Below are 112,433 nucleotides of genomic sequence, written 5' to 3'. Positions count from 1 at the left end.
GTACGTATAGAATTCTTGCATTCAAGTACGCAAGTGAGTTCCCCGGGAAGTGTGATTGGATGAAAGGGAAGTGAAAAGGGGTCAAGGGAAAGACTTGCGAAACGCTGATATCCCACCGGGGGTATACATGACAACAAGTACAATATGTGGTGAGTGTTTGGTCCCTGGCCTGGGGACAACTGCGCGAGTGAAAACGATGAAACTCGAAAAAGATCGACCGGTACGCGGTGGATCATGGTGGATGGTACCGGTACAGGATCCGATCAACAAGTACATGTAAGTAAATAGTTACCTGGTGCATTGTACCATCTTCGCCCAAGACAAGTCACCATCAGAATCAAACGATTCAAACCTCAACAGGTGTTTTAAGTTTTGTGTCTTTTGACTTTTGTCTTGTTTTGATGCCGGGTTGCAGCCAACGACGTAAAGACTCGGCCTGCAGCCTGCGCTGTAGTTGTTACCAGGGAGTAGTACAATACCATTGTACAGCTGTACTACTAGTACTAGTAGTATTCCCTGGTTGTTACGCCTGTGCGCTGGAGAAAGTGATTTGTAACGATGAGTTTGCTTCTCGGCTTGCATCATCCATACATCGCTCTTGTCTTGCCCAAGCTTGCAAGCTTGACGGCCATGCAGATGACAGAAGCAGAAAGATGGACAGGTCGATACAGTATCATAGTGTAGATCTACCAGGTTTGACACGCATACCCAGGCGCTACACCTGTACACCCTGCCGTAGATCTACTCGACAACAGCACCAACAGACAACTCTGGCGAGGCGCGACTTCCGCACTTGAGCCAACCCCTTCACCACTCCTTGCACACTGCACACACCCTGCAGGGAGATCGACCCCTGCACATGGCCCAGCTGACCAGTAACAGAATGATACCGGGAATAGCCTGTCAGGTAACACTTTTCATGATTGATTGTGTAGATCCCTGGCGAGGGTTGAAAACTGAGTATACTCGCGTGTGGTGAGCGCTGTCGATGATTCAGATAGGAAGGGGACATCTGGGGTGGTTGTGGCTTGCGAACCAGCGTCTACTGACACTGTAGTCTGCCACTTTTGTCTTTCTTTAGTGCCAGTCAGTGCTCACGCCGCGCGTCACGATGATAACAGACTTCAGTGACGATGTGCTTTTGTCTGCGAACTGTCATCAGGTCATGATGTATTATAATATAAATATTAATTATATAAGAAAGGTTTGCTCCCCACACCGGAGCTCGCGCTATTCCGCCAACTTTACTTGACACTTGACTGACTCACGACTGCCATCCAGAGCACACGAGAAGTCCATCGAACCTTCGACTCGGCAAACCTGCAAGAAAGCACCACTCCCTGCTCAAAACACAGTGTTTCGGGGAATTCACCCCTCATCAGTTGAGCTTGAGTAGGCTGAGGAAGATTGTGCCTGAAGAGCGCGAGCTCCGGTGTGGGGAGCAAACCTTTCTTACAAATCATCGCCGAAGTCGCAACCACTACTTCGTATTAATTATATAATTACATGTATTACACACACTTGAGAGGGATCAAAATTACATGTATTATAGAAGCCTTGCTTGATAGTTGAAATCGAAAACATGATTGTGTTAGTATTGCCAAGGCAAGATCAAGAGTTGATAACCGCCAGGGGTTATTATTCTTATGAATACTCTTGGCACTGGAAATACTTAGGCTGCAGACTCCCCCACATGCCAATGCCATAGCCCAGTTATATAGCCCATTACGTATGTAGGAATGCATCCACCCCACAGGGATCCAACTCATCCGAGGAAGTCAGTGTAGTGCCGTCACTCACGCGTCAGCGGCGAACCCAAGAAACTCTGCCGTGGGCATGTGGCGCAATACTGATACCGACTCAGCGATAGTGTGAATTTTTAGTGCAGGACGTCATGGCACAAATGCAGCCTGGCCCGAGCCAGTGACTGCTGAACAACACCAAAACGGTAACCGTTACATCCTTCTCCTCCTCTCTTCCCTGAAATAATTAATCTAATCTGCCCAGTGAAGTGCTAGCTAGAGACGTCTAGACCGCTTACACACCATAAATCCTCGCTCCCGTTGTCAAGTGTCATCGGATTGCACCATTATGAGTACTGCAACAAACACACAGTCATTGACTCAATACAAGTACAAGTCGTGTTACTGGCGATTGCGTGAATCAAGGCCCGGCACTGCCTCGCGATCGTCCGGAGGTAAACATGGTAAAAGCAGTGCTGATTTGGCTCATATAAATGTAGAGGCAGACTTCGCAGCGCGGAAGGAATCAAAGAAGTGAACGTTTTGGTATTCGCGAAAAAGGTGAGCTTGCAAGTCTTTGCAGATGTTGCTAGCGGCTGGTGCTGTTCTGTTACTTTGACTTGACTGTCCGTAGCGCCTTCCACCGCATAACTGCACCGTGCTGCATGCAAGTGACGTGAAAGCGTGTAATGAGCACGTGTCAGCTAGCTGCACAGGCATCGGTCTGAAATTTTGAAAACAAATTGATCCTTTTGAATTTATTGCACAACCAAAGTAAAGGACGTTCCTGCAGTCTTCCTTCTGATCTCTACAGAAGAAGGTACCCTCTCATCTGGAGATCGAATTTTATCCTCTGGAGCTGCATAACCTGGAAGAGGCATGGCATTGGCGGCGTTTGCTGTTCGCGGAGGACAGCGCTGCTCGTCACTGTCGCGCAGTGTCCCTCTGGTAAGTAACTATTAGTTGTGCTGCAATTTCTTTTCAAAAGTTAAGGATTGCAGATCTACTAATGACGACGCTTGGCAGTTTTTCTTTGCCGTTTCGTACACGAGATGTACACAATTTGCAGTGGAACATGGGAGTAAATTTGCCATGAGTGAACTGTTATAGTACGTGTATTTGGAGGCCTACTTATCATATCTCCAGGAAATGGTTAAAGGGGAAGTTAAGGCAAAAATTAAAATTTCACCAGTTGTAGTCTTCGGGGTGCTGAGTCGAATGGTCTTGGTCCGAGAAAGCTGAGACGCTCCCTTCCTACTTGAATCCCAATCGAACTCGCGCACTTCCACCGAAACTGGGTGACTGCGCCCTACTAGATGGGGATTTGTATGCAAAATGTCACTAAAAGCGCCATTTCGTTCTTATAAAAGCACGGATGACCGCGATTGGCCCATATGTTGTAGTCTTTTGGACGCTGAGTCGACTGGTTTTGGTCCGAAAAGGCTGCGATGCAGCGTTCCTCCTTTATTCCCAATCGAACATGGTTGAACAAGTGGTCACGTGCTCCTGGGTGCCCAAATCACCTGGTCACCACGCCAGCAGGTGACAACTTTCACACCAAGGTTCAACTCGAGTGACAGGACTGCACCCAAAAATGGTCAAACAGGCTAGTAAGTTGTACCCTGCAGGCACGGTGACCAGGTGACTGGTGTACGCAGGAGCACGTGACCGCTTCTTCAACCATGTTCGATTGGGAATAAAGGAGGAACGCTGCATCGCAGCCTTTTCGGACCAAAACCAATCGACTCAGCGTCCAAAAGACTACAACATATGGGCCAATCGCGGTCATCCATGCTTTTATAAGAACGAAATGGCGTTTTTAGTGACATTTTGCATACAAATCCCCATCTAGTAGGGCGCAGTCACCCAGTTTCGGTGGAAGTACGCGAGTTCGATTGGGATTCAAGTAGGAAGGGAGCGTCTCAGCTTCCTCGGACCACGACCATTCGACTGAGCACCCCGAAGACTACAACTGGTGAAATTTTAATTTTTGCCTTAACTTCCCCTTTAAAAAAAGTTGGCTGCCAGAGCATGATCACGCAATTCCTCCGTGTTGCTATTTTTATAGAAAAGAAAAAGGTATACCCAACTCGCAACACACTAACTGTCGCGTCGTTATCGTTACATAGACCGACGGACAAGATAATAATTTTAGACTCTGACGAGTATACTTGGTTGGGAGATTTATTGATTAGACTGAAAGACTGATTGTAGAAATACTTGGGTTCGTATAAATAAGTCTCTGTATAATTACTTCTCTGGCTACTAGTAAATACTTCTCTGGATACTAGTAGTAAATACTTCTCTGGATAAATACTGATCTGAGAGAGAAGCATACATATGTAACTCTGAAACGAGTGGAAGCAAAATATATCTGTCTACGTGGACGAAGGAGCACCGAGTTCTTTCCTCGTGTGCTGACCTCGTTGCCATAGAAAATAAACATGGTTTCCTCGTGTGCTGACCTCGTTGCCATAGAAAATAAACATGGCGGCTGTACGCAAGAAAAAATCTCGTGCGTAAAAAAATACACAAAAATACGTAAAATAAATAATTCGGAATCTCCGTCGTGAGATTCGCGACACTAACAGTCCTTGGCTACACCACGTACAGTTGAAATTGTCCAAATTTTCACCCAGGAGGGCATCATCAGGGATTATAGGAGAAGAATGATACAAAGTTGGCTTTTATAAGACAGTACAGGAACAGTCACATAATTCACACTACATACTTCACACTACTACATGTAATCTGAGACACGTTATAAGCTAGCACTAAGACATAACAATGTAAGTGAGCATTTCATCAAGTGCAAAGTGGGCGTGAAACAGCCATGGTTGAGTTGATGTGTGTGTGTGTGTGTGTGTGTGTGCCTGAGGTGGGGTATTCACCGACAGGAGACTTGGTCGGATAGTTACGATGCCGACACTCTCCTCGTCGCCCCACCTCAGAGTCCTTCGCGAGGCCTTGCAAGCCCGCGAGTGGAGCAAACTACCGCACGAAGACGACAACTTGGAACGACTCTGAGCATTGGTTCATGGAATGTTTGCTCTGTTGTGGAGAGTGATGGACCAGTTCGAACGGCCGCCGTGAGAGGAATCGTTTCCGACGATAAGAAAATCTTTCAAATAGTTGAACATCTTGACAATGTGTGTGTTCTCTGCTCTGGTGGAGGACGGTTGTACTTTTCGGGCTCTTGTTTCTGGCCTCCGTCCGTGCTTGTTCTCGCCGTTGTGGACGGCCTGGGGTGTCCCCAGCCGTCCAGGCCAACAGTGCCTGAGGTGGGGTATTCACCGACAGGAGACTTGGTCGGATAGTTACGATGCCGACACTCTCCTCGTCGCCCCCACCTCGGAGTCCTTCGCGAGGCTTTGCAAGCCCGTGAGTGGAGCAAACTACCGCACGAAGACGACGACTTGGAACGACTCTGAGCGTTGGCTCATGGAATGTTCGCTCTGTTGTGGAGAGTGATGGACCAGTTCTAGCGGCAGCCGTGAGAGGAATCGTTTCCGATGATAAGCCAGATCCATAGCTGCTGGAGATGGCTCTCTCGAACATGGTCCCGCTCGTCGTTCTATATTGTCGGCCCCGTAAGGGGACACGTGACCGTAATGGCAGTGTTTACCAGGTACCAGGTGTGTGTGTGTGTATGTGTGTGTTTGTGTGGTGAGACGGGAGGGGGGTTAAGAGTCAAGTATGGAGTGTGTTAATCTTCTCAAGCTCTCAAGTCAGGTGTGGTTATCCATTCGAGATGTCGAATCTGAGATCCCGCACTCGCTGTGATAACAACAAGGTGTGGAATACCCAGTCTGTAGATCAGCCATGTGCTGGGAAGTTTGATTCATGCCGAAAGGCGCCAACCCTTGTCGCTGTTCACCTTTGGTCGTCGATTTCTGATCTCTGTTGCCTCAAGGTACTTGCGTGATGGAAGAGAAGGCTCCCTGCCGAGAATCTTCGCCTGGTGGAAGGGCTGAAATTGTGAAGATGATGTGTGAGATTCTCGGTGGTGGGTTTTGTAGTGGTTGCCCCAGGGAGCTTTCTCCACCATCGTCCGCGCTTCCCGGTAGTGCTCCTGAAACCGCTCCCGCACTGGCCGCTCGGTTTCCCCGACGTACAGCTCTTGACAAAGCGTGCACATCATACTGTAGACAACATGCTTCGCCACACATTCACGATCAGACATACCCGTATCACATGCTCTACACACCATCGGTGCGCCACGACCACGCTTCACCTTCGCTCTCTGCACCTCACGGGGACATACACGGGCAGACAATGATGACCGAACAAGTTTCCTCTTCAGTGATGGACCAGATGTGAACACAATACGAACATCAGGACTGAACCGGCGCACGCGTCGAGAAACCCGCGCGGACAGTGCTTCGTTGATAAACGGCAGCTTCAGGATGACTTGGTCCGGTTTCTTCCACTGGCGGGGTGTTGCATTTGCGAAGCGAGCAGCATTCTTGATGGCGCGGCTTATTTCATTGTCCGGGTAATCATTTGCCTTCAGCAGTGCAGAGATCTTCCCAATCCCGGCTTGTCTTCCCTTTTCGGTCGATGCGTTCCTCATAGCCCTGCCAAACTGGTTCTTAGCTACTGCGCGCTTGGAGGCCATCGGCACTGCTGAGTAATACGACAAATGTACTCCACTGTGGGACGGCTTGATGAAAAGCTCCCATTGAAGCTGACACTCCGCACTGATGGAAATAGTTAGGTCAAGGTAGTCGATACTGCGTGTGGCGTTGTCTGAGTGATTGACTGTGAAGCGAATGAATGGATGTTGACTGTTCATATGTTCGACAAAACGCTCCAACGCTCTCCGGCCATGGCGCCATAGCATGATTATGTCGTCTATGTACCTTTTGTATAGGCAGGGTCGATTCTCATGCAGTGCCAATGCAGACTCTTCCAATGATGCCATGAATATATTATAACACTATTAAAAAAAGTACTGAACGCGTCCTCCGTACTCTGCATTTTCTTGCCGCAGTGGTCGACGGCAAGCCGTGCTATCTCGACCAGTGCGGAATGGCGCAAGGAAGAGGAGTCTCCCGGCTCTAGCGCGTCGAACCACGGCGGCCAGCACTTCCGTACCAACTTGCAGCACCACCCCATGTACAGCGAACTGCCCAAGCCAGACTACGACGTGCAGAAGAAGTCACCTAACAGTGGTGCTGCTGCTGCTGATGGTGCCGGTGGTCAGGCCGGTGGTCAGGCCGGTATGGTTGCAGAGGAGAAGTACGAAGACTATGTGTTACCGCACTTGATCTGGTGGGTAGAGCTGGACATTGAACATTATTTTGTATTGTAACGTGCCTACGTGTGTCAGTGGTGTGCCCGACATTGCTCCTCGTGTTGCAGTTTCAAGCTTGAGACTTTCTGATACTGGTTTGACCCTTGAATGGTCTTTTTTCGTTGGATTTGTTTTATCGTCTCTGTGATCAGGGGCAAGAATGAAGCGGAGAGCGTCACAATCACCCACCATGAGCCCGCCGACAAGACAGAAAAGGTAAGACCATGATCATCATTATGGCGTCCCTGTCGGCTGTGTGTGTGAGAGAGAGCTTCTTTGACATGACTTCTCGCCGTAACCAGTAGTTCTCTTCACTCGTTTCTCTATCGTCCTGCTCTCCATTCCTATAGCTTGCCTACTACACTGTACGGCTGCTGCGCTTCGGCTTCGACATCCTCTCTGGCTATCAGTTTGGAAACATGAACGAAATCAAGTGGCTCAGGTGAGTGTTCTACAGCAGCCAGAATAGACGTGTCGCACATCTATCACATGACCATATCGGGCAGCCATGTTGCTTCCAATACCAGTGAAGCACCTGCATCAATGGGTCACGTGATGTTGACCATTAGTTTTTGGTGCCATTGTCCACATAATTATGTACTTCGAAGTACACTTTCTACGCAGATGCAGTCATGTGACCAAGAATGAAGATGTATCCGCACCTGATTACTGCCTGGTTGGTCTGTCCCCATGTCCATTTCTCTGGATGCTTGTTGCACAGCTTCATTTTTCTTGCTTTCCTCTTCCGTTTGCAGGCGAATTATCTTCCTTGAAACGGTTGCTGGCGTGCCTGGTATGATGGGGGCAATGGCACGGCACTTGCAGTCTTTACGCCGCTTCGAAAGAGACCATGGCTGGATCCACACACTACTCGGTAAGATACTGGCAAGAATACTGGTAGTTAGTGAGAGAGTCGCTCAGGAAATCGCCCGATTTTGCGACGTCAATTTTTAACGACTGAGAACTCAAGTTGGAAACAGTACAGTCAGTTAGTGCCGACCGGAGGAACACGAATTCTCTGTTGACGAGACTAAAGTTTAGGGAAAACACCTCTCCTTCCCCGAATCACTTAAATTCAACCTTTGCTAAAATGACAAGTAGAGATCTGTTATAACATAGGTGTGTTGTTATCAAATTCTCATTTTGAAACCACTCAGTTGCACACATTTTAGACTGTTTTTGGCACTCGTACATGACTGTAATGACAGTATAGTAACTGGAAGTGCATCTCAGTTTGTGTCAATGTCCCACAGCATCAGTTCACCTGGATAATTCCATGAGTGTTGTCTCCTTCTGTGGTATCATCACAGAGGAAGCAGAGAACGAGCGAATGCACCTGCTGACGGCGCTGGAGATGCGAAAGCCGGGAAATCTCTTCCGCTTCAACGTACTTCTGCTGCAAGGTGTGTAGAATCGGCTGGTTTCCCTCTCTCTCTCTCTCTCTCTCTCTCTCTCTCTCTCTCTCTCTCTCTCTCTCTCTCTCTCTCTCTCTCTCTCTCTCTCTCTCTCTCTCTCTCTCTCTCTTCCCTCTCTCTTTTTCTCTCGCTCTTGCTCTTTCTTTTGTCCATTTCCCTGGCAATACGTTCTCATGTTAGCCTTAACCCGTCCTATTCTGTTTTTGACCGCTTGTCTGCGTGCGGTGCAGGTATTTTCACAAACATCTTTTTCGTCGCCTACCTTGTCTCGCCTCGCTTCTGTCATCGCTTCGTTGGCTACCTGGAGGAGGATGCTGTGAAGACGTACACTCACTGCTTGGCGGTATGTTGATGACCTGGGCTTGGTGTTGAAATATTTGTTTGCAACCACCACTCACAAGTACAGGAAAACCTGGTTTAAGCGACCACCCCACGGTGCAAGCAAAAGCGGCCGTTAAGGCCAGGTGGTCTTTAGAACCAGGTGCCACAGTGTCTGTGTAGAACTGTCGGTGCATGGAAAAGCGGTGGTTAAGAGCAGGTGGTCGCTTACACCAGGTTTTACTGTACTGTCACCTACACTTATAAGGAACTCGCATATCGCGAATTTCTTGATAAAGCGAACCGTTGTCCATGTCCCTGTTTCAGCCCACCGTGCAAGTGCATTTTTTTTTAACGAGCTTCGGCTATAAAACTAATTCTCCTGCACAATGGTGTTCGTTATATCAGGAGTCGACTGTACGTGTGAAGTTTGGACAGCCCGGTGTTGAACATTCACACTACTATTAAACGCAGATTTGAACCACTGTATATGCCCGGTGCGTGAGATACACGTCTGTTTCGAAGTATTTCTGATCAACTCAGCCAGAATTCCATCCCACAGCTCGTATCCTGACATACATTCACAGACAGTGCAAACAAGGCCAGATATGTTTTGCCTTCACGGGAGGGTTGCAGCTTATACTGATACCCTGAACCATAGTGGGAACAACATGCAAGATCTGTATTCATACAGTGTATTATTTCTAATTTGCATGGCGCATGCATTTTTGAAGTACCTCCTTTCTCTACTGATACATTTGCTGCATGTGTTCATTTGGGATCAGACTGGCTTTGATTTATGACTGATCTGGTGTCATCATTAATTTTTGTTTCCTACTCCAATCCCAGGAGATTGACAGTGGTCACTTGAAGATGTGGTGCAAGATGCCAGCGCCGCCGATTGCTGTCAACTACTGGCGCCTAGGGGTAAGTGTCACCAATATCTGCCCAGGGGTTTCCCCTGTTCGGCACCAGCCTGCTTACGCTCCTGTTCCGCATAGGGAAACACCTGTGGGTGTGTGGGTGGGTGTGGTATGCGTGCACGTCTGTCTGTCTCTCCCTCCCTCCCTCCCTCTCTCTCTCTCTCTCTCTCTCTCTCTCTCTCTCTCTCCAATGTTGTGTCACTGTACTGTTATGACAATCACTTTGAAGAATCAAGTCTGCCTTTAAAAAAATTCAAGTTCACATACAGTAAAATATTATGTAAGGTGAAGATCACGAACATGGCTTTGTTATATTGTACGTACTGTACATGTGCTCCGCAGTATGTATTGACATAGCAAACCGCAACATCCCTCCTCTTTCTACTTTGTGCATGTGTGCACGTGCAGGAGGGTGCAATGATGCGTGACGTGATCCTAGCTATCCGTGCCGATGAAGCCCATCATCGACTGGTCAATCACACCCTTGGCGGCCTCAAGCCTGACCAGAAGAACCCATTCGGTCCAGGAGAGTGATGGGTGGCTTTCTCGGCAAGAACAGACATAGGAACAGACAAGTTGACGCTGTCCCGTCTCATCACTTTCCATAAGTTTCATCCCAAGAACTCTCTGCAGTCTACAAGCGACTTGTTTGCCGCCGCTCCACAACCATATCCATCTTAGCATGCCTTCTACTTGCTACTGCGCCAATGCTTTTGCCTCATTTTGTGGAGTTGCGTTGCGTTCAGTGCACAATAGGTTCGCTTCTGCTAGTACAAGCACTCTACATGTTGGAGATTGCATAGTGCAGATTGACCACTCTACATAGTATGTTGATGTTGGCTTTACATAGTACCCAGAATCATCTGAAAACCTACGACAATACAACGTAGTGTCTCTTAACGAATACCGGACAGGAGACCAAGTGTCCGTTACTAATGCACATATCCTGATTATATTAACCTTAAGCTTTATTATTTTGACCATGGTCCATCATCGTTAATGCACGCAGCATATCCGTAACTGCTCCAGTCCTGGTGTTAGGACATTTAGCTAGGCCACCTATCTCACCTCACGCGTAACAACAGATTTAGCAGTTATCGTACTTGTACTTGTATTTGAAACCACTCTCTCCCACCTGCCTTGAAATACACCGACTGAAGCAGTCTCTGCTCCAGAATCCCCCTCCCCCGACACACACACACACACACACACACAGAGACAGAGTGTTGTGGCAGTGTGCATGTCAATACAACACGCCGTGTATTCCTTTCTTGTTCTGTTGTGTTAACTCAGCCAAAGGAACTTGTGAACGGGCTGACCCACACCTCAAGGTGATCGAAATATAATCATGAAGAGTTGAACAGCTATAAGCCTATTGAACACAATACAATGACTATGTGTGCGCGAAACGATTTCACCTCAGTTCTTGACCTTCCGCTATCCTTGAAGACGCGCGCGTGGCGATGATTCCTTGTTCATTCCTGTCACTAAGACAGCCAATGCGATTGCATCATTTTCATCCGGCTACCATGCAGCCTCACACTCAAATTAGATTTATGGAAGCGTGGTGTGCCTGAAAAAAAAGCTTGCATGCAGAGTTTGTTCGCTGGTGGTCAAAATGTGGACTAAGGTGTAGTGTCCAATCTCATCAAAACTGTTAACCAACCCGAGCGCCGTCTCTGCACCGCTGTATCCAACGCGGTGAAACATGGCATCCGCCCGGCCCCGGACTCACATCACCTTTCAGTATCCGTGTGTGTGTGTGTGTGTGCGTGTGTGTGTGTGTGTGTGTGTGTGTGTGTGTGTGTATGTGCGTGTGGTGGATACCAGGCTAAAAATAGTGGCGGTCAATTCATCAGCCTTGCAAGCTGTTGAATGGTGTAATCCCAGCACAAGTTGCTATGTCTAACATAGCTGTTCGCTATCATCGCTCCCGCGATGGGCATGTCTGAGGTCTGAGGTATGTGCGTGTATGCATGCGCACCCTGCACCAGACCAGCTGTCGCACAACAAAGACCACAGCCTGCTCCAGGAGGTAGATTGACTCGAAATAAAGCAGAGGATGAGGAGATAGTGACTGGTAATAGGTGCAGGACAACGCCAGGTGTGTGTCAAACTGATAAACTAGTATCAGAATGATATAGGATCAGTGAAAGAGTATTAAAATGGTAAATAGAGGTGTTAACGTTAGATAAGTTACCATCAACATATTCAAGGCAACAGCAGCTAGTAGGGTTGCACAGAATACAGGTAATTGCTAGTGACACTGTCCTTTGTCCATTCAGTCCATTCAGAGCGCTGGCGCTGGCTAGATCCCGTATTTGGCGATTTTTCGTGATTTTGTGGTACACGGTGCAGTGCATGCCGCGAGACTTGGAACTTGAAAAGGGGTCCAAAAAGGTACTTCAGCTGGGGTTCGAACCCGCGCAATGTACTGTTATGCAAGTGGTGTGAACGGCCTGGATTTTCATGGTTTTCCTCCAATTCAGTGCTGGGGGGCAAAACCTGGCCGATATCCTATTCTTGTTATGGCTTGCTTTTTGGAGAGATAGACTTCAGAATCATCTTTTCATGAATGGTCAGTATTAAAGGTAAGGTACAGTGCCGCTACGAGATCAAGGACGGTCACGAACCGCCGTGGCAACACACCCTACCTGAGCGGTAAGCACTCCTGTGGTGGAAAGTGGCGGCACCCAGACATGCCCGCACTGGAGTATGTCCCGCCGCTATGAGCCAATGAATGACATCACTGGAGTATGTCCCGTCGCTATGACCCAGTGAATGACATCACTGGAGTATGTCCCGCCGCTATGAGCCAGTCAACTGCATCACTGGAGTATGTCCAGCCGCTATGAGCCAGTCAATTACATCACTGGAGTATGTCCCGCCGCCATTACCCAGCGATTGACATACACTGCCGTACGTCACGCCACTATGACCTAGTGAATGACATCACTGGAGTATGTCCTAGCTGCCGCTATGAGCCAATGAATGATATCACTGGAGTAATGTATGTCCCGTCGCTATGAGCCAATGAATGACATGCACTGCTGTACGTCGCGGCGGTCTCCCCAGCCACCGAAGGGCTTCACGTTTCGGCGCATGCGGGCCACGGGCACGATACTGGTTATGCCTGTCGGAAATTGCTTATACCGGTTGCCGTCGAGGAACTGTATGTACTCCGTGAGAGCATCAGCAGGATTACAGTTCTTCATCTTGAAGTGCACGCCGCTGTCACCATGGTCACAAAACAGAAGAGAAGAGAAACAGGCGACATACAGCAAGTGACATAGCAACTTGGGCTGTGAATATGATGACACTGTTCAATAGCCTACACCACTGAGGAATCAACCACCATTATTTCAGATTGACATTGCATGTCACAGCTGATTGGAGTGGCTTTTTCTGGCCGGAATACTCCAATTGTAGACTTTAATTTTCCACTCTTTTTAATACAGTACGCACGCACACACGCACACGCACACACACACACACACACACACACACACACACACACACACACACACACACACACACACACACACACACACACATGTTCATATATTTACATGTTCATACATACAAATCTGGCTTCGGAAATATGTTTTTCATAGCTATCAGGTTCGGCCTCATTATCTCTGTGCTGCGCCAGACTAGTCCAGTACAATCCACTATTCAACTGTCCTGAAGACCTTTCAATGCCGTGGAAACCTATTGTGCTATATCATTTATGAGACGGCATCTTGCCCCGGAGGCCTCCCTACTTCTCCACAGAGGTTATGTGCGCCCGACTCTGGTGGAAAATGCCACCTCAGCCCGGTCCTATAATATTATAGTATATACCCTTACCAAAGCTGAGCTGGAGCGTTTAGACATCTTGCAAGCTAGAGTAGCTGCGAAGCAGGAGGTCTTTGCTGAGTAAGAAAGTTTCCACCTGTCTCTGTCTTCGAGTCCCAGAAGACCGAACAAACTGAACCATGGTGTATGTTCTTCCACTCTGTGTTTCCACAAAGCAAGCATGCTATGGAACTGTTTACCGCCTGTTGCTGCATGACAGCACTGACTCACGGCACCCTTTTCGTTTGTGCTTTGCCCGATTGGGCACCCACTGTAAAGAGCACGATACAACACTTTTCCATACATGTCCGACTCATAATTATATGCCCGTTTGTTCTGCTGTTCGTAATACTAATGTTAGTAGTTCCACGAATGAGTTTGTTCATGAAAGTCATGAAAACAATTTTGAAACATGTAATGCTTCCTCTACAAGTAGGCCGTTTTCATATTCGCACACACGTACCTCCACACAAATGCATGCAAACAATGATCCCGTACACGCACCACATCATGTTGCTGTAGATTTAGCACCTCACCAGCCGTACGCTGGCCAGTCCTTTTTAGGTTCCGATTTGCATGACACTCACACGCGCTCTGTGACCCCGGCTGTTCCTTTTTTGCCTCATGCACACCAAAAGCGTGTCCAGTACACAAACGACGCGCAGATCGGCGAAAATGCAGGCCTTGCTGCAGCCAGCGCAGGGTACCAAAACGGGAGCAGGTCGATGAGCGCTCGTTCACTCACCACTTCATCAGCAACGTCTTGCAGCAGCCGGCGCTCGCTCCGCTCAATCGACGAACTCGACGCGGAAGCGGAACGTATCGCCGCGGAGGAGCTTGCAGAAGTAGAACGAAAGCTGATCCGCAAGAAGCTAGAACTCCAGAAGAAGTTGAACAGAAACCGGTCAAGCGGCAGCAGTAATGCCAGCGTCCGATCAAGTTCGTCCCGTCGATCACGGGAGACCGGCAACGGATCCGAGCTGACATGCGCAGATCGCATTAGCCTAGCTGAGCGCGCACAGCGCGCCGAGCGCGCGGAGAGAAACATGGGAGCAGCGCTTGAGGAAGCCAATGGTCAAATCCAGGATCTGTTACTGGACCACCAAGTCCAAGGTGAGCGGGCTTCAGGGAACGAGCCCAATGGCACACGTCCTACCCCTACAAGTGCAAGGCAGTCACACCCCATGAATCTCACCACCCACCATTTCATGGCAAGGCAGTCCACTGCCAAGGACTTGCCTCAGTTCTCTGGACATGCTGACGAGTGGCCAGCATTCATCTTCGCCCTGGAGCACACGACCAGAGAGTGCGGATTCTCGAACGGGGAGAACCTTGGACGACTGCAAAAGGCGCTGCGCGGAAAGGCAAAGGAAGCTGTACAGGGGATGATGACTCTCCCCGACAATGTAGGGGAGGTCATCTCCATCTTGAGGATGAGGTTCGGCCGCCCGGACCAGATTGTCCAGAATCTCATTCTGAAGACGAAATCACAGAGAGGCATGAAGTCGGAGGAGGCCATCGAGGTACTGATTGAAATCAGCGCCCTGTGCCGCAACCTTGTGGCCACTATGCGAAGCACAAAGTGCACCGGCCATCTCTACAACCCTCAATTGGTCAAGGAGCTAGTTGGCAAGCTGTCTGGGGGGCTTCGGATCCAGTGGGGAGAGTACGTGCTTAAAACCGGCACAGACCCGCACCTGGACACCTTCTCTGCCTGGCTTCAACAGAGGGCCAAGGCTGCATGCCTAGTCGCTCAGCCGAGCCCATGTGACGTCACTCATGCCACTCCACGCACAGGCCAAACGTTCACAGTCGTGGAGGCCACCGCCGGTAAGCCACATTGCCTATTCTGCAGCAAAGCTGGGCACACCACAAGTAGCTGCCGTCAGCTAGCCGCGGAGCCACTTAACGCCCGTCGGCAGTTCGTTAGTGACAGACGGCTGTGCTTCCGCTGCCTTGGCGAAGGCCACCTGGCGAGGGTATGCGAGGAGAAGGCCTGCTCGTGTGGCAAACCCCACCATCCGCTACTACACCGCGATGGCCGCGGAAGTGTAGCACCGCTAGGACGCATGTCAGAGACGACATACACCTCGGCAACCCACGTGTCGGAACACAGTGGAAGGGTGCTGCTGAGGGTGATTCCGGTCACGGTGCGAAACGGAGACATAGCGGCTGATACATACGCACTCCTGGACGAAGGCTCAACAGTGTCCTTGATTGAAAGCGAACTGGCGGAGGAACTTGGACTTGCAGGACCAACGCGGCCCCTGAGGCTGTCATGGACGGATGGCAAGCAGCACCAGGAGTCCAGCTCCAAGGTAGTAACATTCAGCGTAGCTGGCAGGCAGAGACAGGACAGCTTCACCTTGACAAACGTCCACACTCATGCCAAGTTCAACCTGCCAACACAATCAATCAACCCTCAACGGCTGAAAAACTGCCCCCACCTGGAGGGACTTGAACTACCAACGCTGTCTTGCGCCAAGCCCAGACTCCTAATCGGACAGGATAATTACAGCCTGATCGCACCACGGGTGATCGCGGAGGGCCCTCCAAACGCACCCGTAGCTACACAGACCAAGCTAGGGTGGGTTGTTCATGGCAAAACGATCGCCGACCGCTGCAGAATCGATGAAGGCGTGGTCCTCTCCACCTGGGGTCTCGACAGCGACCTCCATGACCTGGTCCAGCAGTCGTTCGCCCTAGACTCCCTCGGGGTCAAGCCTGCGAAAATCCGCAGCAAGGCTGACGACCGCGCACTCCAGCTGCTAGACACTCTCACCACGCGTACCGGACGCCGGTGGCAAACGGGGCTTCTCTGGCGGGAGGACAACATCACCCTTCCACGGAGCAAGGCAACGGCTGCCCAGCGTCTCGAGCAGCTGGAGAGGCGCCTGCGGAAGGATGACACGCTTGCACAAGGCTACCAGAGCAAGATCGACAGCTATTTGGAACAGGGGTATGCCCGGAAGCTGTCACCTGAGGAGGCCACCCACCAGCCAGAGCGGACATGGTACCTGCCACACTTTGCTGTGTACAACAAAGAGAAGGGCAAGGTGCGACTGGTGTTTGACGCCGCGGCAAAGTCGCATGGAAAGTCTCTAAACGACTTCCTCCTCACCGGCCCCGACCTCCTGACGCCGATCACACAAGTTCTGTACAACTTCCGACTGTATGAGGTTGCCTTTGGTGCAGACATCAAGGAGATGTTCCACCAGGTGAAGATGCGTCCCGAAGACCGTCATGCACAACGCTTCCTCTGGCGCGACATGGATGCAAGCAGACCAGCTGATGTGTACCAGATGGACGTGATGACGTTCGGTGCAGTCTGCTCACCAACCGCCGCCCAGTTTGCGAAGAACATCAATGCGCACGACTTGGCTTCCGGAGATGCGCGAACCGTGACAGCCATAGAAGAGTGCCACTATGTCGACGACTATTTCGACAGCACCCCAACAACCGAGGAAGCTGTAGCACTGACTCGCAAGGTGATGGACGTCCACGAGGGGGGAGGGTTTGTGATCCGTAACTGGGTGAGCAACTCTCCGACGGTCCTCGAGAGCCTTCCATCAGATCTGAGGTCACCAAGAATCGTGAACGTCCACAGCCACGACCTCCCCATCGAGAAGACCCTGGGCCTCCGATGGGACCCTGCGAAGGACACTCTTGGCTTCTCCTGCGGCACGAAGCCAGATCCAAAGGCACCAGTCACGAAGCGAAGCGTCCTGCGACACACAATGTCGGTATTCGACCCACTCGGCCTGGTGTCCTGCCACTCCATCATCGCACGCATGCTTCTCCAAGACGTGTGGAGAGCTGGCATAGGCTGGGATGATGAACTCCCTGCATCTCTTGCACTGAGATGGACAGATTGGGCTGCAGAGCTAGATCAGGTGGCCACCGTAGAAGTGCCACGGTGCTACACACCGTTGATTGCAGTCGCTACAGACATCCAGCTGCACGTGTTCGCTGACGCAAGCGAGAAAGCATACGGCGCCGCTGCGTACTTGAGAGTAGCGAACCACGGTACTCAGCTGGCAGTGTCCCTAGTTGCAGCGAAGGCACGCGTTGCTCCACTGAAACCGGCCTCGATACCCCGTCTGGAACTCCAGGCTGCGGTCCTCGCCTCGCGCCTATCCTGTACCGTACGGGAGCAGCTGCGTATTTCAATTCCACGGGTCATATTCTGGACAGACTCCAGAACGGTGCTGTTGTGGATACGCTCGGACGCCCGGCAATTCAAACCATTTGTGGCCCACCGGATCGCGGAAATAACAGACACAACAGAAGTAGATCAGTGGCACTGGGTACCGACAAGACTGAACCCAGCCGACGACCTCTCCAGAGGCATCTCTGCCCAGCGCTTGCAGCCGGACGATCGCTGGTTTGGCGGCCCGGACTATTTGAGGCAAGGCGAAGCAGACTGGCCCGCCGAGGAGACTCGTACGCCGGACCCGGATGATCTCGAGCTGAAGCGTGCGTTCAGTGGCGTCCACGCAGCAGCCGGAGACAGCTCAGAGCCACCCAGCCTGAAGGCAGCACTACCAGAGATCGAGCGCTTCTCAAGCTGGTGTCGCCTGGTAAGAGCAACCGCCTGGGTGCTACGCTTCACTCGCCACCTGAGACACGGAGGAAGAGACACTGCCAAGCCGTCGCTGACAGTCCCCGAGCTACGAGCCGCGGAGAGTCTTTGGTGGAAAGCTGCACAAGCGGAAGGCTTCCCAGAAGAACTCGCTGCGCTCCGCAATGGCAAGCCAGTCAACAAGGACAGCCGCCTGGTCCAGATGACACCCTTCATCGACGACAATGGCATCATGCGCTCTGACAGCCGCGTACGGAACGCAAAGGTTGAAAACAAGAACCTGCGCCAACCTGTCTTGCTCCCGCCGAAGCACGCCTTCACTAGGCTGCTCATACAGCAACACCATGTCTGGTCGTTACATCAAGGACAGGATCGCGTAGTGAACGAGCTGCGTCAGAAGTACTGGGTGCCCGGTATCCGCACAGCGGTAAGAAGCACCTGGAGCGAGTGCCAGCATTGCAAGAATCTCCGTGCCAAGCCGCAGCCACCAATCATGTCGGCCCTGCCAGAGTGCCGCACTGACGCCTTTCAGCGACCCTTCACACGGACAGGACTGGACTACTTCGGCCCGCTGTCTGTCACTGTTGGGCGCAGACATGAGAAGCGGTACGGCGCTCTCTTCACTTGTCTCGCCACCCGAGCCGTTCACGTGGAGCTGGCGCACGACCTGTCCACAGACTCAACGCTAATGGCCATCCGGCGATTCATCAGCAGGCGAGGCTGTCCACTGGTGATCCACTCAGACAACGGAACCAACTTCAAAGGCGCCGCCAAAGAGCTCCGCCAGGCCATTCGTGAGCTGAATGAAGCTCGCATCCAGGACCAGCTTTCTCATGACGGCATTACATGGTCGTTCAACCCGCCGGCGGCACCCCACATGGGCGGAGCCTGGGAGCGGCTCGTTGGATCCATCAAGACCGCACTTCACGCCATCCTCAAAGAGCGCCATCCCAAGGAGGAGACCCTCCTGACCGCACTGGCAGAAGCAGAGGCACTCGTGAACAGTCGACCTCTCACACATGTCAGTCTGGATGCCGCCGATGACGAGGCCTTGACTCCGAACCACTTCCTGATCGGTTCCTCGTGTGCCATTCTTCAAGGAATCGCGCAGGCAGGAGATGTCTCGCTGCGGCGCCAATGGCGCGTTGCGCAAGCCCTTGCAGATATGTTCTGGCGCCGTTGGGTTCGCGAGTACCTTCCAACTCTCGCTCGCCGCACAAAGTGGAACCGCCAAACGAAGCAGCTCGTCGTAAACGACATTGTCATTATCGCGGATGACAACGCACCACGGGGTTCCTGGCCCAAAGGTGTCGTCTCAGCTGTCCATCCAGGCCGCGATGGTGTTGTCCGTGTTGTCGACGTCAAGACCGCATCAGGTAGCGTTTTTCGCCGACCCGCCGCGAAAATTTGTGTACTGGACGTGCGGTCGTAGAGCTGTCATGCCTCCCGCACTTCTGAGCTGCAGCTAGCTGCGCTGTTTTTTTTCTCTTTTTTTTCTTGTTTTCCTTTTTTCTTGTTTCGTGCGTCCATGGACCGTCCACCCTTATTTCTACTCGAATAACACGATGGTTGCTAGGTTTTAATACAGTCTTCTTCGCTTTTCTTCTGTTCTTTTTTGCATGTTTATGTTAACTCTCCCACGGTTCGTAGCCAGGGGGGAGAATGTTGCTGCATGACAGCACTGACTCACGGCCCCCTTTTCGTTTGTGCTTTGCCCGATTGGGCACCCACTGTAAAGAGCACGATACAACACTTTTCCATACATGTCCGACTCACTTTGCACACTATTTTTCCTATAATCACACAACTCCCGAGAACAGGGACAGATTAATAAAGAACACCTTCTAACCAACAAGAGAATTAGGAGCTTGTGTCTGTGACGAGGGTTGTGCCTAGGGGCACTAGGATCTCACGAAAACACCGCCACTTCTCTCAATTCTATAACCTGTCTCCCAGGATTCAAATATTCCCTTTTCCAACATTTTCGCATTACACTCACTACACGGATGGCATACCAACCCCATGACTTTCGCCATTGCTGTGCCTGCTTCCTTTCCTTGTTGCCTTTGATAAACCCTTGCTTTATTGAGTTTATTTTTCCCGAACACATGCCATTTCATCGAGTAGGAGATCCCCTGGACAGGCCTAGAGCCGTTGGGTAATCCTCTAAATACACCGAAGTACAGTGAAACCTCCGGGTTAGGAAGAACCGACTGATAAGACAAAAGTTTGCCTAAGAAGAACTAGCATTCGTAACTGTATTGGATAAAACCCTGCGTATTCACTGGGTAAAGCATGTGGATAAGAAGAACGCCCGTTATTGCGAACAAATCTCATCGGTCCCTGGATGTTCGTCCTAAAGAGGTTAGACTGTACAGTGAATACAACATACAAACACACGTACAAACACACGTACAAACACACGTACAAACACACGTACAAACACACGTACAAACACACATACAAACACACGTACAAACACACGTACAAACACACGTACAAACACATGTACAAACACACGTACAAACACACGTACAAACACACGTACAAACACACGTACCACATGCCAAAGTGATAGACTCTGGGCGCGAGCGCGGCCATGACCTCGAAGGGCGTGTTCCGACACGACTTGCCAAGATGGAACAGTGTCCAATCCCAGTTGTAATCGTCATATGTACAAAACACCTGTCAGCACAAAGAAAGCCCAAACAGGTAGCTGTATGAAGCAAAGACGGCAAATGTCAACAATACCAAAACCAGTACAACTAAAATAAACCCCCAAAAAGCGATTGTCCAACTTTCCACATACAAAGTCAATGCAGAATAGCACAGAATAGCCGTAAAACGTTCAGGAAAAGATGACACACGAATGCCATCCATGAAAAGTTGAAAACCTACGCAACCTACACAAATAGGTGCAGCCCCCCTGGTGTGATATTGTATGTACTTCAGAGGACATGGATCAATTGTATCACATTATTCATACAATTGGCACGCTCATTTAGCTAACGCTAATATGTAGTCTGTAGCGCTAATACGTGTATGTAGTCTGTACATAAGGCACTTTCCTTATGTACGTTGATTCATTCTATCCAAGTTCGTGGAACATAACATGGCGCAGTGACCCGAACCAACTTGCTATTGCAGCAATGGACGCGGAAGGTGGAGAAGCAACCAATATGGACGGCGACTTGGAACACAGCGAAGGTGAACCAGTTTCAAGGCAGGACCACACCCTCGCCCGATTGGCGCACCTGATCGCTGATCAAGCACAGCAGGCTTCTGCCCGGGATGACCGAATGGTGGCGCTGCTAGACGCTGCGCTGAGCCAGGGTGCAAGAGAACCCCAGAGGGCAAGTCAGCCCACAAAGCAGACCTCCATCAATGTTGAACGCCCAAGCTTTACAAGGCTTGTGACTTCACAGTTGGAGAGTTCTGCTCTACTTGCACACGTAGCCTCCGTCGATGTGGCCAATGCTGGTCGAGCGTCCAGAGGAGAGGCCAGGAGACATTGCGCGACAGGCTTGTGGTTGGCATTCGTGATGACGACACGAGGCATAGGCTTCTGTCCACCCCAGCCCAACGCAAACTCATCGTAAAGAACCTATTACGGGTACGGATATGAGTAGGAATCACAGCACAGGTGGAAGGAGAAAAAAACTGTGCACACAACTCTTTCCATACCTGTGCACAACTCTTCACAGTGGTCCAGACCGTCCTCTTGAAGGCGAAACCCATGTTGTAAACCGCAGAATTCCACATGCCTGCCTCGAACTGACAACATAGAAAGGAGGAACACATTTCGTAAATGACCATTATGTTGAGACGCACATACACACCATATACACACACACGTGTACGTGTACTTACACACACACGTACATGCATACGCACACACACATATATACCCCCCCCCCCCCCACACACACACACATATATATACCCACACACACACACATAATATACCCACACATATATACCCACACCCACACACACACACACACATAATATACCCCCCCCCCCCACACACACACACACAGCATGCACAAGCGTTGCCCCTCACCTGCGAGAAGTCTCCATTGCTGATCTTACTGAAGCGGACCCGGTCTCCCTTGCCCAATTTCTTCCGTTGCCTGCCTAAAGAGAAGAAGTCTACGTTCCTCTTATCCCTGAAAGATACCGGTACACAGATTGTGACAACATGAGAACAAACCAAGGGAATTCAGTGAAAACTGAAACGTTATGTGAAGTTATTAGTTTATGGCGCTGCCCAGGTGCATGCACCAGTACTATGCTGCAGGCTCTGCTTCCGCCGCTCTTTGACAATGCACTTTACACATGCTAATTATTCCATATTCAACACATTGCACGCACGTCGCTAACAGGGTGGATCAACGGTACTTAAGACCGTTTTGTTGACACCCCCCCCCCCACACACACACAGATTGCTAGGTTAGTACTGATCAGAGTGTTAGTCCCCACGGCCCAGTGCTACAATTGGAGGGCAAATTCCATATATGGGAGGCAGCTTGCACCTATTTCTCATAATATGGAAGACAGCAGCCAATCAGCGACCTTCCTCTGCCATAAATCTCTGATTCGAATATCCTTGCTCCTTTCTTTCAAAAGAAAATTCTGAAAGAAAGGAACACGCAAATTCAAATCCACACCCACCATATTCCCAACATTTTCCCTTGCCAAGCAGCCACGGTGGTACCTATCCTAAAATCGGTCAAAATGGAGATCTTGAATATAAACCCTTTCCGTATAAAGGCATGCAAAATAATTATGTACTATAGACCTCGCACGGTGGGCAATACACACTCGATATCTGCCTTCACGGCCGTTTGGGCAGATGCCGGACTTCACATGACTATCGTTGTGTGTCAGTTATCCGTTACCCTCGGGACTTGATGCTGTTAGATGTATGAATACTTAAGATAACTGCAGCTGCATAATAATAATAATGCATCTTGTGTTCACACACACAAAAGGACAGTAGAGCCTGATGTTGATGCTCTGTTACTAGCAGTATCCGGAGACAGCCATCGTGCTTATCTATACAGACTGACTTGTACGTGGCGTTGCATAACGACAACGTTCATGCAGGCCCGGTGGAACCGGTCCGGTTGGTCAGGCCATGGCCGGACCAACTTTTTGGCCACCAGCGTGTGTCCTCTGCTACGGTACACCCTCCATATCATACGCACCGTATGAAAGGCTACGGAATGGCCTGGCCAATCAAAACTGCTTCCGCCGCTTCTGTCATGGTGCTCACCGTCCACATTTACTTGAAGTAGGACCGTAAACAGCACTTCAAGTAAGTAAATACAGAGTGTATGAGCTGTTGGTACCCTGTTGGAAAACCGACATGCCAGTTAATTAATTAACCGACAAGCAACATTCAAATATACCATCTAATGTATACACATCATCGCGTTACAGAGAAAGTTTTCTTACTCAATGCTGGACTTCTCCATCAGGTTGAGAACATGCAGGAAGTCGGGAGCGAGATAGTGGTCTTCTTCGACGAACAGTTTGAAGCCGGTGTGATTGTGCAGTGCGGGAATCCGATCAAACACAAACGCACACTGCAGCAGGAAAATAGCGCACATTGACAGCGACACATTGGCATGGAAGTCAGCTCTGGCATGGGATTCCCTCATGACTGTACCCGGTTTTACAACAACACATCTTCTAAGTACAGCAAAACCTGCGCTAACCGGACACCATTGTGGCAGCGGAAACTGTCCTGATATAACACGATTCCGCTTGATCTAGGGATGCGCGTTCGATCCACAGCACTTCGGCGCATAGAAATTTATCCGGTCAACACAGGATTCCGCTTGGTACCGGGTCCGGCAAACACAAGGTACAGCCATGCCAAGATGCAGATGGCAGATGCATTGCTCAAGGTGTGCTGCACAGGCAAGCTTCTGTAGCGAGCACAAGACTATGATCGGATTGTTTGTTTACCTTCCACCACCAGTGATGCTTAGTGGCCGTGATGCCAGCATCCCGGTAGTGACCGTACGAATCAGGGTTGCCCGCATTCCCGCAGCCAGCCACCTCAGCCCTAACACAGGCAGGCACGCGGACATACAGATAAACGAACAGCACACGCACACACATACACACACACACAAACACACATATACACACACACGCGCGCGCACACACACACACACACTACGTACTCAGTCATGCACCTGTGCACTAGCTGTAAGCGATCAGCAGGACAGAGAAAGAACGGGAAAAGGAAGGTTTCCACTCCCTCAAAACCGATGAAAAGGAATACTAGCGATTGCATTCTACCGTTAAAACACTGACCCAGAAACCCATGCACAATAGCATTGATTAGAAGCACCCAGCTTTTCCAAACATGCCATCAGCAACTTCAATTTCTACAAGTTGGACTGCCATCATCATCTCACAACAACAACAACAACAACAACAACAACAACAACAACAACAACAACAACAACAACGACGACCACGACGACAGCAGCAGCAGCAGCACAACCATAGACATAAGCAAAGAACATACTCTTGTCTAGATAAGGACGGCTTGCAATCATGCGGATCAGTGCCGGGAAACTCTCGTGGATGCAGCTGAATCGAATGGGGGAAGTAGATAGGTAACACCTGTACAAAGAATGCAGCACATATACCCTCACTCACACTTTAGAAAAACTCTGCAGGAATTTGGGCTTAATGACGCAGTGCTGGGTATCTGGCATGCCAAGAAACAGATACAAACAAAGATCTGGGTGTAGCGGCATTACAATTTTTTAAGGAGTTTGGTCGGCGCGAATCTTGCTTAACAACTAGTGTCAAGTCAGTACACCCCGAGTGGCAGCTGTGGCATTGTCAGCCATTGTCCCTACTCCCACCGCTTTAGGAGCTGCATCTGCGCCGTGATTCTTGAGGGTGGTGGCATTCCTACGGATGCGAAAAACTAGGTCTTTAGCCGAGTCTCTTGCGAACCGTGAATTTTTACCATACACATCCACCAACCAGAACGGATTTAACAAGCTGTTGAATGTGTTCTTAGAGTTCACTAAGGAACTAAGCACTAAGCAGTGTCGTCTTTGCTTTGTGCAGTACTGGACACCACGCACATGCTTCGCATCAGAACAGTGGCCCGCCCTGAGGATGGGCCATGCCTGAAACTGGTGACTGTTGCAGAAGTTTTTCGCAGCAAAGAGACAACATTCTGGGCCAAGGCCATGCTTGCTATCAAAGCGCCCAAAACATGTTGTGTACGAAATGTATCACTACCGTTAACCACGCGAATAGCAACCTCAGATACAGGCACAACAACAGCTCATGAATAACAACACTATCTTCAGACTGAGTACCAATTGACTGCATACTCTAAACCTGGTGAATAACGACAGCTCACAAATAACAACATTTTTAATGGTTGACTATCACTGTATCCAGGAGTCTAGTAACTTACCCTGCAGAAGGTGATATTGCCAATGATGTTTTCCAGGCCTGGCGTAATGTAGTCCATGCTGACAATGAGTAGACTGGACTCCACGCCACGCGCCTTCGCCAGCCCCGACAGGAACAGCTCCAGCTCACGCACGCGCCGGTGCACCTGGACGACAATCACGACGTCGCTCGGCGACACGGCGCCGAACTTGGCCTCGTTCAGGATGACCAAGCGGCGGTTACGCTCCGAGACGCGCTGCTTGTATAGTGCAATGACTGCATCATCCAGTGCCTCACCGGCGAGTACCTGTGGGATGTCAGCACTTGGGCCTCTGGCCACAGAGCCAGGCGGAAAGTTACTTTCTCGAAATAGGTCTTTTGCACTGGACGCATGACTACTGGCTGACGTCATTGACAGGTGATCGGGGTGGGGCTGAATCGCCGGAAACTCAGCTTTCACGTACACAGATGACTCGATGTCCGGGCGTGGGGAGAAGCCCACCATCAGCAGAAAGCCGACAACCTGTGTTGCCAGCATGGACACCAGCACAAGCCGCCATGACGACTTCGTCAATACGGGGCAGCGACCGTGCATGGTCCGGTCCGTCACGCGTCAGTAGTCCGAGCACGGCAGCGGCATTGCCAAGCGCGGCACGCAGTTCTTTCCGGTCTCCACAGCAACAAAGCAAGTGGCAACGGCCGCTCTCAGTTTCCCGTCACTTCTAACGCGTTGACATACTGGGCCTTGTTCTGACCAGTGTCTCTACACTAAACGTCACAACCACATACACACACACACACACACACACACACACACACACACACCGCACACACACACACGCACACACAAATACATACATACACTCAGATGCTTATTATTTTTATTTAATATGAATGAAAAGTCTTGGCTGCAGCACTGTAGCTGACAACCATTGGGCGTGTCAGTAGCACTATACTGACCAAGACATTACAAAGGCACGGTGCGTTCAGGACCTCTCTACTCACTGTATTAGCAGCGAGAAACACTGTTTTCCAAGGCGATTTGGGCTTAGCTGCAACTCACTCAAAAGCAGTTGAGTTTCTGTGTGTCAGCTGAAGACAGCCTGTCCCTCGGTCAGGAAAATCCCAATATGAACCCAATATCGGGTAGGCAGACAACTTGCTTCAGGAGACGACGGGAAGTATATAATAATATTATTATTATTGTTTGTACACGAAATCAACACAATTACAAGTCGACTAGTCATGGCAAGCCAAACTTCAGCTTCAAAAATGAAAAATGATGTAATTACGTAACACAACAAATAATTATTTGCGTCACATTATGACTCACATACAGCGTACATGCGTGTACGGAGCGGCGCACCGCGTAGGTCTACTCTACGGTGCCGGTGTACCCGCGGGGCACGGCGCGATGGGGCTTCCCCCGGCGCATTTGTACTACACTCATGCTAGCATGATATGTTTTCGATTTCGACCAGGGAGTCGTATTTTACGACTCCCTGATTTCGACAGCATAATGTTTACAACAAGGCGCGAGGCCGAGGACGCACAGCAGGTGACAGTACGAGTACAGTCCTGACTACAACCAAGACAGAGTCCATGGGGGTTATGAACTCTTGCTACAACCATAACCCGGTTGGCAGAGAAAGACAAAAAATAACAATAACAATACAATAACTAAAAAATCATTGACATACATGGATCCTACAGCCGCGGCAACACAACAACGTGCAACGTCAACAACAACACCACCAGCACTAACGACAACAATAACACATCAGCAAAAAAGATCAAATTCCAAATTCAATCACCCCCTAGAATATAGAGTGTCCCTACCGGGCTTTTCCCCATACGGTTCAAATGGTCGCAAGACTGGATTATGGTTGTAGTCAGGAGCACTGTGCGTCCTCGCCTTGTAGCATGCTGTCGAAATTGAAAACATGTTAAAAACTATCAAAGCAAGGCTTCTATATATGTGCACATATAGAACATGTACTCCCAGATCCCTGGTGGATGCCAGGAGTTGTCAGACATTCTTTTATCGGCTCCCTGACAACCACTACCCACAATATGCTCATACAAACACAGAGACATTTGTACTCTCCCACGCGTGCACGCACACCCAGACTCAGACTCAGACATGCCCATCGCGAAAGCGATGATAGCGAACAGCTATGTTACACATAGCAACTTGTGCTGGGATTACACCATTCAACAGCTTGCAAGGCTGATGAATTGACCACCACTAATTTACACACACCACACGGCACACCTGTCCTGTCGAGCCACTGCCACAAGGGTAACATGGGCCCCGGAGGGGCAACGGAGAGAGAAGAAGACACACACACCACACACACACACACACACACACACAAACACATACGCAAACACAGCAACTTATCTTTTTCCTTCGGAAGTTTAGGAAGGGCTGCGACTACACGTTTCTATTGTAGATGCGTACACTGTCACATAATATTATCATGAAAGAAATCCAGGCTGTCTATCAGTGACCCATGGGATCACACTCCCTAGACTAGGTAAGATGTGGTAAAACGTGAGGTATGTTGCTACATTGTAGCTTACCTAAAGTGAGATGACCGAGCATTATTCTGGCCCAAAAACTAAATTGGCGCAACTCGGAGAAAGGGGTAAAAAGATAATTGAAGGATATCACACCACTTGTCCGCTTCCGTCTGGATAGCAGCCATAGTCAAGTCATGCAGTCATAGTATTGAATGTCCAGCACTCAAGGGCGGTCTAAAAAAAACTACATGCAGGGGCTTTGTCGCACAAGTGTGTGCCCCAACATTGCCAGCTATCTCTGTGAGCTCCAGCAATATAATAGGCACTGGTCGTAAAGTGTTTGAGATTTGAAAAGGCTGCTCGGAGGTTTGAAATATCTTCTCCGTGGTGATGGAATTCCGATAACATTTTACTTGTCCTTCTTCTGACAGCGATAGTTCAAATCTTTACGCCATACTGAGGCCCGGTCTTTCGTGTAGCATTTCACCTTATAGTTCCGGCCATTGTACATATGAATAGTCAGCACAAACGCGTCCGTCTCTGGACCGGTGACGTTCTTGATCTCATCAGTACGTATTGACAACACCAACAGCCCTTGAGTTTTGGCAAGAGTCTGGCGCGGATCGTCCGAGTAGAACAGGATGGCCTGATCGGTCAGCTCAACCCACCTCCGCTTCCAGCGGCCTAGTACCAGGCTAGGCGACTCCAGCCAGTCACAGCGGCTGTTCAGCGGCTCCTTACCTCCTTCAGCCATCAGCCATTAGAAGAATAGATCCATGGCTTACTTCATTGCTTGCCAGTTCAAATAATTGAAGAAACAATTATTGTTCAGTTATTTTTTTGTGCAGAGACTTCTTCATGAATTCCTTGTAACCAGGGAGATCATCGAGCCAGCAAAGCATGACATGACGTGACGTCAACTAGTACAATGCGGTCCAAAACAGGCACCGTTTGTACCGTATTTTAATGTGTATCAAACAACAGTCCGTTGTTTGAACGAAAACTATTGCTAATGCGGACAATGGTATCATAGTTTATCACTTTATGTTCGCTTGGTGGTATAAACGTAAAGAAGTAAAGTGACTTATAAGTAGTTGATGACATTGTGCTCGCAGGTCGCATGCGCGAAGAATAGTAACTGTTGCTGGTTCGCAACCTGGCTTGATCGGGCCTTGCTGCAATTATTTCCTTTTCTAGTGTATGCGAGGAGACGACTTCACGAGTGTGAACTGCCCTTCTGCAACGTGGAAACACAGAAGTGTTCATTCTGATACTCACGGCACAGAGAGTCATGGCCAAACTTGGAGCGTGTCTATATCTTCTGGCAGGCTGCATCACATTTGTGACCTGCCACTCGCCGGAGTCCAAACTCGCCATCTTGCAGGGAGAAGATGATGAGGGTTTTAATGCTTACCGCGTGGAAGATGGTCAGCTGGTTCAGCAAACGCATGGCGAAAGTGCGTGGGGTCCCGTACCGAGATGTCCAGGTGGTAGGATTGTATCGAATCCGGTAGCTCAGAGCAGTGATCGCTTTGGTTTGGTATTCGTTTTGGCTGAGAATGGCCAAGTTTATCATGGCGTGGATGTCGGTCAGGGTGTGTCCAAGTGGACACAAGTATCGGCTAGTGTTATGCTGCCGCGCGATGACAACGGCACGGCCGACATAGACTCACTCACAGTGGTCCGCAACAACGACACCATGCTTGTGTTTGTCAAGACGATCGAGACACAGCCACGCCTGTACTGGTCATTCGCCAACGCCACTTCGACCAAAGCTGCGTTCTCCAAGTGGACACTGATCAAGAAAGGCGAAGCACTGCAAAGTGCTGCCGCTGCAGCTGTCAACTACTTCACACATTACGTGGAGGTGGTGGCCATAATGACCAACGGTAAAGTCTACCACACGTGGCAGACTGGCGTTGCCGAGTTTCACGACTGGGATGAGTTTGGCACTGCCTTTTGGAGTCACATGCCTGACCCGAATGCCGCACCGGTGCTCCGTGCCAATAGCGGCAAATCCATCTTCAATGGGCGCCTGGAGCTGTTCCTGTACGGCAAAGACGGCTACATCCACCACCTCAAGCAGACGACCTGCGACCGTGTGATGAACCCATGGAGCGAATGTACCTGGGGTCTCTATGAGCGCCTTGTGGATCAAGTTGTGCCCACGCCGCTCGTTGCTCGTTCCCCTCTCATCGCTGGCAGCAATGCTCACGGTGGCATTGAGCTGTTCACTGTCGATAAGTCATTCGCCTTCTGGCACATTTATCAAATCGAGGAGGGCAAGAGGTTCAACACCTGGTCTCAGATCAAGGCTGCTGACGCTCAGTTTGCGCCCACCATCTACCAGGATCAGACTGGCTATTGGGTTGGCTATCTTCTGGACAGTGGCATGAAGGTCCACCGTGTGGTGGAGGAGCGCACTATGAAGCTCACCCCAGCCGGTACCCGCTTGCTGTCCACTACCAACATCACTGTCTCCTGGACTGTGCCCGTCGACGAGGCCACCAACAACGACTGGATTGGAATCTACAGGGCGGGTGACCCTAATGAGAACTACCTTGACTTTGCATACGTGCAGGGCTTTCAGAACCCGCTACCCAACCCAGTGCCAGTAGGCAGAATTGCACACCGCTCAGTTCTGGATGACAACGTGTATGAGTACCGGTACATGGTCAACCGCAAGTTTGTCACAGTCATGCACCAGTCCGTTCGCTTCTATAACTATACGACCGACGATGATGGCACACAGCTCTACCATGGCCTGGCCGTCGGTCTCGGCAAGGAAGCCGGTCACTTTGATAACTGCGTCGAGGATGCCAACCACACCCTTACCGCATTCAGAAAGGCATTCGTCGACTTTGAATACCGCGAGATCGCCTCAGGCCTGAAAATGCTTGGAGTCGGGCTGAAGGACGTCGCCACTGCACTCGCTGTCTGCAAGGACACCGATGTTGCCAAGAAGGTCATGAAGTTCGTGATGGACCTCATCGCCTGCACTGACGCAAAATGCGAGCAGTTCATCATCGATATCGCCGGTGAGCTGATCAGTGTCTTGTACGAGAACGTCCACGAGATTTATGGCGACATCCGTGGTGCCAAGAACTGCTTCCCGTACAAGCTGTACGAGCAGGCTGGCATAAACATTGGCCGTGTTGTAACCGCCTCTATTGAGGGTCCCCGGGCTTGATTGTGTGTTGGGTTTTTTCTTGTGTTGCTTTGCTCATCGCTTGCATTCCAGTGAAATGCAACTGCCGGCCTATCTTGAGGTTTACTTGAAGTTCGATTTCTATTACTTTTTTCCAACTTTATCCCGCTTTAGGAGGACCAGCACTTACTGGACCAATTTCTAGACTTATTTTGCCAATGTATACCTTCGTGTGCATCATGTGTCTGGGCGTGCTTACAGCAGTAATAAGTTAATGTCTTTTGGTCGTTCTCATGGTGCTCTGCAGCCGTTCTCTTGCTGGCTTTCCACCTGAATTTCTACTGATTTTGTGCGCTTTGTGGTAAATTTGTTTTGTCGATATCCCACCTTGTGTCTTTTTTACTGTCTGAGCCTGATGCCAAGCGCCAATGGATGATTTCAACTTGAAATTCTGTCAAGCGGATATGCGACCCTGGTGGGCATGTGTGCCCTTGGTGTCTGTGTGGGCGGTACATCCTAGCCGGACATGGATTCGATTGAATGTCCGTTTAGAGAGTCCGACCCAAATGGTGCTTGTTGGTCAAGACTCAAGACCCACTGGCTGCGTCCTGGGAAGATTCCGCCCCGTATACACAAGCATCACCTTTACTGGGCAGCAGGGTCCAAGGTAGTAGCGCACACCCAGTCATACTGGTGTTCCCGTGGTGTACAGTCACTGGCAAATCCCAGTGCACACATAATACAATAATATGCCATGATCGTGCAGAAGGCAATACATGTAGCATTACGTATGATTTACTGCCCGACTAAGAGTGAGTACAAGGGAATACCCGCTGATACATACCCAAACGGCGTCAGCCGTGAGGACATGTATCAAGCCGGTATTGCACATAATTGTATACATCTACGAACGAGGCCGGTGCAGTAAATCATTTATTGCAAATGCAAGGATTGCCTTCATAAATAATTCAATGAGGAATTTTGGGCACACATGCTCTTTCCCTCTGCCCTGCAAATTGCGGAAACTAAGTTACTTCGTTCAAAGAAACCAGGTCCGGCCATGGCGGGGTTGCCATGGCATAGTAGTAGTAGTAGAATTTATTATTTTGATAGGGAAGGCCCTACAGACGTTGCGTTGCCGTCTTGTTACAGGCATGAGTTGTGGATTTGTAGTGCTGAAGGAAAGGGCAGGTGTCCTCAAAAGTCCTCATTGCACACTGTAGCCAGATAGATGATTGCACAAGACAGCACTGGCCAGGGTATCTAATTAATCCCCTGTTTGTTTTAGATCTGTAAAACATGGTAAAGCAAGAGGATCTCTGGGGCAGTAGATCGACTCTCCTACACCTGGACTGCTGGAGTCAAGGAGCTGCTCCAGAGAGAGCCATAGGCCCATACACCTAGTACACTTGTTCCACTACATTAATTTTTTTATTTACACGTGGAGCATACTCCCGTCCAGCATATGCAGCATGGCCATAATATGGCGAGATGCCATTCGAGCATATGGGAACGACTTCCAAGCAGGGAGTTGTACTACTCCCTGCTTTCAACCCGTTTCGGAGCAGGGAGCCGGAGTCGTAAAATACGGTGTTGTTTTACGACTTCGGCCTCCCTTTCAAGCTTTTTTTCTCCCTTTCAAGTTTCATGACACGTACATGTACGTGATCGTGACCACAAAGTTGCACTCGGTCGAAAAAAAGGGAGAGGGATGTTGGATATCTTCCTTCTAGTTCTCTGGCCCGGCGTTGATCTCATCCGAACAAACTAAACTTGCATCTTTTCTTCGTCTGCAGTTCACTGCTGAAACTTACTTGTTACTTCAATACCGTGAAATAGATTTGAGGGTGCGGTACAGGACTCAGCAGGAGGAGTAGTAGAGATGATTGCCAAGCCTGGATACCACTGCAAGCTGGGGAAGATGTGATGGCAATGACGATGAGCCTGCGGCGTCTTTTTCAATAACTTTTTTCATCGGGTTCACTCCTACTGTTGTCACACGCATGGCCATTGGTTAGAGTCAGCTAGCTCTGGTTGTTTTCTTTCTGGACTGTGTGTGGCGGGTTTGGCTAGGCTAACTCAGCTGCCGGGCGTCACAACGGCGCCATGTTCAAATCGGTGAGCTCGCATTCACAGCGTACTATTAGATCTGCATCTCAGGACAGTGGCGTCATGTCTGCTGATCTCGAATCACAAGCAGCTGGGCACAGTTGTGAAGCTGCTGCTAATCCCAGTAATTCCCGACCCCCTTCTCCATCTCCTCGTCGACAATGGCCATGGAGTATGAATAGTTCGTCGGTGTCCATCCCAGATGAACACACCGCGACAGATAACGAATTTTTCGCAACGGTTGTACCCAACTCTCTCATCAACTTGACGGTGAGTGTTCCAAAGTTCGGAAGTAAGTTTGTCTCTGTTGAAGTCCCAGGCCTTCTTTCCTTTTCTTCGCTTTTCCGGGACTGTGGTTGATCGTGATAGCGGAAGATCCTGTGCCGGATACCCTCTGCATGTGTGTGTGTTTGTGTGTGGTGTGTGTGTGTATGCGTGTGTGTATGCGTGTGTGTATGCGTGTGTGTATGCATGTGTGCGTGTGCGTGTGGCCATATGCTGTCAGCTTGGTATTTTCACCATAACAAATAATGTGGTTTGTCTTTGTGTGTGTAGTGCAGTGCAAGTGTAGCCAATGTCAGGTGGTTCAGTGTTGAAATTTGAAATGCATACTGACTGTATCGTGGAGGCCGGAAGCCGAAAAATTCTCCGAAAACGAGACATCAAAAAATCGCTAAGCCTTTCGCCAATTGTGGAGGGTTCCTTTGAGAATCGCTGAAAATCTACCAAAACAATATTTAAAGGGGAAGTCCGGTGAAAATTTAAATTTCAGGGTCGGTAGAGTTTCGGGCGCTGAGTCGAATGGTGTTGGTCCCACTTGTCTCCGACAAAGCGTTCTCGAGATATTTCCGTTTGAAAAACTGAGTTTCGGGGGCTGCGCCATGACGTCATGCGGCCGCGCCACACCCTCTGCAACGTCATAGCGTGCAGCTAGGTCAAAAGGAGTGCGTGAAAGCAATAGTGTCAGAGCTATTTCAAATGATTTGGCGACTGATATTAGGTGGTGCAAGCGACCCCGAAGACCTATAACTCCTTGTGAGAGTGAGGATGCAGCCATGGCTGACCTTCATGAGTTTGGTCTGGGGCTGAGAACCTCGGTATTCAGCTGAAGAAATGGCCGCGCGGGCCGGTCAAGAGTGAGCGCTACTGAGTTTCCGACTGATGAAGAAGCAGCAGCTATTGCAGACGAGGCTGATGTAATTATCAGATCGCTGGAGAGCAGGGTCGCCAAAATGGAGAAGAGTGATGCGAGTGCTCTAAATGTTGTTCCATACCGATTAGATTCGCTTAGACTCCAGTAGCCTGCCACATGGTGATGTTTTGGTGCGAACTTGGAATATTTCGGACTACTCAATTGGAGAACAGTGCAGGCTCTTTGAACCACGGGCACGACTCTTCGCTCGCAACGCTATGGAATCTGAAAGTTCTAGGTCCGGGAGCTGTTCGCTGTTTTGTCACTTGTCACGGTTGTGCACTCATCGCTGTAGCATAAAATAATGAGGCGGGTGCGGAAAACTAAAATTTTCTTTCTCAAAGCACAACCACCGGCACCGGCAAGGAGAAACGCACGTTCTCTGACTACATGACTGTACAATACGACTGATACGAGTGTAGTACATGACAAGTCCGTGTGTTGACTAGTTTTCTGAGTCTTGTGTCATGAGTTTGATGACTGCACTACAGCTAGATAACACACTGCACGCACTGCATGCACGCAGCGCAGAGCGCGCGCGTAGACGGGCTGACGGAAAAGTCCAACTCGGAAACGGCTAAAATACGGAAAAACCTCCAGGTTTACCGAGCTGAAAATCACAGGGTACATAGTGTTTGTAACACTGAATCGAATGGTCTTGGTCCGAAGAAGCTGCGACAAACGGTTCCCCAATCGAACGCGCTCCGAATATGGCCATTTTTGTACACAACTAGATGGTGTGGCTACCTGGCTGCACGCTGGGACGTCATCACCTGGATCTGGGTGATGCGCGCTCAAATTCGCACATGTTCGATTGGGCGTATCTGACGAACCATAAGCCGCAGCCTCCTCGGACAAAGACCATTCGACTCAGCGACCCGAACTCTATGGACTGTGAAATTTAAATTTTTCACCGGACTTCCCCTTTAATATTGTTGCAATGTGCGTTTAGGAACCAATGATATTGCTGCAAACATGACCGCTCGAGCTCTCTACTTCAGTACTTGTAGCACTAGTGCGTTGAGATCGTGTGACTCGTGTCCTTTGACCTCGTCTCAAACAAACATTAGCCATTGGGAAGATCGTTACTGGTAAAATCCCCATATTGGCCGGCCGAAAAATTCGCCGAAAACGAGACATCAAAAAATCGCTAAGCTTTTCGTCAATTTTGGAGAGTACCTTTCAGAATCGCCAAAAATCTACCAAATCTTCCAATATCTCACCAATTTTGAAGCCCATATTCCAATTTTGAAGCCGAATTTTGACCAATCACCTGATTTTGCAGCCGAATCTGATGTATTTTTTCAGCTGAGCGAAAAGCCGAATAGATTTGGGGAAAGCCTACCGAGGCGAGAGGTACAGGTTCCTACACGAGTACGAGGGCAGTACGGTGGAATCCACGCCACGATAGCGGCAAGGGCTGGATGAACAGCGGTACTGGCCGAGTATGAGTGACTGGAACGTGTTTCCCGTGTGCATCCAAGCCAAAGAGCACACATGCACGCGCACTCCATACAATCACGGACATAACTCACTCTTTCCGTTGACCTTGTATTTACGAAACACGCGCCAAGTTTGTGAGCCAATGAACGCAGTGGATTCCGTTCCTGCCCGTCGTCACTTGGAATCCGTTTCGGCAGTGGAATCCGTTCCTGCCCGTCGTCACTTGACGACGGGCAGTGGATCCAGTTCCATCACCTTTGAGCAGGCAGGACTGCACTTTCCATGCCACGCAGTTCGATCTTTCATTGGTCGACTCCAAGGCGACAATCACGTGACATACGGGAAAGGGGCTTGTTTCTGTCATGTACTGATATGATGTAATTGTAGACCTACTGATGTTTATACAATTATTTATTGTAGTTTTGCTTTGCACTCGTTGCACTCGCAATCGTGTGTACCATATCGACTATACACGGTATCGTGTGTAATAGTTACTGTAAGTGTAAGTACATGTAGTACTAGTCTACAGTCCATTTCAAAACTATAGACGCGTACCTAGGCAAAAACCGTTATGCCAGCATCTATACCACACAAAATCTGTGATCACTTTGTGCATATTTTTTTCCAAATTGGGCGTCTGTTATCCAATCGTTTAGAAACTATATGAGAGTAATTGTGGAGCGGACCTGAGCAATATTCCGAAAACTATTCTCAAAAAGCTCCAGCCAAATTTGAAATATTTCAAAAACCCTACGCGTCTATAGTTTTGAAATGGACTGTACCAACTCTCTGTCGCCTCACGTGTGTCCAGCATGTACATGTACATGTAGGTTGTTTCCGGTTAGGAAAAACGGATCGCGGAGTAGGCCCAGACAGATCCTGGCGGCAATTCTTTCGGCAAAATATCGAATAATTGAAAGAGCGGTAATTGCCGGCAAAATATCGAGATGTTGGGTAAAATCGACGCCGGATACTTGGATTTCCTTGTTTCTTACCCGTTCAGCACGATACACTGCCCAGGACGAGATCATGTCACCGAAATATCACTGGGATTCGCTGTGGATCGACATGATTTTGGAAGAACTCATTAACACGTGCGTGGAAGCCCGTGTTGAGAAACCGGCCCTGCGATTTTTACGAAACGTTGTACGGGAAGTGGATAAAATACACGTTTTCCGGGGGAAAATGGAGCAAAATATCCAGTTTCTTGTGCCAGGCTCGGCAAAATATCGAAGATTTCGCAGCAACATAATTGCGGCAAAATGTCGAGGCGAGCGAATTCGAAGCAGAATCTGTCTGGGCCTATCGCGGAGATCCTTTCTCGCCTCACAAGTAGAGACTGTACTACAAAAAACTATTTCTTTAGTTTGTCACGTGCTGTGCCCAAACACCATGGAAGTAATGACGACAGTCGACGCTGTCAGTGTCAGCCTGTCACCGGTCCCCAAGAAACACACAAACATTGCGGTGAACACATCACATACACACAGTCCCATAATCATGATACAATAGTCTTGGCTGTTTCAGTACATGACTGGACCAAGCGATGTGATATCGGATGCGACCCATAATTCCTCGCAACATCAAATCGAGAGGAGTGTCTTTTGTCCTCCAACATTCCAAGCAGACTGGTGACTGAGCAGCAGCGACTATCGTAAGTGACCACCAATGCGGCAATGGCATGTGGCTAGTATTATTATATCGTTGGCGGTGTTTTACGAATAGACGAGTAGAAAGATGTTGCGACATCGTTTTGATCCTGCAATCTCGTAAACCTCTGGCGCTATGGCGAAGTATGAGGTCAGTGGTGTTTGGGCTGCACTGCCACTGGTGCAATGGTCACCTGGTGTTATGTCTGTCTACTCTTTAATTTTACGTAGCTTGCCGCATCCGGAGAAAAGAGGCAAGACCTGCTGACATGTCGACACTGTCACTACTTGAACGAAGTGCGGCCACAGTGACACCAATAATTATTATTATGTAGGCAAGAAAGAACCCAGCCTACAAAGTACAAAGAATTATGAAAGGATTGTAGAGCATAGCGCTTATACTAAGTTAATACTAATAATAGCATTCAGTTTTGATATGTAGCCTAGCCTGTGTAGGCAGCGTGTTGGACCGGACATCTGTCGGCCCCAGCCACTCCGCCATCCGTAGATCTACAGCTGCAAGTATGCTTAGCACTTAACTACTTGTGACTTGTGTCCTGAGATGTGAAGCTGTGCCATTTCATGCTCGGACTTTGAGATTGGCACAGTCAGCTGCAAAGACGTAAAAGAGAAACCTGAGGATCGGCTCGCATTTTGTTGGGCGGCCTCGGGCCTAGGGAACGGATGGATTACGAGCGGCACACGTGCGGGGAAATTTACGATGGCGACGACGAGAGCGATGCTGGCCGTCATCGACGTCTATCTGCCGCACAGCCTCCAGTGCCTATGCCGCGGACCAGGCAACGAGGCCAGCGGCAGGACATGTTCAACAAAAGCTGGCATGGCCGACTGCCGTCGTCCAATGGTCCGGACTACATGCTGACCATGCCTTCGGAATCGCACAGCCGTGACTATTCTCCTAGATCACCGTCGAAAAGTCCGCGTGCTAGAGGATCCGCACGGCGTAGCTCCGCTCCAGTACGTAACTCATTACAAACCCAGCGACCAGCTGTTTGTATTTTTGGATTTGTAAATTCACCATCTCTCTAATACTATTAGTTTGCACTTCATCGTACAGATGTTGAGCCACATGTAGCTAGCCGTAGATTCTACGGTGTGATGTGAGACTTGGAGGTGTCCTGAAACACGTCGAATCATGCATCTCGCTCCCAATACACCTTGTGGGATATATTACTGGCACATTGAAGGAGAATAGTTTTGCATGCAAAATATGGCGCGTGTTGCCTGACTGTTTTCTGGGAAATTCTGACGCTGTGTACTTGAGACAAGTAAGTTGAAAGGTGCATAGTCTGCAAGGCCGCATACAGAGAAAGCCACTTATTGCTATACACGCTTGGGTTATATCCATTCACTTCGACCACACCTACATGAATCTCACTGCTCAGCGTGACATTTTGTTCAGTCTGCAGAAAGAGAGCTCGGATGTAGTTGCTTTTTTATCATGGCATGCCGTCCGACTGCTCCTGAATGAAACACGTGTATTGCAGGTGATTACTCCTGGCGTTGCGTATGTATGTCTCTAAGCGACATGTGAGCTGTCCGGGTGAACTGTGTTCAGACAGTAATATGCATGAAAGTTATCAGTAGTATGCATGGAAGTAATTAGTTATCGACTATGATCCCTCTTGATTTCCAGAACAGTTGCACTTGTCCTATATGCATAGCCTCTGGCACCATGTCACAATGTGGACCTATGTCGAGGCATACCTGTAAGTGCTGAGAAAACTGGTCTCGGGACGAGTTGGTTGGTACCGCCAGGTTCAACTGTACTTGCACCCCGGTCTACAGACTTCCAGTACTATGCAGTGCCACATACTGTATCCATGTCAGTCTGACTGTCTTTTCACATCTGTAGAAACGCCAGCGCCCTCAAGGATCACGATGCAGATACAGCTCTCTCCCTATTTTACATTGTCTTGATGGAGTGTACTGTTTGAGTTGTGATCTGACATGGTTGTTGTTGTTGTTTGTGTTGTTGTTCTATGGCCGCCGCTGTACAGGCCGACGAAAAGGTTGGATATTTGGAGAAGTGCAAGATTCATATGCTGACCCGCACTCGGAAGCATGGCACCAAGTTCTACTTTCGTCTTACGCGTGCCTATTTCCAGTTCCATGACAACGATAAAGTAAGAACAGGTCGAGCCCCAAGTAAGCCACTTTGTAACTGTTTTTGTTTTACAGCAGAGTTACTGCAGTTGAGCGGCACAAAGTGGCAAGATGCCCAACCTATGGCTATGCTGCTTGAGTCTTGTTTGTCTGTACCGCATACTTACTAGCTACCCCTCATAAATTGACTTTATAAGTTAGCACCCCTGGCTGGTCTGCATGCTCCACTTCTCTCTCTCTCTGTCTCTCTCTTTCTCTGTCTCTCTCTCTCTCTCTCTCTCTCTCTCTCTCTCTCTCTCTCTCTCTCTCTCTCTCTCTCTCTCTCTCTCTCTCTCTCTCTCTCTCTCTCTCTCTCTCTCTCTCTCTGCTTTGCTCTGCCCTCCCTCCTCCCCTCCCGAATATTGGCAATAAATCAGAACCGTGTTCAGCAACCAACATGTCCCCATGTAATTTATGCATATTACGACACACATGCCCGAAAGTTAGTACGGGTGTGGCCACAAAATTCGAAAGTAAGTACTGTAAGACATGTCATTATAACGAGTCGCAAATTTAACGATTGTCCAAAATTCATAGGTTAACGAGAAGATATGTAAAACGATCTTGCAGTATTCTGCCATATCCACACACAGCATATATGAAGCAGTACGGCCTCAACGGATCTTATTATAACGAGGAAATGTCATCCGTTAAAACTTTAGATTTGCTTCCTCGTTTTATATACATGTCCTACAGTACATACTTATTTACGGACGTTTACAGTAGCCATTGTCCCTCTCCGATCCACAAACGTGTGTGTCATCAATAACATACACGTGCACGCCTGTTCTTTGTAGGGTTTGGCTCCAGGTCATGGGTGTCTGCAAGCACCTTGAAAACTTTACTTTGTTTGCCCGTTCGAATGGGGAGCTCAATTGTTTTGCTTCATGCTGCTGCTGTGCTTCTCGTGTTGTCTCAGTCGAGTGTACCGAAGCGCTGCGAGGTGCGCTTAAAAATCAGCCGAGTCACCAGCACCAAGGGCAGCGGGTTCGACGTGCACTTCCGCAACGGCAACACCTGGCACCTGGCCGCTGGTAACTTGGTGAGTGCGTCTGATCAGTTTGAGCACAAACTTAGTCACTTGACAAAGATGTAAACTGCTAGATAAGTTCCGTGTTTTCTGGACTTAGGGCCGGTGCAAGTACAGTTGAAGCTGGCCCAACCAACCAACCTGTCCTGAGACTACTTCGAAGTACTAGTAGTCATTTCGGCACTTAAGGTATGCCTCCACATACATGTACATCCACATGTGTGGAATGACCACCTAAGACCTAAAGAGCTGTTTTAGTGCAATGTCAGGTGGTCGCTAAGCACACGTCACTATAATTATTTATTTATTATGTTCTCAGTAGTTGTGAGTGTCCCGAGGAGGCACAGCCTGGAGCAGGGTGACGACACCGAGCGCATTGCGGAGTGGCTACGAAATGAAGCTGGAAGCAAGCACACGCACACACGCACGCCCATGCGCGTGCACGTGATTGCATACTTGTAATTGCTCACTGTCGGAAACTGGTCACGTGGGTCTTCTTAGGAGGGATACACACGCACACCTTGGTGTCATCACTTTCAGGGGCACTCGTATTTATTTCTCGGTATGGCGTGCGTTTGCTCAATCATGTCTTGATTTGTGTGAGGTCTTGCAACTGTGCCTTCTTGCAGATTGAGAAGATTGAGTGGATGGAGGCACTTCTACCCGGCTCGTTTGTAAGTATCCTGAGAGGTATTTCTTTCTGTATTCTGACACAGCATGCTTGGTCTATTGGCAGTATTGCGTATGGGGTTTGTGCATAATACTCCCGCCATTTGACCTTGAGGGGCAAGTCCACTGAACGGTACGCACTGTGATGCCAATCCAGCATCAAAGGTCATAAACTGTGTACGATCATACCCACAAATGTACTACAACTGGCTGTACCTGCCAAATATGGGACAAGTTGCCCCTCAGGAAGGTGGCGACCATGTTTTGTGCATAAGCCCCCGAAGACATGTGGTGTTCATCTTGTTGGTCATCCCTTTTTCCAGGAAAGAGATATTCAATGTCTTCATATGTTTTTTGAACTTTTTTGCCTCTCATGTTTTACGTGTACGCACGTGTTCGCGCTTGTGCATGTGTGTGTGTGTGCATGTGGTCTTCTGGTATGTTAGCCGGCTAAGGATCGCGCCAGTGTTATCTGTGCCGATGGCATCCCGGGACCCGCGGACCTGGAATCTCGCGCCGAGGTGACGTCCAACACCTCGACGGACGTGGGCCGAGACGCGGACAAGGACAGCACATCGGCGGCATCCGCACAGACATCTGGCATCTCCACATCCGGCATCTCCACGTTCGGTGCAATCGAGGAGCAGAAGAGCGACTTCTCTCTGGACTCCGACCCGGAGCTGCTCAACTCGATTCTGGATGAGGTGGACGCCATGGCGCTGACGACGCACAAGTCGCCGCCGCCACCTCTGCCCCCTGATGATCGGTACGCGGTGCCTGCACCCGCGCTGAAAAAGCCGACCATGCACGAGCCGCTCGGTGATTACATGAGAGCCGCTGATGAGTCCGGTATTGACTACATGGACCCGAACTACGAAGATCACGACCGCGCCGGCATGGTGGGAGATTCTCTAGTGGAACTCAAAGACTACGCGCTACCGCTGAGGAGGGAAACGTCAATATCGTCAGTATCGTCAACCTCGTCTCCTTCCCCCTGTGAGTATATCTCGAACCTATTGCGTAGTAGTCTAGCTTAGTCATCTCATTGAATGTGTTTTCGCTGATTGATGTGCTGTAGTGTGTCTGTGTGTGTGTTGGGGGGTCTGTGTTGGTTGTCCCAACAAGTGTAGGGTGTGCATAGGTGACTGACTGTCTTGGCCGTCCTATTCTGATGGGCCCCGTGTGGACCAGGTGTGCATTGGGGGATTCTTGCATTCAGATCTTGTCCATGGTCGTTGCTGTAAGAGAAAATCTGTGTACATGTGCATCCGGTGCATTTGCAAATGTGCGTGCTTCTCTTGCGACGGGCTTACGTGGTACACTTGTGTGGGTCTGTGCGTGACTGTGTGTGTGTCTGTGTGTGTGTCTGTGTGTGTCTGTGCGTGTCTGTGTGTGTGTCTGTGCGTGTCTGTGTGTGTCTGTGTGTGTGTGGGGGGGGGGGGTCTGTGTGGGTCTGTGTGTGTGTGGGGGGGGGGGGTCTGTGCGTGGGTGTGTGGGGGTCTGTGCGTGTCTGTGTGTTCTTGCAGTGATGCCCAAGGATTCTATAAAGTTTCTGCGGGTGGCACAGGAGAGGAAGGAGGTCCTACACACGCAACTGCGCAGCACGTCTAAACTTATCGAGCCGGGGCAAGTGTTGATGAAGCGTCTTATTGGCAAAGGTGAGCTTTAGTGGACCCCTGTCTTTTTTCTGTGAACAAAACCCGTTCCCCAATACTGGCTGGTCAAATCAACAGGGAAAACTACAACAAGCAGAGTGAAGAAGCTTTTTACTCCTACATGTGCGTGGAGCACCGCTGACGTTGCTACTTCTCATTTCAAAAAGCAGAGCAACAAGAAGAATGTGATTGTGACAGAGCAGGAAAACACTACAAGGCAAATCTCTGCGTAGGAATAGTTTAGTCTTTAGTCCATGCCGTTGCTGCTGCTGCTGCTGTTCTCATCAGGAGCACCCATGATGCTTGAAAAATCCTCGCTTCCTTCGAGGCTCGATTTCACTTGGCCATTTTGCCACCTGAACTGTCCTGCTTGCTCTCTTGCGCACCATCCGACGGTTGTGAGTCTTCTTCAAGTTCTTGCTTCTCAGGGCCACACACGGGGAATAGAGGGTGTTCAATGGTCATATGGCAGTACTCACTTCACCCGTATACTGAAGACAAGCTGCCTCATTGTCCATATTTGGCAAGATCTTAAGTGATGGCAGGCTGGTACTGTATATGGTGCCAACAACCTTATACGGACAACAAAGTACTCTCAACGACTAATCGAATACCCTGGGCGATCGATGGTCATACACCGGCACCCTCCATTACCATCCATATGTAGCACTGGCCAAATTTGGATGAAAATCTTCCATATCAGGGTGGAACATCCTCACACGCATATTTAGCAGCACAAAAGTTCGAACTTTCGGTGGCGGTGATATTGTGCGAAATTATAATTTAGAGGGAGCATTGAGCCTTGTGAGGTTTAGCAACGCGATATGCCTTTTTCGTGAAAAAGAGCCAAGTCTTTGTGGTCCACTTTCACAACAATAACACACACACACACACACACAAGTCTCTGCTGCGAGCACGGTAGCTCGGCAATGACGAAGTAAAATAATACGAACACACCTACGAAAGGCCACTGCGAAATAACAGGAATGCGGTCAAGCAGCAAAAGGTTTCGGGGAAATCTCAAAATTGGTGCGATTTTGCATGAGCCCGAATGTTCAAGTCACCCACAAAGACACAAGCTTTCCAACTCTCTTTGGCTGTTGGAAAGCGTACCGTCATGTGTGTTTTTTTTAAAGAGAGAGAAAGTTACTTTTGCAAATCATTACAACTTCGCGTCCATGTTTGCGAATTTTCAAGCTTTGTTTCTGTACTCGTTCCCAGACTCAAGACGTTGAAATATGTGATCTTGCAGTAATGGTATTATCAGACTGCATTTTGCTGAGCTCATTTTCTTGCGCCTAGTGTTGATCAAATCCTCTTTTGCACCTAGAGGTCATGTTGACCAGAATCATCTCTATGCCAGTAGAGGACAACAGTTACTCCGTTTTTTTTTTGGGGGGGGGGGATTCTTGGATGAATATTTGTGAACCCTCCTCCCCTTTGTCTTCTGTCTCCTCGTTCTGTGTGTGTATTGGCCAGGTGCGTTTGGGTCCGTTCACTTGGCCGAGTGGTCGTTCCGCGTCAGCTGTGCGCCGGTAGAGGTGGCGGTGAAATGCCTGAAGGACGGCGCCGACGAGAAAGCCGAGAAGGATTTCCTGGCCGAGGCGCGCATCATGGCCGAGTTTGATCATCCCAACATCATCCGCCTGTTTGGCGTGGTGGACGATGGGGCGGCGCGCATCGTCACCGAGTACATGTCCAACGGCAACCTGAAGGACTTCCTGGAGCAGGTGCGCACCACCGACCCCATGCTGCGCTCGCGTGGACAGCTCGTACAGTACATTGTGGACATCGCCGGCGGATTGCAGTACCTGGCCACGGAGGGGTTCATTCACAGGGTGAGTCAGGGAGGGGTTCATTCACAGGGTGAGTCAGCACTGCTGCATGTTTGGCTCCGGGCTGCTGCGTGTGCACCGCTCACAATCTTTTAGTCCGGACTGCTGTATGTGCACTGCTCACAATCATTCTGTACTTCTTTCTCTTGAGACATGTCCTATGTACAGTACTGTCGGGTGACGAAGAAGTGGGGGGTCAGCCTCGTAGCCTAGGCCGTTCTTATTTTTGTGTACAACAGTCCATGCGCAGTGGAGTAGTCGCCACGGATATGTCAGTGTGCCTTGCTTGGTGAAATCCTAGCCTGCTCGTTCTTCGGCGCTCGACAGTACTGTTTGTGTATGTTACGAGTTATGGCTAATGTGAAACCGGGAGTTTTCTGCTGTGTAATATTTTTGGTATTTCCCAAAATCAACGGTTCGGTAGCGCGAACATTTAGGCAAACCAGTTTTCCAGATCAAAAAATGCATTTTGCACACTGTGTGACATGGCATGGTTGAATCTTAGGTCGCGTTTTATTTTAGGTAAAAATTACCTGTACCGAAGTTACCGAAATAAAATCTCCATCGAAGATTTCCGGTTTTACAGTAACAGTCCACCACGGTTACGGGATAATATACAGTCAGACGATGCGGCAGTAGGGCACACAACTCGCAGGGGTACTGAGACATTCGAGTTCAAAGAAGTGCACTACTGTCTGTGTTTGAAGGATAGCGTGTTGCTCTGCTGTTGCCGTTGCAGGACCTGGCAGCGAGGAATGTCCTGGTGTCTGAGGACGAGCGCTGCAAGATCACTGACTTTGGCCTCTCACGCAAGCTGGAAGAGGACACCTCAGAGTACATGTCAACCGTAAGTCTGAAATGCCATTGTCTTTGACTCATTCGTTCCGAGTACGATTATTATCATCCCCCGCATAAGTTCACTGCCCACGGTCATCATCATCATCATCTGCGTTGCTGAAAAAATAATAATAGTAATTTTTTTTTTTTTCAATAATAAACGGCATTATGCAGCTGTGTAAGCCCACGGTGCTCAGTCTTAATCTGCTCTGAAAGTCAAAGCTCTTTTACATTATTTTGTTCTGCTCAAATCGTTTTTATTTCATTCGGATTCAGTGTCCGTCCTCGGAACTGGGAGTTGCACACTGCAGTGTAAAAGTTTAATTTGGATTCTGGATTCATTTTATCAGCAATGCTGCAGAAAACGTGAAAACTGTTTCTAGACTTTTTTTCTAAGTTTAGAGGGTTTTAGTAGGAACTTCTCTACTTCTTCTCTTCACCACGGAGGCTTATCCTTATACCCAACCCTATTGTGCATAAGCGATTCACCGCGACCATGTCGACAATAATAATAATACCGTAAAGTACCGCCAGAGCGCCCCGTCTCGCGAGAGCGCCCCACCTTGATTTTACAGCCAAGGGAAGGAAGTCGTACGGCAGAATGCTAAGTTAGTTTGTACGATGTGAGAACGTTCGTGTACTAAGGTCACACTTGGTATGCTTTTATGTGGAGCTCGAAGGCAAACTGGGTACGGATTGATTGCACAATGTGCAATGTTTGTACAAGGTCCGTGTCGTATGACCCACAGACAGGAATCCACCTCCACAAGGCGGCCACGAAAGGACGAGATGGTGGGGCGCTCTGGCGGTACTTTACGGTAATAGGAGCTTCAATTTTCAACTTTAGGAAAGTCACCTGCAGTGATGGCTTTCTTATCAGCTGCTGATGGTCATATACATGCGTACGTTGTTCCTTACAGGGCGGGCTATTGCCGCTGAAATGGACAGCGCCTGAGGCCGGTCTAGAGAAGTGCTTCACCACGTCGTCGGACGTCTGGAGTCTCGGCGTCACCATGTGGGAGGTGATGACCTACGGGAAGAAGCCCTACGCGTCGCTGTCCTTCCTCACCCTCTTCCCCGCGCTGCAGCGCGGTGTGCGACTGGGCAAGCCACGGGTAAGGACTAGGATGTTGTCTGGTCTCTGCAGGGATGGGGGCTCGCGCCCCACCCGGACCGTACGTTATACATGTAGTGGTTAGAGCACCGCTGGCCTTAGTTGGCTTTAGGTCCCTGGCTCGAGTCCCAATGATGACAGTCAATTTCTCTTCAGACTTTTTTTCCCATTTTACTCCTTCAAATATATTTTGGTGTTTACTTCGGAGTATCGGCGTGCCAAGTGGATGCGTTGGTTTTATGACTTATTGCCGTGTTATGGGGGAATATGGTTATGATACTGGCCAGAACACTTGTGTTCACAGTATAATATTGCAACCTTCTTGAAGATCTCTTTTCGCAGACTATGTATGACTTAGCTGTGTGTGTATGTGTGTGTGTGTGTGTGTGTGTGTGTGTGTGTGTGTGCGTGTGTGTGCGTGTGCGTGCTTTCAGGACTGCCCTGATGAACTGTATGATCTGATGAAGAGCTGCTGGGAGTGGGAGCGAGAGCAGCGTCCAACCTGCGAGACCATCTGCGAGCAGCTCCGTGTCCTTCTGGAGCACGAGCATCAGGACACGGATGATGAGGATTCGCCGCAGAGCGCCAGTTGAAACCATTACTTTGAGCGCACGTGCATTGAAACACTTCTTTTGAGTGTCGGTCAGTGCATTGAGGTGACTGTATAGTAGTAGTGTTTGAGAGTTCAGCTGTATTTCACTTCCGTAGTCCGTGTTTGATACTACTATTTCTTTCATCACTCTGCGAAGTCTTGAAGAGTCCTTTTCGAATTTTTTATAAATGCGGCGTACGTATTTTTTTATCAACTCCACGTACCCGGCATGATGGGCAAGTTGACTGCAGCAAGTATTACTAGTACCACTCTATTCAACCTTTTAATTATCCTGCCCTGATGATGGTCTGCCCTGATGCGTTTACTTCTTTTTCTTTTTGTTCCGATTCTCTCTTGCTCTACGCTATTATTTTCTAGGCTTGGTCATCAGCAGGCCTGGTGTTACCAATATCCGTGCGCCTAACCCTCCCTCTTTTTACTACGCTCATGGCACATCCGTTTACTTCTTTTAACCTACATGTAACATTGCGCAATCGCCGTATTTGTTGACGGACACTATGCCTTTATTGTCGTCTCGTTTTATTATTTCTTTTAAACTCTTACTCCGGATGTGTATCTACGTTTTCGGACAAGACTACGAAAATCGGTACCGTCGTACCTTTGATCTCACTTCTCCTGCGTGTTCTCATTTGCTGTGCTGGAAAGCTGTTGAAATGCTGGCAGTCCCTCTGTTGGGTGCTCCGCTCTGCAGCACGCACGCGCGCGCGCACACACACACACCTCAGACCTCAGACCTGCCCATCGCGGAAGCGATGATAGCGAACAGCTATGTTAGACATGGCAACTATTACTTGTGCTGGGATCACACCATTCAACAGCTTGCAAGGCTGATGAATTGACCGCCACTATTTTTAGCCTGGTATCCACCACACAGCTGATTGAAGTGACTTTTTCTGGCCAGTGAATCCCTATTTTTCATTTTTCCATTTTTTTCTTTTCTTTTTTTTCTACACACACACACCACACCACATACTCCGGCATACACTGGCTGTTGGTAACCACCCAAGAGAATGAAAGAAAAGTCAGGAAGACACACACACACACACAACTCTTGGTACTGTACACCACAGAGTACTAAACACTTTTTTTAGTACTCTGATGTACTGTAATTCAAGTCTGTAAAACATGTAATTTTCGGTGTAACTTTAATTTCGGTGATTTCAGTAAAGAAACCAGGCACCTAAATTTAAATTACACCTAAAAGGCACTAGAGTATGCACTGTATGTGAAAGGAATGCTGGTCACCTAATCCTACAGTACACCTGAAACCTGGCAGGTCTCTGGCACCGAAATTTTAATGCACCTAAAATTACATGTTTTACAGTACATGGTTTGTATCGTTGAGGTTCGAGAATGTTGCACCATAAATCCATAACAATAATTATTATGGTGTGCACTGTGCAGCACTTGTGCGTATAGCAAGTTACAATAGTGTTGGCTTTGGAATGCCGGCCACGACTGCAGTCTTGGAGTGCTGAAGACTAGATGAGTAGGTCCCGAGCCGCTCTCTGATCTGACAAGTGCTGATAACGGCCGACATTGCCAAACCCTATTCCTGATACTCGCGGGCCGGTATTGAAAAGAAGTAAATACTTGTACTTGTCGTTGCACAACGAATAGCAGAAACGTGATAATTTGAGAATTGCAAATTGAATTTCAAAACAGGTGAGATCATCTCACACTCCTACAAATTACAACGATACTGTTCCATGTAATTCTTGTGAGGGAGAGGGTGGAGGAGAGGCAGATGGCTAGTCCGCCATCCTCATGACCACCTTGCCAATGACGCAGTCAGACAGCTGCTTGAAGGCTTGCGGTACGTTCGCCAGTTCCACAGTGTGGTGAATGGACGGATTGATTTTCTTGGTATTCACCTTCTCCACCAGGTCGCTGAGCATGTGCATGTAGCGGCCCTGCTGACCACTGGAAAGCAGCCAAGTGTGCTCGTTGAGGAAGCAGACACTACCGCCCTTCATGTACAACAGGTCCGAGTGTGGCGGGTCAAGCTGAGCAGCGAAACAACACGCATGCACACACACACACACGCGCGCACACACACACACACACACACGCACACACACACACACACACACACACATTGCGGCTCTCAACACGAAACCTAAGAATTTAGGAACAGAATGCATGTACATTTAGAAACATGCTGCTATGCAGAAAATCACACTGTCCCATAGAAGTGCAGTCACTGGCCATGAGACATTCACCTGTAATTACCTGTAGGGTGCGATCAGCGGTGACAAAACGGCCGCCGACCGCCAGACAGGAAAAGAACTCGTGAAGGCTTGGCTGGCCACCCTGACGGCTTGGTGTCGGTGATGATGGCGTGGATGATGGAGTTGACATTCTGCCGGCGCCGGACGAAAGGTCGATAGAGCTTGACGCTGCACAGTACACAGCAGTGACAGCAGTGACAGCATTACCAGACTCATGCTACAGTCATTTGAAACCCAGATGTAAAGCCAATAATCAATGTAGAAAGGAAAGGGAAAGTACCCAGTTGATGCACTTTCCAACTGTATAGTTTTTGTATCGAGTTAGTTACAGTGGTGGACAGTCACTCTGAACTCGTATTATGTCCCTTTCATGTATACTACAGTAAATTAGTAATACTGGTGGTAGGGCTGAGGACATGCTACTAAGCGTACAAGCAAGGCATTCCCTGCCGGAGTGACACTCGTGACAGGACTGCGGCATGGATAGGGAAATGGCAATGCTGCACTGCACTCGACTGCTTCACTCATGCACGCAACCCGGCTTCACTGACAGTACAGTACCGACAATATCATACTTCAATTAGAATGAGATTCATGAGGCAAGTCCACACTACAGAACGGAGGCGTGTAACGGCACCAATAAGTTACATGCTGACACAACTGTGAACTGAAGACATGCACACAGACACACACGTACGCACACATGCACCATCCTCCCCCCTCCCCCCCCCCCCCCAAATACAGACACACATGCACACACACGCACGCACACACATATACACACACACGCACGCACACACATATACACACACATGCACACACACCACCTTGAACCTTGAACGCCCATTGCTGTAGCAATGATAGCGATGGCTTCCTCACGCTGAGGCTCTAACCCCCCCCCCCCCCCACACACACACAGGCGCGTACGCAGGGTCACCTCTAGGGGGGTTTTCAACCAAATCGCAAACAATGACTCGTTAACCCTTTGTATTTTGTATTTGCATTTCTAAATTTTCAAAATTATGCATTTTTTCGTGTTCTTTGGATCATAACTTCAGTTCTGCTCACTCAATCTTCTTCATTATCTTAGGCTTCCTGGAAGTGAAAAGGTACGCTGGAGAGAATGAGCCCCCCCCCCCCTGCGTACGCGCCTGCACACACACACACACACACACACACACAATACCCGCAGGCGTACAGAGATACGGTCGTTGTCTTACCGCAATCAAGTACGCAGTCAATGCCCAAACCGCCCGTTTCCTCCAAGCACACGTCAACCAGAGAGCGGCGATACTTGCCCACTTCAATCACTTGTGCTGTGATCAACATAGCACACATCCACACATAGAAACACATACACACACATTCATCCCTGCGATACTGTGTTGTCAAGCTAACTCATAATGTAAACATGCATTATGAATTTAAACTCGGATTATGCATTATGCACTATGAATTGCTCACAAATAATTTTAACTTGTTAATGCAAACCTCCCCAAACAGTTTGTCGGACAAGCTCCCTGACACCACCGGCATCCCTCACAGACTGTGACATCCATTAACAAGCATTGAGTGCATGTACCCGTAAGCTGAAAAGATAGCCGCCTTACCGAGAGGAGGACGGTGACTCTCCAGGAACACAGCTTCCTCGTGAGTGCTGGCCGTTGCTAGCACCTGCACACAGCCAACGAGACAGTAAGATTATTACACCCTCTTTTCTCTTCTCCCCTCCCCCCCCCCCCCCTCCCCCTCCCCACACATACTCTCTGTCTTTCTGTCCTTCTATCCCTGTCTCTCCACAACCATACATGTTATTCAAAGTGCCTACACACGTACAAGATGCGCAATACTCTCGCTAGCATGCACGAGTTGGTGACTACGTACCCGTGCATTCCACAGCTGTGCCAGCTGAATGGCGATGATACCTTCGGGCTGATGGAAACCATTGCAGCACAGCACACAATACACAAAGACGCGCACACGCACACACCCGCACACATACACACATTTAGCACCTCTAACACTGACAAAACTGCACTCTACACACACGTAATAATACCAAAGGTTTTACCGGCACTAGCTAACCTACATCTGTGGTGATTACGCACGTGCAATCAAGCATTTGCACGGGCATTCACTCCGAAGTGAAACAAACCCCAAAGCAAGCAGAGAAACTCACCGAGGAGCCATTGCAGACCAGCACTGTCTCGCCGCCGCACACATGTGCAGCATAGTGCAGTGCCGTGTAGGCACGCACGCCACCACTCACACAGCCAGCCGCATCCACGTGACTCACAGCACCAGGCTTGGCAACTAACAAGCAAAGGAAGAAAGCAATGGACAACAACCCAAGGAACACGATCAACTCTTCCGCCGCAATAAAAACCCAAAAGGATTACTGCAAAGTGAGAAACTTTCGTAAGAGATTAAATTTCGCTATTTTCGCGACCATCACACATTCGCGAATATAAATCGCCGCAAACCTTTCCATACATTGATTGTAGACCGTACAAGATCCGACTCAAGAGATAGAATCGCAAACGTTTCTCATCGTGAACCAGCCCAAATTATGAAAACGCTAAATTTGCACATCGCGAAAGTATGTCACTTTACAGTAACAAGAATGACTCAACCAACTGCTGGCTATACGTGCTTGGTTGCGCGTACGTTCTTCTATGTTGTGTCTTCCCATTTAGCTCCTCTCTGTTCACCCTGTAGTTTGCTCTAGATCCGTAGCCCGTTAACTAGTCAACTTTGTGTATAACGACACTCGGCGGGGCATCAGAAAAGTGTCCTTATAAGTTATACCCGAAGTCTCATTATATGTATCACAGTTAGGAAGATGGGACTTTGCTCTGGGCATGGAAATTCTGTCGTTATTCACGCATTGTCGTTATATCCGCAGTCGTGATTAGCGAAGTTGACTGTAGTTGCAATACCACTGGTGCTTGATGTACACAACCACGACCACATCATGAATAGGTTAACTCATACCTAAGCAGTACTCGGGCGCGACGCACTCCTCTGCACAACCAGAATGCGGCCAGTTCAGTGGCAGAAGACCTGTGCATGCGTAAGTATGTCCAAACAACACACACATACATATACAGACAACACACACACACACACACACACACACACACACACACACACACACACACACACACACACGTACACACACACACGCACACACACACACGTACACACACACGTACACACACACACACACACACACACGTATACAGACAACACACATACGAGCACACAAAATCACTCAGAATCCCACAGAAACAAACTATTAAGTTTGTCAACCCTTAATGACCTCAGTTCCGAGTGGCTGGGGCTAGACTAGTCTCATGGCAGCCCTCTAACTATTGCTTTGCACACTGAATTGTACAGGGATGTGACATCACAACATAGACTTACCGACAACTTCATCTCCAACATTGAATAGATTAGCATTCGGTCCCACTGCAAGCGCAGAAACGACAATAGGAAAAAAACAGACATCCGAATGCGAGCAATCCAGAACAATTTTTCGAAAAGAAAAATATCCAAAGTTGGATGGCACAGCTAGATCAAGATCCACACGCACACAGCAACAATGTAGAAACATCAACAGTATGGGCATGAGTATGAACTTGATCATGTGGGAATGCTGCAGCAGCAGCAGCAGCAGCATTAGCATGGGATTGTGTTGGAGTGCTGTGTACTGACCTTCCTTGATAACACCAGAGATCTCGTGGCCAAGTGGAAGCCGTGCCTTGGAGCGGTGAATATTGCTCACAACCTGTGCATGAATGACATGCCACAAGCACACACACGTACGCATGCATGAACACACAAACACACACAGAATTGTATAACAGGAAATTTTACAGGACAAGGAGACCCACACAATTCGCATTTGCGCAATCCACAACTGTGCCACGACGAACAATGACAATGCCCCCCCCCCCTCTCCACCTCCTAAAGTTAATCAGGTAACAACACGTGCCAACGTCTGTAATCACCTCAAAGTCCTGCTGAGTGAGACCGCAGGCCTTGACCCGAATACGCACGTGGTGCTCCTCCAACGTAGACGGTACCTCGGACTGGAGGGTCAAACAGAGCACAGCAAAAGAATTAGATCGGATAAATGACTACAAATATTCAGGCTGGTGATGGCTACAGAAAACCTGGTCTAACAAATACAGGAAAACCTCGTTATTCAACCAGGCTAGATTGGTGGTCATTTAGACAAGTTCCGCAACAGACAATGGGCCTCGGCTTCACTGGTTTTGTATAAACTTTGTCCACGATTACATCTTCATATTTGAAAACTTAAAATGTTACTGTCACCCAAGCAAAGTGCCACACACTATCAAGTTGTGTATTCTCACAAAGGTATTCAGTATTCATGCTGCTCTACATTATACACTGTCTCAATGTCATTGTACATCATTATTGAGAGGGAGAGAGAGAGAGAGAGAGAGAGAGAGAGAGAGAGAGAGAGAGAGAGAGAGAGAGAGAGAGAGAGAGAGAGAGAGAGAGAGAGAGAGAGAGAGAGAGAGAGAGAGAGAGAGAGAGAGAGAGAGAGAGAGAGAGAGAGAGAGAGAGAGAGAGAGAGAGAGAGAGAGAGAGAGAGAGAGAGGTTCTGGATACTGTATGGGGAGTTGGAGTGTAGCTGCAACCACTGAGGTAAGCCAGCAGGGGATGAGAAATGCCTACTGCAAAACTAAACTGCCCTCCACATAAACAGGTACAGTCAACTTCGCTTATAACGACACTCGGCGGGGCATCAGAAAAGTGTCCTTATTCGCGAAGTGTCGTTATACCCGAAGTCACATTCTATGTATTACAGTTGGATGGGACTTTGCTCTGGGCATGGAAATTCTGTCGTTATTCGCGAATTGTCATTATATCCGCAGTCGGTATTAGCCAAGGTGACTGTACATCTTCGCTCGCTCTCTGCCCCCCCCCCCCCTCTCCCACACGTACCCTCCATCTGCATCTGCCAGTTTTTTTACATGAGATCGACTGGTACCGTACCGTACTACGCACATATAAGCACATGCGCTTAGAATTCTAGAAGTGAATTTTTGCTACGAATCCAGTTTTCGAAAATGAAATATTTTCACCTAAACGCGCATGCTCGATCAGAGTTCGTTTGCCAGAGTCTTTGTGTTTGACTAGGTCTTGTAGTGTAAGTATCAGGGTTTCTGTATGCTGTTTGGAGACTTTTATCCGTGATTGTGTCAAAGTGAGAATTTTGGTAGTGCTTCGCCTATAAGAGCATACGCTTATAAGTGAGAGCGCGCTTATATCCGAATACAGGCACATGCGCCTATATGTGCGTTACTACGGTACTGTATATCCTTCATAGAGCTACATTGCAAATAATCTGTGTTGGCCGAGTGTCTAGCATCCTGCATACACCATTGCACTGAGCAGGACAATAAAAGCATTATTTAACCTACAAGACGTGATCTGTGGTAGGGTAGGACAGTCTCATCGCCTTTAGCGTTGTACTCATGGGTGCTGAATTGGCTGGGTGCACTTTTTCAATTATACTACACTAGTACATAATACTAATTTAGTGTTGGCATCCAAAACCCAAAGCCATGCTTTCTTACGTCCTCAGCGACTTCGACCTCCCAGTGGTCACCTTCCACGCGCACGTACTCAGCCGCCTTCACAATCACATTCATTGTCACTCAAATAGATGAGGCGCTCTCCCCTAGGCCCTTCCTCTAGCTGTAAAACCGAGGGACTATGCAATTCGTACTAGTATGCTACTGTATTGTTTTTCAAAGGGTAAATTTTACCAGCTACGAACACAGCACAAGAAAAACGCCAACACTCTGATAGATAGAGTTGCTCAACAGTTGTCAGTACTCCCATCTATTCACCCTGTATCCCAGTAGCCCCATCTGGAAAAAGTCCTGTTGTCACCTCCTTTCTTCGTGCTTCTTTGCCAGTACATTTTTGTAGTCATTTTGAACGAATTCGCGAAGCAAAAAATCACATCCGGCCTCCTTGGCGTCATGACGCTGTTTGCGGTGTCCATGGTGATCAATGATCACGTGTGTGTACCGGTATGCATTATTATTATGAGCAATTGAGCATACAAAAATTACAAGATTCTCATTATAAATAAAAATAAATAAATTTCACGGTTCGCGTGAGACTCGGCTGGAAGCCGAGTTTTCCGCATCCGCCGTGGGAACGCCACCACCCTCTAGGATCAAAGGCGCAGATGCAGCGCCTAAACGGTGGGAGGTGAGTAGATCAGACCCACCACCAAGTGGTCAAAGACCGAAATCCCATTAGCTGCATCCATTCTCATTCATCTACAGTACTCAACAAGCAATAACAGTAAACTTGACACTTCTACCTGGTTCTGGACTCTGGCTACAACTTACAAGCCATAAAATAAACCTTGTCAATCAAGTACAATCAATTCATGTATGGCCATTTGTGAATGCCGCACTCTTGGCATGTGTATCACCAACCCTGAGTGCATGTTTCATGTCCGGCAGTACAAACGACGCCGTACTGTGTGCACGTGAGCGTACGGGGGGATAATGTAAAACCGGTACCGGGAACGCTTACAAGAAATTCTAAAGCTGAGCTTCAGAGGTAAGGACAACATGCAACATGCACTACAGGGCAAGTAGGCCACGGCTACAAGTACAAGTGATCAGATCCGGAATTCAAAATCCGCAGGCCGCACAACCCTGACACACGTAGACACCGTCAGTGAAAGAGATTCATGGCAGAACACAATGTTTAATATCCGGAAAAAAAACTTAGTACTTCAAAGTATGTGCAGGGCAAGGCACAAAAAGCATGCTGTATGCACACGGCCAGCATACACTGTAGCTAATCGCCCCATGGCAGTGCGTAACATGCACATGTACATGTATGTCGAATGAGGCCTGTCTAAACAGTATTGCAAGGACATACACACACGGGCGAGCACATAAGTTACAGTAGCTACTGTGGAGACAACATGCGCCGAGAAATCAACTGAATAGGACGACGCGATAAAAGGCATTCTAATATCACAACATGGAAGAAGCACCTGCAGCACCTGCAGCAAGCTGAGAAAGCAGACACCTGCAGCAAGCTGAGAAAGCAGACACCTGCAGCAAGCTGAGAAAGCCGAGCAAGCCGAGAAAGCAGCAGTGGCGGCGGTGGTGGCAGGTACCAAACATCAGTTACTTGCCACACAGCAACGCCAGTAGGCAGTAGAGGCAGAGAAGAGCTGAAGCACCAGCAGAGCTGGGCAAGCGTAACGCACCGCCGAGAGGCTCGGGAAATCGTTCGACGCACTAAACACTTCGCTCACTTCTTGCGACCGCCGCGTTCCTTCAGCTGCAGCTGCATCACTGTGGCTGGCGTAACGTTGTAGAAGCCTAACGAGTTCGAGTCCTTCACGAACATAGGCTGAAAAGATGAACACACACACAAACGAAAACATAAGGTTTGTGGTTTGTGCCGAGCGAGCAAGTCACAACCAAAACACAACTTGAGAAAACAATATCCTCTCTTCTGGCGATTCTTGTAAAACTCAAGGACAAACAGGACAGACAGCATCTAGATTAAGAATTGAGGTACTGTATAGCAGGAAATTTTCGAACGGAATTAATTTTCGTACGATTTCGTACACGGCCTCTTTTGTACTAAAATATATACAGTACTTAGGGGTCGTCCGTAAATATCGAACTTTTTTCACAAAACGAAATAATTTCGTTATGGGGTGGGAGGGGGTTGACCAATTTCGTTTCAGAAAACATTGATTCATGTACATGGCCGTTGTATATACATGTATATCAACATTTTTTACGTTCCGAGGGGGAGGGAGGGAGGGGTTGGGTCTAAACTAAAAATGATTCGTTTGGTGAAAAAAGTTCGATATTTACGGACGGCCCCTTAAATTTGTTCATGTGAAATTATGTACACTATACATGCATACTGCTTGCGAACACGTGTATTTAGCATGCAGCACTGTACGAAAATATAATCCGTACGAAAGGTCGAAATTCAGCTTTGCCCGAAAATATTTCCGTCCGAAAATTTCCTGCTATACAGTAACTGTGTTTAGAGGACAAACAGCAACGCAAAGTGAAGTGAGATCATAGTGTAGTGGAACCCTTTATCCAGGCAACATGGGACTGGGAACTGCCAGCAACTCAGAACACACAATCATACTGTTTACATGGCAGGTAAACACTCTTTTAGTCGAGCAATATTTTCGGTTGCTGCATTTCGTTGAAATGTTTTGTGACTTAGAGAGGCCGGACAAGCGCCCGGTAGACAGGAGGGTCTGGATCTTGTTAGTCAGGATGAGCCTGACCAAAACAAATTACCCTGATATGACAGAGTACATTACAGTGCAACTTCAGTATCAAGTAGCCTGAATAATACAACATACTTTTTGGAAGACCTGCAATTCTGCACAATTATCCTTTCCCAGGCATTTGACCCTGCGTACGTATGGTTCCAAAATGTTATGACCTTTGGGAGGTATGTGATATTGAGGTTGCACTGTCCATAATTATCGATCTTTTACACGAAACAATTTTTTGTTTACGGATGGGTGAGTCGAGGAGGGTTTCGTTTTGAAAAAAATATTGATAGCTGAAATATCCATACGAAATAGCGCAATCCATTCTACCTGGTATTATATAGTCGATATGATTTTATCAATATTTTCGTTCGGGGAGGGCTAAACATTTTTTTTCGTTTCATGAAAATTATTGGTAATGCCAGATGTCCCCTAAACAAATAGCATGACAGAACTCAAACTTACTCCCATGACCAGCTTCTGCTTTCCTGCTGGCAAACCAACCTCCTCGAACAACTTGGCCTTGATGACTGATACCTGCAATCACACAAACCATCACAAGAAAAAAAGCCTCGATTAATTTACATGCAGCCATGCGAAACAATTTCTGGAGTGAGTTGGTGGCAATAAAGCGTGCAAACAAAACATTCCCATTCTGCAATATGCACAAAATTGCACAAAAATGTACCTGTCACACATGGGGAACACAGACACACATACACAGACACACAGATACACAGACATACACACACACACACACACACACACACACACACACACACACACACAGACACACACACACAGACACACACAGACACACACACACACACACAGACACACAGACACACAGACACACACGCACCCACCCACCACACCACACACACCCCACACTGGGCTCACAAACGAAGTCACTACCATATGCATGGGCAGTTGACAGCGCAACTAACTTACAGGATCGGTAATTGGCAGAGAGATTCGTACTGTCTGGCCGTTCAGCTGCCATTCAGATTTTTCAGAACTGTTCGGAATTACAACACCAAACGTTACTGGACCCTGGAGAAGAAAGAAAGGCACATGGACAAGCATATAATTATTATGCTATACCCAAGACACAGGCAAGTGAAACAAAGCCTAGCATGAGTCAGGCATGCAACTCTAACATGACAATCTCCAACACTCTTGAATGGAACAGAGTGAGTTCTCTGTGCCAAAGAGAGTTGCTGTGAAAGGGCTGTTTAGTCGCTTGTAAAGCAAACATGCGTGCTAGCAACAAAGGTAGAGCTGGAGGAACGAGAGAGAGAGAGAGAGAGAGAGAGAGAGGGGGGGGGGGGGGGAGAAAAATGTAGGGAGACAGAAGAAGTTGAATGCCTTTGAATGGTAAAGCAAAAAAAGCAAAAAAAAGAAGGTGGTCACCAGCAGGTGCTGACTTACTGGATGCTGTGCAATGAACTGGTCTTCGGGAATAAGATGGTCTTCGGGATCAGGTCGCCGCTTGCTGGCCGGCTCGTCTCCAACACCTGGTGGTGGCGGGCCACCGGGTGGAGGTCCTGGCATGCCTGGTGGTGGAGGCGCTGCTGGTCGAGGTGGTGCCATGCCAGGCTGCATAGGCGGACCGGGCGGACCTGGTGGAGGCGGTCCACCGGGCATGGGCATTGGGGGACGCTGCATGGGCGGGGCGCCCATTGGGGGAGGGGGACGTGCACCCATGGGCATGCGTGGGGGCATGGCCATCAGAGGAGGACCCGGGGGACGAATAACTGCACACCAGAACAAGACAAGAGAGAAGCAAGAGCCATGTTGCACTAAAACCAAACAGTATTAATCAGCTTGAGGGAAAGGTGCAAACGGAAAAAAAGTCTAAAGAAAAAATTGACTGTCACCACCAGGACTAGAACCAGGGACGCTCTACCATTAATTTGAACCTGGCGCTTCCTGTGAGTCCACACAGGCTGGTGGGATGCAGTCCTCACTGCAAACCCACACACTTCACGTACAAACTAGCACACCGCGAGCCCCAACATATATAAACTATTCATCAGTTTGTCCTCTCAATGATGTAGTGATAGTGTACACCAAAGACTTGCCCTTTCCTGAGCTGATGGCAAAATTGTAAGTTGACGACATTGCATGTAAATCGCAAACGCTATGACGCGAAACACAATTTGTCAAAATGTTGTTACTTCGCAGCGTGCAGTGCTTCCAGTCTAGTACACACATACAACTGGAACAACAGAAAAGGGTAGCACCGTAAAGTACCGTTGATCCACCCCCCCCCCCCCCACGCCATGTCGCTTCCCAGCTGGGTTTTCGGCAGGGGGCGGGAATTAGATCAAGGCTGTCAAGTGCAGTACGATGTACAACAACGCAGAAGTTCAGACTCGATGTGCTGGATTGTGCACATTTTCATCCTGGATTGGCAAATATTGTGTACAGCAGTGCATGCGTCGGTTCAACATCGTATTTTCGTTGTATACGCCGAAGTCGCTTCACAGGTAGAACATCGACAGGGGGCGGGAATTAGAGAGGGGGCGGATCAACGGTACTTTACGGTAAATCAGACTCCCGTAATACTATTGGTCGGTATGCATCGGTCTCGCAGCAATATGAGAAGATTTTTTCTGTCATGAGGGCATCTCCTCATACGGGAAGACACATCTGGTCCCCTGGAATGATCGCAATCGAGCTTCATTTTTTTTACTGCAATAGAACGTTCACTTACGAGGCATTGCCGGAGGTGCGGGAGGTCGCACGGCACCGGTCATTGACGCGGCGCTGGACACTGGTGGTGGCGGTGCTACCGTGCGAACTGATCCGGACGGTGGACGCAGTGGCGGAGCCTGCGTGGCCGACAACGGTACGGGCGGCATCGGCGGCGGGCCTGGGTGAGGACCGATCCGCTCCGCTTCCTCCCTCGGTCTGAACACACACGCACATGCACACACGCACGCGCGCACACACACACAAACACACACACAGCAGGAAGGTCAAGAGGCATCTCTCCGATCTATGTATGCTCGAAATACAAGTTGAATACGGATGTACGCCGTGGGAAAAGGGTCTAGCTACATGGACATTGAGATATCGTCACAATATTCTTCACCCTTGCCTTGGCATCAGCAAGTGAAAGTACACAGTAAAAGAAATAAGAGAGAGTTCAATAGAATTTCCAATCAATTAGCGACAATACAACACAATACATTACACACACAAACACATAGTACATACAGAATTCCACGCGCTTTCTGCGAGGCTGCCATTTGCTCGCTGAGCGACATTTTAGAGACTTCCTTGCGCGCCGATTCCTTGACCATATCACGCCTACAAATGCAGCACAGAACAAAACAAAAACGGATGGCAAAACATGGCACAAAGTCAAGCACATGACAGCCCGCTGCACACCACAGCTCAACACCACAGTCACCATTCCATGAGCATCCAAAGAGATACACTAGTAGCAGCAGCAGCAGCAGACTTACGATCCCGAATGGCCATCCCACGTGACTTTCTTGGAAGCACCGATATCCTCTTCTTCACCGATCTAGAACAAGGCAAAGTGAAAAAAATAAGCAAGACATGCGTTTTCCCTTTTCAACCCCTCAGACTTACTAAAAGAAGCAAAAATAGAAACATATTAAAATTAATAGAATAGAAACATGAAAAACGAAACAAGAAATGCATCAGCCCTATAATACTACAGTAGTAGACAGACCTGACTGACATCAGCACACTTACTTCTAACACAGACAGAAGATGGACACTTGGACTTTGTAGGAGTACAGGTGGAATCTTGATAATTCGAATATCGCTTTTAAAATTAGAACATACCGCTTTATTAATTAGAAGTTTCTCCCAGGACTGATTTCTAACAATACGATTTCCACACAACAATTTCGGATAATTCGAACCTCGAACTGGGTATGTCCGAATAATTAGAAGTCCCACGGAATCCACTTACATAGAAAATGTGTGGATTTTGTGTTGATAATTTGAAGTTAGCAAAGCATAATTCGAAGTTCACATTATTTTTTACAAGCTAGTTAAGTTTGCATGCGCAGGCAGTCCTGTGTCCACTACATCTGTATCTAAGGTGCGTAGCGCAACTCTGCTTGGCAATGCGAGCATTTTGACACACATAATGTGTTGTGGGTACGTGTTTGGATAATCAGAAAGTCAGGATAAATTAGAAGTTTTTCTCTGGCATTTTGAGGTCGAATTATCAGCAGTCCACCTGAACCACACACACGTACAGTAACAACATTGATGTATATTCAGCTTTCAGCAACTGCCTGCTTCTACAGCATGCAGTTTACAGCCAGTAGCATACCTTCTGTCCAATCTGTGCCTCTTCACCGCCCACACCGAAGATGTCAGTACGACGCTCGGCAATCTTCTTGAGATTCTCCTCGATCGTTCCACCTGCAAAGCAGCATTGAAATGAACGATAGCTACCTCAATGACACCGCACACCCTCACATTAATCAAGATGGGCTGGACATGTTTGAATGTGCCAGTAACACAGTGCTGGCCACATGGCAGTGGTACCAAACACACACACGATGACACTTTCGACAATATCATCGCCTGACCAACAACAAAGGCTGCACAGCCTCAACATGGGGTTATACTCAATGTGGACAACACAGTGCTGGGTACAGCCACGTTCGCCGCCTCATACTACACAGTGCTTCTACGTCTTGGGACATAGCACAGGGCAAACCAACGGTGATGTACGCTCTTTCAAGCTCTGAGCACCACACTGAATAGTGAACACATCATGCACTGTCACGCAGCCTGCATTACTGTACTATACAGTAGCCAATGCACAGGTTAGTCGTTCACCAGCCCTCACCAAGTGCTTCCTCCTGGTTCTTCCTGGCCTCCTCATTCTTATCACGCTGCTCCTTCCATCTCGGATCCAGCAGACCTGAAGTAAACGATTGAGAAAGGAGAATCAGCAACACAAAAGAGAAAGAGAATTGCTCAGAAAGCAGTTTACAATGAAAGACAGGCCTCAGAATGTTGGAAAGCATTGGTATCTGAACGGCTGGAATGGAAGAGAAGACACAGTGTGGTCATACAAGTACCAGTTTTCACAATTCCCAACATTCAGTATGAACAAAAAGAGTTCCACCAGCTCACCGAATCGCATATGGTCTGCCATCCGATCAGCAGGAATCAGCTCTCCAGTGAGCGGTGAAACGAGCATCTCTGTGCTAGGCTTGACCGGTGCGAACTTTTTCTCTGCAGAAACACACAAGCACACACAAGGAAACACACACACACACACACACACACACACACACACACACACAAAAGGAAACACACACACACACAAGCACACACAAGCACACACAAGCACACACACACACACACACACACACACACACACACACACACACACACACACACAAGCACACACACACACGCACGCACGCACGTACGCACGCACACACGAATGAAGCTAATATAGACATCACAGTAGGCATGGGCAAGCCAGCATGCACACACATGTGTGTGGTAGGAACATGATTGTATCGTGGAGCAGGTGCTAGCACTCCACACACTGTACAGAAGAGAATACATCGACTCATCTGGACTCCCCAACCCACAAACGCACACTCAGGCATGCCCGCACACACCTGTACACACCCATCCCATACCCCCCACCACACACACACACTCAGACATGCCCATCGAAGAAGCGATGATAGTGAACAGCTATGTTAGACATAGCAACTTGTGCTAGGATTACACCATGCAACAGCTTGCAAGGCTGATGAATGGACACACACACATACATGCAAACACACACACACACACACACACACACACACACACACACACACACGTACAGCACACATGCAGCTGCAACTTACTTGACTTGGGGTCGTAGTTCTGGCGCACCTGGACACCAGCGGGTACCTCCACAGCAGCAGCATCCACCCGCTTCTCAGCACCAGTGTCCATTGACGGCTCATCGTCGTCACCCTCATCTTCATCATCGTCCATGTCCATTGCCATCTACGCAATGCACAAAGTGACAGTGCACGACAACAAAGAACACAAGATCGTTCCTTGATGATGTTTATACAAGTAGATGCATGATAACATAGAATGACTGCGCAGTGCGCACTTTATCCTATTCATTGCGATTTTAAAAACAACATAAGGTGTGTTTTCCATTCAAATGGTGAATTGATGGTAACATTTCAACCCAACACAGGCATTTCATCACCAAGGGCATCTTCCATAACGTTAGTGAAAAGGTACAGTCTACTCGCGATAAGTCACTCACCCGATCTTGAAGACAAAAATGCGTGACTTATCGCGAGTACACAATAGTATACGTATACGAAAGTATATGCCCTCCAAATTGCAAAAGTGCGCGACTTGTCACGAGTGTGTGGCTTAAAAGTGCGTGACTTATCGCGAGTAGACTGTACTTCCTCCGGTTCATTAAAAATTAATAGTCATACTCATACACTGTACAGGCAGAAAGTTTAATAAGTCGGTAAAGAATTAATGTCATCCGAATCGAATATAAGGGAGTTCATCTGGGTGAAAAGTTAGTCCATGGACCATAAGATTATTAATCGCATTGATAAGCTGGATAAATGGACGTTACAGCAAAACAAGAAGGACGTATTGTGCCGTCAGCATTGTTTATTTGTCGACATGGATGATTGTAGTGTAGAAAGGTGTGAGCTCTGCTGAGGAGACCTAACAAGATCGAAACAATCAGCGGTCCAGAGACTGAGTACTAGCTACCCTAGGTACTGCTGTATCACACTATGTACAGTGCTGCCCAATGAAATCCAGTCACAAGAGTCAAGTTGGCGCCGTACACCTTTTCGCAGCCCAGTGTTCGCAGGTCTTGGGCTGCGCAACGCCCAGTGCGTACTTGAGAAACTCGACTGGATTTCATTGAGCAGTACGGTACACACAAGCCAGGCACCTTTCACACGCCTAAATACACAACCTACCTCATCCCTGTCATCCACGGCAGCCTGCTCTCGCTTCTCGTTCTCCTGATCCTCTGACTCCATGGGTTCTTCTTCTTCTTCGTTGGCCGCCAGGACGTCGGCAATATCGATGCCCTGCTCGCGCATCTCCTTGTGTCGCTGCGTCGCAATGACGCGAGCGCCAATCTGCTCGCGAGTGACAGGCGGCGGTAAGTCGCCTGGAGTTGAGTTGGAGCAAAGCGTATGCGCAGACACACAGAGCAAGCAGATGCATCAGTATTCATGCCACAAGGAAGCACCCAATTAACAAACGCTACATTACACGCACTTGCCGGTGTGTGCCAGCATACTGGAGCCAATGTACAGTGAGTTGGTGGACAAGCCGTTGATTATCCACTCTCATTGTAATATCAAAAAAGTATTCTTTCTAGACCAAAGAGTGGTATGTTTGATAAATGTTCTTTATCCACTGACGATGTTGTTCAGAACAACGAAACGTCTGAAGAAGTATCGTAAATATTTCTATCTTTATTTATCAAATATACCACTCTTTGGTCTAGAAAGAATACTTTTTTGATACCAATGCGCAGTGCTGTACTATACTTTCCTGGCACTAGAGCCCTGTACTGGTACTGTACTGGTACTGCATTGATACCATTCAGAGGAAATCAGCCCGTGCTTACCATGCGCTATCCATACAATGAGGGGCAGTCGTCGCCTACAAATAGACCATTGCACACCCGCTTCGACCCATTCACCTTGGTAGCACGTCACACTTGGCACAGTGCAGTGCTCGTACTCACCTTTCTCGTCTTCATTGAACACGATCGTTTCCACCACAACAAAGTCATGCCAGTCAATGGCAGCGAAGGCAGCTGTGAGAAACACCAGGGATAAAAGCAGAGATTATACTACCCTGATTGGACTTTCAACTACACGCAAACAAACCTGTGACCTACTAGCTCTATGGCACGCCAAGCAGACAGCCAGCAGTCCATCCACAGAAGTCCATATTCAACACAGTTTCGTACAGTCAACCTCCTGAACAATGACCTCGGGTTCAACAACAACCCGCAAATTACAACACAATTAAACCTAGTGACCATTCGACTGCATACCTACAACAACCTCGCAAATAACGACACTTTCTCATGCACGATCGAGGGTCAGTATTGGTAAGGTTTACTGTGACTGTATGAGAGCAGTAACTGTTATATGCAGCTGTGACAAGGTAGTTCGATAACTTTCACCAAGGCCCAAGCCAATCTGAGAAGGATGTTATGGTCATTGAGATATTGACGTATAAAAAAAACGCATGCACGTGTAGATTACCTCTTTCCCTGTCCAGCTCCTCGTCACGTTGCTGTTGTTGCCGCTGCTGATACTTGGTCCACTCCACGCGGTGATTGACCTTGTTGAGAATCTGTGCATTGCAATCATTGACATGCAGTACATGCAGGGAAGGAAATTATAGGATTGCGCACTTATCCGACATGTAGGAGACGTGGGCTAGAGTGTACAGGGGGGGGGGGGGGGGGGAGGCTATTTCCATGAACCGATGAACAATGGAACGTGGCAAACACACTTTGACTGACTCATGAGAAGAGTCAACTGCTCACAAACCACATTTACAAGTACTAGTACTTGGCACATTGCCCTATCTCCGACAAACACGCATCAGCATGCGTCAGTTTACAAAACCTCTAACCGTACTGGCACCAAGAGCATACTGCTCTAATGCTGAACTAACTAAGTACTGTAAACCGTGAAATTATTGCCATGGTCTAATTTCTGCGAAATTCACGACCGCGTGGAAATCGCGAAATTTAGACAGCGCGGAAAGGAGATCCATGAAAGGTTTAGCAAGAATGCCACAGGTTTAGCAAGAATGCCATTCTGCAATCGCAAAAATTAAAACCTCGCAAACCTGTCCGGATTCTGAAAACGCGAACTAAAAACGCCGCGAAAATTTCACGCTTTACAGTATACAGGTGGCCTGGTTGCAGACACAACTCTCTTGATTGAACAGAGACTTTTTAAAAAATCCAATGAGGCCTTTCGCATCATTGCTCTTCATAATCAGTACACTGGCAATATGAGCAGTAGCTAACAACTCCTTTTGCATAGCTTTCCAGACAGTCCAGTCAGTGACAAATTGGCACCCTAGAGAGCGTGAGTGGTGCCGGCTACGTAGTGAAACCATCAACACACTGCATAACATCATACTAGTACAACAATGAAGACTACGACAGCAATGTCAAAAACAGTGACAACTTTCGCAAATACTACTGCAAGTAGTTTAGATTTCAGTCTAGCAACATACACTGCCTCCAGCCCAGGCAGGTGAGATTTGTTGCACGCTCACGCTTGAGTATCAATACGTCAGCAATACCAATAAAAAATATACACCATCATCTGAAATCGTCACCAGCTTGCCTGAGTGCGGCTTGCAAACACAACATTCACTCCCACTTTGATCCTCAAGCACGAGACCCTGTAACACTGGGTCTAGGATACGAGTACACCCAGCCAACCTACCGCATTCTTATCTGCTGCCTCCTTCTGTAGGGATGTCGTGACCTCTTTCGGTGCAAGCAGAACCTGGACAGTGCCAGTGGAGTAGGTAGTGAAAACACACACACATGCACACACACACATGGGCACACACACACACACACATGCACACATACACACACACACACACACACAAAGTCAGAAAAAATAAATCAGTGCCCAAAGCAAAGACCAATTCAGGAAGTAAGTATATGTATCGCCCCAGCATCGCCCTGTCGAGATTATGGTTGGTATAGTGCAGGGATGAATTTATCCTGTATCGCATCGCAGTTTGCGATGCAAAATCGATCAACTGCTATTCAAAAGTCACCGTGACTCGCAAAAAACTGCGATACATACAGACGATCCATGCCTAGCCTGTGCTATCAAGTAACATGCATACAGTGCAGTGTATGTGGTGCAGGCAATCTCAATCTGCGTGTACATGTATGATTCAGTCGGTTTTTTTGCAAATGGGCTTTCAGGCATCACTCTCAAGAAGGACAATATGGTAAACACCCAACCTTCAAAGAAAAATGCTAATTAAAATCAAAGACTGCTACACAATTGTGATTTTGTATAGCAGAAACTGCTATGCAAAAATATGACAATAAATTCATCCCTGTAGTGTACGTGTATCAGTTCTTGGCTCGTAATTGGAGTAGGCAAATATGGAGTCTATACAGGTATGCATGCTACCATGTTAGACATTGTTTGTACACACTCCCATTGCACTGAGAATAGCACTGGGGACATACAGAGGCATGCACATTACATGTATGATAGTTGGGCCCGCATGCAGCATCAGCACGCATGCCCACATCAAGCATGGTCATGAGTAGGCCCAGTCATGAGCGCATTGTTCATGCGATTGCATGGTACTACAGTCCATTCATAAAAAAAATGGGTCCTGGCTCTGGCGAGCTCCCGTATTTGGCGATTTTTCGTGATTTCATCGTACACAGTGCAGTGCTGCGAACTTTGAAATTTGAAAAAGGGTCCAAAAAGGGTGCCTGAACTGGGGTTCGAACCGCAGAATGCACTGTTGCAGGCGGGGTCAAACGGCCTGGATTTTGATGGTTTTTCCCAATTCAGTGCTTTTGGGGCAAAACCTGGCCGAAATCCTATTCTTGCTATGGCTTGCTTTTTGGACAAAAAAACTTCAGAAACATAATTGGAAGAGGATTCCATATGGGATTGCAGAAAAAAATTCTAAAAAAACTCAACGTTTGACCCATTTATAGCCAAAAGCTAGAAGTTCATTTTTTTCTGAATGGACTGTAGGGGGGATTTCTTTCGCCCCGACTGAAGTTTATCAGCTTCCATGCTTCACTAATAGATGCTGGAGTGACCGCTAGCATCGGTACACAGACCCTTTTAGCACCAGTGAGACGCTGCAAAGCTATGCGACGAGTGGCAGGCATCGGTGGACACCAACAAACATACGACTCATAATGCCTGCTACGGGGTTGTGCCAAGCATCCTTACTTTGGTGTATTGCTCCACTAGCTTGGTGAAGTAGTGGAACAGACTGTGCTGTGGCCGCAGGAAATCAAACTGATAGTTGAACTGTAAAACAAATGACAACAAAGGCAGTGTCAGCATGTCGTACTGTTGGGTGTGACATCGCCAGACAGGAATACAGAACAAAAGCACCCATACATACATATCCAGAGAGGTCAGGAAACTAGTGAGCATGTATGTGCGCGTGTATGTGGGGGAGGAGGAGGAGGAGAAAGAAGGGGGGGGGGGAGGAGATGAAGAAAGACAGTAGACACCCACAAATGGTAAAAGCGGCAAACAGAAGTAAGGGACAATAGCTGACAGTTGGCCGTACCTGTTCCTTGGCTGCGAGCGTGGTCAGGAACTGGCGGCCATTACGAGCTACAAACTGGGCAGTAAGCCGTACAATATCCCTGAGGAAAAGCAAACAAGAAAGTACTGAGCGTATACATATAACCGATTCTAGAGCATTAAAAAAATTCAACCAAAAAACACCAACAGAAGAAAAACTACAAGTATATCGTACACACACTTGAGAGGGACGAAAAGCGTTTCTTCTGTAACTCTGAGTTTCACGGTTTTAACCGATCATCAGACAGCAACTAGTATATCTATCATAAATCTCGTGAGAATCATGTTCCCAGAGCCTGAGGAGCTGTCCAATACTGTCAAACATGCAATTCTCGGTGTAACTTTAATTTAGGTGATTTCGGCAGAGAAACCAGGCGCCTAAATTTAAATTACACCTAAAAGGCACTAGAGTATGCACTGTATGTGAAGGGAACGCTGGTCACCTAATTCTACATGACACCTGAAACCTGGCAGGTCCCTGGCACCGAAATTTTAATGCACCTAAAATTACATGTTTTACAGTAACTTGGAACCAGAGGAAAATAAGTCCTGCAGTAGTACTATCCTCTATGGCGTGGGTCTTTGTACACAACCAACTGGAGCTGTCCTCCAAAATCGCATGCACGCACATGCACGCACATGCACTCACACACGTGCACACACACACACACACACACACACACACACACACACACACGTGCATGCATCAAAACTTACAGGTCATGCGCCGAAATAGATGGTGGATTTGCCATGAAATCAAACTCTGGTGGTGCCTCCTTAGGGACGGTGGGTTCCTGGATAAGCATCTGCTGTTGGGTGGCTGATGAGGCAGCACCAAATGTTGTCTACACAGTTGATCAGCGGACAAAATCAACAAAACACAGAAATGATACAATCAACAGATGTCCTGGCATAACATTTACTGCATTCATAGATGAATACCTTTGGACTCACTGTAAAACGATGACAATGCCTGTAAGGACTTCCCTTGCAAAACGGGTGGGTATGCGCTCATGGGCCCTCACTTCGCTGGCCATGCATGTTTGTGTCCATGACATTTTCCACGGGATGTGTACGGTGGCACGAGACATACCTAGGATACCACCAAAGCCAAGCATCGTCCGCCACAACGTGATCACTACACATACACACGCTGCTAGCCTACGGTGCATGCACTCTGCACACGGAGTGAACACCTCACCGGGGAGGTAATGTGATAGAGCCGTCACTAAATCTAAACCTCAGCCGGACCATGGACACGCAGTATACTAGCATAGGACCATGCAAGGCTGCTAGACCTTGGCTTCACCAGGTGTACGTCTTACACATCCCAAGTCATAATAAAATCCACTACTACTTCGAAGTACTACACACTGCCCATAGCTGGCTACACACAGCTACACACAGCAATGCCCCCAGCCATGCCCCCCAGCAATGCCATAATCAAATGGCTGTCTCCTACACTGTAACACGCACCGAGATAATGCGAATAAATCCAAAATCCGATCTCACTAAGTGGGCAAACGGGGCCTTACCTTTGGAGTAGACGCAATCGTTGGCTCAGGACCTGAAGAACGGAGAGATGGCACAAACCAATCAGTATGTTAGAATGATCGCAATCAACACAAGCAGCATGAAAGGAGGAAAGTCGCAACGTGAACACTTATTCGAATCTTTCTTCATTGTTATTTTCACTATTCCATCTTCTATTCCTTTTGTTACTGCACACTGGTTTCCACACATTGACAATGTTTAAATAAAGTAGCCACACGTCCGTTCAACTTGTTCTCTTGATTGCGATACTAGGATTATTGCCTCCCCGCGGTTTGTTTAAATCCAGCCAATGTTACTCTTTATTATGACCTGAAGATACAAAAACCGAATTCGGTTGTCAATGTACCTCCCTCAAATCGTGACATGTTTTCAGGATTGAAATACCCAGTGAGAAGCCGAGTAGCTCAGTTTCCTAATGCAACAATCGCCAAAGACCTATGATGTAGCGTTTGGCATTTCCGTCGCGGAAAACCTCTTTCTTCGTGACTGGCCCCAAGCGCGGAACTTCCCCATCCTGACCAAATGATCCATCCAGGCACACTCAACTATGAAGCACTGGGCTTGGTAACACAGGCAGCAGAACAGCAAACGTGCTGCCAATAGTACACCATAACAAAAAGTGATGTCTGATTTAAAAAATTACTGCAAACACTTACCACCACGGCCCTCGCGGCATTCCTTCACCTTGTGCTGGTAGTACGCATGGTAGGGGTCGCCGGGTGTTAAGAAGTTGAACTTGGCGTTGTTCTGTTCATTCTGACGGATACGGGACTCAAACTCAGGCCCTGTAAGAGTAACATAGAGAAGGAGCAAACACAGTTGAAACACGCCTAGTCCTAACTAACCCATGCGACCAGTACCTGCACAAACCACTACTGTTATTAATCATTCACGTTCTACTAGGGCTGGCCCCGTGGGCACTTTACCATCTTGTGAATGTCAAAATAATTGTTCTCTTTACGGCACGGCACGTCTCTACAACAGTATTCGGTGTTCGCACAGCGCAACCTTCACCACACTACTAGTAAATAGCCCGCAAGTACAGTCGTCCCTCTCTAATCCGGCACTTTATAATCCAGCACCCTCGATAAACCAGCACAATTTCCAGTAGCCAAAATGTCCTCTTCATGCACATTGCAGCAGTAAATCAGATTTGTTAATCCAGCACCCTCCCTAATCCAGCAGATTTTCGTGGCACAAATGGTGCCGGATTATAGAGGGACCACTGTACACAGAGATGAAAGAAATACGGAGACAATAATTCAATTAGAGCTATGAGAAGTTTGAACGCCGCAGACATCGCACACAGCATGATATCTGCGGCATTCATACTTTGCATAGCTCTAATTACATGACGAAAGCATGAACAAACAAGCCAATGGTCCATACCATTTCTGGCTACGAAGTTTGCAGTCTTGTCCACAATATCTGCAGATCAAAACATGGTTAAGGTCATTGCAGACACTCAGCAGCACGCGGAGAAAACACAGACTGAAACAATACCGCGCACGGCAGCATTCAGGACTATAAACATGCAGATTCAGTTGGGGGGGGGGGAGAGAGAGAGAGAGAGAGAGAGAGAGAGAGAGAGAGAGAGAGAGAGAGAGAGAGAGAGAGAGAGAGAGAGAGAGAGAGAGAGAGAGAGAGAGAGAGAGAGAAAGAGAGAGAGAGAGAGAGATAGAGAAGGAGAGAAGGAGAGAAGGAGAGAGAGAGAGAGAGAGAGAGAGAGAGAGAGAGAGAGAGAGAAGAGAGAGAGAGAGAGAGAGAGAGAGAGAGAGAGAATTGGGAAAGGGAGGTCAAAAGGACGGGAAGGAGATGGCATAGTCTTTGCCATTCGTTTATCAATGCAATGAGGAGCTGTCCAGTGCTGTTGGCTTTTCCCTTCACGGTTCGCGTTAGACTCGGCTGAAGGCCGAGTTTTCCGCATCCATAGGGTATTGGCAAGAGTGCATAAACACGAGTTTGCAATTGGGGTTATGGGTCAGTGCGCGGCACGCTGCCTTCATTACGTAACTTGCTTCCATCACGCTCTGAAAGCATGCACATGCGGACTACAGCTGAATGATGTAATGAAGGCAGCGCGCCGCGCATCTGGCCCATAGAAAAGAGATCATAGTTGCATACTGTTGTTGACGGCCTATTGGTATCAGTATTGTGGTCATGCAGTGACCCCACAGCTGTTGTATTAAATGGCCGGGGGGTACCAGTCAACATTCTAATACCCAATTGTACAGTGCTGTTCACATCTACTGCACAGGAGAAACATCTTACAATTTCAAAGCACAAATTGTAAGTGAAGCTTAGCTTGCAGATCGTGACGAAATAAATTACCAGGCCCGTTCTAGAACTGGCCAATATAGAATCGTGCAGCCCCAGGTGTGTACTTCAACCAGGTTCAATGGAGAACTGAGATTTCCTAACACCCAATTAAACTGGAATATAAGATGTGGGCAATGACATAAATAAATTGCCTTTCTCCAAATCACCAAATGGGGGCAGTGCTTGGAGAAAGCAAGGGAATATAACACTAAAGGATACTCCTCACTTCTGGCGGCGGATAAATAATTCCCACCATTTGCCTCGGTGCTGCCGCACCTTCGCTTACTTCCACAGGCATTTTGCTTAACTACTAAGTGGAATCTAAAAATAATACAAACTCAGCGTCGTCTCGGCGTAGTGCTCAGTTGCACTTTTGCATTGTAAGAATCCAATCAAGGGCTAACACAATGATCTTAACCAGAACAATTAAATGCTCGCTGCTATAATCTTCTTCTCAAGCGTACATCTGCATGGTTGTCATCAAACAAATTTCAAGAAATTGTTCGCAGTTTTCTTCTTGGATTTCACACTGCATGATGGTGCTGAGTTGAGCCAAAGTGTATTCACTGTGCTGCACTAGTCGACTCGCTCGCGCTACGGATCGAACGTCGGAAAGCTCGCAAGGCCGACGGCCACTCGATCGATCGCATTCATGATTCACAGCCATTTTCCCTGCACATTGTCATAACAACAGTGTAAAATTATTTTCCGCATTGAATATTTATTTTGCAATTAATTTTGATGGAATATCGAATGCCGATGAAAATGAATTGAGTAAGAAATGCTGTAAGGAGATGAAGAATGTGGCGGGTTAGTCGACTATTCTCCTCGGGGGGATGCCAACGATGGCTGTCCACAACATCTTTTACTAGGTGCCCATACACAGAAATCGTTCAGTCTCAGGAAGACACTGTCGATCTGACAGCAGTCGTTGAGAAATGGAAGGGGAAATTACCTGAAGCTAGCATGGACGATATCAACCAGATCCTGGGCGTTACAGTGAACAATGTCAGCCCGGCACTGGATGATTTCCTGCCGTCGGTAGTGGAGGAGCTGGCCAAGAAATTGGAGAAATCTGACAATGAGCAGTTTGCTGTTGCTTTCGCCCTGTTGTCGCGTCGGCCGATAAAGTGGCACTACCCTGACTTGGTGAAGATCTTTGATCAGGAGTGCTTTCACAGAATGACAGCTACAACAATGAGCATGGAGGCAGTGGGTCTGCTGACTGAGGCACTGCATGCATGTCGCCACCGTGTTGACAAGCCGGCAATCTTCTCTCAGGTGTTGCTGGCCACGAAGGATTGGGAAGGCCCTGAGTACGCGGTGCTCCAGTATCTAGCTTACTGTGATGGCATGAAGGACACCAGAATAGCACGACTGGCGGAGATGTTCCTGAAGACTGTAGACCCGAGCAAGCTGTCGCCCCGCGCCATCGTGTGCATTGCTCAAGCATTCCTATACTGCGAGCGCCTCACTGAGTATGTACCGCCCGTGTTCTTTGCTGATATGGGCCTGCGTATCAAGCTAATTGCTAACAAGTTTGATTCCGAGTCTATCTCCACTCTCATACTCTTCTGCATACAGTACAAATGCTTCTTTGATGGCTCCGATGTTAAGCTGGTCGAGCAGATCAAGATCACGCCGCTCTGGCCTCTGAGTAGCTTATCACGTGTGGTGTACGCGCTCAGCCACTTTCAGCAAGCTTACGAGGAGCGCAACTACACAGTGCTGAACAACCACCGGCGAGTTCTGGGCCTGCATGAGGTGGCCGGGCAATTCGACGAGATTGTTACGCTGTTCATCAGCCTGGCACACATCGGCGTGAACGTGCCCAAGTGGAGCAAGACCGTTTGCCGCTATCTGGCCGGCAGCGCCGATTTGGTTGCCAAGAACAATGCGCGCGGCACACTGCGCTTGCTGAGTGCGTTATCCGAGCTGCATGCGCTGGATGACTCTGTGCTGGAGCCATTCTTCCGCATCATTCCCCTCGGAGGCCTGGACTTCGGTAATCTAATCCAGTTCTGCTCGAGCTGCGCTGGGCAGCAGGGCCTCATACCGGACAAGTTCTGGGAAGGCATGATCAAGCACTGCAGTGAAGAGGTCGTGGTCGCCCTGCCTGAGATGTCGTGCTGCTCTCTGTTCTGGCTCAACGAGCTTGCCGGTCACCAGCACCTCACAGTACTGGCCGAGGAAGTGGAAGACACGCTGGCGTCATTGGTTAAGAAGCGACTGGAAACTGTGCCGCCGTTGGTACGAGAGTTCCAAAGGGACATTGTGAGCATGATTGGTGACCAGATGGTGCAGCGTAATGTACCCATTGGTGGTTGGCTGAAAGTACCGTTTGCCGTGCTCGTTGATGAGAATGGCGTGCCATCCGACTGGAACGCTGTCGGAGCCGAGATTGAAGTTGACCCTGAACGCCTGGCCATGAGCGGAATGTACCCGGTTGTTCTGCGGTTCTCCACCCCCGAGGAGTATATTATGGTTCACTACAACAGTGGAAAAGCTACTGCGCATCCTAATGAACAGAGTTCTCAAGAGGATGGTAATGAAGAAAATGGACAGCAGGACACTCAAGATGACGGTGAGCCCGCTCGCGGATTTTCCATTCGGCGGCAGCTGGACGTTGAACTGCGCTGCTACGAGGCAGCGGGCTGGGTGACAGCCCCGATTCAAACTGGTCAATGGTGGGCGGCCGAGGACAAGGGTGCGTTCCTACGCGACACGCTGCGCGATGCAGTGCAGGAAGAGCTGCGTGTGCGTCGGGAAAGAGAAGAGGAACTGGAGAAATGATTTTCTGTAAGCGGGCGGGCGCTGGTCACCCTTCCTTAGCTGTACATTGTTGACTACATGTACCACTGAACTGATGGTGGCGCGGGTCGCTGCCTCCCTGAGATGTTTTTAGTGCTACCGTAAAAGTCCGTAAATAAGTACGTACTTACTTTCGAATTTAGTGGTCGTACCCGTACTAACTTTCGGGCACGAACTAACTTTCGGACCTGACGTGTGTGTGTAGTGGAGAAGTCATTTTCATGTAGATGTACATGCTAAGCGCTGCATGTGCGAACCATACCGGTACTTATTTCGGGCAGTATGGTTATCGGGCTGAACTTGACTTCAACAGACACATGCACAGTCAATAGGATGAAGGGGGTATTTATTTCAGGCAGGTACTTATTTACGGACTTTTACGGTATTCTCGCAACCATTCCGTGTGATCTGGTGGTTGCTTGTTTTTTGCTAGACTTGTAATGCTGGGCTTCACGTGTCGGAAATGCTTGCGCCTCATGGCATGCATGGAAGTTGTAGGCCCATTTACCTACAGTCCCTTTGCAAGAAAAAAGAAAGAAAGATGGGCGTTGGGTTTTCTTGACTATTCAGGACACGCTGGACTTTTCCTTCAACGAAGTGTTTGGCAAACCATAAACCTATGCACTGCAGAATGGCTTTTCAGTTCGTCCTGATCATTTTGAGTGCCAGAAAAAGATGGAATTAGCTTTTTTGGCCTGATGTTACACATCACATTGTTCGTAAACCCACATCGATTAAAAACAGTGCAGGTTTTCGGAGCTCAACGATCTGTCTTTTTCTTCCCATGAATGTTTTCAGTTGGCTGCACTTGAAGCCAGGGAGTAGTACAATACAGTATTGTACTACTCCCTGCTTGAAGCTGTAGCAGTAGTGCAAGTCAGGGTGCCCTACACGAACTGGTATGTGTAGGACTCATTGGTGCATGCATGATTGATGGATGAGTGTGACCAGTCAGTGTATTCCTTGGTTACATGGCGTATTGTACCAAACCTGATTAGTTCCTATGAGTGGGTGCCTCAGCTCCCTAAATAGCAGTTCACATGACACATAAAATGCTATTTCCAGCCAGTGACATCGGCCACGTGATGTAACCAAATGCTATGGTCGTGTTACCACCACAGGTATGTGGTCACATTGTGGTGTATGCTATAGTATAGGCATCCAGACCCAATTAACTCTATGGTGATAGGTATAGCATCAGTTCTCTTGCTATCAGGCGCCTGCCTTAAGACTTTAGAGTGAAAAGAAAATTGCAAACATGCATATTGTTGTTCAGAATCATGGAGTAGTAAAGTGCAGGTATTTTGCTACTCCCTGCCGGAATGTGGAGCCCTCCATACACCAGTGTGCAGTCAAGAGGATCAGAGAACCCCCAATCCGTATGCTTCTCCACATTCAGTATTGATCTGCAACAGGATGCCCTGACAGCAAAACCTCGCATCTCATGTGTATTAAAGGTGTTCTGGTAAGCATCCAGGGTGAGTGTTTGCAGCCAACAAAGAGTGGTGGTGGAGCACTGGACCCTTGGACAGCAGTGGTGGACCACACAGTGATGTGAGCTTCCACAGTCGGAGACCAGTTACAGACGTGCACAGTACAGGGGGGGGGGGGGGGGGCAATATCTTGACTTTATCTATCACTCCCCCACTCCGGACAGCAACTCCTACCCTGTATATTTAGCAATTGGGCAAAAATTATACAACCAGGCAACAGATGATACTGCTTGCAAATAATCAAACTGACAGATCAACTGAGAATGAGTCCAGAGAGATAGCAACGAGCCACTTGAGACAGGCTGTGAGACAGGAAACAAAAAAATTAAAAGGCCAACCGGGTAACAATCGGCATTGGCCTGCACCACGCACACCCATGCAGTCGCGGCGGCGGCATGCCGCAACAGAAACACTTGACATGTACGCAGCTAGCACGACAATGATGAATTGCATACTGAACACAACTATCAGCTGTGTGGTGGGTGAGAAGACGGAGAGTCGACTATACGCATAACGTCACGTTCACGGCTGCATGAATGTCAATGTCGCGTGCAAGGTTTTCTTGAACATCTATAATCATTCTTGTGTGTTCACCACCTTATTTGTCATGTTTGGCACACATGTTCAGTGACCGATAAAAAGACCGTATCCAACATTGAATGAACAGACATCGTCTCAAGAAGTTTGGCAGCTATGACAGTCATGTGCAGTTCTGTCGCTCCAAGTGGGCATAGCCCAGGTCGACTTCAATCATTGTCCACATCATTTCCCTGTGAACGGCACACTAAAGCCTTCGTTTTCAATGTGATCTCTGCCTTGTTTAGATGACAGGGGGTAAAACCGAGTGGCGTTGCTAGATTACGCATTCTCAGCGACTGTACCAGTGTGACACGGCGCCAGAACTATGGAGGTACACGTGACCTGCCTTGAAATCCACCGTCGCTCACAGATAGCGCCACTTGGTGAGGTCGGTTGGAATCAGTCCGTTCTTGGCTTTCCTAAAGTTGCTCTCTCGGAATAGGAAATAGCCACGGCTTGTCTGCATGTAGGCCTCCTTGGAGGCCATTAGCTCCTGCGGTTCGGGATTCGACGGTTCTGGAGACCGGGTAATCCGATCTTCGGGTCGCAAGTTCTCGTAATGTGCCTGTCCCACGACCGGGAAACCTTCCACCGCACATGTCCTCTTGTACTTGTCCGCTTCCCGGCGGTTCCTGTAGATGGCCACATCGCTGTCCGGGTAGATGACGTGGATTGTCTGGGGTGTGTGCAGGTACGCGTCGTGCTCAAACATTGGTGCCGTGTACTCCGCAGGCACTCCTGGTGGCTTTGGCCAAGCTTTCATGACAGGCTTTCTGCCGGTCACGCCGATTATCTCACTATTGGCACCAGCAGTAAGCGATGCTGGTGGTGTTGGCTTGCGAGTGCGTAGCTTCTGCCGACCGATCGACGGAGACGCCAGCTTCTCCATCATCCACTCTGCTTTGGCCTCGTCGAAATTGTCGAAGCGTACTCGTTTCTTGCCCGTCTCTTCTTTCTGCTTCGCTGAGAGCACACCATTGCTAGTGGGTTTCACCAAGCACGCCGCTGTGGGCGGTTTGGTCTTTGCTGGATCGGGAGGATTGTGATAGGTCACGGGTGACCTAGCCGACGTCGACCAGTGACCTCCTCGGAGTCTTGCGACGGCGTTCGCGTACTCTCTGGCTTCCTCCGGGGCGACGCGCATCACATCCGCTTTGGCAATTCGCGGAAACAAGACGACCGGCCGAGTTTCCTTGCCCGGCGGTGCCTCGGCCCGATGACAGCTGTGCTCGCGCCTGGGCTGGAAGAAATTGTAGCCACTCCGCCAGTCAGGCCAGTCTGGCAGCCATACAGTTTCCAGGGGATTCGTGCTCTTCTTACTGTATCGGTCATGACGGAGCTGCCCGCTGGTCGGCATGTTCGTAGAATTCCTCAACGTATCTCCACTCTCTTCCTTTATTTTCTTTAGCGTCCTGACCCTAGTCGTGGCTGCGCCCAGAGATCTTCCACACAGCACCTCGCTCGTGTGTAGGCTCCACCAGTGCACCGCGATTCAAGCTGATGGACGAAGGTTTTTAGGCAAGCGACCAGATCTGCGCAGCGAAAAGCGTTCTGCTGTATTTGCAAGTAAGCACTGAGACTGCTGGGACTGTGGAAGCTTCGAAACACACAGTCACTGATGGGGAATGAGGAAATGGTGGAGGACCGATTACTGTGCAGCATAAAAGTGTTCAGGCACTACACAATACACACTTCACAACAGACCGTCTCCAGTCACGCACGTCACTGACTCTGCCTCCACTGCTCCAGTTTTCACATGCCCCTCGTTCCCGCGCGTGCTCTGTTCATAGCGATATCACTACTGTAGTATCAGATCATTTCGACAGTTCGCATGGTAGATCTACATGTGTGAGGTACCTGCGCACCACCGGTGCACCAGCAACGACTGGTTCACACTAGAGCAGAGGCTTGGTGGTGAACGCCCTCGAGGAATAGAAGACCGAGCCTGCATGCTGAGCTCAGACTCAGAGTTGGCGAGGACAATGGGTGACTGACAGGCGTACTGACACCAACAGTGACTCCAGTCCCACTCACTGACACGGTGGGTGTGACAGACTGACTCTGTATGCTGTAAGTGTATCACAACAAGGGAATGATAACTCTTCCAGTAACAAGCAGTTCCATGATCCAGTGTAGATGTACTGGTGATTGGACGCCATAACTAACTTCATAAGCAGACTGTGACTCTGATGGCAGCAGAGTGTTTCCACACACACAGGCAAGCCATCCTTCATCTTGCCCCCTCACACTCACAAAGTCACACTTTCTGAAGATTCACATCATCTGTGATACAATGCCTGTAGATCTACTGTGAAGGCTGTATCATGACTAACTGTTATTTCCGCTATTAAAATCCTAACACAACAGACATGCGTTGCTAGTACTAGCACTGTGCGGTTGACGGCTTGCACTTGCAGCTAGCTCGTTCCTCGAGCAGCCAACCTAATGAACAAAGTAGGCGGCGGGCGCTATTCTATTCAGGAGGTTGGATTTCTTTGGCCAGCACTGAGCCACTGACTGAGTGACAGTCTGTAGATCTACTCAGTAGAGTGTAGTACCGGTGTGTAGATCTACACAATCATGCATTGCATGATGCATGCTGTGGTGCACCGGTGGGAACCTCTCTTGTTCATGGTAATGCTGTGGTTATGCATGTTTCAGTACAAGCATCCATAACTATGGTCCTGTTCATGCATGATTAGATCAGCCCGGATGCCAGAATGTACTGTAGTAAAGTAGGGGAGTTCCCTGTGCCCTATCATCTTTCCCGGAGTCAGTGGTAGTGTGTGCAAGCAGCATGCAGTAGGGCAAAAGGCCAGGCCAAGTAAACCTGATAACCATTGCCATTGCTTCATTGCCATTGTACTACTGAGGTACATTGAATTTGTAGGTGTGGAACCAGCCTCAACAACTGACAACCAGGCACATTATGCATACAGATCGACTTGTATGGGGGGGGGGGGGGGTATTCTTGCTTGTACAATGCATAATAATAATAATTATTATTATGATTGTAGCCAGTGACAGTGACATTCGTGTTGCTTTTTCATGCACTCAGCAGCTCAGTAAAGACTATGATCATGAAAGTTAGTTAGTTTGTCAGATCATGTAGATCTACAGTACTGACTGTGGACTTGTACTGTAGCATTGAATCCGCAGAACATCACTCAGACAGAGGTGACCTTTCGACACCAGCGCCAAGTCCTCAGCTCAGCAGATTCCATACCACATGCATGCATCGGGTTGGGGCCAGGTGAAAGGTCGAAACCGTAACTGTACTGTCCGGAGATTGAGCAACCATCATGTACTGGAAACCGAAAACATCAGGAGAACAAAAAGAAACAAGGTCTATAATTGTAGTCGTGGAAAAGGACAAAACACAGGAGCTGCAGCCCAGTGTCGGGACAACGTGCCGATTTAGATGTGCTGGGAGCAGCAACCGACCAACGCCTCTCGGCATCAGCGTTGCAACTAGGCATAGAGGGGGGGGGGGGGGTCTTGCTCTTGAGTCTGCTCACTGATTCTTCTCTTGCCTTGGTAGCGCAAGCGTAGCTATCCTTCGTCTTGGCTCAGTTTGGTTCTTGTAGACGTGGCGTTCGGTGTAACTGTAAGTCGGGACACTGACAGCTGCAATAACTCCGGATGGGAAATTTATGTAACAACCTCCGGATCGAGACACTGATCAGATTCAGGTTTCCAGGCCACCAGCCAAACCCTTTTTGCCTTGGCCTTGAAAGATATGACCAGATCAGATCAGCATGATCAGCCCAACGACGTGTTCATGTACATGTATGACTAGTCTATGAAGTACAGTGCGCCCACTGGGCATACAGTACTACACTGACTACTGCTAGGAGTAGTAGATCTACGTAGCCTAGCGCATGCATTTTTTTGGAGGCAAGGATGGCCTGTCAACATGGTCAAGTGTCAGCCTGTCACTAGCTGTGCATGCATAATTATGTCAGTCAGTGTCACACAGTACAGTGGAACCGTGTCAGTTTTCATTTTGCTGGAGTCGAGAGCATGCACGGAACCTTGCACGAAACAGCCAACTGTTATCATGGTTATCTACTTGCCTGGCGACTCTGTGGCGATTCATGCATAGGTCGGAAGGGCTGAGAGTGAGAGTTGTCGGAAAAGTAAATCCACTGACTCTGGATTCATCCGATTGTTGGTCCCAAGCCTTGATAGCAAAGTTACTGGTTAGGGACCCTGGACTGCTTCCGGGGTGTCTGCTTCAGCAGGAACACACGCGGAGGTAGAGAGTCATTGTAATCTGCCGGCGATAATTATTTCTGCACATTTTCGGAGAGTGAGTAATTCAAAAACAATAGCTGCTAGTATAGTACCCACACTGACGCTATCAGCGCCGCCACGGTCAGTGATCAGTGATGGTGGCTGCTCAGTCACATGATGGAAGCGCGTCGTTGAGAGGAGTACCCGAGGCAGGGAGATAAACTACTCGCCCCTAGCCCTGACGGAAGTGGACTGCCCAGCCAGTTATACCGGACCACCACAGGAACAGGAATAGGTCAGCCATGACTAGTATGACTAGTAGTAGTAGTACAGTCAGTTCAATGGAGATGGCTGATGTAGGTGGCCACTGGACGGCAGTTCCGCTCAACAGCGTCACCAGCGCAAACATGACGCAGCTGGCCGTACAGTTTGATCCGCGCCTGCGTCTCTACTTCTTCGTGTGCAGCCTGGTGTCGCTGTGCTGTGCACTGGCAGTGGTGATAATATACTGCTGCAAGCCCCAGTGGCGACGGCATCCCGATGAGCTACTTCTCAATAGGTAAAGAACGCTCGCGCAGAGTCAGACATTGTGCGTGTGTGGTGTGTGCGTGTGTGCATGTGTGTGTGTGTGTGTGTGTGTGTGTGTGTGTGTGTGTGTGTGTGTGTGTGTGTGTGTGTGTGTGTGTGTGTGTGTCCCATATGGTGCAGTGGTATGTGCAGTCGATTTCCAATCGAGAGAGTGCGGGTTCAATTCCCGACGATTATGGTCGCACACGTCTTTCTTCTCTTTCTCGGACTCTTCCTGACTTTTCTTTCATTCTCCTGGGTGGTTACCAACAGCCAGTGTATGCCGGAGTATGTGGTGTGGTGTGTGTGTGTAGACAAAAAAGAAAAAAGAAAAAAATGGAAAAAAATGAAAAATAGGGATTCACTGGCCAGAAAAAGTCACTTCAAACAGCTGTGTGGTGGATACCAGGCTAAAAATAGTGGCGGTCAATTCATCAGCCTTGCAAGCTGTTGAATGGTGTAATCCCAGCACAAGTTGCTATGTCTAACATAGCTGTTCGCTATCATCGCTTCCGCGATGGGCATGTCTGAGGTCTGAGGTGTGTGTGTGTGTGTGTGTGTGTGTGTGTGTGTGTGTGTGTGTGTGTGTGTGTGTGTGTGTCACCTGTGTATGTAGCAGGCCCGTAGCACCCGGTCCGGCCGTCTGGCCATAGTCGGACCTTATAAGTTATTTCGAAAGGTTCACCGGCCCAGTTCGTGCAAAACGGGGCTTTCCCATCAAAACTGTTCATCTCCTGTCGAGTATCCTATTTAGCCGGACCACCTGAAATCGCGGTGCTATGGCCCCAGTGTGTAGTCCCATCTTCAAGGTACTACTCATATCATAATTATGGTGACACAACCATCCACAGAGCTGTACGCCAGGTGACGACCACGATAGCATTACTGCGTAAACTGATACTTAGCCTTTTGATTGCAGTGCACATACCTACAGAAAGAGGGGAACCCAAACAAAAACAGGACAACAGTACAACACAGGGGCGTCAGAAGGTACTGTAGCGGACATGGAAATCCAGTGGATTGACCGGGGCTGGCGCCCTCAGCTCTTACAGAACGCTGCGTGCAGTGCACATGTTGATCCGATGCGACCAGCGTGCTGCAGCGCATAAATGCATGTGTGCACCGCTTATCCACGGCTGTATGGCCAGCGCCCAGGGGCCGCTAGACGTGTGACCGGATTTCCATGTCCACGACAGTATTTTCGTGTGGTACAGTCAGCCATCTGAAGTACAATTTACTAGTGGGGAAGGGTGGCTGAGCCGAAATGTTTGGAATCTAGGCCCAGATCAGTGTATTAGAATTTAGAATTATTGATTCATGGGGTGATTGGGCCAAAATTGGTATGGTCAATACCGTGCTGACCGTACGGTGTCCAACGCCCCTGTAACAATGAGTGTGTGGGCATTACATGGCCTGTGCTGGTGAGGTGCGGTGCAGGTCTACTACTAGCCCAGGCAACCAAGCCAAGGGTCTCGGGTTCAGCGCACACAGCACCTGAAGAACACAAACTTCGGTTCAAATGAGTTTGTCTCAGTTTGCCCCCCCCCCCTCCTCCCTGGCCCAAGATGCCCCTTCCTAGTCCAAAATACCCCCTTGCCATTCCAAGATGCATTCTCCCTGGTCCCAGATGCCCCCCCCCCACCTGCAGGGTGAGCTCTGTCGCCTCAGGCAGGGGTGGAGCCTGTGGGAGGAGAGGGGGAGGCATATCTCCCCCCCCCCCCCCCCAATCTTCCACTTAGGTTCAGCATGAACATGCGTATGTTTGGTCATCGTAAACATGAATATGCTATCTCCCCCCTGTCTACAGGTGGACTACATGTGGCTACATCTCTGTCTGGGTCGTAAATTCTCATAATAAATAGCATACCGTATTTCCACAAATAGTAGGCCGGTCTACTATTTTTTCAACCTCGTCCTAACCCGGCCTTATAATCGAGGACGGTCTTGTATACGAGGACGGTCTTTTATTCTTTCAACCCAGTTTGACCCCGGTCTTCTATTTCTCGCCACACAGTTTTACCCCCGTTCTTCCATTTTCTTCTACACAGTTTGAGCACAGTCTTCTATTTTTTCCCACAGTTTGAGCACGGTCTTCTATTTTTAACACAAGACAAAGACTCATTTAGTAGGCCCGGTCTTCTAATCGGAGACGGTCTTTTATTTTTTCAATCACCCCCTGCCCCGGCCTTGTATACGAGGAAGGCGTTGTATACGAGGACGGCCTTTTATTTGCGGAAATACGGTACGAGGCGAAGGGGTGGGCACAATGTCGGGAGGGCGGGAGAGTTACGGCCCCGTTCCTTCCAAAATCGGAACCCGAACTGACCATGACATGTTTCACAGGTCCAGCGATTGCTTTGTGTTCCTTTGAATTCCATGCACGTCGATATAGAACCATTATGGACGGAGTAATGATGGCATGCCACATCATCAGCTATGCCCTGGGCATTACACCTAGCAGCGACGTACATCCGGACGCCGATAACCACTCGTGCGAGTGGATCAGCCTGGTCTACCAGTTTGCCGTCAGCGCCTCGACGGCCTGGTACTTCATCATTAGTCTAGACCTGCTGCTAATCATACGCAACCCGTTCAGGTCAGCATTCATTCTTTCAAACTCTCTTATTGAAGCCAAGGCTTTTTATCTACAGTCCACTTTGCGTATAACGACACTCGGCGGGGCATCAGAAAAGTGTCCTTATTTGCGAAGTGTCCTGATACCCGAAGTCTCATATGTATTACAATTAGATGGGACTTTGCTCTAGGCATGGAAATTCTGTGGTTATCCGCGAATTGCCGTTATGTCCGCAGTCGTTATTAGCGAAGCTGACTGTACGTAATGCTTTCATGCTTCAGCAGTGCGGAGCCACATTTTGTACTTCCCCATTTCCTGGTGAAACTGATCCAGTTGTCCTGGTTATGACCACTGTGGCACACCGCAACATTTCAGCCCCTAAACTGTATTCCCTTCTGAACAGATCATGTGCATGTGTCACACTACACAAAGTATGAAATTGTGTTGGCGACTTCACTCTTCAGTCACAGTGAGTGATAGCAGAGGAAGTGTGTGTCCATCCCTATGTATGAAAGGGCCGGAGAGAATAAGACGGTTAGGTTCTGTTCCCACTTGTCGCCCATGTAGAGTTGTTGATAGCCTAGTATCCACCCTGCATACTGGAGTATAGCAGATGTATGCCAACAAAGTGTCTGCTTTGTATGGTGGTTTCTTCGCAAGCGCGTGTGTGTGTGTTTGTATGTGTGTGTGTGTGTGTGTATGTGTGTGTGTGTGTGTGTGTGTGTGTGTGTGTGTGTGTGTGTGTGTGTGTGTGTGTGTGTGTGTGTGTGTGTGTGTGTGTGTGTGTGTGTGTGTGTGTGTGCAAGGCCGTCACAGCTGGGGCGGCTGGGGCGGCTGAGGCCGCCCCACTTTTTCGGCCGTTTTTTTTTTTTTTGAGCACACTCCATGATCGCAGCTCAGCCCAAATGTGGCAAATAATGAAGAATCCTTGTCCCCGATCGTGGTTTATTGCAGAATCAAAAAAGTCTTTCATTGCACTACAACACACTGAAATGGCACCAAATGCCTGGAAATGCTTGCAAATTGGCTTCAAATTTTGAATTTTTTCCCGGGGGAGGATAATGAAGAACCCATGTCCCCGATCGTAGCGTCTTCTTGGTTTGTTGCAGAATCAAAAGTCTTTCATTGTAGTTGCACTGAAATGGCACCAAAAGCCCGGAAATGCTTGCAATTGGTTTCAATTTTTGAATTTTTTTACGGGGGACGACCCACGCACCCCCCTTCCACAGCCGCCCCACCTCCAAAGTCGGTGCGACGGGCCTGGTGTGTGTGTGTGTGTGTGTCACTGTGTGTGTGTGTGTCACTGCGTGTGTGTTTATGTATGTATGTTTATGTATGTGCACGTTTATGTATGTATGTGTGTGTGTGTGTGTGTGTGTGTGTGTTTATGTATGTGTGCGTGCGTGTCTGCATTTCATCCATGCCATGGATAGGCCGTACACGTGGTACCGACACATCTACTATCCGCTTGTCTACCTGATTTGCGCCGCGCTGGCAGTGGCACTCATGTTGACAAAGAGCTACGGTAGGTGAAAGCATATCCTTACTCACCCCTGCGTCCACTCTATTGCCTCAACAGCTCAATTACTTGGAGCTGAGTAAGAACTAGGGTACACCCCGTTGATTGAGTGAGCTTATGTACATGTAATGATATCCTGTCTGGACTCGTGCTGTGTGTTCTGGGGTAATGGCTGCACCGGTGTCCACTTCTAAGTAAGATGCATCTCCTTATCAGGATGCAACATGCAACATTCAGGTGTATTTGTTTGTGTATGTACTGAATCTGATGAAATACATGTCCGGGTACTAGCCACAAGGATCAGTCTTGGCCTGTTTCTTCAGAAATGCTCGTTACGTGTGGCTTACCATTATCCCAGGAAGCCGGTACATGTGATCAAACCAGGATTGCGTATTCTCATGTGATTGCATGTTGCTTGTCGTGCGCTCAGGTCTAACTGCCTTGGACTTCTGCTGGATAAGCATGGGCCACCACGATGACGGCTTCACCAAACAGACATACGTCTACCCGGTCGTCCTCTACTTTGGCTGGTCGGCATTCCTTTCCCTGTTGTCCGTTGGCATTGTCATGTACGTGGCCATCACACTGCGCCGAGCACTGGCCTCGAGCAGCGGCATACGTCGCCGACTGCTCACGCAGCTATTCGTCTACGTCGTTATGCTCTCCGTCGAGTGGTCGCTGCGTATAGTCTTCTGGGTTCTGCAGAACACGTACGTGCGCGATCATTACCACGACAATGTTGTAATTCACCATCTTGGTCTGCCGTTCGCACTCGTCGAGGGTTCCCGTGGCATCGTTGACTTCGTGGCCTGGCTATCCAACAGTCGCCGGTACCGAAAGCTGGCACGGTGCCTCTGCTGCTGCTGCGTGGGCCGCTGTGCATCGAGCAGAGAGATGACGATACAGACGGAGCAATCGCCGCTGATGGATCAGACGTTCAGCTACGCCACCGTGCACGACCTGGCGAAACACGAGCCGTCGTCAGCAACCGGAGCTGCGGACTCGGCGAGCAACAAAGAGATGCGCATCAGTAGTGTCCTGCGTCACGATCTGATCTGCTGCATTGCCTGGGGTATCGTGGACATGGCGCCGATCGACTGGCACCGCCAGCGCCAGGCGTCGTCGGCGCGCACAATCAGCTTCCACCACCAGTCCGGCGACCAGCAGCTGCCGGTGACGCGCAAGCGGCTCACCTGTCCCATGGCGCTCAAGCACCTGGAGGTGGACTTTGTCGACTACGCGCCGGCCATGTTTACTGAGCTTCGCAGCATGAGCGGCATCGCGCCCATCGAGTACGCCGAGTCGTTCAAGAAGAAGACCAATAACCATGGCACGGTCATGGACGAAGTGTCCAGCACCGGCAGCAGCGGGTCGTTCTTCTACTTCACCGGCGACAAGCGCTACCTGGTCAAGACGCTGCAGCGCTCCGAGCTGCATGTCCTGCTCGACATCCTGCCACGGTATCACCGGCACATGGACAGATACCGGCAGTCGTTTCTCCCTCACTTCTTCGGCCTGCACGAGACGCGCCTGTCCCCCGAACAGACCCCCGTGCCGATTGTCGTGATGAGCAACATATGCCACACACCGCCAGGCATTCCCATCCACGAGAAGTACGATCTGAAGGGCTCTTGGGTGAATCGATCAAGCAGAAAGTCCGACAGCAAAAGCAAGAGCAAGAAGGATGCAGAGCACTTCAGTGCCGAATCCGTACCAACCTGGAAAGACTGTGACCTGCAGGGCAAGCGTTTTCATGTGGGCCCAGAACGACGGCGCTTGATTTTGGAACAGCTGTACAACGATACACAGTTCCTGGAGCAGTTTGGCCTCATGGATTACAGGTACGCTTATCTCCCTACTGCTGCTACTGGTGCCGTTCTAGGGGCATTTTTCAACCACTATTCTTCCTGATCACGGTGCACTTTTTAGAGCCTGTGCGTGTGTGTGTGCGTGTGTGTGTGTGTGTGTGTGTGTGTGTGTGTGTGTGCATGGGGAGGGGGACTTGTTCTGTACCGTACTCAGTAGCATTATCTGTACGTTGTTGCATTTCCCACAGCCTGTATAGTATTGTACAGAGTCTATAAACGTACAAACTCTATTGTGATTTGCTTGAGATCAGTGGTCAAGATTTCATTTTTAATTGAATAGGTTGCATTATCTGTGCTTATGAACTTTGCTACTTCTCGCTTGCGTTGGAAAGGATGCGCTTGGATGAGTTCCTGGCAGACGTTTACTTGTTCTGAAATGTTCTTTCTGGTTCTCTGTGCCTGTGTGCGCCCGTGCATCTGTGTCTGTATGTGTCTGTGTGTACCTATGTCCGCGTGCGATCAAATACTCCCCCCATCTCCGTACAGCCTGCTTGTTGCGGTGCACCATCTGACCAGACCGCCCGGCGTTGTCCAGCAGGAGGTGGAGCGGCAGCAGAGGCGGCAGCAGCGCCTGCGCACCAACAGCACCGTGGCCATGCCCGAGCTGCCCGTCGACAAGTCAGTGCGCATGCACGGCGCCAGGGCCGGCACCACGCCGACCAGTCTCGACCGCATCTCGCTCGACCCGTCCGCCATGCTCGCCTCTTACGAGCGTTCATCGACAACTCAGGTACACGGGAGTAGCTACCAGAGCTCTCCGACGCTACCCCGATCGAACGGCAAGGACCGATTACTACCCACCACCATAGGTGAAAGCTCAGCATGCTACAAGCCAGAGAAGATATTTTACGAAAGCGGCGAGCGTTCTGACATGGAGTCGACGCCGGCACCTGTGCCTCTACATCGTTCCTTTGCCGGCGGACTGTTAACTGAGCCCGTCGAGCACGTCGACTCCAGCAACTCGTATGGTCATAATGATCAGTTGGCTGCTGCGGCGACAGTGCCTGAACGGCAGCAGAGTATTTGCTACATAGGCCTCATCGACATCTTTCAGAAGTACACGCTGAACAAGAGAGCCGAGCGCTTCTACAAGGTGCACGTGAGGCGCAAGGATCCGGCCGGCGTTTCGGTGATGCCCGTCGAGCCGTACGCGAAGCGTTTCATGGAGAAAATGGAAGCGATATTTGTATGATAGTAGGACAGCGTGGAGGAGTGTGGGCAAAAGAGTCGGGTGTCCTACACGCAGTCGTGAATCGATTCTGTGCACTGATTTGGACACGCGCCCATTGAACTTCCAGAAAGCCTGCTGCCAGCGCCAGTCTCTGCTCAACGGCGTACAGTCCGTGTTTGGATCCGTCCACTTGCTCCCAAAAGTGCAAAAGCCATGCAGTCTTCTGCATCTTGAATTCCTATACTAGGCTATAGTTTGAGAACATTCTGATCTTCTGATGAGAATTACCATTGAGACTGTGCATTCATACATTCCCCGTAACAACCTGGATCCTTATGCTTTACAGTGTTCCTGCTACTGCTGCTGCTTTGCACCCGTACATTTCCAGCGTGTTGAGTTCCTTAAAACCCTGAAAAGGGAAATGTATGCACGCGCACGCACATATGTGTGTGTGTTCGTGCGTGCGTGTGTGTGTGTGTGTTTAACTTTATTTGTTTGTTTGCGGAAGATGAAGCTTTGAAATCTGCCTTATTATCCAGTAAGGTATTCAATACCTGAACTAACATCAAGTACGATAATTATTCCACCCAACAAGATATTGTTTGTTTGTGTGTGTGTGTATGTGTGTGCGTGTGTGGTATGTGTGTGCGCGCGTGTGTATGTGTGTGCGTGTGTGTGTGTGTGTGTGTGTGTGTGTGTGTGTGTGTGTGTGTGTAACTGTGCTGCAAACCACTCTCCACTTCTGGAACATTCACTCTATTGCAATCTTCTGCCGCACTTCTGACATTCATGTAATTCCTGGTGACAACACTACAATTGTAGTTGTCTCGACGGGGTCATGAGGGCATGGCAAACGTCACATTACACCGAGGTCTTGCTACGTGGAGTGTGTGTGTGCACGCGCCCTGCACTCTCTCTCTCTCTCTCTCTCTCTCTCACACACACACACACACACACACACACACACATGTGTGCGCATGTGAGAGAGAGGGGGTGGCGTCGAACAAACATGTGGCTTCAAGCCAGCCGCATACCGCAGGTGACACTAGCCGCAGAGCTCATTTATAGTGCTTCCTGGAAAACTTGGCCTCTATATAGATAAACCGAATCTCACGCGAACCGTGAAAAATTTTTCCTGGTGGAAAATGCGACTGCACTGTACCTCAGCTTTTCAGGCACTGGTACTTGCTCTTGGGACTATTTTAAATTTATTTCTGAGTTTGGTGCCATTCTGTTTTAAAAGTGTAGGTAAAGCCGGGTATCTATGGACTTTGCTTTCAATTGCGAGTACTGCGGCTACTGGTAACAGTTAGCTGGAATGTTACCGTACTTCTATTTCTACTGTATTTTTACCGGTAACAGTTGTACATGTACTGCTGTATTTATGAGCCTTGTTGAGCAGCACTGTACACTCATGTACTTCGAAGTGAGTAGACCATGCAGGAGAAAGTTAGTTTGATCAGGATCAGAAGTCGGGACTGCCCTCGATCATTTCCATACATAAAAACCTCATACTCAATCTCCGGACAGCTAGCTGTTTTGACCTTGTTAGGTCTCGTCATAAACCTCAAAATTTAATATTATTTTGAAATCTTGCCAATGAGAAGCCAAAGCAGCAATGGCATGTCTCATACAGTGCGGTCAGAAAGAGTCAAGGAGTTGCTCAGGTGCAAAGGGTGAAATGCCATAATAATTATGATATTTGATAATTGAAACTAAGCAATAGGTCAGAAAGTCAGAATAACGCCCAAAGACGATAGCGTGGCCAGAGTCACCAGAGTGGATGTTCAGATACAAGACTCAGTTTTAAATCAATAAGGTAGTTATTTGAATAATAATAAAGAGTGTTGAGTAAGGTTATACAAGTCTGTAGAGCAAGACCAACGCACACAATGCACACAGAGAATTTTGACGCCTACGTGAAGTAGACAAGTTTGTGAGTTATAAACTTAGTACTAGTACACAATCAGCAATGGAACTTCACCGCTCTCACCAGGTCAAAAGCAGTGGTGCATTCACGCTGCGGCGGTGACTCTGGTCGTGATACTGCAGCCGAGGTGCCGAGAAGAACGACCCCAGTGAGAATGGAGAGCAGGCGGTGAGGTTGCCGAGCGGGCTGGAGTGATGGAGCAGATACGCGGCCTCTTCCTCGGTCAAGTCACGTTCCTTGGCGACACCATCGGCCCCAACAGTGCGTACAAAACCAGCGTAACATGCCTGTTGTGCTGCACGGTCGCCGTGTCGCTTCACATTCTTATTCTTCTTGGCACGTGCATTAGGCTGATTGATTGTCCCGGTTCCTTCTGCAGCACCTGCATCCTCGGTCAATGCTCCGGCTTCTTCCTCCATGTTGGTGCCTTCACCGTCGCCATCTTGAGCCTGGACACTCGCTTCGGCCCCTACGCCTGCACTCTCCTCTCCATCAATCACTTGATCTACTGCGGGCTTAGCCTCATCCGGTTCAGTAGTCTCAACTTGCGGATGTCGACGTCGGTGTTGGTGACCGGACTCCAATCCAAGCCAATCCACTCGTACGTTCACTCGTAGAACATTGTCTCTAAGTCCATGCTTGACGGCAAACGTCAACTGCTCATCAGTAGACAGGCGAATCTCGTCGCCATCCTGGTCCAGCCAAGTCAGCGTTACTGTACGACCATTCACGAATCCCGACACGGCTTCACGCAGATTTGCAATACTAGCGGTTTGCGAATCAAACTCGAACAGGTGAATGTCTGGCGACCCGAACAGCTGACGGACATAGGCTTTGACCAATATGGAAGCCATATCTCTACGACTTGACGATCGCTTTCTCAAGTGACAAACCCAGAAAATATCCTTCCTAACGGTAATTTTGATAACAAACTGCAATAGGCTAGGAAAGCGTCACTCGACACTAACAGCTTGCATGTACTCGTACCAATATTTGTGGCTTGCTCCTCGAAGCGCTGATGATGATCTTGGATTACAATCAGCTCCATTTTATAGTCCTTGGGAATGTGACTCACCTGAAAGACAGCAGTAAGTTGGTGAAGACGCCAGAAACAAACCGATGCTGCGAGTGCATCACCAAGGCAAGGGCTAGGCTGGGCTGACGCGAGATCGAGAAGCAGAGAAAGAAAGAAAACAAAAGAATCCTCCTCACAGCACACGATCTTTCTGGAACTAGCTGGATAGAGTGTCGTCACGTGCCAGTTTTGACGTCAACCAAACCTCGCACCGGTGCGCCATGTACATGATGTACCAGCACAGCTACCAGGGCTAGCACGTGCACGTGAGGCGCACCCATGCATGGCCCAGCTGCAGCGTCGGGATACTACCCGGCCGGCTAGGCGCCTGTGTCGTTATCGCGACATGTCGCTTCAACGTCGATGTTCTTTTTGGATATTTATTTTCAGGTCGCTTCAAGAACATTCCTGCTTTCGCCGGCTGAAAGTAGACGTCTGAAGAAGGGGCAACGTCTTCAGAATCTCTGTAACTTTGTTTACGTAACACGGTGAGGTAACCCGATAGTGATACTGGTACATGCTGGCTTATTGTTGTGTAGCACGTCGGTTGTGTAATAATTGTTCTGCGGTCTATTGGGAAATATTTCGTAACATGTTGAGCAATTGGCAGAACTTTCCTGAGGCCACTAGTACATAGTGCCGGCGGAGTTCTGGTCGCTCCTCTCGATCCTTCTCGCCCGCTCAGACATCGCGAAGTTGGTATAAAAATGGGCCTGTTCACGAGCAGAGATCACCACCGCTCTGGAGACGGAAAGAAAGTGGCTAGGCTTTGCGAGCCCTGGATAGTACCACACAGCCGTAGTAATAATTTCAGCATCGCTAGTATAGTAGCAACTCGGTGAGGGTTGAGACTGACTGAAGTAATGGCCCCGATCTTAGTGAAAGCCTACATCCGGCAATTGTTCGGATCGCCAGAAATTCACCTGTTTGAGTTCGACTCGCAAAGTGCTAGTATTGCTGAACTACGTGAATTGGTATCTGGATTCGTAGATGACCGAACAGTAACGCTGACTTGGCTGGACCAAGATGGTGATGAGATCCGCCTTTCGACTGATGAGCAGTTAGCGTTTGCCGTCAAACACGGATTGAAGGACAATGTGCTGCGAGTGAGCGTACGGGTGGATTGGCTTCGCTTGGCGGGTGATTGCCGCCGTGAACAGCCGAAATCCAGTACAGCTGCAATCGACGGAGAGGAAGCGGATGTAGTGGCTGAAGACAATGGTGGCAATGACATGGCCACAAATGAAGGAGGCACAGCAGAAGAAGAAGATGAAGAAGAAGCTAGCGCCAGGGCGCCCGCTGCGAAACGCAAAGGCGGCCGACCAGCTGGAGACGCGTGCTATTCTGGATTCGTGCGCACTGTTGGTCCTGACGGGGTGGCCAGAGAGCGAGACCTGACCGAAGAGGAGGCAGCCTATCTGCTTCGCCGCTCCAGCCCGCTTAGAGATCTGACTCACTCGCCATTCGCAATCACTGGCGGCTTCTCTGCACCACATCTGTCGTATCACGGTGGTGGCCATTTCCCTCTTCAGCCACCGCGGATTCTTCACTGGTAGACAATGCGAGGCTCGTTCATACGATGATCGGTGCTGCTTCATATGTTATTCGTTGGGTTTACCGCACGCCTCTGGCATATTACCATCATCTCATTCCTTTTCCATTGTTTTGCATGTCTTTTCTTCGTTTTTGAGACAAAAGCATGATTTTGATGGCTGTTTACGCTTTTTTTTTGCTGCAATTAATTTGTGTTCGCAATATATCCACTGAAAGCAATTCCAACACATGACTTTGATGGCTGCTTTTAACCTGTATCTGCAATATAGCCACTGAAAGCAATTCCAATATGAGTATGCTCTGTTTTACAGTGCTGTCATTTACAGTTGCAGACTGCTGCTGGACTTGACATTATTACGCACCTCTCCCCTCTATGCCTGGTCTCTACTGTGATGAGCAAAATAAGAGAACACATACTACTACATGTACTGCTACTACTAGTACATACAAGAATGAAGTTGGCATTAGTGCGTGACGCATGCACTCTGTGATCACATTGATATTGCACTACAGTCCATTTCAAAACTATAGACGCGTACCTAGGCAAAAACCGTTATGCCAGCATCTATACCACATAAAATCTGTGATCACTTTGTGCATAAATTTTTCCAAATTGGGCGTCTGTTATCCAATCCTTTAGAAACTATATGAGAGTAATTGTGGAGCGATCCTGAGCAATATTCCGAAAACTATTCTCAAAAAGGTCCAGCCAAATTTGAAATATTTCAAAAACCCTACGCGTCTATAGTTTTGAAATGCACTGTAGTCCTGCATGTTATTTTCCATCAAAAAAGGTGTCGATACTGGACCCGTATAAGCAAGAGTACATCACCCACCCATAAACGAATTTTTTTCTCTTCGAGAAAAGTAGGTTGATCTGGGCTCAACTATTTCGCATACGGGAAAGTCATCGCGCGACGACTTTCCGGTACGAGAACTGTGCCCTCAAATTCTTTAAATAAATTTTAACATCTACATGACTGTATGACATGTAGCAAGAGTACATAAAAAATGTACTCTTGCATGTAGCTAGCTGCGCTCAGTGAAAGAAATGCGACCAAGAGTGCACATAGTCATTTGGTGCCCTGGAGGTGGCACGAATGTGGCTGGATGTACACAAAATTCTCATCTACTACATGACGATTGTACACTCGTACTACTTTATTCCGCTTGGTTTCGACATTCTGTATAAGGGGTCGTCGAAAAAGTTTTTTTTGTCGTCCTTGAAACGAACATGATTCATTGGGGGGGGGGGGGGGGGGGAAGGGGTGCGAGCCAAAATTGCAAGTCGACCGACACTGTACATATGACATGTACAGTCAGACCTCGCTTATCCGGTCCTCGTTTATCCGGATCCCTCGCCATCCGGAAGAAAATAGTTGGTTACAAATGTACAGCATATGCCATGCTTACATAGGCTGTGTTTACATGAGGCGTTTCAACCCGGGTTGAGTTCGACCCGGGTCAGATTTCAACCCGCCATGTGCACAAAATGAATGGCGCGTTTACATGACGCATTGCGCTTGACCCGGGTTGAAATTTCGCCCCGGGTTGATTTCAACCCTCCCCCCAAGGGGAGGGTTGAAATCAACCCGGGTCAAGAAAATCGTACAAACGTACTTCTGTGCGTATCTCGCGCCAGGTTTGAACGGCACTGCACATGCAAATTTCGCGCGAACAGATTCACGTGACTATACGGAACTGTAGATTCGGGTAGAAGTGGACTTTTGGCGGCATATCAGTATTTGACCCGGGTCAACTGTCTTCATGTAAACGCTCACCTCTTTTGTCTATCGTACAGACTTTCAACCCGGGCTGAACTCGACCCGGGTTGAAATTTCTCATGTAAACACAGCCATACAGTATGTGTGTTGGATTATCCGGTCCCCTCGCGCCTATCCGGGTATTTTTGTGGAAAACGGATGTGTGCGGTTATGCGAGGTCTGATTGTACATGCATGCGATTTTCGTCGTCCAGCATAGCAAGCTGTGTTCGTTTCAAAGGGAGGGGAGGGGGTCCGAGTACGAAATGAACGGTTTGTTTCAGGGACGACAGAAAACGCGTTTGCGACGACCCCTAACAATTTGTAATTTTCCCGAACAAAGCGTTGAGTGACTACTACTGGTGGGCGCCTGTTTTGAACTTGAGTCGGATTTCACCAAGTGCACCTGTAGACAACATATGATTGTAGGATACGCCAAACGAGCATGAGTTTCGACTCTACACTCGGAAGTTCTACGTGGTCAGTCTTTGCAACTCCCCCAAAGTGATTGCAGCCCAGACCAGCAATGCCAAAAATGGACGTTTTTAAATCGGTGCTGCCCACAGGGCAAACGGAGAGAGAGAGAGAGAGAGAGAGAGAGAGAGAGAGAGAGAGAGAGAGAGAGAGAGAGAGAGAGAGAGAGAGAGAGAGAGAGAGAGATTGAGATTCGCTGCATCACCACACACACACACACGCAACAACAGCACCAGCAGGCTCGATTGGGCATATCAGTTTCGGAACATTCATCAACGCACATGTCAGAATGCCACAGAGGATTAACCTGCGCCTAGTGAAAAACTAAACGAATAAAACACCAGCACTGTGACATGAGAGAGAGAGAGAGAGCACAGAACAAGCATGGGTGAAGCAGGAGAAAAAAAGCAGAGCACCAAAAACAATAACCATCAGCACAACGACACAGGAAGAGGGAGAGAAGAACGAGAGGAAGATGATGATGACGAAGAAAGTAACTACAATAACAGGAAAAAATAATCATATGGATATGAGAATATACGACGAGCAAACACCGGGACAGGGTAGAAAAAAACACAGAGACAAGCTGAAAAAGAGGGAAGACAAAACGTACTAGCAGAGAATTGGTTAAGCAGTACAAACATGGCTACTGATGGCCGAAGAAAATCAACGGAGACAGAATTTGTCAAGAGAGACCGAACAAGAAGACTGGGGACGGCAACCAAGAAACGGCAAGAATGAACCATCATGAAATAGTTAAGCATAATACATTGAAAAAGAAAAAAAATTGAGCAAAAAAGCGATGCATACAAACAGGAGAAAAGACAAATGGAGCCTCGGATCTATGTTTCTTGTGACGGGTCTTTGAAAGCAGTGGCATGCAAGAAAAAAAATGATCAACCATTTGGCCTAGCAAAAAGTAGAGTATGAGTCAGATGAGGAGGCATGATTAGAACAACATAGGGGAGCTGATGCAGTCCTCAGACTAACAACACAAGGCACAGCCTGGCAGCCAGAAGAGCTTACACATACAAAAAAACAAGAATGAGCGTGAACGCCCCTCGGCATGCAGCGCCAGGAAGGGCATTTTCTTTACAAAAACGTTATTGCATGCGGATGGGGGATTCAAAAACGGGCGCATCCAGTGTGAAAGGGAGCTACATGATTGTGAGTATGATACATAGCCTCTCAGACACGATCAATGGCAACGTGACTGGAGGCGATTTGATGGAGATTTATGCGTATGTACTATGACTATTGGCGGATGCAAAAGAGAAAGAGAAGCAGCAGCAGAAGCGAAACTGACCCGGATACCGCTCAACATGTTTTTATCGGGGGAGGGGGAGAAGCCAAACGCAAAGGCAGCCGAGTTAAAAACGATCAGTGGGCCGCGTGCAACCAGGCACGGAACCGTCAGTCAACTATCAGTAACTTTCAATTGTACTCACAGCAATTCATATTGACGCAAATGCATGCGTTGAATGATGTCCTTACAGTCATTGAAGACACGCTTGATGTTCTCGGTGTCAATGGCTGTGGTGAAGTGGGGATAGCAGAAATGGCGATTCTCGTCATTGTTTTCGCGGCTCAATAACTGCAGCAGGAAGAAACGCACGCGTGGAAATAGCACAGCCACAGGGTAAGTCAGAAAGTCACCAAAGTCAAGCTTCCTTCCATTGAGTTTTATTCCAAGGCAATACAGGTGTTCAGAAACCACTGGAAGTGGGAGGTGGTGGTCTTCGTTGCCAGATAATATACTTCTATAGGTTGCTGTATGCATAAGCAGCAAAGAGATCAGTTTCACGCACTGAGCAATATCCTTAGATAGCATACGGCGTAGTATCATACCGTATGTCCGCACATTTAATGCCATGTGGAGGTATATTCGATTATAAAGCCATGGGCTTCATAAATCAAATACATTTGATGTATGTTTTGTAAAAATGAAGGTATAAGTATTAGTACTAACGAACTAACAACCCAGGAAGAAGGGTGAACAAGTGGATTTAGATTGAAATTTCTGTGTGGACTTTTATGGCATGGCGTAGTAGGTGAGTCATCGTGCATCTAAAATAGCTAGGAAAGCAGCGGTGTTTCGAATATAAGGTCATGGCTTTAAAGGCGCTGACATACGGTAAGACAACATCCAGCTACACACTCTAGTGCTTTGACCACTATTTCGAGCTGCCCAGGCTGGACCTGATGGCGACGGAAATGCATACATGTATGTGGCTAGGCCATCGACATGAGTGATTGCAGCATCATTGCAACTGCAGGATCAAGGGAGTCAGCGAGGAAAGAACAAGAACTGTGCGAAAGCACTTTTGCCGTAGCCTTTTTGATTACCTTGGTTGTCTGTTTTCGTGCTTGGGCAGGTTGGAGATGGGGCAGTCCGCTCGCTGACCTTTGCTGTGATGGTACTTGAGGGTATCTCCACACAACCTGAGGTTTTTTAAATCGATTGAATTCTCTTCCAGATTAGCTGACTGTTCGGCTTGTTTTTGCGCCGCTATTCACTTCACTTCTAGAATTAACCCTTTGTGTACGGTCTGTACAACTTTCGATCCCCTGGGACCGAAACTTTTCAAAATTTCAATCGTAATTCAGTCATTTCTGGGTTACCGTAAAAGTCCGTAAATAAGTACCTGCCCGAAAGAAATACCCCCTTCATTCTTTTGGCTCTGTCTGTTGAAGTCAAGTGAAGCCCGATAAACATACTGCCCGAAATAAGTACCGGTACGATGCGCACATGCAGCACGTAGCATGTACATCGACATGAAAATGACTTCTCCACTACACACGAGTCAGGTCCGAAAGTTAGTTTGTGCCCGAAAGTCAGTACGGGTGTGGTCACTATATTCGAAAGTAAACACGTACTTATTTACGGACTTTTACGGTATTTCCAAAATCTAAAATATGTGGGTCGAAGAGAAAACTCCCAGCTGTCTATTGAAACAATCGCTGGAGCGCTCCGATGTGCGGTTCCAGAGTTACGAAGCTGGAAAGTCGAATCGTGGCAAATGTCGCTCAATAGCCGCGTCTGCAGATTTGAATGAGGGACTTCCCCATCATTCTGGGCATGCCGTGACGTAGAAACACGTTCAAAATGGCAAACGGACTCGTGGCATGCCACGGCAGTTTGTGCAATTTTTGAAGTTGTTACGAGCAAGGAGAGCGAAATGGTTGACACAAGACAACTTCTGTCGGAGTACTGGCGTTGCAACTAAGATGCTGGGCTGTAGCGCTGGCGTTTTGACCTTCGTTGTGGCAAGTGCGGGCTCAATGTGTTCCTCTTGTGACGAGCTTTCCAGGAAGCCCAAAAGGAGACCAAAGTTATGACCCGGAGAATTATGGAATTTGAGGTGAGTCGAGATCAACTTCAGTCTGAGTACATTAACCGTACATAAAGGGTTAACCCTTTATGGACAGGACAAATGTACGCATATTGAATTTGACCTCAACTCACCTCAAATTTTACAATTCTCCAGGTCAAAACTTTGTTCTCCTTTGGACTATTTTTGCAATATTGGGCTTCCTGGAAGCTCATCACAACAGGAACAGTCTAGGACAACATTAATTTTGCTACCATGAGGGTCAAAACAACAGCGCCACAGCCCAGCGCCTTAGGCTGCATTTACACGACAATGCTGGGCGTGAAAACGTAACGAAATCCTTTCGGATCCATGGTTCATTTACACGGTACGCGGAGCAAAACGTAAAAGGTGTACATCCAAACGGAAGAAAACCAAAACGCTGGCCAAGGTGGAAGAATTTGAAAACAGAAATGTTCTACCGGATAAATTTGGGTGTGCAAACAGTCGAAACTGTGTGCTGGCCTCGTTTTCCGTCACGTTTGTTTCGTTTTTGGCCGTTTACACGGATCCGACATTCCAAAAAATTGTTTTTACAATTTCCGTCATGTGACGTGTGTTGTCGTGTGCCTGTTTTCAACCATTACTTGTGTGTGATTGGTGCTTCCATGGCAACACTTTGCACACGACGAACTTTGGCGGATCCTTTGCTCTCGTGTAGACGCTTGAAAACGATACAAACGGAGACCACCTCGGATCGGCTTTGATCGTGTAAACGTACGAAAAGAAATGCGGGACTGAAAACGGAAAACTGGCCGTGCGTTGTCGTGTAAACGCAGCCTTAGTTGCAAAGCTGGTATTCTGACAAAGGCGTCTGACCATTTTCACCGAAGCGATAGGATCAGCGGTTCGTAAGTTACGGCTCTCGTAACTTCTGTCACGGTTAAAGATGGACTTCGCAGTGATTAAATCAAACACACTGGGTGTCTGTTGCCGTCAATACTGCCTGTTTTCGTGTGGCCAACACAATACACATAATGACCAGAGAGAACAGAAAGGTACTCACCAAAAATTTGTCTCGGATGTAGTCCTTTGCTTTATTGAAATCGCCCAATTTCGCATCTGCCCAATCTGACCGTGTTGCCGCTGCATGAAATCAGCACCAAGCACAAACATCTAATATATTAAGGTGCACTGCTTGCTTCCTGAACCCTGTTTGTGCTGCATATAGTATACACACTTGAACCGACGGATATCGGATCACAGAGAATTATTAAATTTTAACCCTTTGCCCCCGCGCTTTAAAAATTTCGACAGTATCCCGTCGATGACTTCACAGCACAACTCAGTCAAATATTGCATTAGTGTGAAAATCGATGTATGCAGGTTGTAGCCGAAACGATTGAAACGATTACACCGAACCTTCCGTTGGTGTAATCGTTTCATGACAGCTCCAAAGGTCGTTGAGATCTCGCGCTCGAAAGTTGGGTGACTGCACGTTTCTCGCTTCGAGTGCACATTCTGGTGTGAAACGGGGAACTCCCCTTATCTTCAAGTACCAGTCATTAAAAATTTGTGCACTGTAAAAGCCATAAATATATAACGAAGTGCTAACTCTAGCGAGTTAACGAGGAGAAATCTGTCGTTAAAATAGAAATCGTTATATACCGTACTGTACTATTGAGCGTTGAGAATGAGTGAGAATCGTTACCTTTGGTACACGTAAACTAGTCAATTTTGGGAAATCATTATAATTATATCCGCCTCGTTAGAATAATGGCTTTTACAGTAGATCCCAAATGCTGGTTATCTGGGGCGGCAGCTGGGCGAGAGGAAATTGAAATGGCTGAAGGAGAAAGGGATGGAGGGCATGGCCAGTGGCGACTTCGTTAGGCTGGAGAGCTGGGCCTGCAACTCTGGTATTGCTAGATGATAGCTAATTTTGTTAACGATGAGAAGAGCTTCTGGAGAGCCCAATATTGTGAAAATCAGGCTAATATTACATAGTAACTGAAAATTGAACTCGAGGGGAAATTATGGCCATTGCTAAATAATTGGAATTACGGGGGGGCAAAGGGTTACCTCCATCAATCAAGAGAAGCACATTTTAGAGTATGGTCAAAAATCTAAATATCATCACTTGTGGTCTTTGGGTGCCGAGTTGAATGATGTTGGTCAGAGGGAGCTGCAACGTTTCATTCGTCCCATGCCATATCAAATTTGTGCACCTCCATTGCAATGGGAAGGCCTCACTTGTAGATATGACTTGACGTGTACGGTCTGCAAGTACATATGCGAAGACTGCTTTGTAAGTCTTGCCCCCCCCCCACCCCCTTGCCCAGATGAAATAGTTTCTTGCTGGGCTTCTGTGCTTTTGCAATGGTCACAAACCCCGACACATACATGAAATTCAGCCCAGTGTAGCGAACAGAGGCGTCACACTTACCACTAAAATTCTGCGGATTCTTGCCATATTCTGAGAAGTCTTCGAAGTATTTGACGAGCGGATGCTGCCCACTTGCAATTTTCTCCTCCAAGAGATCTTGCTTGTTCAAGAATAAGATGACTGATATCGTCCGAAGCCATCTGCAAGATACAGGGCAGAAAAGGCAGAGCTTCGGATGACTCCATGCAAGACCAAGGCTAATGTGTGCGCACACATACACAGCAAGAAGATGTCACGCAGAATATGCCTATACAAACCAGAACAGATGCTTGCTTCAAAACAAGGAAACGAAGAAATACTGCCATGCACAGCGGGCACAAATAAAGCTACGACACGATGAAGCAGACGTACCTGTTGTTCCATATACTCTTGAACAAGTTCAATGCTTCCCGTAACCGATTCTGCATGCACAAGACAAAACGGAGGAGCCACGGATAAGTGAAAAAGAAGAAAAAGAAAGTACTCTCCAATGTGTCTTTATCTGGCCAAACTAGACTAGAACATGTGACGATTGAAAAAAATCATACCAGGAGCGGACTTACAACTGGGAATGCAGTGCATATCGCAATGAAGTGGTACCTGTAGTGTAGGGTCAAGCGGGATTCACAGAAGCAATTTTGCGATGCGATAGCCGCGAAATCCCCAAATCGTAGCCACCCCGCAGCCCATGCAACCGCCGCATCTGGGCCATCGCAGAAGTTGAGCCTGACTTCTTCTGTGAATGGTATTTCATGAGTTCGCACCGCAATCTCCCGTCGCAGATCGCGTCGCAAAAAATCTTCTGTGAATTCCGCTTTAGTTTTTAGTCACGATTACTATTACAAGTAAATGTGCTACTAGTATCGTCAAGAGCAAATAAGCTCCCAAGAATGTGCAACTCTGCATATGGGGTCTCCGACGGCAAAACCTCACATCATGTGTCTCAGGTACGTCTTGTACTACGTACAAGGAGAGCGTGTGCGCAAATCGAAAATCTGCCATGATTATGCTGGCGAGTTGCATACGCGCAGTGAGTTACTGCCAGGGAGTGCTTTCATTGTTACTCCGCTGCTCACTAAAAAACAGGCTGGGAACGTATAACCGGGCCACTACACCACATGATGTGAGTTTTCGGCGTCGGCAAACCTCACAGAAAGGGTATCAGCAAGAGTACATAAACCAGAGTGTGCAAATCAGGATGGTTCCTGTGGGAGCGTAATCCGCGCAATATGTCATTTCTGACGGCATGGTAAGCCACAGGTACGGTTGCGGAACCAGTCACGGTGGTGCAGGTCACTGAGTTTGTCCTGACTTCGGTTTTTTGATACGGATAGCCTAGTGAATTTACTTGTCAGTGGATGTGCACAGTCACACAAAAACTGAAATCCTGAAACAGGACGTCTAAAAATCATGCAAATTTGGGCAAGAGTACATGAAAACCAGAGTGTGCAGCTTGGGGCCTTTTCTGCTATGGGTGTCTGTCACGGCGAAATTCCGTGATTACATCATATTTGGCCCAGATCTGAGGCGGGAAATGGCGTAGTGCGTACAACTGAGCTGCAGTTGTGCAGAAAGAGACCTGCTTGAATCCTGCTCGTACGCACTACATCACTAAAATGATGTAATCACGGAATTTCGCCGTGACAGCAACCCATCCGAGCTGCACACTCTGGTTTTCATGTACTCTTGATTTGGGTGATTTCCGGGCTGTGAAACACTGAAACTTGACCTGTACACAAATCGCGGCTTGGCTGACCTCATCAGGGTGATGTAGTGCACGAACTGCGCTGTTTCAGATCTGATATGCACAGTTGCACACTCTGGTCTATGTACTCTTGGTATCAGGAGTTGCACACCCTTGGGAGCTTATATACTCTTGGTATCGTATCTCACAGTCAAACAGCTCATACACACGCCAAAGCGCAAAGTCGGACTTACCGTCTCTCCATCTTCACGGCACACCAGGTTGTATGAGCTACATGCTACTACAAAAATAATCGCTGTTACATCTGAGAGGACAGATTTGACAGAGAATGCACACATGCACATACAGATCATAACTTAAGTAAGAGCACAAAGCAAAAAGACCCCTGTACAATAATCCAGAACAGTTCTGTCTGCAGATAGAGCAGGAATCCAGAACTATACGTATAACTGAAACGCACGAATAACCATCCCCTTCACAAAGGGAGACTTCTCGGGGAATTGACCGCCTTTTCGTCTCTCTCTATTGACCGACTAATCAGAATAATAACGCATGCAGTCTTGCTAATCTCCTTCTAATCCGGTGGCCAATGCTGGCAAACCCATGACCAAGAAATGATATCGAATTGTCGACAATTCCACTGTTTTCGGATCTGCTTTTCCATACATTTTGTCATTGCACTCCTGTCCTGATATTGTAAATCTGGCGAATTGCATAATGCCAGGTGTACAGTTTTCTCCCTTATGACTATGTCAACGCGCTGCCTTCATTAAGTAGTGAAATGACGACCAAACTGCTTGGATGTAACTTTTTTTCCTGGTTCAGCCGCAAGGATTTAATGTGTGTTGTGGTAAGCCCAAAAGCAATGCCTGTGCATTACGTACAAAATCATTCGAAACATCCGAGAAAAGCAGACTTGGAAACAAGAAACCATCGCAGATTACATGCATGATGGATGGTGCAATAGCCCAGCTGATTCACCAATTTATGGCCGTGTAACGTTGGCAGGGTGTCGCACCTGACACCACGTGCAGGGTAGTTTCAGCTCTTGGTACATAGAGGCAACCTTTGACCTTGCGCAAAAGGATGCATGAAAGAAGGGAGCCGTACAACGTTTGTAATTGTCTTGAAAACTTCTACCCAAATGTGACCTATAGGCTGAATGGCACCTAGTGTGAAGAGGCCCGTATACTGCCCACCAGCATGAATGTACCTTTGAAGGGCACGTCTCCACTGGATTCAGCCTTTATTACGGTGTATCTAGTTATATCTACCCTCATTATCACTATTCACTATGTTCTAATGGGCATACTAGTATGTGCCAAATTATCGGACTTATCAATAGAGAGGTTCTGCACAACGAGAAAATTCGAACAAATGTTTGCAACAGACCTTTAACGAAAATGTGTACGATTTTTTTGTGTTCTGCCCAATTTTGTAGTTTGCATGCTCCAAGTGCCCGTACACCATGACCCGATCTCACGAAATGTCCTACGAAAGTTCATTTCGAGTTCCCTCCAAGTTTCGCGTCCAAAGTTGCGAAAGTTCGTGCGAAGTTTCTCACTTCGTGATGTAGAGCGAAAGTTCGCACACATTTTCGTTGCAGAACCTAACTAATATTCTATTTTGAATTTTTGATGCATATTTGTATTGACTATTTGAAAGTGTCATAATTAAAAGCTGTCAAATAGACTCGACGTAACTCTACGCTTGTTTTGATAAAGAAAACAGTTGTTGCAAGAAAGGCAGCAGCGCAGGAACACAAAAGACACGTACCGTTGAAGCACTGGATCCACTTGCGCCGCTCATCGCGCTGTCCACCCACGTCAAACATGCTGCGAGTACACATACGCGTGGGGATCAAGACAATGCCACAACGACACTAGGCTCACACGGAACGGCACAGCACTAGCTTGTTCATGTCCGTCACAGCAATCGATCCAGTCTAAGCACTACCCGTATACCAAATGTCAGCCGCGAATGCGTGATTATGCTCTTGATCAATGATCTCCAGAACCATTAGGTACTGACTGTGGTTAGAGATAAGCTGCAATTTACAAAATTATGATGAGGCACGAGGTCAAAGACTAAGGGCATGTTCGATTCGTAAGGATCGGGATCCAGATCTCAGATCCGTCGGATCCTTCAGAGTCAACTGGACACTTTTTTGGGCCTCGACTGCTGCCATGTTGACGAAGTAATAAAAAGTCGTACTCACCGTGCCAGTTGTACAAAAAGTCAACAAGCTCTATCTCGATCCACGTGTGCGTACCACAATGTGTACAAAAATGATTTTTACCCGCCATATACGCACAAAGGTCACATTTGGATCCGGTCAACCCTGCTCCCCGAGGTGGGTTGACCGGATCCAAACCCGAAGGATCCGGACAATCGAAAGGGTGCGAATCCAGTGGATCGGGATTCCGATCCTACCAATAGAACATGCCCTAAGAGATGCATAGAAAGAGAAAGAAAGAAAGAAGAAAGAAGGAAAAGAGAGAGAGAGAGAGAGAGAGTGTGTGTGTGTGTGTGCACGCGCAATTGCCTAGCAAGTGCAGTCGACTCACTGAAAGTTGACGCGATCTACTGAAAACCGTGTCTCGTAGATGCCCGACGTTAGGACCCGACACCGAAGTAAATCCTAAAGATAGATGAGAGAACAGCAAAACAATACTTACAACTAGGACAACACGATTCTACTACACAAAGTCTACCATTTGCACATTTCGCACGTTTAGTATTATACTCATATCGCTCTTACCCGGACCTCAAAGTTAAGGGCACCGTGTGGGTGAGTTTTAGTGGAAATAGTGACGTCATGTGCGAGGTCTCTGGCACTCTCCCATGAAACGTATTCGATTCAGAGTCACAGGCAGTACCGAGTCCAGGACCAAATGGATAAACAAGATAGAAGCACGAGTGTACCAAAAACTAGGGCTGCGACGAAGGATTGAAGGTTCGAATAGTGCTGCCTTTGATATCGCAACTAACTAACGCTTCTAGCTTTGAAGGCTAGAAATCAGCGCCCGTGTGTAAAACGTACAGGTTGTACGAGAATACCAGCAAGTACGAAACGCTGGTCAAGCAGCATGCAGTACACACTATCTAGGTAAGTATGTTGAAACGTCTGGCCGGACGCACGATATCGCAAAACACCCATTGGGTACTTAGTTGCAATACCTGTAGAAGTGGTAAGCGTGACTGTAAAATTGCTAGATTAGCCGGACAGTTTTATTTGTTGGAATTAGTTGGACTGAAGGCGCAGGCAACATCAGTGTACGTGTTCAACGGGCGTGGTGTGGCTGTGTGTGACGGGCTGGCAGGGCAGTGATTGCCTCAGGGGCCTCTGAGTCTGCCGCGTCGGCCAGTTCGCTTCGTCGTTCGTTCCCCGTCACGCCACTATGGGATAAGTACAGTCATCCGCAGTATCTTTGTTTTTGTGGCACATGCAATAACTAACTTTTCTGGTGTTAGACTGACTGCTGTTTTTTTGCGCCCCCCCCCCCCCCTTCACACGTGCTACATGTTCCTGTCCCAGCCATGAGCGCGTGTCGTTATCACCTGACCTTGTTATCACTTTTGTCACTTAGGGTATGCCACGTTTCTATGCAGAATGAGCGCAATTGCGCCAATTTAGCCCTATAAAGATCAGTCTATTCTTAATATTTTTTCATTCAACATCATATGCCTCCACGATGAGCTCAGGAGGAGCGAAACAGCTGTCTGGAGGGTCATTGTCAATATCAATCTATATACCGGAACTGTCCTCGCTGTGGTGATGGTGATGTGAGTGCACAGTTTGGATCGGCCAAGAGCGCAATGTGGTGGTGTGGTGTATTGAATTAGTTTGAGATTGAAAATTGAAATGGATGTCACCGGTCTGGCTTAGAAGTGTTTGCTTGTCCCTACTGCCAAAACCCGAAGGAGCAAAGCCAGGAATCAACTTGACAAATGGACTTCCAACGACAAACGAAGCAGTGTGTTGACTGGAGAACAAGCAGCCAAGTTACAACGGGTGGAATATCAACCTCGGTGAGCATAATGAGACCCCCCCCCCCCCCCCCCCCCCCGCTCTCCCACACACACTACGGAAGTAACCGCAACTGACACAACCCAAAAGCTGAAGTTTGTTTTGAACATCAGTTTGCGCCAATGGATATGGATAGCTTGGAAGAGATCTGACCATCGCACTCGGTTTATGATTGCTTTGGTCCAAATTCTGGCATAATGCAATGCATTACATACCTGTTCCGTTGGTACATAGTCTGCCTTTCTTATTCTGTCGATTTCATCCAGGAAGCTATATAGGCACACACACACAGAGAGAGAGAGAGAGAGAGAGAGAGAGAGAGAGAGAGAGAGAGAGAGAGAGAGAGAGAGAGAGAGAGACAGAGAGAGAGAGAGAGAGACAGAGAGAGAGAGAGACAGAGAGAATATTATTAGGAAGGAAGGTGCACAGCCGACAGCTTTGCGACCTTGCAAACACTGCAGCTGACTCAAATTCAATACTATTGAGCCCAGCTCCTGGTAAAGGGTTGCAAATCACAAATGTGGAAGCGGGTTCACGAAACATGGAATCAGTATGCGCATGGTACACAGAGACTACGTGGTACCGCAAACACAAAACAACTCTTTGGTACAGCGATAACAAAAAATAAAACAGGGCAGGAAAATTCATTGGCTGAACAACCTAAACACAAATCAATGCACACCATGCAGATTGATAGCACGCCGAGTACAATCACAGAGTTCATAATTATACGCTGCACAGACGGCAGCGTATTGATTTGTGAATTAGCAACGTGGAGACATGGGCTTTAATTCCCGCAATAAATACAAGAACGGAGAACAATATTACACATTGTTGAATGTTCCCTTTTGAATTACCAATATATTTTGCTATTGTCCCAATTATGACCTCTTTTCCAGTTTTTTTTGCTGTCCTAAAGCCCCACAAAGTTATTTCTATGTTTCGCGCCACCACACGAGTACCTTTTCAAATTGTTGACAAGAAAAAAAAAGCATCCAGACGAGTCAATCGATGGCTGTTCTGGCGAACATTCTCTGACCAGGATGGTAGATCAGACGTTATCAGCTTCTCGATAATCTTGCATTTCAGACGATGGTACGTAGAAAGTGCGAGCGATGAAAATTCTATTTTTCCCAGCAACACGACAGGGCCTGCTCAAAAAAGCAAGCGGAGATTTCAGGTGTCAAGGATTTTCCAGGATCGCGATGTCGAGGAATTCCACTCGACTCACGTCAAACTCAAAGTGCAGAAGAAGCCACCCATGAAATCTGTTTCGGGTATTGCTCCAGCCCAGTCTGCCAGCTGTCCTGTGGCGACTTGTTGTCGTTTTTGGATATAAGTGACAGTTTAGTAATGCTATTCTGTGTGCAACATGGCTCAGAACACATAGCATGAAGTTTTGTCGTTTCCTCTGTTTTCGTTTTTTTCGCCCGCCCGCGTGCCTTTTCCAGAAAATTTCTGACGCGAAACATAGAATTAACTTGGTGTCGCCTAATAATGTTACTTCAGAATTTCACACGAAATTCATTTGAGACTAGGATAGAAAACTGATTCTTACTGGAACACTCCACCTGGGGGATATAGCCTACAGGACATGGGAACACTTACTGACAGTGAAACTCTCTCGAAAAGGTGATACAAGTGACAAGAGAGCATCGTTGCTCGTCATACCACACAATAATTCGAATTGCAATAAAAACAAACGTAAAGCTTTATTTACAAAACGTCGAAAGGGTACAGTCGGGTCCATTTCGAAGTCACCGACCAAGGCTGCGCAAGCATTACATGGCATTGAACAAGTGCACAATGGAAAACGGATACAAGTACAAGCACCTCCAACGACACACCATGGTTAGTACATACACCTACACATCAATAATAATAAAAGGAAAAGAAATTTGTCCACATATCGAGGGCAAATCACTTACTACTGTGCACAATCGATGAGCTGATACTCATGCGAACGAGTGAATGCCTCCTGAACACCTTCATCTGCCCAGAGAGCTTTGGCATGGTCGAAGAACTCCTGCGCATGAGCAAATTCATTCAACAGCATTGTCAAGCACAGCCCAAGGATTCTTCTTGTAGTGCATTGAAGTGGCAAGTCATTTCCACAATATTGCTCAGCATTACTGCCACTCGGCAGCCCACAGTCAGCAGCTCACCTGGGGGTAGTCGAAATCCTTCGTGGAGTGAACAGAGCGCAAGTACGCCACCCTCTCCTGGTTGTTCTCGTTACTCAGACGAACTGGGGGGTCCAAACTGTCCATAGCAAACGCAATCGTCTGGAAGGACATTACGATAGAATTAGAGAAACATTAGGCTTACCAAACTGCTACTCATGTGTGGAAGGAGAGGAACTTCGTCACTCTACTCACGCATATACTGTCCTTGACATTGTATCGGATCTCCTTCACTTTCTCTTGGATTTCCCTGCACAAACAGGGGCCGCAAACCAACACAAAGATGCAGACGGGATGGTCAGAGCTCCAAACTGTAACAGTCATCCATATCGTGGGGTTGACGAACGCCTTCGACAAGCAGCTTACGAGTCAGTAAAGCCAGCGTCGGGATGCAAAATCCTCATCTGCTTGACAATAGTACTCTTCCCTGACTCCCCCGCGCCTACGAACAACAAACACATCATCCCTTAGGACATAGTTCGGGTTCTCCAGAACCAGTTGGTCGACTTCCAACACACCGAGAAGGAGCAGTCTGTGTGTCGCTCGGTACTCCTTTCCAAACTTTTTCAGGTCACGGGTGATGGCTTTGTTAATCCTCGCCATCTCCCGCTGCACCTCCTTCTCTTGCGGTGTAGGAGCATCTTGGCCGCTTACACAGTTGCCCATTTCTTTCTCCTCGGCATCACATATCAGGGCTGCACTTCATGGACGCAACTCAACAACCAAACAAAAGCTCAACAACCTTGAGATTTGCCGATGCGCATGCGTTTTCTACAGATTCTGCAAAGAAAATGACTATGCCGTGTTGACGTGCAAGTTTTATGGCCAGAACGTGAGTGAAGCGTGTGAAGTGTAGTATATTTAGCATGCATATGCAGTACATCCTGATCATACGCTACGTAGATCTACGTACTAGACTACGTGTGTGCATATTCAGTAGCTGTACTGTACGTGTATGCATTCATGCAAGAGTCATACCAGTACATAGGCTGTCATAGCTGCATAGACGGATTGTAGAGACGGGATCCCGGGAACACATAACACAGGCGCGAGTTGGAGTCATGATCTGTGTGAGAAAACACACGCTGGTAGGCTGGGCATGGTACCGGGTCCACTCTCGATCTCCACCAAAAAGAAAGCGTGGCGTGGTAGATTCTACTGAGTGGACTGCGAGTGTGCCTGTCGCGGCTGTGTTTGCAGGTTTGTGCCAGTAATTAGTTGGCAGTTGTGCTGCTCCAGTACTAGTTCTAGTAGTTGCAGTGCTACTCGTGCCCTTGTGTGTAGATCTACGGGTGTCCACCTTCTTTCTTTAATGTAGCCAGTTTGCTGTTTTCTCTGTGGCCGTGGGGGTCATGCGTGTCGGCACAGGTGCCGGTGCAGTATCATTTTCATAGGCGAAAGCTGTGGAAATGTCGAAACTGGCGATCGCGATGCTTGCGAAGTGGAGATTGAGGCCCAGAAAAGGAGGAGTTTCAGTGATTTGTTTACAAATAGCAACTGTTGCGTTCATCCTGTAGTAGTACTATAAGGTCAGTCATTCACCGTGCTGGGGTCTGGTTTCTGCCCGGTGTACAGGTACCTCTACGCAACTCAGTTTAGTTTTCGTTGCTTTGTCGCTCGAAATGGCGAAGGCAAATTCCGGTAGACATGGATGCTGATCTGGGAATCGCACGAACTGCACTGCTAGCCGTGGACAGGGAGTAATAAGTTGTAGCAAGAGTAGATCTACATGAAAACCATTTCATGTACTCTTGGTTGTAGAGCTACTACAGTACGTGGCTCATGAGCGTCACAAATAAACCAAAAATACCACCGTAGCCA

The 112,433-nt window shown here is 48.3% G+C and overlaps 7 protein-coding genes across 12 annotated transcripts; 3 read left to right on the top strand and 4 right to left on the bottom strand.

Annotated features, from left to right (window-relative positions):
* Positions 1–1,962: 1,962 nt before the first annotated feature.
* LOC135817906 (uncharacterized) lies at positions 1,963–10,840 on the top strand. Of its 3 annotated transcripts, none has more exons than XM_065331203.1 (10): positions 1,963–2,303; positions 2,557–2,690; positions 6,736–7,016; positions 7,191–7,254; positions 7,389–7,480; positions 7,794–7,912; positions 8,349–8,441; positions 8,684–8,796; positions 9,621–9,698; positions 10,103–10,840. In XM_065331203.1, exons 2-10 carry the CDS (start codon positions 2,622–2,624, stop codon positions 10,226–10,228), a joined length of 1,035 nt encoding a protein of 344 aa, XP_065187275.1. In that variant the 5' UTR covers positions 1,963–2,303; positions 2,557–2,621; the 3' UTR covers positions 10,229–10,840. The 3 variants fall into 3 exon arrangements, with proteins under 3 accessions (XP_065187275.1, XP_065187274.1, XP_065187272.1); XM_065331202.1 differs by having other exon boundaries at positions 2,536–2,690; XM_065331200.1 differs by having other exon boundaries at positions 1,963–2,690.
* A 174-nt stretch (positions 10,841–11,014) lies between these two features.
* Positions 11,015–26,783, bottom strand: LOC135817905 (alpha-1,6-mannosyl-glycoprotein 2-beta-N-acetylglucosaminyltransferase-like). Of its 2 annotated transcripts, none has more exons than XM_065331198.1 (9): positions 26,559–26,783; positions 25,576–26,321; positions 24,661–24,758; positions 24,090–24,189; positions 23,574–23,704; positions 22,177–22,282; positions 21,798–21,887; positions 20,674–20,798; positions 11,015–12,925 (listed from the first exon to the last, which is right to left on the bottom strand). In XM_065331198.1, exons 2-9 carry the CDS (start codon positions 26,146–26,148, stop codon positions 12,718–12,720), a joined length of 1,431 nt encoding a protein of 476 aa, XP_065187270.1. In that variant the 5' UTR covers positions 26,149–26,321; positions 26,559–26,783; the 3' UTR covers positions 11,015–12,717. The 2 variants fall into 2 exon arrangements, with proteins under 2 accessions (XP_065187270.1, XP_065187271.1); XM_065331199.1 differs by having other exon boundaries at positions 26,617–26,783.
* A 6,161-nt stretch (positions 26,784–32,944) lies between these two features.
* On the top strand, positions 32,945–48,148 carry LOC135817899 (BDNF/NT-3 growth factors receptor-like). Of its 3 annotated transcripts, none has more exons than XM_065331192.1 (10): positions 32,945–33,606; positions 39,642–39,767; positions 40,706–40,828; positions 41,446–41,490; positions 41,932–42,481; positions 43,012–43,143; positions 44,620–44,978; positions 45,715–45,822; positions 46,733–46,927; positions 47,361–48,148. In XM_065331192.1, exons 1-10 carry the CDS (start codon positions 33,334–33,336, stop codon positions 47,517–47,519), a joined length of 2,070 nt encoding a protein of 689 aa, XP_065187264.1. In that variant the 5' UTR covers positions 32,945–33,333; the 3' UTR covers positions 47,520–48,148. The 3 variants fall into 3 exon arrangements, with proteins under 3 accessions (XP_065187264.1, XP_065187265.1, XP_065187263.1); XM_065331193.1 differs by lacking the exon at positions 32,945–33,606 and adding an exon at positions 37,492–37,625; XM_065331191.1 differs by lacking the exon at positions 32,945–33,606 and adding an exon at positions 38,163–38,598.
* A 440-nt stretch (positions 48,149–48,588) lies between these two features.
* On the bottom strand, positions 48,589–55,736 carry LOC135817903 (quinone oxidoreductase-like protein 1). Its single transcript, XM_065331197.1, has 11 exons — positions 55,386–55,736; positions 53,784–53,864; positions 53,488–53,560; positions 53,197–53,241; positions 52,765–52,833; positions 51,950–52,083; positions 51,655–51,702; positions 51,381–51,444; positions 50,991–51,086; positions 49,772–49,938; positions 48,589–49,545 (listed from the first exon to the last, which is right to left on the bottom strand). The coding sequence occupies exons 1-11, from the start codon at positions 55,458–55,460 to the stop codon at positions 49,291–49,293; spliced, it is 1,107 nt and encodes a 368-aa protein (XP_065187269.1). The 5' UTR covers positions 55,461–55,736; the 3' UTR covers positions 48,589–49,290.
* Positions 55,737–56,521: 785 nt separating this feature from the next.
* On the bottom strand, positions 56,522–73,904 carry LOC135817898 (splicing factor 3A subunit 1-like). The gene is made up of 22 exons (XM_065331190.1): positions 73,564–73,904; positions 72,415–72,453; positions 71,682–71,810; positions 71,007–71,038; positions 70,189–70,316; positions 69,455–69,533; positions 69,106–69,186; positions 67,603–67,665; positions 66,397–66,487; positions 65,868–65,939; positions 65,086–65,282; positions 63,979–64,123; positions 63,242–63,343; positions 62,952–63,026; positions 62,427–62,518; positions 61,579–61,640; positions 61,328–61,420; positions 60,822–61,018; positions 59,534–59,859; positions 59,054–59,155; positions 58,568–58,639; positions 56,522–57,201 (listed from the first exon to the last, which is right to left on the bottom strand). The coding sequence occupies exons 1-22, from the start codon at positions 73,640–73,642 to the stop codon at positions 57,100–57,102; spliced, it is 2,358 nt and encodes a 785-aa protein (XP_065187262.1). The 5' UTR covers positions 73,643–73,904; the 3' UTR covers positions 56,522–57,099.
* Positions 73,905–82,326: 8,422 nt separating this feature from the next.
* LOC135817897 (uncharacterized) lies at positions 82,327–91,027 on the top strand. The gene is made up of 5 exons (XM_065331188.1): positions 82,327–83,022; positions 85,423–85,626; positions 87,039–87,130; positions 87,555–88,965; positions 89,479–91,027. Exons 1-5 carry the CDS (start codon positions 82,766–82,768, stop codon positions 90,182–90,184), a joined length of 2,670 nt encoding a protein of 889 aa, XP_065187260.1. The 5' UTR covers positions 82,327–82,765; the 3' UTR covers positions 90,185–91,027.
* A 6,172-nt stretch (positions 91,028–97,199) lies between these two features.
* On the bottom strand, positions 97,200–111,366 carry LOC135817902 (guanine nucleotide-binding protein G(olf) subunit alpha-like). Its single transcript, XM_065331196.1, has 13 exons — positions 111,131–111,366; positions 110,979–111,054; positions 110,808–110,862; positions 110,595–110,714; positions 110,358–110,455; positions 108,645–108,699; positions 106,967–107,040; positions 106,176–106,234; positions 104,633–104,703; positions 103,067–103,116; positions 102,716–102,855; positions 101,336–101,415; positions 97,200–98,552 (listed from the first exon to the last, which is right to left on the bottom strand). Exons 1-13 carry the CDS (start codon positions 111,276–111,278, stop codon positions 98,403–98,405), a joined length of 1,176 nt encoding a protein of 391 aa, XP_065187268.1. The 5' UTR covers positions 111,279–111,366; the 3' UTR covers positions 97,200–98,402.
* Between the last annotated feature and the right edge of the window lie 1,067 nt (positions 111,367–112,433).

Source organism: Sycon ciliatum, chromosome 5 (genome assembly GCF_964019385.1).
Source record: "Sycon ciliatum chromosome 5, ocSycCili1.1, whole genome shotgun sequence".
Lineage (NCBI taxonomy): Eukaryota > Metazoa > Porifera > Calcarea > Leucosolenida > Sycettidae > Sycon > Sycon ciliatum.
Note: the sequence above shows the minus strand (reverse complement) of the source record. Positions and strands in the feature narration are given on the sequence as shown.

Excerpts from the sequence above, each read along its gene's own strand:
- LOC135817903 (XM_065331197.1), bottom strand. The coding sequence starts at position 55,460 with ATGAATGTGATTGTGAAGGCGGCTGAGTACGTGCGCGTGGAAGGTGAC. Across the intron at positions 53,865-55,385 it reads AGGTCGAAGTCGCTGAGGAC|TCCGAGGTACCGTCTACGTT; the intron begins GTAAGAAAGCAT and ends TTGACCCTCCAG. Across the intron at positions 53,242-53,487 it reads CTCTGGTGTTATCAAGGAAG|TGGGACCGAATGCTAATCTA; the intron begins GTCAGTACACAG and ends CTGCGCTTGCAG.
- LOC135817906 (XM_065331203.1), top strand. The coding sequence starts at position 2,622 with ATGGCATTGGCGGCGTTTGCTGTTCGCGGAGGACAGCGCTGCTCGTCA. Across the intron at positions 7,017-7,190 it reads GTGTTACCGCACTTGATCTG|GGGCAAGAATGAAGCGGAGA; the intron begins GTGGGTAGAGCT and ends CTCTGTGATCAG. Across the intron at positions 7,255-7,388 it reads CCGCCGACAAGACAGAAAAG|CTTGCCTACTACACTGTACG; the intron begins GTAAGACCATGA and ends CCATTCCTATAG.
- LOC135817898 (XM_065331190.1), bottom strand. The coding sequence starts at position 73,642 with ATGCCTGTGGAAGTAAGCGAAGGTGCGGCAGCACCGAGGCAAATGGTG. Across the intron at positions 72,454-73,563 it reads TCCGCCGCCAGAAGTGAGGA|ATATTGTGGACAAGACTGCA; the intron begins GTATCCTTTAGT and ends TTTGATCTGCAG. Across the intron at positions 63,027-63,241 it reads GGCAGACCATATGCGATTCG|GTCTGCTGGATCCGAGATGG; the intron begins GTGAGCTGGTGG and ends CGTTTACTTCAG.
- LOC135817905 (XM_065331198.1), bottom strand. The coding sequence starts at position 26,148 with ATGCACGGTCGCTGCCCCGTATTGACGAAGTCGTCATGGCGGCTTGTG. Across the intron at positions 24,759-25,575 it reads GCAATATCACCTTCTGCAGG|GTGTTACCTATCTACTTCCC; the intron begins GTAAGTTACTAG and ends TTCTTTGTACAG. Across the intron at positions 20,799-21,797 it reads CTGTGAAGAGTTGTGCACAG|GTGTTTTGTACATATGACGA; the intron begins GTATGGAAAGAG and ends TTGTGCTGACAG.
- LOC135817899 (XM_065331191.1), top strand. The coding sequence starts at position 38,305 with ATGGATTACGAGCGGCACACGTGCGGGGAAATTTACGATGGCGACGAC. Across the intron at positions 40,829-41,445 it reads ACCTGGCCGCTGGTAACTTG|ATTGAGAAGATTGAGTGGAT; the intron begins GTGAGTGCGTCT and ends GCCTTCTTGCAG. Across the intron at positions 43,144-44,619 it reads GAAGCGTCTTATTGGCAAAG|GTGCGTTTGGGTCCGTTCAC; the intron begins GTGAGCTTTAGT and ends TGTATTGGCCAG.
- LOC135817902 (XM_065331196.1), bottom strand. The coding sequence starts at position 111,278 with ATGGGCAACTGTGTAAGCGGCCAAGATGCTCCTACACCGCAAGAGAAG. Across the intron at positions 108,700-110,357 it reads CTCATCGATTGTGCACAGTA|CTTCCTGGATGAAATCGACA; the intron begins GTAAGTGATTTG and ends GTGCCTATATAG. Across the intron at positions 107,041-108,644 it reads ACTATGTACCAACGGAACAG|GATTTACTTCGGTGTCGGGT; the intron begins GTATGTAATGCA and ends ATCTATCTTTAG.
- LOC135817897 (XM_065331188.1), top strand. The coding sequence starts at position 82,766 with ATGACTAGTATGACTAGTAGTAGTAGTACAGTCAGTTCAATGGAGATG. Across the intron at positions 85,627-87,038 it reads ATCATACGCAACCCGTTCAG|GCCGTACACGTGGTACCGAC; the intron begins GTCAGCATTCAT and ends TGCCATGGATAG. Across the intron at positions 88,966-89,478 it reads TTTGGCCTCATGGATTACAG|CCTGCTTGTTGCGGTGCACC; the intron begins GTACGCTTATCT and ends ATCTCCGTACAG.